General features: G+C 44.6%; 8 protein-coding genes across 8 annotated transcripts; 3 read left to right on the plus strand and 5 right to left on the minus strand.

Annotated features, from left to right (window-relative positions):
- The first annotated feature begins 1,504 nt into the window (after positions 1-1,504).
- On the plus strand, positions 1,505-1,897 carry LOC147983441 (uncharacterized). Its single transcript, XM_087540730.1, has one exon. The coding sequence runs from the start codon at positions 1,505-1,507 to the stop codon at positions 1,895-1,897; it is 393 nt and encodes a 130-aa protein (XP_087396856.1).
- A 2,153-nt stretch (positions 1,898-4,050) lies between these two features.
- LOC147983442 (uncharacterized) lies at positions 4,051-4,930 on the minus strand. The gene is made up of 3 exons (XM_087540731.1): positions 4,511-4,930; positions 4,369-4,449; positions 4,051-4,290 (listed from the first exon to the last, which is right to left on the minus strand). The coding sequence occupies exons 1-3, from the start codon at positions 4,928-4,930 to the stop codon at positions 4,051-4,053; spliced, it is 741 nt and encodes a 246-aa protein (XP_087396857.1).
- A 1,039-nt stretch (positions 4,931-5,969) lies between these two features.
- On the plus strand, positions 5,970-6,979 carry LOC125535340 (heavy metal-associated isoprenylated plant protein 27). Its single transcript, XM_048698391.2, has 2 exons — positions 5,970-6,273; positions 6,444-6,979. Exons 1-2 carry the CDS (start codon positions 6,117-6,119, stop codon positions 6,752-6,754), a joined length of 468 nt encoding a protein of 155 aa, XP_048554348.1. The 5' UTR covers positions 5,970-6,116; the 3' UTR covers positions 6,755-6,979.
- A 16,071-nt stretch (positions 6,980-23,050) lies between these two features.
- Positions 23,051-28,280, minus strand: LOC125535339 (Glutathione S-transferase family protein). The gene is made up of 6 exons (XM_048698390.2): positions 27,896-28,280; positions 26,325-26,459; positions 26,125-26,200; positions 24,641-24,735; positions 23,565-23,732; positions 23,051-23,473 (listed from the first exon to the last, which is right to left on the minus strand). The coding sequence occupies exons 1-6, from the start codon at positions 28,203-28,205 to the stop codon at positions 23,298-23,300; spliced, it is 960 nt and encodes a 319-aa protein (XP_048554347.1). The 5' UTR covers positions 28,206-28,280; the 3' UTR covers positions 23,051-23,297.
- A 1,576-nt stretch (positions 28,281-29,856) lies between these two features.
- LOC147983443 (uncharacterized) lies at positions 29,857-69,356 on the minus strand. The gene is made up of 9 exons (XM_087540732.1): positions 69,267-69,356; positions 68,342-68,470; positions 68,179-68,256; positions 65,198-65,323; positions 64,999-65,109; positions 64,748-64,894; positions 63,295-63,424; positions 30,067-30,300; positions 29,857-29,864 (listed from the first exon to the last, which is right to left on the minus strand). Exons 1-9 carry the CDS (start codon positions 69,354-69,356, stop codon positions 29,857-29,859), a joined length of 1,053 nt encoding a protein of 350 aa, XP_087396858.1.
- A 7,388-nt stretch (positions 69,357-76,744) lies between these two features.
- LOC147983444 (uncharacterized) lies at positions 76,745-77,536 on the plus strand. The gene is made up of 3 exons (XM_087539505.1): positions 76,745-76,848; positions 76,940-77,110; positions 77,219-77,536. The coding sequence occupies exons 1-3, from the start codon at positions 76,777-76,779 to the stop codon at positions 77,501-77,503; spliced, it is 528 nt and encodes a 175-aa protein (XP_087395631.1). The 5' UTR covers positions 76,745-76,776; the 3' UTR covers positions 77,504-77,536.
- Positions 77,537-79,774: 2,238 nt separating this feature from the next.
- LOC147983445 (uncharacterized) lies at positions 79,775-84,017 on the minus strand. Its single transcript, XM_087540733.1, has 6 exons — positions 83,972-84,017; positions 81,680-83,292; positions 81,293-81,594; positions 80,501-81,185; positions 80,302-80,382; positions 79,775-80,209 (listed from the first exon to the last, which is right to left on the minus strand). Exons 1-6 carry the CDS (start codon positions 84,015-84,017, stop codon positions 79,775-79,777), a joined length of 3,162 nt encoding a protein of 1,053 aa, XP_087396859.1.
- Positions 84,018-85,650: 1,633 nt separating this feature from the next.
- LOC147983446 (uncharacterized) lies at positions 85,651-91,390 on the minus strand. The gene is made up of 8 exons (XM_087540734.1): positions 91,195-91,390; positions 90,202-90,330; positions 90,037-90,114; positions 88,323-88,448; positions 88,130-88,234; positions 87,886-88,032; positions 86,054-86,183; positions 85,651-85,724 (listed from the first exon to the last, which is right to left on the minus strand). The coding sequence occupies exons 1-8, from the start codon at positions 91,363-91,365 to the stop codon at positions 85,651-85,653; spliced, it is 960 nt and encodes a 319-aa protein (XP_087396860.1). The 5' UTR covers positions 91,366-91,390.
- Between the last annotated feature and the right edge of the window lie 52,789 nt (positions 91,391-144,179).

Genomic DNA, 144,179 nt, shown 5'->3' on the forward strand with positions numbered 1-144,179 from the left:
GTTTAATAATCACAGCGCGGCATACGTGAAAGCCCGTGAACGATCGAGTATAATAAGTACTACTTACAGCCCAACCCCCCAGATCGGTGAACATGGCCTAGTACGACTCTAAATCTGGAGATCCAAGGCGATGGCTAGTGTCCCCATGTAGCGTCCAAGAAAAGAATCCCAGAAACGTCAGTGGTCGGCTGCCTCCCCTCTCGTGGTCGTACAACCAGAAACTGAGTGGCAGCTACCGGGCTTGACCCCTTGATAGCGGCGGTGAGGTCACCCTCGGTATGGACTCCCAAGGCTCACCACCCCGCCCATGCGCCCACATGGCTGGCCCGCCACATTGGGCCAACTCCACCGCATGACCCATTCTGTTCGGCCCCGTCATTTGGAGTAAAACGGGCAAACATGTCGGCCCAGCGCGCGACGGCCCACACCTATCTAGTCTGTTTTGTGTTTGGGCCGATCCATTTCGAGCGCAAACTTGCGTCGGGTTTGGGTCGTCGCGGACACCGAACGGACGCGCCGCTCGTTCGCGTCTGGCCGCGTGGCGGGGCGGTCACCTACCTCCCACCCGTCAACATCAAAGCGCACGGGCGGCTGGCCCCACTTGTCATCGGCCCAGTGAAAGGTCGCCGTCCTTCTTAAATAGGGAACCCGTGGACCAGTCGTCGTTCACACTGCCCCACTCCATTCCGAGGCCACCTCGAAACCCGACAGCGCAAAACCCTAGCCCTCCCCCGTCCTCGAGCTCGCCGGCCGGCCACCTCGAAGCCATGGGCTTTCTGAAACCGCAAGGGGAAGCACGACCGCGAAGCTGGCTCCTCGTCAGGGCGCCGCGCCGGTTCCGTAAAGAAGGAGGAGCCCGCACCACCACCATTCCGAACGGACGCGCCGCTCGTTCGCGTCTGGCCGCGTGGCGGGGCGGTCATCTACCTTCCACCCGCCAACATCAAAGCGCACGGGCGGGCGGCCCCACCTGTCATCGGCCCAGTGGAAGGTCGTCGTCCTTCTTAAATAGGGAACCCGTGGATCAATCGTCGTTCACACTGCCCCGCTCCATTCCGAAGCCTCCTCGAAACCCGACAGCGCAAAACCCTAGCCCTTCCCCGTCCTTGAGCTCGTCGGCCGGCCACCTCGAAGCCATGGGCTTCTGGAACCGCAAGGGGAAGCACGACCGCGAGGCCGGCTCCTCGTCAGGGCGCCGCGCCGGTTCCGTGAAGAAGGAGGATCCCGCACCACCACCATGTCGGGCCCCCGCGCCGCTCGTTCGCGTCTGGCCGCGTGGCGAGGCGGTCACCTACCTCCCACCCGCCAACATCAAAGCGCACGGGTGGCCGGCCCCACCTGTCATCGGCCCAATGGAAGGTCGTCGTCCTTCTTAAATGGGGAACCCGTGGACCAGTCGTCGTTCACACTGCCCCACTCCATTCCGAGGCCTCCTCGAAACCCGACAGCGCAAAACCCTAGCCCTTCCCCGTCCTCGAGCTCGCCGGCCGGCCACCTCGAAGCCATGAGCTTCTGGAACCGCAAGGGGAAGCACGACCGCGAGGCCGGATCCTCGTCAGGGCGCCGCGCCGGTTCCGTGAAGAAGGAGGAGCCCGCACCACCACCATGCCGGGCCCCCGCGCCGCCCGCGTTCTTCATCGCCCCCACGTCCGCCGGCGAGCGCGGCCGGCACTACATCCGCGCGAATGTGTGCCGCCGTTATTGGGAGACGAGGACGCCACTCCCCTGGAGCGACGTCCACCTTCCCAACAAATGGCACTTGTCCGCCGACCGTGTGCCCATCCCGCCGGTCCCGTTGAGCGGCCGTGCGCGCCGTGAGGAGATCGAGCGCCGCCGCCGACTCCTCCCCGACGACATGTACTACGACGACAGGTACGCCCTGGACTCACATATCTAGGACACCTGGCTCATGGACGAGCACGACGTGTGGCGCGCCTCCTTCGCCGGCACGGCGGCCACGTCGGGAGCGCGCAGCGCCTACTCCCCAGGAGCACGGACGTAGGCGGGTGTGCGGCCTCACGTCGTCGCCTTCGCCATCTCCATCGTCACCACCACCTCCTCGCATGACTGCGAAGGAGGAGGCCCGTCTCATGGCGCGTGTCATGGAGGACACAATGCACACGCACGATGAGCGGCAATGGGAGGGCCTCGAGGAGATGGTGGCCCGCTCCGCCGTCGGCGAGGTCGCCATCCTCGAGGAGGTCATGGAGGAGGCACCGATGGCCGCGTTCCACCCGGGCCTGGTGGGCCAGGGGTGGGGCTGGTCGTGGACTGCGGAGGAGATGGTCGACGCCGTGGGCGTGAACTGGTGCGTCACTCCGCCGCGGTCACCGGAGCGGGAGGCGTCGCCATGGGAGGAGGTGGTGCAGGCACCTCCCGCTCCCGTCTACCACGCACCGCCGGCCCCGCCGGCCCACCTCCGGACGCCGCCGGCCTACGTCGACCTCGTCAGCGACGACGACGATACCGGCGGCCACTGAAGACGGCGACGGCATCGACGGGCATGGGCAGGAGCGCGCGGGCGGCGGCCGTTTTTATTTTTTTTATGTTTAATTATGGCACTAAGTTGGACGTGAAACTGAGCCGTTTTGTGGCCATGACCGTAACTTTAGTTTTAAGTTTTTAACTGCATTTATTTACTTTTTTAAGACATTTTATTTTATTTTTTATGTTATTTTAATTGCGTCTAACACGGACAAGATTTGGGATGCGACCGCGCGCTGAGCGCACCAACGACCCATCGGACGCGAACATGGGCGAACCCATTGCCGCTCCAAAGGGACAAAATCCGGCCAAACCGAACGTCCGTTTAGGGTTGTGCGGTGGAGTTGGCCTTATGGCTGCTGTTTGGTGTTTCTTTATCCTAGCGATATTTAGTGCAGCCTTGTATTGAGAATGGACGACCCTGATTTATTTATTTTCAAAATTTAAGCCAAAACTAACTATAGACCGAAAATTTAACAAAATCGCATGCGTTTCTCGGTGCTATCATTTCGATGCTGAACTCGGTTATATCAGGATCACATCCATAGTCGCCGAAAGGAAATCTACCACTTTTGGGAACAAGTCGACGATTCGCGGGGGAGCTTTCGTGTTCCAACGGCCTTCGGATTGGCGCGTTCAAACCCACACGAGCCATCGAACAATGAAAATTCACCACCACACATTATTAACGCTACATCCGTTGCTAATCCACAACGCCAAACCTGTGCCACCTATGAAGCGACACGTCGTCCCCAGAAAAGAGAAGGATGGATAAACATCGGTCGCCGTCCGCCGTGTGGGCTTGGCTTGGCGCTCCGGTGACGGGCTGCCACATGGCCGCCGGCCGCTCGTTCCGACGTGTCATCGCAACGTGCAAATCCCAGGAACAGTCCCAGCACCGCGCATCAGGCCAACTCCATCGCGTGATCCTAAACTGATGCCCACTTTGCCCGGAATCGGTTCGATTGGGTAGGGCAATGAGATCGTGTCCGTCGGGGTCAAAAATGCTCATATTTTCATATTGAAACAAGTTTGTACATTCAAATATTAATGTCTGAAAGTAAAAGTAGTTTTACAACCCAATCAAAATTATATCTAATAATATAGTTTTACAATCAAATCAAAATTGTCTTGAATGAACATAAAATGAACCAATACATCTATTGATTGCTAATGTGATCCCACACATGCTCAACCAAGTCATTGAAAATCCAAATGGGTGTGCCAATCATGCAGCTCACGATGGAATTGAACAAACTGTTCAAATGTGGCCGGTTCTTGATGCAGGGGCTCAACATTCTCACCTTAATAACCAAATCCTTGGGTGAAGATAGTGTGATCACGCTCGTCCTCGACGATCATGTTGTACATGATCACACAATCAGTCATCACCTTCCAAAGCTTCCTTTCATCCCATGACATTGCAGGGTTTCGAACGATAGCCCATTGGGATTGAAGCACACCAAAAGCACGTTCCACATCCTTTCTAGCACTCTCTTGCATTTGGGCAAATCTCTTTCTCTTCTCATCTTGGGGGTTCAAGATTGTCTTCACAAAAATTGACCACTAAGGATATATACCATCAACTAGATAGTATCCCTTGTTGTACTGGTGACCGTTGATCTCAAAGTTGATAGGTGAGGAGTGGCCTTCTGCAAGCCTTGCGAAGACTGGAGAACGCTGCAGTATGTTGATATCATTGTGAGAAGCAGTCATGCCGAAGAAAGAATGACATATCCAAAGATCACGCGAAGCCACCGCTTTTAATATGACAGTGCACGCCTTGACATGCCCCTTGTACTGGCCCTGCCAAGTAAATGGACAGTTCTTTCATTCATAGTGCATACAATCTATGCTGCCAAGCATGCCTAGAAAGCCTCTAACTGCGTTGGTCGCCAACAATCTCTCTGTAACAGCGGCAGTTGGCTGCCTCAAGTACTCAGGGCCAAACACCTCGATCACAGCCTGGCAGAACTTGTACATTGACATCAAACATGTTGTCTCACTCATACGCACACTCACCCACAATATCACCTGGAATTCCATATGCAAGCATGCGGATAGCCGCGGTGCATTTCTCGTAAGAGGAGAATCCAAGCTTGCCAAGGGTATTCGTCTTGCACTCGAAGTATGGGTCATGAGCAACCACCCCCTCTCGGATACGATTGAACACATGGCTTGCCATATGAAAACGTCGACGGAATTTATCCGGCTTGAAGAGCGGGGTGTTCGCAAAGTAATCGGCATAGAGCAAGGCGTGGCCTCTCTCCCCGTTGCGGTTCAGGTTGGGAGCACGGCCAGGGAGTGACCCCCTGTACCGAGGAAGCTGCCGTTGAATGTGGTTGTGAACGACCAGTGCAGCCACCACAAGATCTTCATCATTCGACGACGAATCGTCCGATGAACAAATGAAGTGGTGGAAGAAAAACTCATCTCCACTATCCATACCTTTGTGGGCAAAATGTCGAACACCTCGCGGTCGTGGTGGCAAAGAGGCCGCGATGATCACATCGATGCAACAGCGGTGGTGGCGGCCGGCTACTGGCCGCTCTGAAGCACTCGTCGGAAGCTGCCGTGGCCGCCGTGGTACGTCGCCGGTTGTCGTATCCCCTCTGCCGCCGGCTACGACGGTGACGGCCAAACCTCCTCTGATCGACGGCCAAAACTACGGCGAAAGCGCGGGCGTGGTGGCGGCCATGTCGAGACGTGGTTTGGTATGGACGGCCGGGGGCTGCACGGTGAGGAGGCGGCATGAGAATAGCGGCCGGGGCGGGAAAAGAGGGTGGAGGTGTTGGAAGCGAAGGGACTGCTAGTGTCCCCGACAGGCGGGCCACGGGAGGACGATGGCGTGCGGCGAGCCCGTCCGCGCAATGTCCATTTCACCCCAAACTCGATGCAAGTTTGGGCCAGAGATGAATCGAAAACGGACGAAATTCGGACATTTATTTGTTTGAGGCCGCGCGTTAGAACGCGATATTTGCCGTTCTACCTTAAATGAACGCACCCGAACAAGATTGGGTCGTGCGGTGGAGTTGGCCTCACTCCCGGAGTTTCTGCGTGTTTGGCCGGTGGCCGGTGGCCGGAGTACGACCAGTATATAGACAGACGGATCCAAAGCGACGGTTACCCCTCCGGGTCGCCGTGGTGGTCGGCCGGCCGTTTCCTCGCCACCGCACGAAAAAGCCAGTGACCGCCGCTCCCACGCCACTCGTGCTGCCACCGCTCCCTTGGCCGCGGCGGTGAGCGTCACCGTCGCTCACCAGCGCTCACATGGCACCATGCCGCCACCTGGCGCTGCCGACCACGCGGGGCCCACTCGCCAGCCACACATGCACGCACATAACCCACCGTTTTCCTACCAGCTTCCTGCCCCACACGGCCGCACCACCCCTCCATGCCCAGACTGCCTGGCTCCGCCCACACGTGTCGCGCCGGCAGTGGGCAAGCACGCTCCCCCGGACGCCTATAAACGCAGCCCCCACAGCCCAAGGATTCCTCGTCTCACACAGCATCTCATCCAGCACCAGCAACCAGCAGTTCTACCACAGAACTTGAACTCGAATCCAGCTGAACAATTTCTTGGGCTTTGAGAGAGAGAGGTTGAAGAAGGAAGGAAGAAGGAGGAGAGCGGGATGGGCATCGTGGACGTGGTGTCGGAGTACTGCTCGCTGCCGCGGGGTCGGCGGCACATGAAGAAGCGGAAGCAGTTCCAGACGGTGGAGATGAAGGTCCGCATCGACTGCGAGGGCTGCGAGCGCAAGGTCAAGAAGGCCCTCGACGACATGAAAGGTACCATCCGAGCTTTCTCCTTCCGGCCCAATCCGATTCCTCCCCTATCTCGCACATGTTTCTTCATTGATGGAAAGAAAATCTTGCCTCAACTTTGGTGACTTTGGCCAGATCTATATCTGGGGCGGCAGCTTTGCTCAAAGTGTGTCTGTTTGATTGTGGTTGTGCAGGCGTGAGCTCGGTGGAGGTGACGCCGAAGCAGAACAAGGTGACGGTGACGGGGTACGTGGATCCGGCCAAGGTGATGCGCCGGGTGGCGTACAAGACCGGCAAGCGGGTGGAGCCGTGGCCCTACGTGCCGTACGACGTGGTGGCGCACCCCTACGCCCCGGGGGCCTACGACAAGCGCGCGCCCGCCGGCTACGTCCGCAACGTCATGAGCGACCCCTCCGCCGCGCCGCTCGCCAGGGCCTCCTCCACCGAGGCCAGGTACACCGCCGCATTCAGCGACGAGAACCCCAACGCATGCTCCGTCATGTAGTAGTAGTGGTAGTCTTTGTAATTGTAAGACTCCGGCCGGCGACCTTTTCTAGCTGCTCTGCTCCTCCATGGCGTCGTTGGGATATCTAGATAGTCTCTGTTGGTGTTTTCTTGTACTATTTTTTAAACTAGATTAGAAGATGAAGATGGGTCTGTATTGTTGCTTCGGTTTGGTGTAAGATATGTTGGATTTGGTGAGGAGAAGCTCCATCAATCTTGTTGTTTATGCACAATGTTCTCAATCAGATGGGCGTTGCATGATTGATTTGGTAGTCTTCTGAAAAAATGATTGATCTGGTGAATGAAAGAGACTCTGTACTAGTTAATCAAGCAGGAGCGTGCTGTTCCTGTTGGCAACGGCGCTGATAAGTCCCCTTGACCAACATTTATTCATAGCCAAAGTCCCAAAGATAATCACAATCTTACTGTTCTGAAACTTGGGGAAAATATCTGAAGTTGCCCAAGCACATCAGGCCAGGTCGACACCAAACTGAGATTGGCAGCATGTTGTTCTTGGACCATACCCCACTCGGTCTGCAGTTTCTTGTGCATCACTCTGGCTCCGTCCTACTCTACAATACAAGCCGCGGTGACAAATCTCCTTGACTGGAAGTTTATTTTAGACAAAGTTAATCATACTACAAATACAGTATTATTTTATAACTTGGCGAGACAAGTGTCAAACTTCTAAATGTATGAGATGGTAAGATATTTGAAGTTAGTGAAGCAAAAATATAAGACACCACACCCAGATAAAATGGAGCTCGTCGTAGTTATTTTTTTAGTATTATTCATTCAAAGGGTTTTATCCACTGATTTCTGTTGCTCTCGTCTCCGGGCACTGATTAAGACTCAGCTCAGTCGGTAACTTCCAAAGGAAGAAAAGGACGCAATTGAGTTGTCAAAAAGATAAATAGAGAAGAAGTTACCAGATAAGGTAACTGATGAGTCGGTGTTATCTTAGCCGAAAGTTAATTCCGGGACATCGGGAAATTTATTTAACTAGTCAAAGCGCCAAATTGAGCAGTGTATTAAACCGGACGCATATATATCGACAAGTGAGATGGGCGGCAAACTGAGTTTGGGCAATATCAATATTATTTCGGTAGGGTTGCTGCGTCGTACTTGTGCGCATTATTTCGGTGGTTGCGTCGCTGCAGTCTCCCGTCAGCATTTTTCTTTTGGTGATGAAGTCTCATGTCAGCTTTAGGCAGGGAGATGCCAAACTTTATCTGTCCCGCGGCCAACTCACAATCAAAATTCACCGGGTGCTAGTAGTAATGCTACGTACTATTTTTGTTTTTTGTTTTTAAAGAGAGACTTGCTATAGACCACTGAATTTCTTGCAAGAAACAAAACAAAAAAACTTTGCTATAGAGCACTGAATTAATCATACGACTATGGTAAGCAAAGTGTTGAGCATCAGTCTGCTGTACAATATGGCAGTGGTTTAAGTAAAGCAGAGAGATGCTGGATTTACTTTGCTCCCCCCTCTCACGCAGGCGCAGCAGCAGCAGCAGCAGAGGGCACAACGACGACAACCGGGTGGTGGATCCGGATCGACATCCTTGCACAGAAACAAAGCGCAAAAGAACAAAGAGGCCGAAGGAAAGATGCACACAACACCTGCCGCCCAGATCTACCGCCTACCTACACCGTGATCGTACCACTGACAGATACGCAGCAGAAACACCCGTGGCCTCCGTAGATGCGTGAGTTCTTTTTTCACAATTTTCTTTGCGACTCCGACGATTCATCGTCCGATGACGAGGAGAAGATATTGGCTGCCGTGTTGGTCCATCACCACCTCAACAGCCAACGCCAGTTGTTTCGTGGCTCCATTTCGAGCCACCTTCCGGCGTTGAATCGCAACCGAAAGAGTAGACATTTCTTTCTTTGGAAGGACTACTTTGATACAACAAATTCGTTGTTCAAACATCAAAAATTCTGCCGCCGTTTCCGTATGAGTAGATATCTTTTCAACCGTATTAGAGAGGGGGTGGTTGGCTATGATGACTATTTCGAGTGCAAAGAGGATGCCGTTGGCAAGATTGGTTTCTCCTCTTATCAGAAATGCATTGTCGCCATCTGAATGCTTGCATACGGAGTGCCCGGTGATCTCATTGACGAGTACGTCCGTATGAGCGAGTCTACATGCCTAGAATCCCTGTATAAGTTCTACAAGACTGTTATTGCTGTGTTTGGCCTTGAGTACTTGAGAGACCCGACTCCTGAAGGTACAACCCGTTTGTTGGCGATGAATGCCAGCAGGGGCTTCCCAGGGATGCTTGACAGCATAGACTGCATGCGCTGGGAGTGGAAGAATTGCCCTTCTGATTGGCAAGGGTAGTATAAGGGCCATGTCAGGGCTTGCACTCTCATACTATAGGCCATGACGTCTCAAGATCTTTGGATCTGGCACTCTTTCTTTGGCATGGCTGGATAACACAATGATATCAACATGTTTCAGCGCTCGCTGGTGTTTGCTAGGCTTGCCGAAGGCAATAGCCCACTAGTGAACTTTACTATCAAAGGCCACAACTACGACAAAGGATACTACCTGGATGACGGTATCTATCGTCAATGGACCACTATTGTCAAGACAATTCCCAACCCTGTCGGAGAGAAGAGGAAAAGATTTGCCCAAGAGCAAGAGAGTGCTAGGAAGGATGTCGAGCGTGCCTTTGGTGTTTTGCAATCTCGATGGGGCATCGTTTGGTATCCTGCTAATACCTGGACCACGCAGAAACTATTGGAGGTGATGACTGCTTGTATGATCATGCACAATATGATCGTAGAAGACGAGCGCTCGGAACGTATGTACGATCAAGAGTTTCAGTTTCAGAGTGAGAACGTTGTGCCTGAGCATAGAGGAGCGGCAACGTTTGAACAGTTCACTCAATTTCATCATGACATGCGTGCTTGGGAAACTCACGTGCAACTGCAATATGATTTGGTTGAACATATGTGGACTCATGTTGGCAACCAATAGATGTTTCTTCTTTTATTCGTTTGCAAAACTATGTGAGATGTTTTTATTTTTATTCGGCTTGTAAACTATGCTATTTTTATTCGTTCAAACTATATTATTTGACTACATATTTAAATGCAAATAAATCAATGCAAAATTGAGCTATTTGTTGAAATAGGGCGGCCAACCGGCCACACCGCCATATATAGATCGACGCGTTGGGTGCGCTGCCGATCCATCTTCTATATCTAAATAGCTAGCCCCACTAACATATTTTTCTCAACATGCAAGCATGACACCTCGTCAAACAACATGCATTAGAAAAGGCCCACATCAGTATTCAATGAGTCATAGAAAAAGGTTCACCTCAACATGCAAACATGCATGATATATTTAAGAAATATTTTTCAAAAATACAAAAACAAACACAATAAAGCATATGCATTTTGAGTTTTAGCTCGTGTTATTTCTCCAATATTTCTATTTTTCCTTAAAGCATATATACTTTTAGTTTAGCTCTCATATTATTTCTCCAAATATTCTTATTTTTCTATAAAATCAATATCTTTTAAAATACATTGCAAAATATTCCCGCAACAACATGCGGAGCATCAACTAGTATCTAAAACAGGCCGGACGCCGGACGGATGGCCGACCCAAACAAATAAAAAACAGACGAAATCGCCATCCGTTTAGGTCGCCCCCATTGAAATTGCTCTTATTATCGAAACTGTTGCGCGTACTAATAATGCCCGATTTTTGGACGACCAGCTAATCGAGAGGCCGTTGCCCTTTGACACCCCTGCATGTGCGGCTGGATTAACAAGGTCGTGCAGGAATCGTGCAATAATTGTCGTTCGTGTAGCACAGTTTTATTATTATCTTATATAAACTTGGCTAGACAGACAAAGTGTCAACTTCTAAATCTGAACATTTGAAGTTGGTGGAGCAAACGAGGTCGACGCCAAGCTCATGAGATTGGCCAACAAGTTGTACCGTGCTGCTCTGCAGTTTTTTACACTTATATTATATACTCCTTCCGTCCGGAAATATTGATTATCAAAATGAATAAAAGGGAATATATTTAGATGTATTTTAGTTTTAGATACAGTTTTCTTATCCATTTTAATGACATAGATATATCTCCTTTTATCCATTTTGACGACAAATATTTTTGAACGAAGGAAGTATTATGGAAAAACAGAGACGTTGATGACCGGCGCCCAAATCTATACTTGCAATCACAGCCTACGCAATGCCAGCAACGGTCCGTGATCACCATTTGCAATTCTGCCAAGGCCGCCGTTTTCTCTTTTTCTAAAACGGAGGCAAACTTTTTGCCTCATCTCATTAATGAAGAAGAAGAGTATTGCCTGATTAAGGTGATGTTTGGTTTTCTAATCATAGGATTTTTTCTAGTCCCAACTAAAAAATATCTAGTCCTTGATTAGTCCCTCCCTGTTTGTTTCCAAAAACTAAAAAAATCCCTAGTCCCTTCCTAGAGATTATTAAATGACCATGTTGCCCCTAGTATATAGAAAAAAACAATCAAACAACACCATGAAGTGGCGGGCCAATGGGTGCATGAAGGGGCATTGTTGGAAAAGTCTCAAAAAGTCCCAAAAAGACTCTCCTTTAGAGTCTTCTTCATTTAATCCCAAATGCCTAGTTTAGTCCCTAAAAAGTCCCTCCCGTTTGGTAAAAAAGTCTCTAAGAGGGACTTTTTCTAGTTCCTACACAAAAAAGTCCCTGAAAACAAACACCCCCTAATTAACGGAAAATCGAGTAAAAATCGTTACAACACGTGCACACAGGACACACAGGGCGACCTGGCAACCAACACAAGAACGCACACACGTCTTCAAAGGAGAGAACGCCCTCAAGGTTGCAATCCGGTGTCATCATCATCACACCTCCACAAAGGCGACTCCGACTCCATCATCGACGACCACCGAAGTAACTCTCACCACAAGCAAGGCCGCCGTTCCGTTCCCTTGCCTGATCCTCGGTTAATTGCTCGCGTCTCTTGCCACTGATTAAGACCCGGCTCACTACAGTAAGTTTCAGAAAAAGAAAATGACTTTGCTGGGTCGTCAAATCGAAGTAAGCTAAGATAACTGGAGTGGACGAGTCCTGCGTCGACAAGAGTCAACGTCATCGTAGCCAAACGTTAATCATACCGTTAATAAGGAAATTAACTAGTCGCAGTAGCCAACTTCTAATCAAATACTACTCCTGTCTCATAGCGGGCACACACGTATCAAATGTTTCTGTAAGCAATGCCACGTCTCCTGGAACGCACTGATAAAGACTCACCTCACCCAATAACTTTCAGCCAGAGTAACGGCGACCTGCAGAACTGCAGATGATGACCAGATAAGATAACCTGATGAGTCCCCCTTCGCCAAGAATTGGCTCTTTGGGCGGTCATGTATGTACGGGGCGCTCGCAACAGCGCGCTGCCTGTTGGCTTCGAAACTTCTCAGTCGAAATAGTTCATCTCTAAATGTAGTCATCATGGTTGATGAACGAAAAGTTTCCTTTCCGCTAAAAAAGAGATAAGATAACTTGATGAGTCCCCCTTCGCCAAGAGTAATCTTAGCCAAAAGTTAATCATGCCATCAAGAAAATTAACCCCTCCAATTTCCAAACTTGTAATCATGCTAAAGCGGATATGTATATACTGTATCATATAAATATCTGCAAAGTGAGATCGATGGCAGACTGAGATTGGGCAACATGTGACATGTCACAGTAGCACTGCTCTTGGGTGCTTGTCATGCTTTCGGTGCGAAGGAAGATGCCAAACTTCACTCGCTCGTCGCGGGGGTCATCCTACCACGCTAGCAGCCAGCAGAGGGCACGACGGCAGCTAGGATGATGATCGGTCCACATCATCCTTGTAGGCACTCCCTCTGTTTGAAATTACTTGTCGCAGAAATAGATGTATCTAGATGTATTTTAGTTCTAGATACATTCATTTTCAAGACAAGTAATTTTAAACGAAGGGAGTAGTACAGAAAGAAACGAAGTGCAAGAAAACAAAGAGCCTACTATACATCCTGCCGACCGCATCCACTACCCTAGCTAAGCTGCTCCATTATGGCCTACGTACACACCCTCGCCCGCCGTGCCGAACGCTTCCGACCCGTTGCTCTCTCTCGCCGGCTCTCTGCCAAGTTAGGCGTGGAGGGAGCCACCTTGATTAAGAATTTATGAAGAATTGCCTTACTAGGTGTTCATTCTATCGAAATTGCATAGGAGCACTCGACGACGACGCTCATCCAAATCCTTCTCATTCAGTCACATCGGGATCCTCACTCACTTTAATAGATGCTTTGTATTCATAGCTTTAACATCTTGTATTCACTTCACACTGTTCAGTAGTATATCAGAACTACAGTCCATGCGGTTCAGTCCCTAGGAAGCAAACATTCTATCCCAATGTGGTTGAGCCGGCCTCACCTAACAACCCCCAACCACCTAGTGGCTTGAATGCCTCATATTCTCGCAAACTGCCCGTATGTGATGCTCATCCCTCATGCGCCCGTGTTACCAGAACAAGTCCTAAAATGATCATGTGCGTGCCGATCTCCTATGAATCCTGATGTTTTTATGTTCAGCTTATATGTGTTTAGTCCTCTGTATGCATTTCCCGGACAAGCCATTCCAACTACTATGTAATCTTATTTTCTTATCAGCACGGGATGTGGTCGCTGCTTTCTAGTGAACTTGTACCGCCTACCATTATTGTTAATCTAAATCATGTTTAATTACCGCCTATCATTATCACCGGATGTGGTTGCTGCTTGCTCATGTCATTTTAAGTTTATTCCCCCTTTTTTAACGACGAATTTACACGTGACAGTGTCTGTTGGACCTCTGTATTTTTTTTCTAGGATGTGAATCTTGAGTCCGCAAAATTTTCACTGCCCACACATCTCATTTCCAACTGTAACTAACATTATCACATCGCTGTCAAAAAAAAACTAACATTATCACACCCCAGACATCACCACACAATTTACTATCTGTGCACCCGTACACAAAACCAACCCCACACGCTTTCCATCATGTGCATTATAAACACCCAAACACCGAGGTTTACCTTCCGTTGATGCGGCAGTCCTGATACATGGGCGGATCTAGTGAACTAATCATCTCAGTTCACTATCAAAAAACAGCTTCAGATTGGAGCTTATCAAGAACTGTTTACGAACTGCCCAACCTAACTTTCCTCTTCGATCGCTATGGATGTTGGGGAGAAGAACTGTGCACGGTTCGAGAGGTTCCTTGCTTCTTTGCGATGGAGTGTGTGCTGCTTGGAGTAATAAATCATTAAAAGGGAGGAGACAGACCGAGTTAATTCGGGTCGCCCCTGTTCTTTACTACTCCCTCCGTAAACTAATATAAGAGCGTTTAGATAACTATTTTAGTTATCTAAAGGCTCTTATATTAGTTTACAGAGGGAGTACAATGTTCGAGGTGCAGACCTATTCAATGACGCAGCACAGCTGCACAGGTACGTACTAGTATTCCCTTCTACGCATGGGTAGTGTATTCACACGCAACAACTCATTTCGTCAAAAGTGGCATGGATCCCTAGCAAGCAGTGGGGCGGATCTGATTTCAGAGCGTTGCGTTTCCGAGTGCTCCTAATACGCTTCCTTGATCCTACCAGATATATATGTCGGCTTGACCAATATAGTTCATTTTTCTATGAAATTTACTCCCTCTGTTCAAAAATACTATATAAGTTGTACTGTATTAATTTTGACTTTTGAAACAGTATTTCGGAACGGAGGGAGTACTTTTTATTATCTAAAGAAAGAGAGCCAGCGTGTCAAAGGTTATAAATATCTTGACTGGAAGTGGATAAATATCCACGTCTTTGCCGAAGCAAACGAGACCGACGGCGAACTGAGATTTGGCGCAACGTGCTGCATCGTACTCACGTGCATTATTGTTTCGGTGGGTGCAGTCCCCTGTCATAATTTAGGTATGACAGAGAGATTATTGGTTCGTTGGGCTGTCCACAAGCCACATACCTTACTGTCCAAGGCTCGCCGCCAATTCGCTATTGAAATTCAGAACTTCTAAAGTGTTTGTGAGCTATGCCGTATCTCACAAAAGAACGTGGATCTTCCACCTTTCCTCATCAATGGGCATGGGCCAAATGATGAAATGGGGCTGCCCATACTACAATCGTCTTTGCATTTTCTAAAAGAAGAGTCTGATTTTGTAAAATCCACTAGTTGTAACAACACTTGTCCACCCTAACCAATATATGCGGCTTTCACAAATCCACTGGTCCACCCTAACCAATACCAGTCATAACAACACTTGTTGTAAAATCCACCCCAAAAGATGAAACATAATTGCTCATCGTCTTTTAGATCTCATTTTAAGGAACAAACAGAGATAAAAACAGGCATTCCAATAGCTCAAAGAACATTTAAAACCAGGCACTGGACAAAAGATGGAGAGAAGCGGGAATTCTCATTTCTCCTACTCCAAAACCAATCATTCCGTACACTAAAGCAGCAGTGTGAAGCATGTTTTCATGTCAAGCCGTGTATTTAACTTTCATATATGCGGCACCATTATTGTATCCTACTAAAAGCTTGGCATTTGAATAACCCGACTGTCTTATGAAAGACACGCATTCCATCCGATTTCATCCATTTGAAATGAGGGCTTGAACGAGCAAAAAATTCTATTAGTGGCGCTTTTCTTCTACTCCTGGCACTGGCCCTCTGGGATTCTTGATGGTTCTCCGATTGCATCTTCCATCCCTTGGTACCACTCGCCGATTTGGGTATGCTCAACCATGTCTTTTCCAGATTGCAGGTATCTGATAGGTCTCAGAACACCAAATGCCACAAGATCTGCCAAGTTAGGCTTGGAACCACCTTGATGATAAGACATTGAAAGCGAAGTTAATGCAAAAGGACTACAATAAACTCGCTGTATTGTAATTTCCCTTAGGTTCTAAGATGCTTCTTTTATTTGGTTCAAGGATAGATAAGATACCAAGAAAATTCCTTCCCTTCAGGGCTTCCGTCCATGTGTTGGGCGAAGAGGTACAACGGCGATGTCAGAGGAGTGTGCGGATGTAAAGCAAGGGAAAGAAAGAGCGGATTGGAAGAAAATGGATCGGAAGGGATGATTTAGCGGGCCGGGGTTGTCGGAGTTCTACGTGGCTGCTGTCCGGACTCCCGCAAAGTCCTGCCCCAACCATAACTTTGCGGGAGAAAGTGTGTCCGGACCGTTCAACGGATCAATATAAATTCGTGTTGGATGACACAACATGTTTGGACCACGTAATCTCAGCGTATGCAGGTCGTTTGAGGGTCGGCGTTAGAGATGCCCTAATACTACTAATTTTCTTTTAAAGAAAGAGAGGGTAATATCATGGGCTCTGCATGCCTGATGCACACAACTTTTTATACGATCGACTATGGTAAGCAAAGTGTTGAGCCTCAGTCTGCTATACAATATGGCAGTGGATCTACTTTGCTCCCCCATCACGCAGCAGCAGAGGGCACGACGACAACCGGCCGGGTCGATCGACATCCTTGTACAGAAACAAAGCGCGAAAGAACAAAGAGGCCAAACAAAAGATGCAAACAACCTGCCGGCCAGATCTACTCCTACCCTACCTACGCAGGAACACCCGTGGCCAGACCAGCGTCTGCAGGGGCGTGGGTTAATTTTAGACGAGGCTAATCACACCGTCATTGTTTGAAAAACTAGCTACACGAAGTGTCATATTTCTTCTGTCCTGAATTATTTATCGTAGAAATAGATATATCTAAAATTAAAAATATATGTAGATATATCCATTTTTACAACATAGAACAAAGGGAGTATGGGATGGCAAAATATCCGAAGCTACCCATGCACACCTGACCGAGTTGGCGAGTTGGCCCTCCAGCTACCCATGCACACCAGACCGAGTTGGCGAGTTGGACCTCCAGTTTTCTTGTGCACCACTCTGTCTCCGTCCCACGGTACTACGAAGCCGCAGCCCTCATCAGCTAGTCGCACTGATATTATTATTATTATCTTGAACTTGGCTTAGACAAAGCGTCAACTTCTAAATCTCTCTACTTTTATAAAAAAAACGAATTGATGATGATGATGTGCCTGTCATCTTATAATATAGACCGTTCGATCTATATTTGACAGATAGAAAACAAACTATAACAATTTTACAAAAAAAACCTGCACCTCTCTCCACATTTATAGATAAGGCCTTGCCTCGTTTATCCTTATCTCCCACAACCTCATTACTGAGCAATTAGAAAAGGAAGTCTCTGGAACAATCTGGCATGGTGGTCGCTGTCGGCGCCGTCAACCCCCATGCCTTCGCCCAATCCGACCACCAGTCACCACCACGCCTCACTCCTCCTCACCTTATCTCTCATCTTTCTTGAGATATTATTTTTTCGATGAAATTCTCGAGATACCATTTTTTCGATAAAATTCTCGAGATATCATTAGTTTTTCACATGAGATTACTCCTGTATGGGTGTTTTGTAAAAAAATACATCTTGATGTTCCGTATAATGTACGGACATCTTGCTAGTAAATATTAAAATATGTGTAGTTGGTGAAGCAAACGAGGTCGACACCAAGCTCATGACATCGGCCAACCAGTTGTGTATTACCGTGCCGCTCTGGGTGCAGCTTCTTACTACCATCCATGCAAAAAAAAAACTTAGAGCCTATTGATGTTGACGTCTGCCGACCAAATCTATACTCAGAACCACGGCCTACACAATTGCAACGGTCCGTGCTCATCATTTGCAATTTTTTTTGTTTTTTTCGAGTGAAATGATGTATTACTCAACTAAGCAGTTCATACAATCAATCGTAGCTAGCTCCATAGCATCCAAAGGATCTGAACCAATCCAAGTCATGATTCTGCCTTCTACAAGAGTAAATTTGGCTATGCTATCACTAACTTTATTTTGGCTACGATCAACATGAGTAATACAAGAATCACAAAGAGACATAAGGTGTCTAATCTCCATAATAAGCGACGAGTAGACCGATCTATCAATCTCCTTGGCCTGGATCAACTTGAAAGCGACGATTGAATCCACTTCTAACTCCACTGGAAGGTCACTTCTCTATATTGCGAGCGACAGTCTTTCCATACAAGCACTCAGCTCCGCTTCAAGAGAATCCTGACATGAAAATAGTTGCCTGCATGAAGAAAATATGATCGCACCTTTGTCATCTCGAAGTACCATACCAGAACCTGCTGAGCCGCCATCACCATAAGACCCATCCGTGGATAACTTGACCCATCCAGATTTGGGAGCACTCCACTTAGGACCATTTTCTTTTATTATCGCATGTGGCTGGGCAGCAAAATTATCACATGATACAACTGTTTTTTCCTTACTTGTTTAAGAGGAAAGGTCCACCTTAATGCCAATGATTGAATCAAGATAGCTCACCAAGAAATGCTTAGAGGCCTCCATGAGCGGCGGCGGTTTATGATGAACCACCTCGTTACGGATGTGCCACGCCCGCCAAAGCATCATAAGCAACATTGAACGCTCAATATCAGGAGGAGGTTGTAAAGCATGTAGCAACCATTCTTTCCCATTATTTTGCATGGTACTTATACAAGGCAATGTCCAAGCTTCTGCCATTAAGTCCCAAAGAACCCTTGACAATGTACAGTGGTAGAGTGCATGAAAACTGTCCTCAGATTCAGTTCCATATACTGGGCATAGATCATTTATTTCAAGGCCCCGAATATGTTTGTTTCTTCAAGTCGGAAGAGAGTCTGTAGCCACACGCCAAGCAAAATTCCGAACACTTGGGGGTACATCAGTGGGCCAAATGAATTGCCAGCAAGATCGCCGACCATCTGGGCGCGAACTTGAGCCAGTAGACGGGCTTCTATGTGCCTCTTCAAAACCGAACTGATAAGCGCTCCTAACAGAAAACACGCCGTACTTTCCTGGACCCCAAGCCAACGTGTCATCTCCTAGCCATGGCGACGCACGAATTTTCAAAATCTCTACAACATCCGCCGGAAGGAAATATTGTTGTAACAACGCAAGATTCCAGGAGCCATTCTCATTGAGCAAGTCCGAGACAAATCTGATTCTATACATTCCTTGAATTGTTATGGGTTTATAAGGAGTTATTTACCCAAAACCACCACAGTTGGGGCTAGGGTAACAACTTGGTACCACATTTGTGTCAGGGCACAAAAAACCATCAACTATGAGTCTAATATGTAACGCAGGGCACAAAAAACCATCAACTATGAGTCTAATATGTAACGCAGAGCACTAATCGTCTATCGGGCCGACAAGGCGAAGACCAAAAAGTTTGACCAACTGATGTGGCAAAAAAGATGCGGGCCCCACCTGTCAATGAGTAAACAGTCATCTTCTTCACATCTCTATTTCTATGAGGCATTTCATCAAACAACTTTTGGGCAGCCGACGGGGAGCTCTTTCTCGGGGCATGGCAATGAGCTTCCGCGGCCAGCGGCTGGTCGGGCATGAGGCTGCCCGCGAGGACGGCCGGACATGCCCTCCATGGCGCGCGCCAGCACAGGCATAGCCAAGGGCTCCTTGGATTCCGCTACAACATCGCCAACCACCGTGCACAACAGGTCCAGCGTGCCGGAGCGTCGCTAGCCTCCGTGCACAGCCTGACTGCGCAGCGCCGCTAGTGCACGCTCCGCTGTGCACGTCGGGGCCATCCTCTGGTCGCGCAGAGAGGAGCGTGCTGCTCTCGAGGATGTCCTCTGGTCGTGCAGAAGCCCTGTGCTCCGGTGAGCACGCCACAGAAGGCATGTCCGGCCGTCCTCGGCGGCAGCCTCACGCCCGACCAGCCGCTGGTGCACGTCCGTGCGGCCTCCCGTGGTCACCGAACTCTGCCCCATGCTCCGCACGCACGCATCTGGCCGTTGTACGTGGACGCCAGAGCTGAGGAAGAATGACGCGCGGCGGGCTGCTTCAGAGGCTTCTCAGGCACGCCCTGTGCGACGCCGAGGAAGGTGGCCACTTCCACGGCGCGGCTCGGGGAAGGCGGCCACTTTGACTTCCACGACGCAGCCGGCGAGGATAGCGTTGAACGCTGACCACCGCGTGTACGTGCCGCCCAGCGGTGCACACATGCTTGGCGAGGGAGAGGAATCAGCCACGGCGTAGCTCGGCCGGAGACAGGGAAGAAGTAAGGGGAGCTCACAACCTATTCGTTGAAATGCTAGTGGAGGAAAAGAGAAAGAAATAAAAAGAAAAGGTAAAAAATTAAACAGTTCAGTCATTGACAGGTGGGACCTTCGTCCAACTCAGCATATTGTCCACATAAGCATGTCACGTCAGCCCGACAGGTGGGCCCTACTTGTCGGTTTGGCTGTTTTCGCGACCAAATCCAAGCGTCAGTGCTCCGCGTTACAGATTAGGCGCATAGTTGGTGGTTTTTTGTGCCCTAGCACAAATATGGTACCAAGTTGCTATCCTAGCCTCAATTGTGATGGTTTTGAGTAAATATCTCATTTATAAGAGAAGGGTCATGGGATCCAATTATCACGCCACACCCGTATACTCCTTTCGTTTCTCACCCTTCAGGCCAGACCCTTTTTCAGAAGGTCAAGACCATAAGCAATAGCTTGCCACGAAGAAGATACATTCCGTGCTCATCATTTGCAATTTTTTGTTGTTGTTGTTGCGAGATCATCATTTGCAATTCTGCCAAGATCGTCGTTCCGTTCCCCTCGGTTGCTCTCGTCTCTTGCCATTGATTAAGATTGAACTCACTATTCTCCGTTTTTAAAAATAAAAAAATTGCTGGGTCGCCAAATCGAAGTGTAATAATACTACTATAAGATAACGATTAGTCCTGCGTCCCCGCAAAAAAGAAGAAGAAGAAAGATTAGTCCCGCGTCGCCAAAGAGTCAATGTCATCTCAGCCAAACGGTAATCATCATACCATTAAGGAAATTAACTAGTCACGGTGGCAAGCTTCCAATCAAATACTACTCTCATAGCGGGCAGACACGTATCAAATGTTTCTCTACGCGATGCCAGGTCTCTTGGAACGCACTGATTAAGGCTCACCTCACCCGGTATCTCTCAACCAGAGAAGATGGTAATGACGGCAACCTTGCATTAACGAGATGAGTTCCCCCTTTGCCAAACTATCTTAGCCAGAAGCTAATCATGTCATCAAGAAAATTAACCGCTCCAATTTACTACTCCCTCCATCCTGAAATGTAAGACGTTTTTTAAGACTATGATAGTATCAAGAAGCGTCTTACATTTTGGGACGGAGGGAGTAATAGCTTTTGATCATCCTAAAGCGGATATATACTTACTCATATAAATATCTGCAAAGAGAGATGGATGGCAGGCTGAGATTGGGCAACGTGTGACAAGTCATGGTAGCACCGCTCTGCTCTTGGGTGGCTGTCATGCTTTCGGCGGGAAGGAAGGAAGGTGCCAAACTTCATTTGCTCGTCGGGGGTATCATCGTACCACGCTCGCGGGCAGCAGAGGGAGAGCACGACGGCAGCTAGCTAGATGATCGGTCCACATCCTTGTACAGACACGAAGCGCAAGAAAACAAGAGGCTAGCCTGCCGACCGCATCCACTCCCTGGCTTAGCTTAGCTGCTCCATTATCGGCCTACGTACGCACCCCTGGCCGTGCCAAGTTAGGCGTGGAGGGAGCCACCTTGATTATAAAAGGATTTAAGACTTGCCTTACTAGGTGTTGATCCTGCCAGATATATATGTCGGCTCGACCAATAAAGTTCATTTTCCCATTAAATTTAGTTACTCCCTTCATTCTAAAATATAAGTTGTACTATTATATTCCCTCCATCCCAAAAATACTCCCTCCTTTCCGGTTTATAGGTCTCAATTCAAAAATCTCACCAATCAAGATAGATAATGAGTGGTGGAATACTTTTTGTAATTTGCAAAAGCACCCAATTAATGCTTTTGTTTTCCTCAAAAAATTATATCTACCAATGTATTAATTACAATGCGTGCATGCATAAACTACATGCATTGGTCAATTTTTTCTTAATACTTGCATGCAATGATTTAATACACCTTGGAATCTGAACTTTTGATGGGGAACAATCAAATTGAGCCTTATAAAATGGAAAAACTAATATTTTGAGATAAGCCCTATAAACCGGAAAGGAGGGAGTAACTATCTCAACTTTGTACTACTCCCTCCGTCACAGTTTAGAAGACACAGTTAAATTTGCGTGCGTTTCCATAATAGACAAAGTTTAGGACGCATTGCATTTATTTCTAATAGCTAATTAGTACTCCGATATACTATTTCTATATGCATGCGTAGTGTGAATGATATTTTTTAGCCCATCTCATAACCAACAGATAACCACCTAGATCCCAGAGAATTTGCAAGCGCGCCTACTAAACCGTGACGGAGGGAGTAACTCTAATATAAAGTTGTATTAAATTTAAGACACTTATTTTGAGACGGAGGAAGCATTAATTTTGACTTTTGGAAACTGAGCAAGTACTAATAATATCTAGAGAGAGAGCGCGCCAACGTGTCAAAGCTTATAAATATCTTGAAGTGGATAAATATCCACGTCTTGCCAAAGCAAAACGAGACCGACAGCAAACTGAGATTTGGCACAACGTGCTGCATCGTACTCACGTGCTTAATTTCGGTGGTTGCATTCCCCTGTCATACATTAGGTATGACAGAGAGTTATTGGCTCGTTGGGCGGTCCCCAAGCCACATACCTTACTGTCCAAGGCTTGCCGCCAACTCGCTATCAAAATTCAGACGAACCTCTAAAGAGTTTGGTGCATGTTCAGCTATTCCGTATCTCGAAAAAGAACGTGGATCTTCCACCTTTCCTCACCAATGGGCATGGGCCAAATGATAAATTATATGGGACTGCCCATACTACAATCGTCTTTGCATTTTTTTTAAGAGTTGATTTTGTAAGCGCTTTCACAAATTCAGTAGTCCACCCTAACCACTTACCAATCCTAACCACAATCATTGTAGAATGTATCCCAGAAGATGCAACATACTTTTAAAAAAGAAACTTAGAAGATGCAACATACTTGCGCCCTGTTACGGCAGCTCTCCGCTCCGCAGCTCCGCGCCGGAGAGGGTCGCAGCCTACTTTCTCAGAGTGGCCGAAGGGTCGCTCCGTGCGCTCCACGGAGTTGGATGACTGTCGAACAGGGCTTTGCTCATTACTATCAGACTGTTTCTAAAGAACAAACAGACGTAAAACCAGGAATTTCAATAGCTCACCAACATTTGAAACCACACACTGGGCGGAAGATGGATAGAAGCGGGAATTCTCATTTCTCCTACTCCCAAATCAATCACTCCGTACACTCAAGCATGTTTTCATGTCAAACCATGTATTTAAATTCATATACGCGGCAGAATTATTGCATCCTACTAAAACCTTTGGCAAAATTTGAATGATTCGACTGTCTTACGAAAGACACACATTCCATTCGATTTCATCCATTTGAAATGAGGGCTTGAACGAGCAAAAAACTTCTATTAGTGGTGGTTTTCTTCTACTCCGGGTACTGGCCCTCCGGGATTCTTGATGGTTCTCCGACCGCATCTTCCATCCGCTGGTACCACTCGCCGATCTGAGTATGCTCAACCATGTCTTTTCCAGATTGCAGGTATCTGATAGGTCTCAGAACACCAAATGCTGCCAGATCTGCCAAGTTAGGCTTGGAGCCACCTGGATGATAAAGAAAGTGAAAACCAAGTTATTCTAATTTCCCTGTAGCTTCCAATATGTTTTTCTTTTGGCTTAAGGATAAATAAGATACCGAGAAAATTTCTTCCATTCAGTGCTTCCGTCCACGTGTTGGCAGCATCATACAACGAGGCGCGCTCATCAGTAATGTTGTATTTCTTCTTAAGCTTCTTGGCCACAAAGTACATTGCTGCAGCACCAGCATACTTCACAGCAAACCGCTCGGTGTAACTGAAGTTACCTGCATCAGAGTTTGGGTCAAGAAAGAAACATCAGTGAGGAAATCAGGAACATGAGTAAATTAAGTTTTCAACAGTTAATGTTCCAAGTGTCAAACAGGACACAGAACACCACATCTTCATCTATTTTCCATTTGTTTCTAATTATGGAATAGTAAATTAGTCAATTACAGAAATAATTTTTCCCTCTTGGTGAAAAGGGAGACCCATTAGTATGGGCATGGGACAGCATTTCAGTGTCACCAAATTACCCTGCATTTAGGGTTCATCAAGGGAGAATTGGGTGTATGAAAACTCACTAGACTGTAAAGTTATGTTTGTGGGGTTTACAGAATCATAATATTTGTCTCACGTATTGCTTAATTACCCTCCACAGGTCTGGTTCACAAAGTCACATTTTACAAGCGTTGCAATACAGCCAACAAAATCCAGTTATGGTAGTTGAATGCTACATCCCATGAAATGGATTAATTGGCAAACTTCTTCCCACCCCCCCAAAACAAAGCAATGAGCCAGGGGCGTAAAGGTTGGTATGTAACAAAAGAACTCATGCAATACTCACATTATTCCATATGACTAGAATTCATAGGTCTGTTAAGAAATAGCAAACAGAACTATAATACGATTAAAAGTAGATAACAGCCTATTACACCCCAGAAACATTTTCAGAACATCCTGGATGCTTGTTTAGTTATATGCACTCAAATATCACTCAAATACCAACAAACTCGCCTGATAATTTACAACGCTCTCTATGTAAACCTCAATAAACAATGAGCACAAGTTCACAATGGGTATTAGCTATTACAATTCTGAAGGATAGGAAATTTACTGGCAGTACAAAAAAAATATGAAAAAGAAACAACATATAGCAGGGTACAAGAAGAAAATGGAAGTTCTAGAATTTTACCATTCTTTGCAATGTAGTCAAAAGATTCTAGAGCCTCCGAAGTCGTCCGGTATATATTTGGTGACAATACATGCACAAGGTGCTCATCAACCCACCTAGATCAAAGAAAGATGTAGAAAACTTTAATGCTCTAGTAGATAAGAGTATGTTGTAAGTATATCAATACTCAATAAAATCCTAATTCCTTCCAGAAGTACTAAACTACGCCCTAATGCCAGCTGAACTGGCCATACCACAGCTGCCATTTCACCTGTACAAGTCTAAATGATTTGCACAAAAGGATTGAGTACTTGTGAACTCAAGGAAAAACATAAAGTTGGCCAAAGCTACATCTGCTAAAAGCCCAAAAGTAGTGATCCCTAAAGATTATCTTGTGTAGTTTTCAGGCCATGGATAAAAATGCAGTAGGGATGGGCATCTGGTTTATTTAGTAAAGCTTACTCAGGTTTCTAAGACGTGCCCACAGAAGTAGCAACCACCCGACCACCACACCCCCCCCCCCCCCCCCCCCCCCAAAAAAAAGGGGACACCAAACCTAATAAGCAATTTATATAGGGCCGGTCATCAGTTTTAGGTTAAGCAACTAATTCGCAACATCAAAATAGCAGTTCAGCTCAGGCAGTATATCAGCGGAGCACAAACACAAAGGCCTAGTGCAGACACACCAGGGCGGAGGAGCACCAGGGTGAAGGAGATGAATGGACGCCACTATGCTGGGGGGCATAGATGCTTCAGAGCTAAGAAGGTGTACGAGCGCCTCCGCAAGGGCAGAGACAACGGAGCAACTAGGGAGATTCCTAGGAGTTAAGGTTGGTTTGGGAATTTGAATGGTATGATGAGTCACGGGTTTGGATTGTGGGCCTTATACCAGCTGTTCAGGATGTGAGAGGTTGGGGTCGGCATTGAATGATTCATGGATGGAATTGGGCTTTACGCCAGCAGCCTGCGACATAATGCGCGTAGCGATTTTCTTGTTTATGATGACTTAATACTGCAAACTGAAGATAAAAGAACTTCGATCTGTTAAGTATGGTCTTTCGGACAACTTGGCATGGAAAAGCTCTTGGTTTCGTCAATTAACTTGCTAAGTAAAACACTGCAAATAAGTAAAATGGGTGTGTACAAAGTATATCAAATGAAAAGAAATATGGTAACTGCAACTAAGGGCCAGTTCTTTGGGGGCTTATGGCTGGGTGTAGAAATAAGCTGCCCCTTCCCCAGCTTATTCTAAAAGCCCAACCTAAAATTATACTCCCAAAACATCTTATATTAGTTTACAGAGGAGTATTTTAGAAGCCTAATAATTAAGGGTTAGCTAGAACTTCCTCCGTAAAGAAATATAAGAGAGTCTGGAACACTAAAGTAGTGATCTAGACGCTCTTATATTTCTTTACAGAGGGAGTACAAGGCTAAAGAAAGGGAGCACTAGAGAACATTAACATCAGATGCATGCTTGCACACCAATCAATTAAAAAACTACATACTTGCGCCATTTTGTTTCCTCTTCATTAGTGACTTCATCATCAGGGCTGATCTTGTGCTGTAATATATTGATTATGTCTGCCAACAAGAGATTAATTTTTTTTAACACAAGAGTTTAGCGCATATGAACAGCACATGTTACTTGAAGCTGTAACAAAGTGAAGGATGTGAATTGCAAAAGGTTGCAGGTAACAAGCGTAACCTGTAGAATCAACCAGATGTTCACCATCTACCGTCAATATCGGGACCTTCTTGTACTCAGACCACTTGATTTCCTTTTTGCTCAGTGGATTAACTTCCACAACTTTGTAGGGTATATCATGGTAGTCTAGGAAAGCTAAACAAAGCCAATAAAAAAACAGTTAGACTCAAGGAGATTGTGCAGAACGCAGGCAGAAATATGTCAGGACAACCTACAGGTGTACAGCAATCAATTTTGGTTATTTTGAATTCTGAATCACCATTACTCCTTTGAAATTTTAAAATAAAAATCTTGACCATTATAAAAATGCAACAACAAAATTAGTGCATCCAGTTTGCGTGTGTACACCTGTGCTTACTCTAAGCTTGCAACTTAGTTATCCAACTATATTTAACTAAACTTTAGATGGTTTGAAAGTTTCTATAACCAATCCATACCAGCAAAAAAAAACATGAAAGTATAAAACAAGCTGCCTCAGCCCATCCGTGAAACCATTTTATGCTTTCTCGATAGCAGGGGACATTTTTTGCTTAGCATCAATAGCTTTCGTAACACAGACCTTTATTTTCCCCATCAAAAGGAATACCATACTCAACTTTCTAACTGAACTAGGGCTCTTTACCTAACTCAACTAATATTCTTTACAATAGAAAGTCAATCCCTACTGGACAACATTTGCACCTAGCTGCCAAATAAATAGGGCTGTAGCCTCACCACAGGGGAAGGAGAAAAGATGGTCTGTGTATAACAAGAAAGGGTTAAACTGCACGTGCTTATAAAAAGTTGGCCACATGACATTCCAATCTAGTCTCCAGCTAATAAATACAGGGATAAGACCCTATCCCTAACATACAAACAAAAAACTGAGGATTGACAATTACAATAATCCTTAGTAACACACAAATAATGCAGACATCTGTCTAAATTAGCTCTATGTAACCTCTTCTCATACATATACAAACATCCCAAAAGATAGGAATGTCTATTGCTTTCCCCAAAAAACTCTGTATTAGTTATGATGAATCAACATATATTCATATCTTTTTGCAGCTCTAGAGTGTAGTAGAAAGATTTTTCACAGCATAATGTTTACATAACTTGGATGAATGCAATCTGATTTCAGACAACTAATGGTCCCAAACAAGCACAATTGATGATTTAAATAAGAATAACACAATACTTATTGATCTTGAACCATGCCAATAGACACAGGAATGGTCCCTGATGGTACCACCAGATCAGAAAGCATTCTACATTTACCGATTTATAAAGCCATACAAGCAGAGATAGATAAGTCTACAGGTGCTTAGGCATAGATTTCCCCAACAGCCCTTCAGTCTCTAGCAAGAGCAGAAATAATATGTTGACAAGCTCCGATTACAGTCTAATTTGATCCAATGCGAACAATTATTCTAGCCAACATACAAATCTAACCTAATACACTACAGAAGCGTAGATTTTAAGACCATACAAACTCTGACTGAATCTGACAGCGCAACGGGATCTCACCATTTTCTAAAGAGCCGCGGCCGCGAATCGAAAAATGCTACTAGATGGGAGGGCAATCTCACCTCTGACCTTGTTGCAGAAGGGGCACGCCTGGTACTGGTAGAGCACGACGTTCCGGGGCAGCAGATCCGTGGGCAGCCGCTCCTTGGCCTGCACCTCGGCCACCGCCACCGTGGCGAACGTCAGGGAGAAGGAGACCGCGCCCGCGATCCCGGCCCGGGACGACGGCCCCGGGCAGGGCGTGGGCGGCGGCGGCGGCGCGTTGCCCCAGCGGCCGGCCGCGGGGGAGGCCGCGGCGGCATGGAGCGCGCGCGAGGAGAGGAGGAACGAGCGGGAGGCGAGCAGGGTCCGCGCCGCGCGGAGCGACCTCATCGCGGCCCTAGGGTTTCGCCGGAGGAGCGGCCGCCTCGTCGGCGTCGGCGGGGGAGGGGGTGGGGTGGGGTGGGGTGGCTTCGCGTCTCGGCCTGGATGGAGCTGGAAGATGCCTAAAACCCTGGGTTTAAAATTATAATTTAATCCCCGATTGAAGAAACAATCTACGCAATTGGTCCCTTAGGTCTACAGAAATTACGTTACGACATTAGGGCTCTGCGGGAATGGAGAGGAGCAGGGGGCAGATGCGAATAGTTGGACTGTGAGGGATCTCTGCGCTCTTTTCCTCTGTAACAGCGGGTTCTTCTTGCGTGAGAAGAAAGGGAGGGCGTGAATGTAATCGACGGGAGAGCGGAAGTGTGGCCCCGCTGACATGTGGGCCTATGGCGTGTGCAAGGCCCATTTGTCAGCTCGAGTAATTGAGTGTGCGTGCTGTGTTAAAGGGTTCTGGAGAATGGGGGCTCGAGTGGCCACGACCGGCTGAACGTGACAACGGGCGCACGGCCGACTTTGGAACACATAGCTCTGGTGAGCACCACGATTTCCCCTCGCCGTTTTATCAGCACCGACAATTTTGCTTGCGATTTTTATTGATGTGTCCTTTGATCAACGCTTATCGCGTCCCTGGTGAACAGAGCATCTTCAGCACGTGATGTATCTGGTGCACGCAGAAAGTAGTTTTACACCTCTTTTTTTTTTTTTTTTTTGCATTTTTCATCACCCGGAACATTGTAGGGGGCACCCATTTTGCTCCAACGGATGCCTTATATTTTGGGCACGGAAACATCAAAAACATTGCGGATTCGATCAAACACGCGAATTTAGATATAGTTGTAATAGCCTGAGACCAGCTTTCTAGATTCTTTTCGTAGTTTAATTATTACATCACATTAATTAATTATTCGTCACATTCGTCATGGCATCATTCGTGTTGCACCGGCAGTCCATCGCCGTCATACCCAAATTATTCGGTGTCGGTGTACTAAAGTAGGGGTGATTTAGTACCCCCATACTTGTGCATAGGCAGCTGTAGCCTACCCGGCGGCAAGGGATTGCCGGAAGATAGCTCCGAACAAGACACAAGACTTGGTTGGTAAAACCATGAAGAAGACCTCAAGGCAGGTCATCGAGAAGTACTAAGTTAGTACTGAAGATCAAGCATCAAGTTGCCCGCAAGCAAAGACCCCGGGAAGCTCCCACTACCTCTCCACCGCTCCACTCAGCGACACGCCAGTCGCTTGTTAAGTAGGTGTCGAGTGGGCAGGTAGTTAGGTGAGGCTTGTCAAGGCACGTGTCAGCTCATCGCCAAAGAACCAACTTTAATGACATTCGTCCCACAGGCGTGTCAAGATAATACGAGGTAGCTGGACGAACGGCACAGAAGGAGAGACGATTCTTGCCGAAGCACGTCACCAGCACAACACCTCACGACGCATTTAATGATTTTGTCCTAATCCGGCAGGGTTAGGTATGATAGCACTGTAGCCGATATTTACCTCATGTAATTACCAATTTACCATTGTGATGACCCCTTAACCTATAAAAGGAGGCCCGTGGCTACCTTTACAAAGGTCGACACTTTGCTCATTTACACGCGTAACTGCATTTCCCGCGCACCTTGCCGGCAAGTCACGCTCCTTGTAACTTGAGCTCATACATCTATCAATACACCAAATCAGGAGTAGGGTTTTACACCTCATGGTGACCCGAACCTGGGTAAAACCTTGTGTTGATTGTTGATTCTGCTCTTTGTGCTCGTCGATCCCCATAGTCGAACCGCAAAGGGGCCGTTGCCGGTCCCATAGATCGTCGTACGCACAACATCTTTGGCGTGCTAGGCAGGGGGGTCGGTTGTGTGGACCTGATTCAGTAGTCTGCGCATTAGCTTCATCATCATCTTCACCGCCCATGGCGCCAGAGAAGAAGGGCACCACGGCGGGCGCTCCATCTATGTCCAAGCTTCCGATGCCGACGCATACAGGCGGTGGTGGAGGAGGCGGAGGCGGCGAGTAACTTCCACGACGCTCTGGCGATCCCAGCCAGGCGAGCGGTGTTGTCCGGAGCGGGGCGAACAAGAACCCGATCGATGCCACGTCTAAGGATGTAGTCACGAAATCTATGGGCGATACGACCAACTCCAAGGACGGCGTGGCAACGTCCAAGATTCCCACATCGGCACATATGGCAAGGCCATCGCATGATGGACACGACACACGTCATCATGACACCGGTGGTTCCGGACGCCACCACGACCAGACCCCTGTGCATCATTCCCAAGATGCTCACGGATGACCTCCACGCTAGCTTGTTGACCAAGATTGGCCACGGCCACAGGAACATGATGGATCTCCTTCTGGCTCTGTCAGAAGTAAGGGCACCGTCCATTCTTCGCGCCACGCCATGCCAAACACGTCGGCAGAAGCCCTGGCACGAGCTCATAGAATCTATCATATGGCACAAGAGGATTCTTGCCCCTCGAAGCTATTGCGAAGACGGTGTTTTTCTTGCCCCTCGAAGCTATTGCGAAGACGGTGTTTTTCTTGCACTTCTTTTTCGGTGGATTTGAGTCATAGGATCACCGTACTATTAAGAAGGTCCGCTTCGAAAAGATTTGGGTGGAATCAACACGTATATAGTCTATTTGCACCCTCATTCTTTCCTGGCAATTGAGCTTGTCCTTCCTCTTTGCATAGGCTCTCCAGAGTCACTTAAGTGGTAGTACTGATACGTCTCCAACGTATCTATAATTTTTGATTGCTCCATGCTATATTATCTACTGTTTTGGACATTATTGGGCTTTATTATTCACTTTTATATTATTTTTGGGACTAACCTATTAACCGGAGGCCCAGCCCAGAATTGCTGTTTTTTGCCTGTTTTAGGGTTTCGAAGAGAAGGAATATCAAACGGAGCCAAAACCCTAATTCCACCGCCGTAACTTTCTATATCCACGAGATCCCATCTTGGGGCCTGTTCCGGAGCTCTGCCGGAGGGGGCATCGATCACGGAGGGCTTCTACATCAACACCATAGCCTCTCCGATGAAGTGTGAGTAGTTTACCTCAGACCTACGGGTCCATAGTTAGTAGCTAGATGGCTTCTTCTCCCTTTTTGGATCTCAATACAATGTTCTCCCCCTCTCTTGTGGAGAACTATTCGATGTAATCTTCTTTTGCTGTGTGTTTGTTGAGACTGATGAATTGTGAGTTTATGATCAAGTCTATCTATGAATAATATTTGAATCTTCTCTGAATTCTTTTATGTATGATTGGTTATCTTTGCAAGTCTCTTCGAATTATCAGTTTGGTTTGGCCTACTAGATTGATCTTCCTTGCAATGGGAGAAGTGCTTAGCTTTGGGTTCAATCTTGCGGTGTCCTTTCCCAGTGACAGTAGGGGCAGCAAGGCACGTATTGTATTGTTGCCATCGAGGATAACAAGATGGGGTTTTCTTCATATTGAATGAGTCTATCCCTCTACATCATGTCATCTTGCTTAAGGCGTTACTCTGTTTTTAACTTAATACTCTAGATGCATGCTGGATAGTGGTCGATGAGTGGAGTAATAGTAGTAGATGCAGGCAGGAGTCGGTCTACTTGTCTCGGACGTGATGCCTATATACATGATCATACCTAGATATTCTCATAACTATGCTCAATTCTGTCAATTGTTCAACAGTAATTTGTCCACCCACCGTAGAATACTTATGCTCTCGAGAGAAGCCACTAGTGAAACCTATGGCCCCCGGGTCTATCTTTATCATATTGATCTCCTACTACTTAGTTATTTCCTTTGCTATTTACTTTGCCTTTATTTTACTTTGCATCTTTATCATAAAAATACTAAAAATATTATCTTATCATATCTATCAGATATCACTCTCGTAAGTGGCCTTATAGGGATGACAACCCCTATTTGCGTTGGTTGCGAGGATTTATTTGTTTTGTGCAGGTACGAGGGACTCACGCGTAGCCTCCTACTGGATTGATACCTTGGTTCTCAAAAACTGAGGGAAATACTTACGCTACTTTGCTGCATCATCCCTTCCTCTTCGGGGAAAACCAATGCAGTGCTCAAGAGGTAGCAAGAAGGATTTCTGGCGCCGTTGCCGGGGAGGTCTACGCAAAAGTCAACATACCAAGTACCCATCACATACCCTTATCTCCCGCATTATATTATTTGCCATTTGCCTCTCGTTTCCCTCTCCCCCCACTTCACCCTTGCCGTTTTATTCACCCTCTCTCTCTCTCTGTCCTCCTTCTCTTTCTCTATTTGCCTCTTTTGCCTGCTTGCTTTCTGTTTGCTTGTGTGTTAGTTTGCTTGCTTGTCGTTATGGCTAGTCCCTTATCATCTCCGTTATCTCCTGAGAATGAAATTCTAAATTTTAATCAAAGGGAGGGAGAAAATCTAAAAGATGCTTGGCATAGAATTTGCAATGCTCAAAATAGATCTACTAGGAAGCAATCTACTTCCGTTCTCCTTCGCAATTTTTATGTAGGCATTACTCCTTGGCACCGTTATGTTCTTGATACTATTACCGGAGGGAACTTTTTGGGTAGCCACACTTTTGATTCTTATAATGCTATGTTAGATTTATTTGGCTCACCCCCTCTCTTGGTTAATGGAACTATATTAACTTTGGAGCATGTAATGCAAAGGCTTGAAATTATTGAAAATAAGGTTGCTACCGTAGAGTTAATTGAAAATTTGGATAAAAAGATCCACAGTCGAATCTCTCAATATGGATCTAAAGTAGGAGTTACTTTGAAAGATATTAAAGAAAAGGAACCCATAGTTAATGAGAAAATAAATCACGATTCTGTTAGGATCGATAAACTTGAGAATATTATTACAAACTTGGGAACCGCTTTTTCTTCCGTAAATAATACTCCAAGTCCTTCCACTAAAGTTGCCAAGCTTATGTACGTTCCTAAAAATAAGGGTGAATCCTCTAGTAAGGATGCGGATCTCAAATCTATAAGTATTCATCCCAATCTTTTTGCTATCATTAAGGAACCATTTGTTACAAATGAATTTTTCGATCTTGTGCCTAAAAGTTTGATAATTAATAATAAGAAAGAAATTCCTAAAGATGGTAGATGCCTCATTGAAGAATTTCCTACCAAAGATGGCAATACCTAGATGTATTCTTGCTTGTTATGCCTAGCTAGGGGCGTTAAAACGATAGCGCTTGTTGGGAGGCAACCCAATTTTATTTTTATTCCTTGCTTTTTTGCTCCTGTTTAGTAATAAATAATTTATCTATCCTCTGTTTTGGTTGTGTTTTTTTGTGTTTAATTAGTTTTTGTGCCAAGTAGAACCGTTGGGAAGACTTGGGGAAAGTCTTGTTGAACTTGCTGTAAAAAACAGAAACTTTAGCGCTCACGAGAACTACTGCCATTTTTATTTGGAAAGTGATATTTAGTTAATTATTTTTGCAGATGATTAATAGATAAATTCCTCACCTCCGTCAATTTATTTTAGAATTTTTGGGGTTCCAGATCTTGCGCTAGCTACAGATTACTACAGACTATTCTGTTTTTGACAGATTCTGTTTTTCGTGTGTTGTTTGCTTATTTTGATGAATCTATGGCTAGTAAAATAGTTTATAAACCATAGAGAAGTTGGAATACAGTAGGTATAACACAAATATAAATAAAGAATGAGTTCATTACAGTACTTTGAAGTGGTCTTTTATTTTCTTTCGCTAACGGAGCTCACGGGATTTTCTACTTTAAGTTTTGTGTTGTGAAGTTTTCAAGTTTTGGGTAAAGATTTGATGGATTATGGAACAAGGAGTGGCAAGAGCCTAAGCTTGGGGATGCCCATGGCACCCCCAAGATAATCTAAGGACACCTAGCTTGGGGATGCCCCGGAAGGCATCCCCTCTTTCGTCTACTTCTATCGGTAACTTTACTTGGAGCTATATTTTTATTCGCCACATGATATGTGTTTTGCTTGGAGCGTCTTGTATTATTTGAGTCTTTGCTTGTTAGTTTACCACAATCATCCTTGCTGTACACACCTTTTGAGAGAGCCATACATGATTTAGAATTTGTTAGAATACTCTATGTGCTTCGCTTATATCTTTTGAGTTATATAATTTTGCTCTAGTACTTCACTTATATCTTTTAGAGCATGGTGATGGATTTGTTTTATAGAAACTATTGATCTCTCATGCTTCACTTAGATTATTTTGAGAGTCTTAATAGCATGGTAATTTGCTTTAAATCCTAATATGCTAGGTATTCAAGAATAAAAAAATATTCTCTTATGAGTGTGTTGAATACTATGATAAGTTTGATACTTGATAATTGTTTTGAGATATGGAGATGGTGATATTAAAGCATGCTAGTTGAGTAGTTGTGAATTTGAGAAATACTTGTGTTGAAGCTTGTGATTCCCGTAGCATGCACGTATGGTGAACCGTTATGTGATGAAGTCGGAGCATGATTTATTTTTTGATTGCCTTCCTTATGAGTGGCGGCCGGGGACGAGCGATGGTCTTTTCCTACCAATCTATCCCCCTAGGAGCATGCGCGTAATACTTTGCTTTGATAACTTGTAGATTTTTGCAATAAGTATATGAGTTCTTTATGACTAATGTTGAGTTCATGGATTATACGCACTTTTCTCACCCTTCCACCTTTGCTAGCCTCTCTAATACCGCGCACCTTTCGCCGGTATCATACACCCACCATATACCTTCCTCAAAACAGCCACCATACCTACCTATTATGGCATTTTCATAGCCATTCCGAGATATATTGCCATGCAACTTTCCATCGTTCCATTTATTATGACACACTCCATCATTGTCATATTGCTTAGCATGATCATGTAGTTGACATCGTATTTGTGGCAAAGCCACCATTCATAATTCTTTCATACATGTCACTCATGAGTCATTGCATATCCCGGTACACCGCCGGAGGCATTCATATAGAGTCATATTTTGTTCTAAGTATCGAGTTGTAATTGTTGAGTTGTAAGAAAAATAAAAGTGTGATGATCATCATTATTAGAGGATTGTCCCAGTGAGGAAAGGATGATAGAGATTATGATTCCCCCACAAGTCGGGATGAGACTCCGGACGAAAAAAAAGAAAGAAAAGAGGCCACAAAAAATAAGAAGAGAGAAAAGGCCCAAATAAAAAAATATGAGAGAAAAAGAGAGAAGGGACAATGTTACTATCCTTTTACCACACTTGTTCTTCAAAGTAGCACCATGATCTTCATAGTAGAGAGTCTCTCATGTTATCACTTTCATATACTGGTGGGAATTTTTCATTGTAGAACTTGGCTTGTATATTCCAATGACGGGCTTCCTCAAAATGCCCTAGGTCTTCATGAGCAAGCAAGTTGGATGCACACCCACTTAGTTTCTTTTTGAGCTTTCATATACTTATAGCTCTACTGCATCCGTTGCATGGCAATCCCTACTCACTCACATTGATATCTATTGATGGGCATCTCCATAGCCCGTTGATACGCCTAGTCGATGTGAGACTATCTTCTCCCTTTTTGTCTTCTCCACAACCACCACTCTATTCCACCTATAGTGCTATATCCATGGCTCACGCTCATGTATTGCGTGAAGATTGAAAAAGTTTTGAGAATGTCAAAAGTATGAAACAATTGCTTGGCTTGTCATCGGGGTTGTGCATGATTTAAATTTTTTGTGTGGTGAAGATAGAGCATAGCCAGACTATATGATTTTGTAGGGATAACTTTCTTTAGCCATGTTATTTTGAGAAGACATAATTGCTTTGTTAGTATGCTTGAAGTATTATTATTTTTATGTCAATATGAACTTTTGTCTTGAATCTTTCAGATCTGAATATTCATACCACAATTAAGAAGAATTACATTAAAATTATGCCAAGTAGCACTCCGCATCAAAAATTCTGTTTTTATCATTTACCTACTCGAGGACGAGCAGGAATTAAGCTTCAGGATGCTTGATACGTCTCCAACGTATCTATAATTTTTGATTGCTCCATGCTATATTATCTACTGTTTTGGACATTATTGGGCTTTATTATTCACTTTTATATTATTTTTGGGACTAACCTATTAACCGGAGGCCCAACCCAGAATTGCTGTTTTTTGCCTGTTTTAGGGTTTCGAAGAAAAGGAATATCAAACGGAGCCAAAACCCTAATTCCACCGCCGTAACTTTCTATATCCACGAGATCCCATCTCGGGGCTTGTTCCGGAGCTCCGTCGGAGGGGGCATCGATCACGGAGGGCTTCTACATCAACACCATAGCCTCTCCGATGAAGTGTGAGTAGTTTACCTCAGACCTACGGGTCCATAGTTAGTAGCTAGATGGCTTCTTCTCTCTTTTTGGATCTCAATACAATGTTCTCCCCCTCTCTTGTGGAGAACTATTCGATGTAATCTTCTTTTGCGGTGTGTTTGTTGAGACCGATGAATTGTGGGTTTATGATCAAGTCTATCTATGAATAATATTTGAATCTTCTCTGAATTCTTTTATGTATGATTGGTTATCTTTGCAAGTCTCTTCGAATTATTAGTTTGGTTTGGCCTACTAGATTGATCTTCCTTGCAATGGGAGAAGTGCTTAGCTTTGGGTTCAATCTTGCGGTGTCCTTTCCTAGTGACAGTAGGGGCAGCAAGGCACATATTGTATTGTTGCCATCGAGGATAACAAGATGGGATTTTCTTCATATTGCATGAGTCTATCCCTCTACATCATGTCATCTTGCTTAAGGCGTTACTCTGTTTTTAACTTAATACTCTAGATGCATGCTGGATAGCGGTCGATGAGTGAAGTAATAGTAGTAGATGCAGGCAGGAGTCGGTCTACTTGTCTCGGACGTGATGCCTATATACATGATCATACCTAGATATTCTCATAACTATGCTCAATTCTGTCAATTGTTCAACAGTAATTTGTCCACCCACCGTAGAATACTTATGCTCTCGAGAGAAGCCACTAGTGAAACATATGGCCCTCGGGTCTATCTTTATCATATTGATCTCCTACTACTTAGTTATTTCCTTTGCTATTTACTTTGCCTTTATTTTACTTTGCATCTTTATCATAAAAATACCAAAAATATTATCTTATCATATCTATCAGATCTCACTCTCGTAAGTTGCCTTATAGGGATTGACAACCCCTATTTGCGTTGGTTGCGAGGATTTATTTGTTTTGTGCAGGTACGAGGGACTCGCGCGTAGCCTCCTACTGGATTGATACCTTGGTTCTCAAAAACTGAGGGAAATACTTATGCTACTTTGCTGCATCATCCCTTCCTCTTCGGGGAAAACCAACGCAGTGCTCAAGAGGTAGCAAGTACCGCGCTGCTCAGGGGTAGTATCGCTCCAGCGGTACTGCCGCAGTTCAGTGCTGCCAACACTTCCGCTTATCTTTAGCTCTCTGGATATGAGCGCTAGTGGGGGCGGTAGTTCAGTGCGGTAGTACCACTCCCGTGGTACTACGACCCTGACTAGCACTCCACTACCACAGATCTCCTGAGTCCTATCTATATAATGGAAGTACCGCTCCCGAGGAGCGGTAGTACCGCCCAGGCGGAATTACCGCTAGGAGTACTGCTTATTTTTTGCTCTCTGGATAGCCCTGTCCCTCGAGCAGAAGTACAACGACAATGGCTAGCGGTAGTACCACTCTGTGCGGCACTACCGCCCTGCCTTTATTTACTACCACAATTTCACCTGCACTGTCAATACCAAGCGGTAGTACCGCTGGTGAGAGCGGTAGTACCGCTCCTGCCGCACTACCATCTCTCTGACCCGCTCAGTTGTACGTGCAGTGTGGAACTTCCGTTGCGGCAGAAGTACCGCTCGCCTGAGCGGTACTACCACTTATGCACGGGCTGGGAGTGCATAACGGTTGGATTCTTCCCCCCACTACAAAAGGGAGTCATCTTCTCCAAGTTGACTCACCTCTTCCCCCAACCTCCATTATTGCTCGCAAGCTCATTTTTGCCCGATCTCTCTCCCTAGCCAATCAAACTTGTTAATTCTCCATGGATTGGCTGAGAAGGCCTAGATCTACACTTCCAGCAAAAGAAATTTGATTTCCCCCACTAATCCCTTGCAGATCTTGTTACTCTTGGGTGTTTGAGCACCCTAGACGGTTGAGGTCACCTCAGAGCCACATTCCATTGTGGTGAAGCTTTGTGGTGGTGTTGGGAGCTTCCAATTCGGTTGTGGAGATTGCCCCAATGTTGTTTGTAAAGGTCCAGTTGCCGCCTTCAAGAGCACCACTAGTGGAATCACGACATCTTGCATTATGCAAGGGCGTGAGGAGAATATGGTGACCCTGGTGGCTTCTTGGGGAGCATTGTGCCTCCACACCACTCCAACAGAGACGTACTTCTCCTCAAAGGGAAGGAACTTCGGTAACACATCCTCGTTTCCACCGGCTCCACTAGTGGTTACTTATTACCTTTACTTTGTGCAAGCTATCGTTGTGTTGTATCCTTTTCTTGCTTGTGTTGTTGTTGTTGCTAGCATCATATAGGTTGCTCACCTAGTTGCACATCTTGACAACCTATTTGTTGCTTTACCTAATTTGTTAAGAAATGCTAAAAGTTGGTAGTTTCCTATTCACCCCCCTCTAGTCAACCATATCGATCTTTTCAATTGGTATCGGAGCCTTGTCTCTTTATTAAGGGTTTTACCACCCGAAGAGTATGGTTGACGACAGGGATAGGCACGCCCTGGTGGCTCATGGGGCCCATGTGGCTCCATTTAACCTAACTCTGCCTCTATAAATTCTCTAAAATCGTGAAACCAACAGAGGAGTCCGCAAAATAATTGTTCCGCCGCTGCAAGTTCTTGTTCTCGAGAGATCCCATCTGGAGGCCTTTTCTGTTACTCTACCGGAGGAGGAATCGATCATGGAGGGGCTTTATATCAACCTTACCACCCTTCTGATGATGCATGAGTAGTTTGCCACAGACCTACGGGTCCATAGTTAGCAGCTAGATGGCTTCTTCTCTCTCGATGTTCTTTAATACAATGTTCTCCTTGATGTTCTTGAAGTCCTATTCAATGTAATCACTTTTTGCGTTGTGTTTATTGGGATCCGATGAATTGTGAGTTTATGATCAAATCTATCCATGAATATTATTTGAGTTTTCTCTGAACTATTTTATGTATGATTAATAAAGCTTCATATTTCTTTTCCAATTTATTGGTTTGGTTTGGCCAACTATATTGATTTATCTTGTCATGGGAAGAGGTGCTTTCACTGATACTATAACGTGCTATACAAACTGTTTTTAACCCCTTTTCGCGATGACATTCTGAACTGTCATTGAGTGAGTGATTGTGAAAGGGGGAGGGTCCTTCCCACACGACCCAAAAACCGCCGGGGATAGGCGAGCGGCTACTAACGATCGCCATAGAATAAACGTATGAGAAGTCAACCTAGTCCCACATGTTACGTCTCGACGTTATGTTTCTGATCCGAGAGACATCCCAAACGATTACGCTGTTGATACGTCTCTGACATATCTATAATTTTTTATTGTTCCATGCTATTATATTATCTATCTTGGGTATTTTATATGCATTTATATGCTATTTTATATGATTTTTGGGACTAACCTATTAACCTAGAGCCTAGTGCCAGTTTCTATTTTTTCTTGTTTTTGAGTTTTACAGAAAACGAATATCAAGCAGAGTCCAAATGACCTGAAACTTTACAACGATTGTTTTTGGACCAAAAGAAGCCCACATAGTACCGGAGATGCACCGGAGGAGTCCACTACTAGGGAAAAGGCTAGCAGCAGCGCGAGTTTTAGGCCTATCAGCAGTGCGGGTGCCCGCGCTACCAATAAGGCGCTACAGCTAACTCTTAGTAGTAGCGCTGCCTGTACCCGCGCTACCACTATTGACTATAGCAGCAGCGCTTTTCAGGAACGCACTGCTATTACTTAGCTATAGCGATTTCCCGGTCCAGCGCTACTGTTATATCTTTCACCATTTCCCCATTCCAGCTTTGATAAACTGCAATTTCCAGATACTAGGTACTACTAGATATCAATTTCATAAAGCATTATAGGTACTAGGTAGTACTCCCTCGGTTCAAAATTACTCGTCATGGTTTTAGTTCAAATTTGAACTCAAACCACGACGAGTAATTTGGAACCGAGGGAGTACTAGATAACAATTTCATATATACTCAACATGCATCCTCAAGCAGTACAAGGTGACATCAACGACAATCATCATATTTAGTTCTAGATGATATCGACGACGATCATCATATGTAGTTCTACATGATATCGACGACGATCATCATATGTAGTTCTAGATGATATAGCCACACACACATATGTAGTTCTAGATGATATCGACGACGATCATCATCCTCAAGCCTGGGCGGTGGGTGTTCCTGATAGTAATTAGGATGGCCTGTCCAGCACGAAGATTCTTGCCAACGAGGAATCTCTTCCACCCAACCGAGTTCAAGTGTGTGCGACCATCTGTGCCCATGCGGTAAGTACATGTGGTGACGGAGCCCCTTGCGGTAAGGCGTAGTCCAACTGAGCCTTCTTCATCAGGCTCGATACCACAACTCACAGATAGGTTCTTTGGCAATCTCTGAATAAGAAAAATATATCAATTAATAAATAGCCTCACACATACTCTTGCAAATATATTTCTATTAAGTCTAGATTTCTACACTATCAAAAGACATAGTACTACGCATTTGTACTAATTAATGATGAATTCTACTAATAAGTATATATATGGATTATCTACACTATTAATAGTTCCTTGGATTCTACACTAATAAGCATGTGATCAGACTCTACACTAAAGTATATCATCGACTAGATTCCACAAAGCATATCATTGGACTCTACACTAAGCATATCACCGGATTCACTAAGCATATAATCGGATAATTTGCATTTGTAAGTATAACAATAAAGCATATATATATCATCAAATTACTACATGCAGTACGTATAACATACCATTTCATGCCGATCGACCATGGTACTTGTCAGGCGGGTCACGAATGGCACCCCGACAAAGTCATCACGTGGCGGAATTATGTCCCATAGGTTGCACACCTCCTTCTCGCTCAGCCTCATTCTTTGAGCTATGATGGCTTCATGAAGTGGGTTCTCATCATCTTCATTGAGTGGGTCCTCATTATCTTCATCATCTTCGTCATCTTCATCATCTTCCACCAGGTTGATATAAATGACAACCAGCTTGGGTCTTTCCGCTCTGAAGGAGAATCTGATCAACTCACCACCAGTAAGACGCATGCGAGCGAGGAAATGGGCCCATCCATCTCCTCCAATCTGCGACATATTGCGTCCTTTCTCGACCTCCATAGTGTACGGCCCGCCAGGAGCCTCAAATGTCACAGTGTCTCCTGTCAGCTTGTTGAATTTCAACCTCACATTGCATGGGACTATCTGTGTAAGAAAAACAAAATGACACAATGCAGTAATGCCAACACTAAAAATAAAATAGTTGTTACATTTCATCTAATTTCTTACCGCCGCATGACGAGAACTCGGATGGAAGTAGATGCCGAACAGCTTGCCAGTTGCAAGGCTGCTGGCGCACCTTGACTTGCACAGTCGACATAATGGTGCTGGTGGTGGCGCCATTTTCCTAAAGCAATATGAGCAAAGGATTAACGATTCACTTCACAGGAAACAAGTGGCAAATTTAACTAAATTGGCACCTACATTTTGCCAAAAAATAACTTATTACAAAAAAACTAAATCGAGCATACGAAATCAACTAAATCAACTAGCATACTAAATCCACTAGCATACTAAATTCACTAGCATACTAAATCAACTAAATCAAAATGTTCTAAATCAACTAGCCTACTAAATCAACTAAATCAACTAGCCTACTAAATAAACTAAATCAAAATGTTCTAAATCAACTAAATCAACTAGCCTACTAAATCAACTGAATCATATCAACTAAATCAAAATGTTACATATGAAAGCCTACTAAATCAAAATGTATCAGGGAGGAGGGACAAGGAGGGGCGAGTCGAGGAGGGAGAAGATAGTAGGACGGAGGAGGAAGGCGGAGCGAGGAGTGGCCGGCCGGCGGCGAGTGGAGAGAGGACGGATCGAGGAGGAAGGCGGAGCGAGGAGGGGGCGGCCAGCGGCGAGTGGAGGGAGGATGGAGGAGGAGGACGGTACCGAGTCCAGCGAGGAGGATGAGGCGACAGCGGCACATATCGGGGGAGGGGCGACGGGGGAGGACCGGCGGCGCGGGGGGTGAGGAGGAGACCGTGGGTGTGTGTGAGTGTGATCTGTGGATGAGGCTAGTGAGTGGAGGGAGATGGAATGGAATAGCAGTAGCGCGCTATAGGTAAACGCGCTACTGCTAAACTACCTATCAGTAGCGCCTTTCGGCCTGAACGCGCTACTACTATGTGTCAGTATGTAAAAATAGACATAGACATAAAAAATACGCTGCTGCTACGTTACGCTGAATGCGCTGAATGCTCATTGATTTTTGTAGTTAATTTAGCAGTAGCAATTATTGCTTGAATGCGCTGCTGCTACGTTACGTAGCAGTAGCGCTGTTTATTTTAACGCGCTGCTGCTATAACTGGCCTCGCGGCGGCGTCCTGGGAATTTTAGCAGTAGCGCTTCTTGGAGTGCACGCGCTACTGATAAACTTGTTTCAGCAGCGAGTTTCCATGGCCCGCGCTACTGCTACTTAGCAGCAGCGCCTGATTTTAAAGCGCGCTGCTGGTAAGATTCTGTGTATAGGCTTTTCCCTAGTAGTGGTCCCGAGGCCTCGACAAGGGTGGAGGGCGCCCCCACCCCCCTAGGGCGCGCCCTCCGACCTTGTGGGTCCCTCGTGGACTCCAAAACAGAACCTAGATCGGGAGTTCCGCCGCCGCAAGCCTCTGTAGCCACCAAAAACCAATCGGGGCCCTGTTCGGGCACCCTGCCGGAGGGGAAAATCATCACAGGTGGCCATCTTCGTCATCCCGATGCTCTCCATGACGAGGAGGGAGTAGTTCACCCTCGGAGCTAAGGGCATGCACCAGTAGCTATGTGTTTGATCTCTCTCTCTCTTTCTCTCTCTCTCTCTCTCGTGTTCTTGATTTGGCACGATCTTGATGTACCGTGAGCTTTGCTATTATAGTTGTATCTTATGATGTTTCTCCCCCTCTGCCTTCTTGTAATGGATTGAGTTTCCCTTTGAAGTTATCTTATCGGATTGAGTCTTTAAGGATTTGAGAACACTTGATGTATGTCTTGCATGTGCTTATCTGTGGTGACAATGGGATATTCACGTGATCTACTTGATGTATGTTTTGGTGATCAACTTGCGGGTTCTGTGACCTTGTGAACTTATGCATAGGGTTGGCACACGTTTTCGTCTTGACTCTTCGATAGAAACTTTGGGGCACTCTTTGAAGTTCTTTGTGTTGGTTTGAATAGATGAATCTGAGATTGTGTGATGCATATCATATAATCAAACCCACGGATACTTGTGGTGACATTGGAGTATCTAGGTGACATTATGGTTTTGGTTGATGTGTGTCTTAAGGTGTTATGTTAGTACAAACTCTAGGGTTGTTTGTGACACTTATACGAATAGCCCAATAGGTCGATCAGAAAGAATAACTTTTAGGTGGTTTCGTACCCTACAATAATCTCTTCGTTTGTTCTCCGCTATTAGTGACTTTGGAGTGACTCTTTGTTGCATGTTGAGGGATTGTTATATGATCTATTTATGTTATCATTGTTGAGAGAACTTGCACTAGTGAAAGTATGAACCCTAGGCCTTATTTCGAAGCATTGCAATACCATTTTTGCTCACTTTTACCACTTGCTATCTTGCTGTTTTTATACTTTCATATTACAAAAACCTATATCTACCATCTATATTGCACTTGTATCACCATCTCTTCATCGAACTAGTGCACCTATACAATTTATCATTGTATTGGATGTGTTGGGGACACAAAAGACTCTTTGTCATTTGGTTGCAGGGTTGTTTGAGAGAGACCATCTTCATTCTACGCCTCCCACGGATTGATAAACCTTAGGTCATCCACTTGAGGGAAATTTGCTACTGTCCTACAAAACTCCGCGCTTAGAGGCTCAACACGAGTGTACAAGAAGAAGGTTGCATAGTAGACATCAGCTGCTATAGTCGTGTGAAAAAGGTGGACATCAACATTTAATTTATTGATGTGTTTGCGATCCATACGTTATCGCACATAGTTCAGAAATGTAAACTATGCGCGGTGCCTCTACTAACGCCAACGTGTCCATTTTCATAACTGTGTGCGATAGGTATTCCTACCTATCACACGCGCACACAGGTTTGAAATGTTTGCCGTATTACCATAAATCGCACACATATGAGACGAAACTGTGTGTGCTTCCGTCGGGCATCGCAAACGTTTCATGTCAAAGAACCATCTGTTTTCTATTTTTCATCGCACACACTATTTTCTTTCAAACCATGTGCACATTATTTTATTCTCTCATGTATAATTTTATTTTTCCCTGTAATTTTTTATTCGAATTGGAAATTTTGAAATATGGAACGTGGAATTCAAATTCTTAGCACAATGATTCAACAACCAATCCATAAATAAAATTCTCAGTACAATATGTTCAGTAATTACAGGATTAGAAAGCAATTAACTATGATGAACCACAATATTTAGAGGTGGTAGAGGTGAAGAGACAAGTGTAAATCATTTTGGCTGCCGATGGTGTTGATGAAGCGGAATGCCCATAATGTGCCCTCTTGCATGCCATAGGCACGAACAACTTTTGTCCAACCCCTTGTGACGATCGCCCGCCCATCCTTCACCGCCTTTAGGAAGGCTTCTAGAGCATTATCATGGTAGCATGAATTATATGCTTTAACCTTAGTTGCCTCCACTCCAGTCATGTAGTTTGCAAGGTAATCATCAGTAAATAGGTTCGGAAACCACTGAAAAGAGAAGAATTTCAAATACTCGGGTCTAATAGAGTAACTTGTTGTGGGCAGGGGGAAAGGCAACACATTACTTACCATCCTAAAGTTCACTGTTGTCTTGGACAAAGCGTAAATAAAGAGCTTAATTCCCATCACCCGTTTTTTTCGCCTAACAATCTTTCTTAGTTCCCTCACTTGGCGCTTGTTCATGAATATCTCATTACCCCGTACGCAAAAGGGATCAAAGCATGGATCAGTATCACTCATATATGTACCTACAAGCAACCAGTAAATGTTAGAAGCTAAACTGAGATTGCACGAATGATGTAAAATACAACTACCTACGTGATGTCTACTACACAACCTTCTTCTTATAGACGTTGTTGGGCCTCCAAGTGCAGAGGTTTGTAGGACAGTAGCAAATTTCCCTCAAGTGGATGGCCTAAGGTTTATCAATCCGTGGGAGGAGTAGGATGAAGATGGTCTCTCTCAAGCAACCCTGCAACCAAATAACAAAGAGTCTCTTGTGTCCCCAACACACCCAATACAATGGTAAATTGTATAGGTGCACTAGTTCGGCGAAGAGATGGTGATACAAGTGGTATATGGATGGTAGATAAAGGTCTTTGTAATCTGAAAATATAAAAACAGCAAGGTAACTAATGATAAAAGTGAGCACAAACGGTATTGCAATGCGTTGAAACAAGACCTAGGGTTCATACTTTCACTAGTGCAAGTTCTCTCAACAATAATAACATAATTGGATCACATAATTATCCCTCAACATGCAACAAAGAGTCACTCCAAAGTCACTAATAGCGGAGAACAAACGAAGAGATTATGGTAGGGTATGAAACCACCTCAAAGTTATCCTTTCTGATCGATCTATTCAAGAGTCCGTAGTAAAATAACACGAAGCTATTATTTCGTTCAATCTATCATAGAGTTCGTACTAGAATAACACCTTAAGACACAAATCAACCAAAACCCTAATGTCACCTAGATACTCCAATGTCACCTCAAGTATCCGTGGGTATGATTATACGATATGCATCACACAATCTCAGATTCATCTATTCAAACCAACACAAAGTACTTCAAAGAGTGCCCCAAAGTTTCTACCGGAGAGTCAAAACGAAAACGTGTGCCAACCCCTATGCATAGGTTCATGGGTGGAACCCGCAAGTTGATCACCAAAACATACATCAAATGAATCAATAGAATAACCCATTGTCACCACGGTTATCCCACGCAAGACATACATCAAGTGTTTTCAAATCCTTAAAGACTCAATCCGATAAGGTAACTTCAAAGGGAAAACTCAACCCATTACAAGAGAGTAGAGGGGGGAGAAAACATCATAAGATCCAACTATAATAGCAAAGCTCGCGATACATCAAGATCGTACCACCTCAAGAACAAGAGAGAGAGATCAAATACATAGCTACTGGTACATACCCTCAGCCCCGAGGGAGAACTACTCCCTCCTCGTCATGGAGAGCGCCGGGATGATGAAGATGGCCACCGGAGAGGGATTCCCCCCTCCGGAAGGGTGCCGGAACGGGTCTAGATTGGTTTTCGGTGGCTACGGAGGCTTCTGGCGGCGGAACTCCCGATCTATTGTGCTCCCCGAAGTTTTTAGGGTATATGGACATATATAGGAGGAAGAAGTACGTCAGTGGATCTCCGGGCTGTCCACGAGGCAGGGGGGCGCGCCCAGGGGGGTGGGCGCGCCCCCCCACCCTCGCGGGCAGCCCGGGACTCTCATGGTCCATCTTCGATACTCCGTGGGCTTCTTCTGGTCCAAAAATAAGTTCCGTGAAGTTTCAGGTCAATTGGACTCCATTTGATTTTCCTTTTTTTGCGATACTCTAAAACAAGAAAAAAAACAGAAACTGGCACTGGGCTCTGGGTTAATAGGTTAGTCCCAAAATAATATAAAAGTGTATAATAAAGCACATAAACATCCAAAACAGATAAGATAATAGCATGAATACTTCATAAATTATAGATACGTTGGAGACGTATCACTACGTTCCTAAGTACAATTATTTTTAGAGATTTCAATATGAACTACATACGAATGTATATAGAATTATAGACATAGTTTAGATTAGAATCTAGATTCACTCCTTTTGCTCCATATGTAGTCTATATTGGAATCTCTAAAAATACTCATATTTAGGAACAAATGGTGTATAAGACTGATAACCCACAAGTACAAGGGATCAATTGTAGCCTCTTTTGATAAGTAAGAGTGTCGAACCCAACGAGGAGCTAAAGGTAGAGCAAATATTCCCTCAAGTTCTATCGACCACCGATACAACATTACGCACGCTTAACATTCGCTTTACCTAGAACAAGTATGAAATTAGAAGTACTTTGTAGGTGTAACGGGATATGTTTGCAAGATAATAAAGAGTGCGTAAATAAAAACTAGGGGCTGTTTAGGTAAGGAAGCAATAAAGTTAGTATAGCGAGTGTGGAAAAGTGGTGGTAGGAGTTGCGAAATTGTCCCTAAGCAATTGACTATTTTACTAGACCGATGGCAAGTTTTATATGGGAGAGGCCACTGCTAGCATGTCATCCCTGACTTGGAATTCTATGCACTTATGATTGAAACTATTAGCAATCATTCGTAACTACTAACTTTCATTAAGGTAAAACCCAACCATAGCATTAAGATATATTGGTCCCCCTTCAATCTCGTATGCATCAATTTCTATGCTAGTTTGAAGCTTCTGTCACTCTTGCCCTCCAATACATAGTCCTATCAACATACAACTAACCCTATGGTGTGATCCACGCGCGTGCTCATACGATGGGCACCAAAGGACATCAATATAACCACAAGAAAATTAAACCAATCATAGCAATTCACCAATTACCGAAAGGACAACGAAAATCTACTCAGACACCATAGGATGGCAACACATCATTGGATAATAATATGAAGCATAAAGCACCATGTTCAAGTAGAGGGTACAGCGGGTTGCGAGGGAGTGGACCGCTGTAGATATATGGGGGAAGGCGATGGAGATGTTGGTGAAGATGACAGAGGTGTTGGTGTAGATCACCGTCACACGATGATGGCCTTGGCAGCGTTCTAGCGCCACCGGGAGAGAGGGGGAGAGGGGCCCCCCTTCTTCTTCTTCTTCCTTGACCTTCTCCCTAGATGGGAGAAGGGTTTCCCCTCTGGTCCATGGCCTCCATGGCGGCGGAGGGGTGAGAGCCCCTCTGAGATTGGATCTGTCTATGTATTCATACATGTATTAAGGTTTCCGGTCAATACAATTCTAGCATGAATAATAAACATTTATCATGAATAAGGAAATATAAAATAACAACTTTATTATTGCCTCTAGGGCATATTTCCTTCAGTCTCCCACTTGCACTAGAGTCAATAATCTAGTTCACATCGCCATGTGATTAACACCAATAGTTCACATCGCCATGTGAATAACACCCATAGTTCACATCGCCATGTGACCAACACCCAAAGGGTTTACTAGAGTCGATAATCTAGTTCACATCGCCATGTGATTAACACTTCAAAGAGTACTAAGGTATGATCATATTTTGCTTGTGAGAGAGGTTTTGTTAACGTGCCAGCCACATTCAGATCCCTATGTATTTTGCAAATTTCTATGTCTACAATGCTCTGTACGGAGCTACTCTAGCTAATTGCTCCCACTTTCAATATGTATCTAGATTGAGACTCAGAGTCATTCGAATCAGCGTCAAAGCTTGCATCGACGTAACCCTTTACGATGAACTCTTTGTCACCTCCATAACCAAGAAACATATCCTTATTCCACTAAGGATAATTTTGACCGCTGTCGAATGATCTACTGTCGGATCACTATTGTACCCCCTTGCTAGACATGTGGCAAGGCACACATTTGGTCTGGTACACAGCTTGGCATGCTTTATAGAATCTATGGCCGAGGCATAGGGAATGCCTTTCATTCTCTCTCTATTTTTCTACCGTGGTCAGGCTTTGAGTCTTACTCAACTTCATACCTTACAATTGAGGCAAGAACTCCTTCTTTGACTAATCCATTTTGAACTCCTTCAAAATCTGTGGCACCCCGGCTTAGAGCAACCAATTTACCTTGCATTGCCAGCCCAGAGATCATGTATTCCGGCAACACACAACATCTTGGTATAGAAAACAACCGCTTTATTGATACCAGCGGAACATAGTTCGACATTACATCAAGTTGCGAGGCCAAGTGGCACACACAGTGCGGCTGAACAATATGTACATTATTTAGTGAACATAAAGGGGCCTTGATCACGACAACTACACGACAGCGGAACGACGACGAGGCGGGACTCCATAGCACAGGGATACCAATGTGGACACGATCTAGACTAGGACAGCATTCCGATCCAACGAAACTTTCCTGAAATCTGACATGACATGCCAGGTCAGTACATTGAATGTACTTGTAAGCTCACAACAAGCATAAACATAATGACAAACAATATCATGATATTTAACCAAATTATCAATGCCAAATCATACTAGGGATGCAGTGAAACTTCCAAGCTTGCATCCGAATACTCGGTCCAGGGACTAGTGCTTAACAATATTTTCTTAGAGTCGGATAGATGCAACCTAATTACCATCATGCATGCTATCTGGAACTCCTGGAATCATTGAACTCACGACGAGGAAGGTTACAAGAGGGCGATCAAGCAGGTGAGAGATGATTTGGCATTACTCCAAAATATAGTCATTGCATTCTGGGTGGTCGGTGTTGTCGCCCACTTGATCCTGGATGGGTCAAGTTCAACACAGATGGAGCTATTGATACTCAGGAAGAGATGGGAGGATTGGGCGTTGTTGTTCATTCACACCTTTCATTCATGGGGGCCTCATGCAAGCCACTTGCTGGTGTCACTGATATATTTATTGCCAAAATGAACACATTGCGAGAGAAAGTAATTTTTGCTCAGCTCAGAGTTTTTTCGCATGTGGTCATGGAGGTTGATTGTTTAGAGGTAGTTAACCTCTGGCTATCACGTCACAACACCAGATCTGTGGTGAAGCCTATCTTCGATGAAATTAGGGAAATAATCTAAAGTTCCATTTCTTTTTGGGTTCAGCATGCTTCCAGGGATGTTAATGGCCGTGTGGATATTTGTGCTAAACATGCTATCTCTTTGGCGGTGTTAGATTGTTGGATGGATGAATGTCCCTCTTTCCTTGTAAGCAACCTTTTGGCTGATTGTGACCAAGTTTCTCTCACGCAATAAAGATCCTAAGTTATACATAAAGGAAGATATTGTTTTCCATATGGTGCACTTGACATGTCCTCAGTTGTTTTCAACAATGCATCATGTCAACTGTGGGCCTAAACAATAAATATACAAATATTCATAGGTGTTCTTTTCTTGGTCATACTCTGTTGGGGAACGTAGCAGAATTTTAAAATTTTCTACGCATCACCAAGATCAATCTATGGAGTCATCTAGCAATGAGGGAGAGAGGAGTGCATCTACATACCCTTGTAGATTGCACGCGGAAGCGTTCAAGAGAACGGGGTTGATGGAGTCGTACTCGTCGTGATCCAAATCACCGATGACCTAGCGCCGAACGGACGGCACCTCCGCGTTCAACACACGTACGGTTGGGAAGACGTCTCCTCCAACTTGATCCAGCAAGGGGGAAGGAGAGGTTGATGAATATCCAGCAGCACGACGACGTGGTGGTGGAAGCAACGGTGATCTCGGCAGGGCTTCGCCAAGCACAGGGAGAGGGAGGAGTGTCAGGGAGGGAGAGGGAGAGGCCAGGGGCTAGGGTGCGACTGCCTCCCTCCCCCCCACTATATATAGGGTCCCTAGGGGGGCGCCGGCCCTAGGAGATCCAATCTCCAAGGGGGGCGGCGGCCAAGGGGGTGGCTTGCCCCCCAAGCCAAGTGGGGCGCCCCCACCCCTAGGGTTTCCAACCCTAGGCGCAGGGGGAGGTCCAAGGGGGGAACCAGCCCACTAGGGGCTGGTTCCCCTCCCACTTCAGCCCATGGGTCCCTCCGGGATAGGTGGCCCCACCCGGTGGACCCCCGGGACCCTTCTGGTGGTCCCGGTACAATACCGATTACCCCCGAAACCTTCCCGATGGCCGAAACTTGACTTCCTATATATAAATCTTCACCTCCGGACCATTCCGGAACTCCTCGTGACGTCCAGGATCTCATCCGAGACTCCGAACAACTTTTGGGTTACCGTATACTAATATCTCAACAACCCTAGCATCACCGAACCTTAAGTGTGTAGACCCTACGGGTTCGGGAGACACGCAGACATGACCGAGACGACTCTCCGGTCAATAACCAACCGTGGGATCTAGATACCCATGTTGGCTCCCACATGCTCCTCGATGATCTCATCGGATGAACCACGATGTCGAGGATTCAATCAATCCGTATACAATTCCCTTTGTCAATCGGTACGTTACTTGCCCGAGACTCGATCATCGGTATCCCTATACCTCGTTCAATCTCGTTACCGGCAAGTCACTTTACTCGTGCCGTAATGCATGATCCCGTGATCAACCACTTGGTCACATTGAACTCATTATGATGATGCATTACCGAGTGGGCCCAGATATACCTCTCCGTCATACGGAGTGACAAATCCCAGTCTCGATTCGTGCCAACCCAACAGACACTTTCAGAGATACCTGTAGTGTACCTTTATAGTCACCCAGTTACGTTGTGACGTTTGGCACACCCAAAGCACTCCTACGGTATCCGGGAGTTGCACAATCTCATGGTCTAAGGAAATGATACTTGACATCCGGAAAAGCTACAACAAACGAACTACACGATCTTTGAGCTATGCTTAGGATTGGGTCTTGTCCATCACATCATTCTCCTAATGACGTGATTCCGTTATCAATGACATCAAATGTCCATAGTCAGGAAACCATGACTATCTTTTGATCAACGAGCTAGTCAACTAGAGGCTCACTAGGGACGTGTTGTGGTCTATGTATTCACACATGTATTACGATTTCCGGATAACACAATTATAGCATGAACAATAGACAATTATCATGAACAAAGAAATATAATAATAACCATTTTATTATTGCCTCTAGGGCATATTTCCAACAGTCTCCCACTTGCACTAGAGTCAATAGTCTAGTTACATTGTGATGAACCGAACACCCATGCAGTTCTGGTGTTGATCATGTTTTGCTCTAGGGAGAGGTTTAGTCAACGGATCTGCCACATACAGGTCCATATGTACTTTACAAATCTCCATGTCTCCATTTTGAACACTTTCACGAATGGAGTTGAAGCAACGCTTGATATGCCTGGTCTTCCTGTGAAACCTGGGCTCCTTGGCAAGGGCAATAGCTCCAGTGTTGTCACAGAAGAGAGTCATCGGGCCCGACGCATTAGGTATGACTCCTAGGTCGGTAATGAACTCCTTCACCCAGATTGCATCTTGTGCTGCCTCCGAGGCTGCCATGTACTCCGCTTCACATGTAGATCCCGCCACAACGCTTTGCTTGCAACTGCACCAGCTTACTTCCCCACCATTCAAAATATACACGTATCCGGTTTGTGACTTAGAGTCATCCAGATCTGTGTCGAAGCTAGCATCGACGTAACCCTTTACGACGAGCTCTTCGTCACCTCCATAAACGAGAAACATATCCTTAGTCCTTTTCAGGTACTTCAGGATATTCTTGACCGCTGTCCAGTGTTCCATGCCGGGATTACTTTGGTACCTTCCTACCAAACTTATGACAAGGTTTACATCAGGTCTGGTACACAACATAGCATACATGATAGACCCTATGGCCGAGGCATAGGGGACGACACTCATCTTTTCTCTATCTTCTGTCGTGGTTGGGCATTGAGCCATGCTCAATCTCATACCTTGCAATACAGGCAAGAACCCCTTCTTTGACTGATCCATTTTGAACTTCTTCAATATCTTGTCAAGGTACATACTCTGTGAAAGACCAATGAGGCGTCTCGATCTGTCTCTATAGATCTTGATGCCTAATATATAAGCAGCTTCTCCAAGATCCTTCATTGAAAAACACTTATTCAAGTAGGCCTTTATGCTTTCCAAGAATTCTATATCATTTCCCATCAACAGTATGTCATCCACATACAATATGAGAAATGCTACAGAGCTCCCACTCACTTTCTTGTAAATGCAGGCTTCTCCATAAGTCTGCGTAAAACCAAACGCTTTGATCATCTCATCAAAACGAATATTCCAACTCCGAGATGCTTGCACCAGCCCATAAATCGAGCGTTGGAGCTTGCACACCTTGTCAGCATTCTTAGGATCGACAAAACCTTCCGGCTGCATCATATACAATTCTTCCTTAAGGAAACCATTAAGGAATGCCGTTTTGACGTCCATTTGCCATATCTCATAATCATAGAATGTGGCAATTGCTAACATGATTCGGACGGACTTCAGCTTCGCTACGGGTGAGAAAGTCTCATCGTAGTCAACCCCTTGAACTTGTCGATAACCCTTAGCGACAAGCCGAGCTTTATAGATGGTTACGTTACCATCCGCATCTGTCTTCTTCTTAAAGATCCATTTATTTTCTATGGCTCGTCGATCATCGGGCAAGTCAGTCAAAGTCCATACTTCGTTTTCATACATGGATCCTATCTCGGATTTCATGGCTTCCAGCTATTTGTCGAAATCCGGGCCCGCCATCGCTTCTTCATAGTTCGAAGGTTCACCGTTGTCTAACAACATGATTTCCAAGACAGGGTTGCCGTACCACTCTGGTGTGGAACGTGTCCTTGTGGACCTACGAAGTTCAGTAGCAACTTGATCTGAAGTTTCATGATCATCATCATCAACTTCCTCTCTAGTCGGTGCAGGCACCTCGGGAACATTTTCTTGAGCTGCGCCACTTACCGGTTCAAGAGGTAATACTTCATCAAGTTCTACTTTCCTCCCACTTATTTCTTTCGAGAGAAACTCTTTCTCTAGAAAGGACCCATTCTTGGCAACAAAGATCTTGCCTTCGGATCTGAGGTAGATGGTATACCCAATAGTTTCTTTAGGGTATCCTATGAAGACACATTTTTCCGATTTGGGTTCGAGCTTTTCAGGTTGAAGTTTCTTGACATAAGCATCACATCCCCAAACTTTTAGAAACAACAGCTTAGGTTTCTTCCCAAACCATAATTCATACGGTGTCGTCTCAACGGATTTTGACGGAGCCCTATTTAAAGTGAATGCGGCAGTCTCTAAAGCATAGCCCCAAAATGACATCGGTAGATCGGTAAGAGACATCATAGATCGCACCATATCCAATAGAGTGCGATTATGACGTTCAGACACACCATTACACTGAGGTGTTCCAGGCGGCGTGAGTTGTGAAACTATTCCACATTTTCTTAAGTGTGTGCCAAATTCGTGACTCAAGTATTCTCCCCCACGATCTGATCGCAAGAACTTGATTTTCCTGTCACGTTGATTCTCAACCTCACTCTGAAATTCCTTGAACTTTTCAAAGGTCTCAGACTTGTGTTTCATTAAGTAGACATACCCATATCTACTCAAGTCATCAGTGAGGGTGAGAACATAACGATAGCCACCGCGAGCCTCAACACTCATTGGACCGCACACATCAGTATGTATGATTTCCAATAAGTTGGTTGCTCTCTCCATTGTTCCTGAGAATGGAGTCTTGGTCATTTTACCCATGAGGCATGGTTCGCACGTGTCAAATGATTCGTAATCAAGAGACTCCAAAAGTCCATCTGCATGGAGCTTTTTCATGCGTTTGACACCTATGTGACCAAGGTGGCAGTGCCACAAGTATGTGGGACTATCATTATCAACCTTACATATTTTGATATTCACACTATGAATATGTGTAACATTACGCTCGAGATTCATTAAGAACAAACCATTCACCAATGGAGCATGACCATAAAACATATCTCTCATATAAATAGAACAACCATTATTCTCGGATTTAAATGAGTAGCCATCTCGAATTAAACGAGATCCTGATACAATGTTCATGCTCAAAGCTGGCACTAAATAACAATTATTGAGGTTTAAAACTAATCCCGTAGGTAAATGTAGAGGTAGCGTGCCAATGACGATCACATCGACCTTGGAACCATTCCCGACGCACATCGTCACCTCGTCCTTCGCCAGTCTCCGCTTATTCCGCAGCTCTTGCTTTGAGTTACAAATGTGAGCAACCGCACCGGTATCAAATACCCAGGAGCTACTACGAGTACTGGTAAGGTACACATCAATTACATGTATATCACATATACCTTTAGTGTTGCCGGCCTTCTTGTCCGCTAAGTATTTGGGGCAGTTCCGCTTCCAGTGACCACTTCCCTTGCAATAAAAACACTCAGTCTCGGGCTTGGGTCTATTCTTTGACTTCTTCCCGGCAGCTTGCTTACCGGGCGCGGCAATTCCCTTGCCGTCCTTCTTGAAGTTCTTCTTACCCTTGCCTTTCTTGAACTTAGTGGTTTTATTCACCATCAACACTTGATGTTCCTTTTTGATTTCCACCTCTGCTGATTTCAGCATTGAATATACCTCAGGAATGGTCTTTTCCATCCCCTGCATATTGAAGTTCATCACAAAGCTCTTGTAGCTCGGTGGAAGCGACTGAAGGATTCTGTCAATGACCGCGTCATCCGGGAGATTAACTCCCAGCTGAGTCAAGCGGTTATGCAACCCAGACATTTTGAGTATGTGCTCACTGACAGAACTATTTTCCTCCATCTTACAGCTGAAGAACTTGTCGGAGACTTCATATATATCGACCTGGGCATGAGCTTGGAAAACCATTTTCAGCTCTTCGAACATCTCATATGCTCCGTGTCTCTCAAAATGCTTTTGGAGCCCCGGTTCTAAGCTGTAAAGCATGCCGCACTGAACGAGGGAGTAATCATCAGCACGTGACTGCCAAGCGTTCATAACGTCTTGGTTCTCTGGGATGGGTGCGTCACCTAGCGGTGCTTCTAGGACATAATCTTTCTTGGCAACTATGAGATGATCCTCAGGTTCCGGACCCAGTCCGTATAGTTGCTGCCATCATCTTTCAGCTTGGTTTTCTCTAGGAACGCGTTGAAGTTGAGGGCAACATTAGCATGGGCCATTTGATCTACAAGACATAGTGTAAAGATTTTTAGACTAAGTTCATGATAATTAAGTTCATCTAATCAAATTATTCAATGAACTCCCACTCAGATAGACATCCCTCTAGTCATCTAAGTGAAACATGATCCGAGTTAACTAGGCCGTGTCCGATCATCACGTGAGACGGACTAGTCAACATTGGTGAACATCTTCATGTTGATCGTATCTTCTATACGACTCATGCTCGACCTTTCGGTCTTCCGTGTTCCAAGGCCATGTCTGTACATGCTAGGCTCGTCAATTCAACCTAAGTGTATTGCGTGTGTAAATCTGGCTTACACCCGTTGTATTCGAACGTTAGAATCTATCACACCCGATCATCACGTGGTGCTTCGAAACAACGAACCTTTGCAACAGTGCACAGTTAGGGGGAACACTTTCTTGAAATTATTACGAGGGATCATCTTATTTAAGCTACCGTTGTTCTAAGCAAATAAGATGTAAAACATGATAAACATCACATGCAATCAAATAGTGACATGATATGGCCAATATCATTTGCCCTTTTGATCTCCATCTTCGGGGCTCCATGATCATCGTTGTCACCGGCATGACACCATGATCTCCATCATCATGATCTCCATCATCGTGTCTTCTTGAAGTTGTCTCGTCATCTATTACTTCTACTACTATGGCTAATGCTTTAGCAATAAAGTAAAGTAATTACATGGCGTTTATGTTGACACACAGGTCATAAATAAATAAAGACAACTTCTATGGCTCCTGCCGGTTGTCATACTCATCGACATGCAAGTCGTGATTCCTATTACAAGAACATGATCAATCTCATACATCACATATATCATTCATCACATCCTTTTGGCCATATCACATCACACGGCACATGCTGCAAAAACAAGTTAGACGTCCTCTAATTGTTGTTGCAAGTTTTTACGTGGCTGCTATAGGTTTCTAGCAAGAACGTTTCTTACCTACGCCAAAACCACAACGTGATATGCCAATTTCTATTTACCCTTCATAAGGACCCTTTTCATTGAATCCGATCCGATTAAAGTGGGAGAGACAGACACCCGCCAGCCACCTTATGCAACTAGTGCATGTCAATCGGTGGAACCAGTCTCACGTAAGCGTACGTGTAAGGTCGGTCCGGGCCGCTTCATCCCACGATGCCGCCGAATCAAGATAAGACTAGTAACGGCAAGCAAATTGACAATATCCACGCCCACAACTGCTTTGTGTTCTACTCGTGCATAGAAACTACGCATAGACTTAGCTCATGATGCCACTGTTGGGGAACGTAGCAGAATTTTAAAATTTTCTACGCATCACCAAGATCAATCTATGGAGTCATCTAGCAACGAGGGAGAGAGGAGTGCATCTACATACCCTTATAGATCGCGCGTGGAAGTGTTCAAGAGAACGGGTTGATGGAGTCGTACTCGTCGTGATCCAAATCACCGATGACCTAGCGCCGAACGGACGGCACCTCTGCGTTCAACACACGTACGGTTGGGAAGACGTCTCCTCCAACTTGATCCAGCAAGGGGGAAGGAGAGGTTGATGAAGATCCAGCAGCACGACGGTGTGGTGGTGGAAGCAACGGTGATCTCGGCAGGGCTTCGCCAAGCACAGGGAGAGGGAGGAGTGTCACGGGAGGGAGAGGGAGAGGCCAGGGGCTAGGGTGCGGCTGCCCTCCCTCCCCCCACTATATATATGGTCCCTAGGGGGGCGCCGGCCCTAGGAGATCCAATCTCCAAGGGGGGCGGCGGCCAAGGGGGTGGCTTGCCCCCCAAGCCAAGTGGGGCGCCCCCCACCCCTAGGGTTTTCAACCCTAGGCGCAGGGGGAGGCCCAAGGGGGGCGCACTAGCCCACTAGGGGATGGTTCCCCTCCCACTTCAGCCCATGGGGCCCTTCGGGATAGGTGGCCCCACCCGGTGGACCCCCGGGACCCTTCCGGTGGTCCCGGTACAATACCGATTACCCCCGAAACCTTCCCGATGGCCGAAACTTGACTTCCTATATATAAATCTTCACCTCTGGACCATTCCGGAACTCCTCGTGACGTCCGGGATCTCATCCGGGACTCCGAACAACTTTCGGGTTACCATATACTAATATCTCAACAACCCTAGCGTCACCGAACCTTAAGTGTGTAGACCCTACGGGTTCGGGAGACACGCAGACATGACCGAGACGACTCTATGGTCAATAACCAACAGTGGGATCTGGATACCCATGTTGGCTCCCACATGCTCCTCGATGATCTCATCGAATGAACCACGATGTCGAGGATTCAATCAATCCGTATACAATTCCCTTTGTCAATCGGTACGTTACTTGCCCGAGACTCGATCGTCGGTATCCCAATACCTCGTTCAATCTCGTTACCGGCAAGTCACTTTACTCGTGCCGTAATGCATGATCCCGTGATCAACCACTTGGTCACATTGAGCTCATTATGATGATGCATTACCGAGTGGGCCCAGAGATACCTCTCCGTCATACAGAGTGACAAATCCCAGTCTCGATTCGTGCCAACCCAACAGACACTTTCGGAGATACCTGTAGTGTACCTTTATAGTCACCCAGTTACGTTGTGACGTTTGGCACACCCAAAGCACTCCTACGGTATCCGGGAGTTGCACAATCTCATGGTCTAAGGAAATGATACTTGACATTCGGAAAAGTTACAGCAAACGAACTACACGATCTTTGAGCTATGCTTAGGATTGGGTCTTGTCCATCACATCATTCTCCTAATGATGTGATCCCGTTATCAATGACATCCAATGTCCATAGTCAGGAAACCATGACTATCTTTTGATCAACGAGCTAGTCAACTAGAGGCTCACTAGGGACGTGTTGTGGTCTATGTATTCACACATGTATTACGATTTCCGGATAACACAATTATAGCATGAACAATAGACAATTATCATGAACAAAGAAATATAATAATAACCATTTTATTATTGCCTCTAGGGCATATTTCCAACATACTCCTCCTCGCCTTTTCCCTCCATGGTTCCTTTCTTTCACCAATGAAGAAATTAACAATAGAAGTCGTGCATATAATACAAGAGCAAAAGTGAGAATCATGCTTCGCTTCAAGCCTCTAAACCTGACACACTCAAATAAAATTAATTGCAGCATGCAAGGTTATTTTGAATGTCAACTCAAATGGTAACATGCTCTAAACTTCAGCTCGCGACCTTGAACCAACAGCTGCCCTTGTATACCGGCTTCAAGCCACTCCAGGCTAGTGAGACGCTGACATCATTGCGCCTCTCCAGACCTTGCTTCGCAACACTATTGAGCTCAAGGACAACATATGCGAGTCAAGGCTCCATCTCGGCAATAACGATGACAAACTCTCCGTAATTGGTCATCTCTGGCAGCACAATCGCTCGGGCTCTCAGGCTAGGGTGATGGCACCACTTCACGATGAACCTAGCAACCTACATCAACCAATCCGGTTCGTCTAGACCATTACCTGCTGACCTCCCTTACCACCACCCCAACTTGTGCATGAGGGCCTCTCCCATCAACCCGATCTCCGCGATCACATCCGGACCCGGGGGAAGGAAAGATACGGGTATAACTACGAGCCGACATCACCATGTTCAACACCATTCACTTCAATCATCGCCTCGTCGTCTTTCACTTATGAAGCAATCACACACCCTTTCCCAAAGCTGTTCATTGTACGCAGTGTTTACAAGTACTCTATGAATGGAAGTGGTCAATTGGCTCAATGATTACCTCATAGTCATTGACATGGCCGAGGCGACATGGGTAACGCCCTCAGATATTTCCTTCTCTACTTAACCGGGTCAGCGAGTACATGGCTCAACGGGCTTTTGCCAAGTACGACCCGCTAGAGGACGGACTTAAGCTCCTTCGTTAACAACTTTGAAGGGACATACAATATAAGTATCCTAGTCGTGGGTATGAGCTAACAACTACATCCAAGGGGGCAAGAAGTCGGTTCGCGATTTAATAGCTCGCTGGCCAATAAGCAAAACTCATTGTTCAGCATCTCCGAAGACTAGGCTATCCATGCATCGTCAATGGAGCACAAGATCAGGATCTCCGCCACAAGCTCAGCTATAAACAAGAAGAAAGGAAGGCTCACCACTATGGCACATCTCAGGAAAGCGACTATGCAATAGACGATGAGACCGCCCGCACAGGTAGTCGACAAATCATGGCATCTGATGCCCACAAGTCACCCGAAGCGAAGGCCGGAAGAAATCAAAACCGCATTCGCAACCGGGAAGGTAGCCCGAACAAGACTCCAACCTCGTAGAAGCAACCAATAGCGTTGGTTCTAGTAGGGACAGCAGTGCCAAGAAATAGAAGTGGGACAACAAGTATAAGCATCCAGGACATACGAGTAAATCATGAGTGGCCCCTACAAGTATCATAGCCAAGACATCTACAAGGCCTCATATTCGACAAGAGAATGTATCATGAATGATAAGTTGGCCAAAGAGAAGAACTCTAAGTCAGCCGAGGACACTGACGGTGACGATGAGGAAGCGCACGCCAGCGTCCTCTGGCTCAGGAAACTCCTGGCATGGTGCTAGTAGCATTGGAGGAGCCCAGAAAATCTTTACAAAGGATATCCGCAGGGTTAGCATGATTTTCGGGGAGCTCGAGTCCAAGCGCGCCCAGAAGCAGACAATGAGAGAAGTATATTCCCTTGTTCCCAGAGTATCCCAATGACATAATCAAGTACTCGTAAATTAGAAACATAACCATGATAAGAGGCATAAAGATATGCTCTACAATCTAAGAAAGTAAATACCCCACCAACACACAATGGTATCCATAAAAAAGACAACACAAGAAGGTGATTGCAATATTTTGTCTGCAATTATTCTGTGTGTGTGGGATATTGAAGATGCAGATGGAGATGGTTCTATGGATGAATATGGTGCTCCCAATGTTTTTAGCGTTTATAATGATGAATTACACCAACGGAAATTTCGAATGAGGAAAAATCCAGCTGACCTCAATGAAGGAAGGGATCCCCTGGTCAGCCATAACATTGCAAAATTTGACATCCCCATGGGTATGACATACACTGGTAGAAAGCGTAATATGAAGGGGTCCATTACCTCCTGCATGGCTAGCTGGCAGAGCACATAGGGCCCACAAGACTCCATGGTTTCCCCCCTTTCGCCGGGTCTTCCTCTAGGTGTAAAACTTTCACTTTAATACCCCATATTTACAGAAAATACATACAACACGTGATTTTCGCTCCTTCCCCCGAAGGAACAGTTGTGTTTACACCAAAGTGTAGAAGTGCATTGCACCCATGATGAACAGTACAATCAAAACAAATAGCAAAAAATAAAATCCTGAAACTTTGCGGATTTATTATGACCAAATGTTTTAGGTGCTTGCAAAATTTTGTGGCCAAATAACATCAAATGAGGACAATACAAACCAAATATAAATTCTGATCAAATAGTACGGATAAGTTTCAGCACAAATTTTGTTATTTTTTTGTAGAGAGCTCCTCTGATGTCATTTGTCCTTCAAATTTTGCAATCACCTAAACATTTGGTCATAATCGAAGCCACAAATTTTTCAGATTTTTTTGCTATCTTTTTTATTTTACTCATCATCGTGGGAGCAATATACCTGGGTGTAGAAAAACCACTCTTTAACAAAAATTGCAAGAATGTTTCTAGGCCCCTTAAATTCAACTCTCGCACAAACCAATTAAGTCACGGGAATATATTCCGAACTTTATTCTAGAGATTTAGTAAAAGTTGTACTGGGACATAGAACAGAAATGTAATACCAAATTCTGGCAAAATAGCACTTGCGACGTCCATCTATGTGCTCTATAGTTTATGTCATGATTTCATGTGTGAACTCTTTGTCCACTAGCCAGCCTCCTGTTTTTTTTTTAATTTGCTGACCTATCCTTTCTTGTTTTGGCCTTCTGTTCTTCGTGCTCAATTTGATGATCTCTTCCATTTGTGTCTCCACCAGTTTGCTTAGCTACTTTGGATGGTCTCCCTCTTGGGCGCTTGATAGTTTTGGAGGAATTCGTTTCTTTCCTTGTCGTTTTCATGCTTTTATTTTTTAATTCTTTGTGCTCATTTCATGAAACCGAGCCCGTAGAGGTGTCGATGCTCTCAGCTATACAAAGAAAAGTATCAATAGGAAGGAAATACAGATACAATCTTAAGATTAGGCAACACCTATCATAGCATTGTGTGGCGTATAATTTCCCAAAGGAATCATGTTGATCTCCGTTTTCCAGTATTTTCTAAGAATGCAAGCAATGCACACTATGGGTGGAAGGGAAGCCTGACCTATATCTTAATATGTTATTACAGAATTAAAGATGCAACAAGCATGATTTTTCAAGAAAAACCTGCAAACTCTGCTACTACAGGAATCTAAGGGCTTGGATTCTTGAAAGTATACATGAAAATTCACATGCCAAAGAGCCAAGCAGACCAGTTTCATTCCAGAGTTGATTGTACAAGTTGTAAACTTAACATGAACATATCCTATTTATATGATTTTTTTAAATATCCAAATAAGAGGACCTTGGGTGCACTATTCAAATTTCAGGATAATTTCGTACATACAAAGGTTTCGAGCAACTAAAAAAGGTTGGCTTTGATTGCATAAATTTTTAGCGAAAACGGAACATGCATCAAAATAACAGACATCAATAGAATAAGATAAACGAAACCTGGTAACTTACAGTCATCCAGAAAACAGAGGATTAAATATATATGTGTACTACCAAATTTATTTGCCCACAAGATTATGTAGTATGCATGAGGTTCCTCAGTAATAGATGTTGAACAGTTTTTCTACTAGCTAGTATAGGTTACTTCTATATATATCCTCAATAACAAGAGAGAAGTATTTTTGGTAACTAAGAGTAGACTGGATGGATGGCAGAACCTGAAGAAATAATAACACATGCATGGTTAAATAACCATCGCACCAATAACAGGAAGAACTTACATCCATATAAAGTTTTCTCATTGTAATTTATTTTCACCCCTTGTGATGATACTCTAGATTTTGATGAGCTTGCAGTTGCTATATCGGCCTTCCCATCTTTTGGCAGTAGTCTTTTGCGCAAACTCTCATGCTGCAAAAATAAATAGATAAATATAAGTACCAAATATCCATTAAGAAAACTGTTTTCTTTACTAAATTTCAAAAGTTCAATAAAGTTTATGCAATCCTTTGTTAGTAAAGCTGACTACCCAACAACTCGATAAGTTTTTTAGTTAATTACACACTATATTCGTTTGTATAACTACAAACCACATCAGAAACATATATATTGTGTGTATACTTTCTGTTATTTTGAGCCAGCACATTTTGAATATTCAAATACCAAGTTATGCCGGATCTGAGTAGGAAAACATGGAATCTCAGTAGCCTCGGTGACACCGATCTTATAAAAAGTTCTCTAAGCTATTGAAAGTTACCTCCAAAAAGTTGAGACAGAAATAAAGAAAATGAACAGTTCCAAGTTTGGTCTAATGTAGGTTGAACAAAGTCTTGTCTTTTATGATAAAACTTGTTTCTTTTCCTATACTATAATACTAAAACTGCATTATATTGGCATTGGAAAAGCTCTGTTGTCCCTGTTTACATAATAAAGTAAGTTTAGTTCAGCTGCACAAAAAAGGAAAGAAGATTTCCTGTTCTATTCAAACCTATGGTGAAGTTTTTCTTGCATAAAAAAGAAGGTATACTCAAGGGTGCAATATAGTAGACCATTCTTTTCTTGCTGTGGATATGGACTAAACCTATGATCTACCTTCTGGCCCAATATTTAGATATATAATCATTTTTCGCATCAGTTTCGTTGAGGTACGCACACGTAAATTTCGTGGGAATGCAAGACCGAAATAGTGTACAATAAATAAATAAATGAATAAAATATGAGGATAGTCATATAGACATGGATTACGCGGAAAATGAAAACTACATCAATCTTTTTTTTTTGCGGGTAAAATTACATCAATCATACTGTACATCAGTTCTACAGGAATAAAAAATATATGATATTAGACTGATCGATTAAATGCCTCCAGAATGTGAAGCCAAAGAGTGTAACCCATAAGAATTATATATGTAGCAATCAGAACCCTATAAAAATCCTGCAATCCTAGCTGGCCTAACTTGTCTTCTGATTTCAAGAATGACAATTTTTTTTAATGAAAACAACATAGAAAAGATTTACCATTCACAACTCTTGGGATACCATGTTATTTATACAAAACAATGCATATCTGAAGTGTATAGTTCTCAACACTTTAAAGAGTATAATAGCAAATAGGTCAACAGTTCACGTGCTTCTAAGAAAGGTGAAGTCCTAGACTAAAAATTGAACTTTGAGAAGAGATAACATTGCAAGGATAATTACTATGATGATAGATAACATTGGAAGCTCAGTTACCAGATCTGCAAACTTCTCAAAATTGTACACATCGTGGACACTGGTGTTCTGAATAAATGCCAATTTTGGAAGTTCTTTGGTTTCAAGGTAGCCAACTGCAGACTTCAATGTCCGAAATGTATAATTGCTAAGAGGATCCGTATAGTACTGCATAATTATTCATGGTCAGAAATTTGAAAAAAATTACTACAAAGAACAATGGAAATTACTTTATTCCAGAAAAGATCACGAGTATAATTTATTTTATATACCGGATATTTCCTCATCCCTCCCTTGGTTCCTTCCTTTGTTTTTCTGAAAACTACTTCTTTGACCCATCCTGGTGGGAGCCTAGATGGGTTTAAATCCACTTCTGCTAGAATCTACAAAATAAGGCACCATATTAGCTTTGGTAAGTCAGATCACTGTAGATACAAGATTTAATTTACGTAGTGATAGAAAGAAACACACTTTTTCTTGAGAGCTTGTGTCGCATTCTCCATCTGTATCACATTTCGAGATCTTCATTTCCTTAATATAGAGTAGCACATCTTCTTTTGAAAATAACCGGACTGCTAGCGGCGGGTAAACATAAAACTGTGAAATAATGATAATGGAAAATGTTATGATCAAATCAAAATTATTTCCTGGCGTGAGTATATTATATTATTGCCATTTTAAATTTACATTATCCAGGCACATGAAGGCTACCTCTACTTGTGATAAATAATTGTTGTAGGAACTTGTGGAAAGTAACCAAATATATATTGCAACTCGCCATCAATCTTTAATGAACTATTCACTCATGAACATAACTAGAATTACTCCCAATATTTTATCAAACTCCATCTCTCTCAAGGGACAAATAACTTGTTGGTGACAGAAAAGTTGCTTAGGAAATTTATTAGTGGTAAGAAGACGAACATGGTATGTATAATATCTATATCTATATCTATACCTACTATTAAAACAAGGTGCGTTTCTCCAATTTTTTCATCCGTTCACCACCAAAATATTTTTTCCCTATCCGAGGTGGTATTAAACTTTTGTAGGGGCAGAATTTCGTACGTGGGCCGAGCGCTTGGTGGCCCAGTAAAGTCAGCATATTATTTCCTGCCCATGAGCAATACAAATCCTATTTCCTGCACAGTGCGGCAAATAGTTCGAGCTAACTACAGGGCGCCCAAGACTGGGCTGCACAAATTTTTTCTATGTTCTATTTCAATTTTTCTTTTCCTGTTTCATTCTCTTTTTATTTCCTATTTCTTTTTATTTTTCCCATTCCAAGTTTTTATCTGAAATTAGAAAATACAAAAAAAAAAGTTCAGAACATCAATAAATTTTCAACATTTCGTAAAAAGTTATTAGTTACAAATATGTTTTCCTATTTTAAAAAACGTTTGGAATTTTATTATTTTTGTCGTTAAATTTATTTTTCAAAATTTAAAAATTATGTACATTTTTTATTTTGTTTTTTCAAAATTTTCCAAATATTTCAACATTTGTTTTTCCAAATTCGAAAACTATTCTTGTTTTAGCGATATGTTCAAACATTGTGAATAATGTTTGCAGTGAAGAAACATATTTTCTAAAATTCTTGTGAATATTCAAAACATGTCCACATTTTCAAAAATCTTTCTTAAAAAATGTTCATATTTTATAAAATGTTCGAGTTTTTAAGAAACATATGTTGATTTCATCAAATATTTCGCTCAAATTTTGTGTTCATAATTTTTCCAAAAATGTAAGGAATTTTCAAAATAAAAAATCGTAATTTGGAAAATTGTTCACGTTGCAAAGTTCTGTAGTTCATGTTATGAATGACAAAATTGTGTTTCTATTGCAAAATGTTTGCAATTTAATTATTTTTGTCCTTCCTATTTTCTGTAAAAAATTTAAAAATTATTCACATTTTAAAAACAATCTTTGGATATTCCATATTTATTCAAGATTTAACAAATATAAAAATTTTGAAAATTTTCATGTTTTAGTAATCTGTTCAAACATTCAAAATAATTTCTGCATTAAAAGCACATTTTCTAAGTTTCTTCTAAATGTTCAAAACACGTTCCCTTTTCCAAAAATTCGAAAAAGTTATATTTTTATAAAAGGTTAAGGCTTTTAAGAAATGTTTGTAAATTTCAAAAATGTTGCGTTAAAATTTTTTGTTTGTGTTTAAAATAAAATGTATGGAATTTTCAAAAAATTGTTTGTAATTTGGAAAATTATTCACGTTACCAAGTATATTTGGCAGTTCATAGTTATTATTTTTTGAAAAGTTCAAAAAAATAAATAAAAATGTTTTGAATCTAACGTTGCATTATATTCTTAAATATTCAGGTCGACCATTGGTTAGCAAGACAAGTTTGTTTGAGTGGCTAGCAACATGCGGTCGTGTCATTCAGGTCGTGTGTTTGGGCACTTTCATACTGGGCCTGATCCGCATCCGGCATATTGAGCTAAATCGGCTTGTTCAGAATAATTGGCACCATAAATTACTGACGGTGGTCGCTTTCCATGTGCCAATAAATTCTTAAGAAAGAAAGTGTGGCAAATGCCAATAAAGGAGAATATACTGGTTTGGCTCTAATTAAAGAGTGCCATGTTGAATTAGAGATTACAAATATGTGGGGTCTTGATCCATTCTTATATTAAACTAGAGGCATGTAATTTTATTATCCCGTTGCAACGCACGGGCATGTGTGCTAGTTCCTCTCAAATTACTGTAGAATGTTTTGATTCGACACTCCTGTGTTTCACCCAAGAATACATCACATCAAATAAATCATGAACACTAAGACAGGAAATGTGTGGCCAAGGTCACATATGTCGTAACCCTCTTTTTTCTATTGCGTCTCTGTGTCACGGTATGGAAAGCGTACACAGCCACGACCACCTACACTACTCGGAGTTGAAATCCTAGCTAGCACAACTCGGCCATGACACGACAGCTTCCCGAAATTAACCTGGTAGCACTAACTCTATCCTAACAGAACTAGAACATAACTCTACAATTTCCGCATGTATTCTGTATAAGGAGGATTATGATAATCACAGTTAGTGTCTGACCATTAGCTTCAATGTTGTATGAATGTCGTATCTCTCGTCTGCCTAAGAGCCCAGTCGCCCATTGCTAATGCGATCAATCAGATGTAAGCCATACAGGCTACATGCTACATGGATCATATATACGGCTGAAACACTAGCCCTGGACAGTTAGACACTTCGACCTCCAGTGCTCAGATCGATCACTGTTGGTCGCCCCACTAGTTGCTAGGGTATTGCATGTAGGGTGCAGCCAAGCGCTTTGCACAAACGCCGAGCTAGCGATCACCTCCGCGGCAGCGGCACCACCTGCAGGAGTTTGAGAGACCCTAGCTTCTAAAGGTACACCGGCAGTTTAATTTATACATAGGAGGATTACTTGGTTGATATAACAAAAAAAAAACCACCTTGTACATCTTGTCCATGTTTTCCCCGCCTGCTCTGATCTCAAGCAGCCACCCCTGTGGAAGCCAGTCGTGTGCTTTCTGCATACCATGATAGATTGATAAATCAATGATTGATATTGTAAAAAAAATGTATAATGACCTTGCCGTGCTAAGAAAAACATACGTGGAGCATCCCATCAGCAGCAGCAGCTTCCATCGATTCTATATATTGCTCATCCATCTCGGAGAAGAGGTACTTCAGGACCTCTGCCTTCATCGTGAATTCGGCCCCTGACACTGGACATATGTAGTACTGGACAAAAACAAAAGTAATGAGAAAAAAAATCACATATCCCCAATAATAAAATGGAAACTAAAAACAAAATAGCATATATACAAACATCTGTAGAGAATGAACATGTGCTTTAGTAAGTCTATCTATAAGCATGTATCCCTGTAGTACATCCGAACTCTAGAAGAATATGGATGGATTTTCTTACAGCAGAACAAGAGCATGGACTGCGAATATGTTTGGTGATGTCTTTTCTTGGCACCACGAAGGCCTTTCGGTGCAACCCCAAGTCGTACATATGTGTTAGGAGATTTCTACCCGCAAAGAGTAAGAACCCACCATCGTGCTAATTAATGTAAATTTCCTTGTAATACAATTGCCTGCTGGATCCGTTAGCTCGTCTCTGACAATAGCTTATTCTCGGCCGGAGACACATGGCGGAGCCACCAGAAGGCCCAGGTCTTCGGCTTCGACGACACCGCGCTTGCCGTGGTGTTGGCGGGTATCGGGGTCCTAGCTAGGGGACATGATCACAGGAATAGGATGCATGGGCAAAAATTCGCCCATCTCCTACGCAACGGCAGATCCACGCGGCGGTGGTCACCCAGCAGCCTCCAACTCTGGCGACGGCGAGCGACTAAGCGCGGAGCAATCCGGAACTAGAAGGAGCGACCGATACTCTTTGGTATTCGATTTTTTGATTGATGACGGATAAGGGAAAAGTATGGCACGTAAAATGAAAACGAGAGGATGGGCGCAACAGGATCACCGATGGTAGCAGGGAAGCTGCCTTCGGTGAGTGCGACGGGTGTGGTACCTCACAGTGTTCACCGTCGTCATCACAGCGGACCTCCCAGATCCATCCATCTGGAAGCCAATCTGGTGGCTCCGTCACACCATCCACCATCTCCCGGGCATCTTCCTCCCTCTTCTGGCCACCCTCCGGTGACCCCCCTCCCACTCCCTCACGGTCTTCCATTGAAATCTCTCGCCCTTCTCCTCTTCTTTTCATAGATTCAAAAGTCCAAAACTTTGTGCAATGGGATCGGAGGGGATGTCTACCTATTTAACCTTACTGCCCTGACGTTTCTTTGAAGTGTGCTAGCTGGCATTCTTTATTGTGGTTTACAACCTGTGGTGATATCTTCTTTTTTTTGAAAAGGGGGATCTCCCCGGCCTCTGCATCAGAACGATGCATACAGCCATCTTATTAACCAAATAACAAAAGATGCCAACAAGGTTCCACAGTCTCCAGCCAAACAAAAAGCAAATGATAAATGCAGCTCACACAGAGCGACAGACGGCTAGATACACAAACTAACCCGAAAAAGATGCCACAACCGCCTGGCTAAAAATAGATAAGGAAACTAATTGCCTATCCTATTACATGACCGCCATCCAAACCGGTTGAAGATATCCCGAACTACCATCTCCCAACGGATAGATCCAGTAACCAAATGCTCCCTGGCCTCCATCGGAGTGAGTAGCGACCACGAACGGATCAGTGTCGTAGCTCGGAAAATAACCTGCAAAAAATGAATCCGTGATGTTCTGTTAAAAACCAAATCATTTCTGCAATTCCAGATAGTCCATAACAAAGCGCAAACTCCAACCCGAATATGTCTTGCTAATTCAGGCTCAACCCCATTAAGCCATGTCCCAAATAAAGCATTGACTGAAGTCGGTGGAGTAATATTAAAAGCAATATGGACCGTCCGCCATAGAACTTTGGCCAACGGGCAATCAAAGAATAAATGCTTAATCGTCTCATCCCGATCACAGAAACTACACCTAGTAGGTCCTGTTCAATTGCGTTTAATCAAGTTGTTCTTTGTTAAAATAACTTGTTTATGGACAAATCACATAAACATTTTAATTTTTAAAGGAACTTTGACAGCCCAAACATACTTGAAAGTTGGAATAGCTAGTATTCAGAAAGAAATTAAACCAGTTCATTTAATGTGGTGGAGTACTAGTCATTTGAGAGTGTCAAAATTGGAAGGTTGGGTCAAAATATTGTGCAGGTATCCAGGCGCGCATTGTCCTGATGAGTCGATCTGTTAGCTCTAATAGGAGTATAAAATTCCCTTCCTCCCTCAGAATTTTTTTTACATATTTTAACACATCAAGATCAAGAGATACCTATCCTATGTTTCCTTCCTAAAATTTATAGATTTGTTCATTACCAAAACAAGAATCACGCGCTGGTTGTTTTCGTTACTAAAAATGAATCAAGCTGTCATATACTCCCTCCGTTCCTAAATACTTGTCTTTCTAGGCATTTCAACAAGTGACTACATACGAAGCAAAATAAGTGAATCTACACTCTAAAATATGTTTACATACATCCGTATGTAGTAGTCATTTGAAATGTCTAGAAAGACAAATATTTAGGAACGGAGGGAGTAGTATATATTCATTAAGAAGCATTTCCCAATGAAATATGTGTATGTTCATACGGTATTTACTCTCATTAATTGTTGTAGCCAAAGAATCATGCATGTTGTACAATCCTGGTGAAGATCGATACTGTTTTCCCACATCGTGCACTTGCCACATATATAGGTGTCAATTTAAAACAAGTTTACAACACATCATATCAATCGTGTGGGCCTATAAGATATTCACAGATGTTCTCTTTCTTGGTCGCACTCCTCCTCTCCTTTTTCCCTTTATGATTGATTTCCTTCATCAACGAAGAGATTGACAAGAGAAATCCTGTAAAGGAATAGAAGAGCGAAAATGAGAATCATGCCTCTATTCAAGCATCTAAACCCGCCACACTCTCAAATAAAAATAACTCCCACAAACAAACGTTAGTAGAAGGGGTGCAAGTCCAGTACAACATACTTTCGTAATTTAATCAAAAGCATACCTAGTCTAAGCTTCATCCCGAGACATGGACTCAAGGGTGGGTTTCATAACCTAGATGAAGACACATGAACAAATTCAGCACACATACAAATGAAGGAGCCACAGTGCAAGCGGCAATCATGGTAGCGTGCATGGTTGTTAAAATATAGACTCAAGAGCTTTATATACATAAAATGATTGTTTTGATTCCATAACCCTCTTTGGATGCTGGCTGCACTAATCTTTGCATGCATGCAGTCATATTAAACCATGTTGTTGCTCCCTTATGAAAGTCACAACACCTGAACCATTTCCTATTACCGCCTTCTTACGCCATGTATGGTTCGTCCCTAAGAATTTCATCGATGTTTTAGTGCAAATGCAGACATTGGCTACATCGGCAGCACCCGCCATTAACCACTATCCATTTGTTTCACCCCGATTTGTTCACTCTATCCAACACAACCACCTCGCCATAAGGACTCGTCATGTCTCGCCATTGCCAGGCGCCGGTGTGGGCGGTGGCAAGGTCTCCCTTCCAAGCTTGGACAATATATTGGCGTTCGTAATCGTAAGCGGTTCAACATTCAGAGTGAGAACAGCGACCTACATGTCATGTCTGTGCCTGCTATGTTCCACCGTCACTTGAAGGGTCAATTGTCTACACATGATAGCTCGAACGTTCGAATAAACTAGTGGCATGAGACCATCATGTTTGGATATGGGTGACCCCATGTCGTGGAGATCAATCATATTGGAATCGTTGACATAATCACCTTCACCCTCCAATATGAGATCCCGCGTTTTATATCTCGACAAAGCTTCTTTTCTTCTTCTTTAAACCCTCTTCCAATATGTGAGGCTGTGAGGGGAGCAAGATGCGAATAAGCCTCACCCGCCCACCGGGACTTAAAATTGTAAGGCGAGCTGTGAATTAGCACATCTCCTCCATCGACAGACTTTTGGTGTACACAATGGATAGTAGGTAGCTAGACTGAATCTACAGGCCACAGGGAGCAGCTTGTATTGTATCTCCAGCCTTAGGGCCTAGCCGCCCCGATGGCGGGCCTACCTCTCCTTTGGCTGCAGATTTCCATGGACGGGCCAAAGACCACAAGTACGAATTCACCCCCCCCCTCCCCTGTTTCAGGCAATGGTTTCATGTGGCTGTAGTTCCACTAAGTCCTTCTGCATATATGAATAAGATGAACTTTTTTTTTTGCGAAACATGAATAAGATGAACTTGACTGCCCACACAGCACCAGTCATGCACTCATGCTGCCAGAGAGGGAGGAGGCCTGCACCACCTCGATGGTACACCTTATAGGTATTGTATATATGAGCTATGAAGGATATCCAGTAGCAATCTGTGGTTTCAAGCCTTGGAACCAATTGATGAAGCCACACTGCCAGAGAGCAGTTGGACGTGCAAGAGAGATCCTGCAAGAGAAGATTACCTTATGCACGGATCAAAGTTGGTCTTCGGGTAACATTTTGGGGTAATCATGCTTATATATTTTCGGGTTGAAATCCAACAGATTATCTATACATGTTTGGTACTGTTTTCTTTATATTGTGCACCCTTGTAAGTTCAGAATTTTTATCTATAATTAATGCACCCTCTCTGGAACTAATTGTGGAGCACCAGTGCTTTTCATTTCTTGCATTTCTTAAATTGCAGGGAAATGCAAGAAGAGGATGCTATCCAAATCTTCCTACGGGTGTGAACCCTTTTTCCAACCCGCGAGGTGTGTGAGAGGAGCAAGATGTGAAGAAGCCTCACCTTCAAATTGGAAGGCGAGCTGCAAATAAGCTCGTCCCCAACGGCAAGTAGCTCCAAACTGAAGCAGGCCACGAAGCATCAGCGACGAGCTCGAGCTACAATGATGATGTGATCTATTTCTTTTATGTACGCATGGCTTAGATCACGACAAATCTACATTCGTTTTTTCTTTTCTTTTGACCCTTTCCAACCCATGAGGAAAGCAAGATACGAAGAACCCTAGCCTTAAAATTGGAAGGCGAGCTGCGAATAAGCCCATCTCCATTGGTAGCCAGCTCCAAACTGAAGCATGTTATAAAGTGTCACCGGCGAGCTCGAGCTGCAAAGATGACGTGATTTGTTTGTTTGATGTGTGTATGGTGGATTTGTGATCTGTTTATCGCACCGTTAAATCTTGCGTGATTCGATATGTTAGTACTGAGCAGTGATGTTTATCTTATATCTTTTGCACTCACTACTCAATTCTCCGGAGGATCCAACAACCGTTACTTGAAGCTTTTCCTCAAAAGTACTAGCTACATATATAAACATAGAAACCATTGCATGCATGCATCGATATATAAATAATAGTTATGTCCGAACTAGGGTTTCACAAGTCGGACCTTTAGACTCAATCCAACTAGCTATACTAGTAGGCATCTACTCCTTCCTCTCTGATGCCCACTCTGGGTCATCGTCTGGGGAGGACGCTTGCCGCTGACCATTGGCTAGTCATCCTTGGCAGTGGAGGGGCCGACGCCGTCCCCATCGTCCTCCTCCAACTGCTCCTCAGCTGCCGGTCCTTCGTAGAACTCGATCAAGTCGAGGCCGTCCGAAGACTAGGGGCTAGAGGTCAATGCTGGCGCATTCGAATCCTCGGTATAAACGGGATCCGGCACATCGTAGTTGGAGGAGTCGACCCAACAGCTATCATAGGTCGGGCAATCGCTACACTTTTTACACTAATAATTAGTAGTTGCAAATATATATGTGAGCTAACTTTCTAAAAGATAACAAACTATATAACTAGCTTTTGCTATTGACTTATTTCTTATAAGTATAGATATATATAACAAATAAGCATAATGCTCTTGCATCATATCTAACTTCATTATTTTAAGAAATAATTGTTTTGCCTCTAACTACTAGCATTTTTAACAAAAAAAATTGGCTTCTAATTAATTACTAGCATTTTAATAATTGGTACTCCCTCCATCTGGATGCATAAGTCATATTAGGTTGTGCACCGTGACCAAGGTGAAGGGAAAAACGAGATGACTTAATGTTTATTGCTAATTAATAGCATTGCATGCAATGAACTGACCACTGTATGTCGTGTTTGGTAGTCTCAAGTCACTAAAAGCATGCACGCCTCATATCTCTTATTGGTTGATTCCTTTATTTATGTTAAGAAACAAGAAACGAGATAAGAGTTAATGCATCGCGCCTAAGTGTTTTGAGATTATTTGGTTCTCGTAAGGTTGACTTATACACCTAAATGGAGGGAGTACTAATTACTAGCTAGCATTTCCTACACATCATATATAGATCTAACTTATTTTAGTGAACAAAATTTCAAGAATTTTAGGAAAAGGAAAAACAGGAAAAAAGGTGATGAACTCACCTCTTCTCCTGCTCCATGTGGATGTGCATGCTAGTGCCGGTGTGACGACGAGGAGTGCAGCTGGTGGCCCCCATGGCCGCACCGATGTGGCAGCGGCTCTTGTGCCCGTTGCCAAGGTTGTACTCTCCGCCGGTGCGGTGTAGGAGGAGAGGCAGCGCAGTGGCGGGGGCGCGTGGGGATTTTGTGGCTAGCGAGCCACGCATGCGCCCACATTTAATATTTGCGACGGGGGGGGGGGGGGGGCGAAGGGTCCACCCATTGCCGATTTTGGAACTCGGCATAGGAAGCCGAAATGTTAAATAGCCGTTGCCACGTCTACCGTGGGCCCGCCTATCAGTTGTTTGCCGAGGTTTTTTCACATGCATGCTCAGCATACATGTGACACCTAGAATTCCGAAACTAACAAAAAGAAAAAAAAAAGAAAAAAGTATATTTTTCATCCCTCAACTTTTTGTGGAGTCTTGATTTGGTCCCTTAACTTCAAAACCGGACAATTTGCACCCCCAACTACCGAAACCGGACAAGGTTCATCCCCGGTCTTGGTTTTGATCGGTTTTGGTGCTGACTCACCCCGGTTTTGACCGGTGCTGACTCAAATTCACGTATTTTTTCATATTCGTGAACTTTTTGAAATTCACATACTCTTTTCAAATCCGTGTTGTTTTTGCAAGGTCGCATAATTTTTTCAAAAATAAACATACTTTTTTCAAATTCGTAAACTATTTTAAAATTTGCTTACTTTTCTCAAATCCGTCTTTTGGAAAAAAATTGCGTATTTTTTCAAATCCGTATATTTGTTTCCAAGTTCATCTAATTTTATCAAATCCATGAATTATTTTTGAAATTCGCATACTTGTTTCTAATCTACATACATTTTAAATTTCAGGCGTTTCTTTCAAATCCATGTCCCTTTTCCAATTGATGAACTTTGTCTGAAACTCACGTACTTGTTTCAAGTGGACATATTTTTCAAATCCACATAAATTTGCATAAAAGAGTTTGAAATACGCGTACTTTTTTCAAGTTCGCATAAATTTCTCAAATTCATGAATTCTTTGCAAAAAAAGTATGCGAATATGAACGTCCATTTAAAAAATTACATGAATTTGAATAAACTACATGAACTTTTAAAAAGTACGCGGGGTTGAAAAAAGTACGTGGATTTAAGAAAAGTACACAACTTTTTTAAAAAGTTGACATATTTGAGAAAAGTACCAGAATTTGAAAACATTATACAGACTTGAAAAAAGTACATGAATTTCAGTCGGCACGGTCAAAAGCAGAGTGGGACAACACTAAAACCGGTCAAAACCGTGAACAAGGTTGAATCTTGTCCAGTTTCAGTAGCTAAGGGTGCAAATTGTCCGGTTTTAAAGTTGAGGGATTAAATCTAGACTCCGCCAAAAATTAAGGGACGAAAAGTATACTTTTCTAAAAAAATATTGTTGCCGAGTTTTCATTAGTTGAAACCCAGCAAATGTGGATGACCATCAGGTCTCCTTCGCATCGACGGTCGTTGGGTCCGAATGAATACATTGTCGAGTTTATTTTCGACGGTCGGCGATAATGCAACACTCGCTACCTAGTTTATTTGTTTTGCCGAGTGCCTTTTCCCAGGAGTTAATACCACTATTGGTACATAAATTTGTAGGGGTGGGAACAGTTTCATACACAAACTAAAAAACCCCACAAAACTAGTCCTCCAACTTGACTGCTGTAACAAATTCATACAAAGCAGCTGTGGACGCGACATTTGGCATGCCACGCTGGATTTTGGCACACGCCTTACTTTTACAAAAGCCCCCTCGCACTCTCTGTATTTTACAAAAAGCCCCCTCGCCCTCTCTCTCTGCATCGATTCCCCATTCGTAAATCCCTAGCTCCTCCCCTTTGCCGTCGCCCTCTCCGCCGCCAGCCGTCTCCGCCTTCCCCTCCGACGCCCTGTCGGCCGCCCTCTCCGCCGGCAGCCGTCTCCGCCGCCCTGTCGAGATGAGCGGGAAGCAGCAGGCAGGACGCCGTGGAGCAGGGGCGTCGTCGTCCTCAAGCCACCCTCTCCCGCTCAATGGATGTGACCTCGCCGGTGCCGACATGACGAAGGACGGTGAGCCTTGGGCGAAAATCACCGGAGAGGTGCGCTACATGGATGTCGATTTCTGCAAGGTGCGTGTCCCCATTCCCCTCGCCAATTTGCTTCGGATGCCCATGAATTTGAGCTTCCTGATGCTAACATTTGATTTGATGGCCATGGTAGGGGACTGAAAACCTACCCGAATTTTACTGGGGTATACCTCTTTCCTCTCCTGATGCTGCTTTCAATGGCACTGACAAAAGTGACCATTGTTGCCACTTACTGAAACCTGCGAGAAGAGTTTGCTCTGATGGATATGACTATGGTCGTAGATTTCTTGTTTGTCCTCGTGAGGTTAGTCAAGTGCCCAACTTTTGTTTACAAAAGTGTGTTGTTTATCTGTAGTTGTTAGAGGTTGATGTGACCAAATTGTTGTACTGAACAAATTGGTTTGTTTTGCAGGGTTATGATACATGTGCTTATCTGAAGTGGGTGGACAAGGAATGGCAGGGGAGACCTAGGCAGGTGATTGGCAAACTTGCTGAAGAGAATGTGGCTCTTCAGAAATTTGTGTTTGACAAGGATGCTGAAATTATGAGGCTGAAGGAAGAAAGGAAGGCCATGATCATGAAGCACAAGAAGGAGATCAGAACTAGGGATAGGAGGGAAATTTGGTTAGCCTGTTTGGTCTGCTGCTCTGCACTGTTGTATGGTGTTGTAGCACTAGTGATAAGAGGTTTTGTGTAGTAAGTTAGGTAATTTAGTATTTGGCATGATTTGAGAGGTGAAACTATTTGTTATCAGTTGCTACTTGTACTGATTATATGAAATCAGTGGCTACCTATTATCTATGTTCAGTGTTGTAAACATTCCAAACTTGAATCAGTGGCTTGAAATGAAATCTGTGGCTTGTACTCATTTCTGTGTACTTAACTGAAAATTCTCTTATTTGACATGAAATCAGTGGCCACTTTACTTAACTGAAAATTTCTGTTGCAAAATTCTCTTATTTCACATGAAATTAGTAGCTTGTTTACTTAACTGAAATCAATGATTCTCTTATTTGACATGAAAATTCAGTTAACTTAAGCAAAATTCAGTTAACTTAAGCAAAATTCAGTTAACTTAACAGTGCAAATTTCAGTTAAGTTAACCATTTCGAAGGGGCCCAGGGATCTTCAGGTAGTACAACTTGGCATATTTGGCACAAAGTGAGCACCTAGTACATTCTATTTTAGGATGTGTGCACATGGGCACAACATAAGCAGACAACCTACAGTTCAACAGCAGACACACATGGGCAGAGAACATGCAGTTCAACAGCACTTCAACACCCAAATTGCCAACAGATACAGCAGTTGAACATGGACTGCTCAAAATAGATAACTTATATGCCAACATATAGATCAGCATACCTAACTACTCTTCTGCACCTCTTCTGCATCTTCTTCAGTTCTTGAGCTGTTGCAGGCGGATGGAGCGGCGCACCTTCTTCACCTCTTTCTTCAGCAGCGCCTTCTTCTTGTTTTGCTCTGGCTCCTTCACCTCTTCTTCTTGTTCAACCTTCACCTCTTCTGGCAGGAGCTCGACGTCCGGCAGGAGCTCGACGTCGATGGGCATGTTTCTGCCACCCTCTCTGGCGACCGGCGCAACGAGCACAACCTCGTCCGCATCCGTGTCGTCGTCACTGATGACAACAGCCTCTGTCAGGTCATCGTCAGAGGCGTAGTCCGCAGGGTCGACTGGAGCAGGCTGCGCGAGCACGACGCCGACGACGTTCGCAGGGTCGTCGTCGAGGGGGACCGGGGCCAGAGAGGTGGTGGAGCGGTACATCCACCACCTAGCTCGCTGGTACGGATCCACGCTGAGCGTACCCTCACGCATTGCCCAGACAAGGAAGGACGGCGGCGGCACTGCGAGTCCTGTGGGGAAGGCACGGGCCTTCTCGCCGTCCGTCAGCTGCTTGGCCAACCCGCGCGCATGCATGAGCATCATCTTCGGGGTGGGGAACCAGGTGCAGACTTCTCGAATCTGCGCGCGGAAGGACTGGTCGTTGTCGGCCAGATCCTCCAGTGCGAGCTTCCAGCCCTCGACGTTCGCCATGGCGGCGGTGGCCGGCAGTGGTGAGTGGAGAGAGCCGGCGACGTGGTCGGTGTGTGGGGAGTGGTGAGTGGGGAGCGGAGTGGTGAGTGGTGGGCGGAGCGGTGGGTGGGCGTGGATTTATTGATGCGGTGGGTGGGAACGCGAACCGTCCAGAATGGAGTGGGCGTCTCTGTGAAGAGTACAAGTAACTTTGTGCATCTAGCACTAACAAGTTCCTACTCTTACCGCACTGGCATTGCACTCTACTTCTTTGACCACAGGTCTTGGGTTCGAGACCCAGGCCAGCATTTTTTTTATTTTTTTATTTTGGGCATCTCCAGCACACAATAAATGGAGCAGTACAAGTAGATGGAGGTGCAAAATTCAGTTAGTTCAAAAAAATCCGCACTGGCATGGAAAGTGGAGGTGCAAAATTCAGTTAGTGCAAAAGTGGAGGTGCAAAATTCAGGAAAATGGAGAAGTACAAGTAGATTACTCCATGTAGCACTAACAAGTTCCTACTCTTACTGCATTGGCATTGTACCCTACTTGTCAAACCATAGGTCCTGGGTTTGAGACCCAGGCCAAACATTTTTTTGTTTTTGTTTTTATTTTTTAATTTTGGGCATCTCCAGCACACACAATAAATGGAGTTCACCCAAATTCAGTTATTTCAGTAAAATGGAGTACATGTGCTTCATCACCATATTCGGTTACATCATACATTCATCAAATGCATAAAATTCAGCACAAAATTCAGGAGTTCAGACATTATGAAACAACTCAAGTATATTGTCTGTCACCAAAAAATTCTAAATGTCATTGCCACAAAATATAAATTATGAAAAATGTCTTGCACTCAAAAATGCTGCCATGAAGTTCAGACATGAACTTCTACAGTTTAGCATGAAGTTCATTTATGAACTAAACAGACATCTAACTGTCACACCCAGGTGCATTCTGAGAAACTGGAATTTCTTCAGTTAAATTGAGATCAGGTATTGGCTCCCTTGCTCCATCTTCACCAAACATGAGCCTGTATGCTGGATAAGTGCTAGCTTCCCTCCTGTATCTCCTCCCAGCCACTCCTCTGCCTATTGCTCTACTCCCAGAAGATCCTCCTCTCTCTGTAGTGCCAGATCTCACTGTCTTTCCTTTCTTCCTTCCTCTTCCTCCAGTTGCACGTGACCCTGGCTCATCTGGATGTGGTACTACTGCAGCTTTCTTCCTTCCTCTTCCTCTTCCCCTCACACTTGTTGTGGCTGTGGTTGTGGTTCTTCTGGGAGGGATAGAATCCCTAGCTTGCACCACAAAAGCAGACTCTTCAGGAAGTGGCCCAGGAGGATTCCAAGTGCTCACATATGCCCTCTCCTATGCAGGATCACAAAATGTCAGGAAGATATAAATGAGAAAATGAAATGCAGGTACAAATTCAGAGAAAGACAGTAATATTAAAAGTGCACCTCCTGGCCTATGGTGTAGACCATACTGCTTCTGTCATTCATAGGATCAAGCCTAGGATCAATTCTTGTTGGCATAATATCCTGTAGTCAGATAAAAAATCATGTTAGTAACATAACTGAACTTAAATGCAGTTAACTGAAATCACTGTTCAAAGTCTTAATTCAGAGAAAAACAGTTAACTGAAATCACTGATTTAACCTGCAGAATTGAAGGATCTCCAACTTCATCATCATCTTCTAATTGAGCTTCCTGTTGCCTCATAAACTTGGCATGTACTCTCTTGTTGTGGTCAGCACTGCCACACACTGAGCAATGCATTGCCACTCCTTTTTTGTTGATGTAAACAGTTCCATCTTTCTTCTTCTTCTCTTCTGGTGTCTTTCTCCTGTTCTTTGCTGGCCTGCCCATTTTCTTTGTAAAGACTGGAGGGTGGATGGGAATGCCATTCATCTTTTCCCAGCTTTTCCTGTCCCTCATAGGCATGATGTTGTGCCCATATGCCTTTAGATAGTTTTCTATGCTATAGCACTTGTGAACCAATGTTTCAGGGTCAATCCTATCAGCTCTACAACAGGCAATCACATGATTGCAAGGGATGCCATCCAATTGAATTTTTTTGCAATCACAAGTTCTTGCTGGAATATCCACAACATACTTGTTGTTGCCTGATTCAACACCATAAATGCCAAGTCCTGAATGTGTTGGAAAGCAGTTACCTGAGTACTCTGCATTCTTGTCTAGTTTCTTCCTAATCTTGGGGCAGATAAGTCCAGTCCACTTTTCTGAAGCTTCTTTGTACTTTCTGTCATGCCTCACAGTAATTTTATGTGTTATGCATTCTAGCATTGATATAACACACAGTTCTCTTGCATCCAAGATGTAGCTGCAAGAGAGACATAGTAAAGTGTTGTCAGAACTCAGTGACACTGCAAGATTGTGTTAAACATAACTGAACTTGTTTGCTACAAAAGTGAACTAACTGAAGTTTACCTGTTGTACACCTCTGACATGTTGTTCAGCAAGATGTCACACTTGGGGAAATCTCTGAAGTATGCTTTCACCCACTGGTTGGGGGGCTTGCCATCCAACCAATTATATGCCTCCAAGTTCTGTGCCCTCAGCTTCTCTCTATTCAAGGTCCACTTGTCCACATTAGTTGACCTAGCAATGGCCCACAACATATTCTTCAGTGTTTCTCCTTTGAACTTCTGGTGGAAGTTTTGATAAAGATGTCTAACACAAAATCTGTGTTCTGCATCTGGCCATATCTTCTCAACAGCATTGATCAAACCCTGCAAAATTAGTTCATAAACATGTGAGACAACAACACCATATGGAAATATGCAACATCAGCATGTTTGGACAAATGGAACACACCTTTTGCTTGTCACTCATTATAGTGAAAGGGGAGGTGTTAATGATGTTCAAATCATTCTTCAAAGCGGTGAGAAACCATTCCCAAGAGTAAGTTGACTCCACCTCCACCATCCCCATTGCAATTGGGCAATCATTGGGATCAATCCCAACAGCTGTAAGCAGCACACCCTTGTATTTGCTCTTCAGGTGACAGCCATCAACAAATAGAATTGGCCTGCACCCCCTCAGGAAACCTCTCTTGCAAGCATCATAGGACCAATATAGTGAAGATAGGTGATCTTTTGGAAGCAGGTCACCTATTTCCTTCACTTTGGTTGTGCAAACAATGAATTTGCTCCCTGGATTACTTCTCCTCAGTTCTTGTCCATAGTCCCACAACTGGCTGTATTGTGCTTTCTCATCACCATGTATGATCTTAAGTGCAGCACTCCTGGCCCTGCCAAGCTTCATTCTCACTGGATTAAGCTTGAACTTCTGCTGAACTTTCCTTCCAAATGTACCCAAGTCCATACTCTTGTTGTCTCTGAACTCATCCATAAATATCTCAGTCAGGTACTTCACTGTCAAGCACTTGGAATCCCATGTTTTCTGACAGGTGTGCTCTCCATTGTACTCTCTGATGACAATGCTTCCTGTTCTATTGTCTCTAGATGCTTTCAACCTCCAAGGGCAATCAGGTTGACACACACCAATGAATCTCTCTGCCTCATTTCTAGCTTTAATGATTTTCACTCTGTTTTTGACTGTGTATGCAGTGACTGCTTTCCTTAGCTCTTTCATTTCTCCAAATACTTGCCCAACCCTGAAGATTGGGTTGCTCATATCCATTTCTGCATTGAATGTTCTGAATGTATATTTCAACTTCTCCAACTCATCTTTTGACAGGTTGAGCTCATCATCATCCAGTGGATCTTCCTCCTCAAATATCTCTTCCTCTTCTTCATTGTTGTCATTCAATGATTTGTCCACATTCTGAGCAAACAAATCATCATCTCCATCTTCACAATCATAGTCACTATCATAAAAGTCTGAGTCAGTTTCATTCAACTCTTCTTCTCCATCATTGTTTTCAAGTGCATTATCTGCATTGTCTGCATCTGCATCCTCTCCTTCCATTGCATTCTCTGCATGATGATCTGCCTCTGCATCCTCTCCTTCCTCTGCATTCTCTGCATCATGATCTGCATCCTCTCCTTCTTCTTCATCCTCATTTCCATCTGCAGTTGGGCATCCTTTTACTATGATTTCAGGATATAAGGTCTGAATCTTGTTCTCCTCATCAACTAACAAATCCATTGTCTTCGCTTCTCTGCTGGACCTCACCATAGCAGCTATAACATCTGGATTGTCCACACAAAGCAGGCCATCACCATAGTCTTTATCTGGCAAAATCCAATACACCTTGATTTGAGGGTCTGCAGGGTCATAGTCCATCCTTGCCAAGCAATACTTGATCATCCCCAGTGACCATGTGTCTGAATGACAGTAGTCAAAAGCTTGATGACTGCACCCAATGTAAGAGAACTTCATTTCTCTTCCTATGCATTCCCCCAACAAAATCCCATTGTGCTCAAACTCCACTGAGAAAAACTGGCTAGCTTCTCCATTTGTCACTGCAATAATTGACACATTAAATTTTCAGTGCACAACACATTCAACTATAACTGAATCATAGTTTCAACTGACAAAGTACAGTGCTCAAACTCTAACTGAATCTGTACATGATTTTCAAACAGAAATATGTACTGAATATCAACTAAAAGACCACCCTTTCATCACAAAACAATAGTAAAAATGCTGACTTTCATCTCAAAAAAGCTTGTACTTTTGCCAAACAGAGAAAGTAAGCATTTTTTCACTGAAATATCGACTGAAAGACCACCCTTTCATCACACTTTACAGTGCATTTACAGTTCAGTGCAACAATAGCATATAATCTCTGAATATCTGAACAATAAAATCACATGAACACATGACCCCTTTCCTCTCTGACCTAAAGGACCCCCCTTTCCCTGTATGCTACCCAAAACCCTAGGTCAAATCCCCTCACATTGCCCTTGATTGACCCCCCTGAATTCCCCAAATTAGCATCAAGAAACCCTAGACAAGCTCATGGAAAGTACTTCCCCTACGAACCCTGGGGACGCACACAGCCAACCCTAGTGAGCAGATCGACCCAGAATTCACACTACATCGGCATGATCGGCCTAAAAAACCAAACCACTCCGCCGGCAGGAACAGGGGAAGCAGAGGAGAAGGCAGAGGAGGCAGAGGAGGCAGAGGAGTGCTTACCGTATTCAGGAGGCCACTCGCCGGGTTCCCTACGCCGCGGCTCCATGGCGCCAATGAGGCCGACGGCGGCGTCGCCTCGTAGGAGCAGGAGCAGATGACGAGGAACAGGGGACGGGCGAAAGAGAAGGGAAAGGTTTTGGAAGGGGTTTGCATCGGGCCCGACGACCAGGGGGTTTTCTGTCGGAGGTATGGTATGGACTGCTCTGCGAAATTGCTAAAGCGTGAGGTTTTTTTTTGTAAAAACACGCATCGGGCCTGACAAAGCCTACCTGGCGCGCCACGTGTGCAGTTCGGGCTGGCTTTGTATGAATTTGTTACAGCAGTCAAGTTGGAGGACTAGTTTTGTGGGGTTTTTTAGTTTGTGTATGAAACTGTTCCCACCCCTACAAGTTTATGTACCAATAGTGGTATTAACTCCTTTTCCCAGGCAGTAGGCAAACTATCGGGTTTCCCGAGTTTCAAGTTACTCCCGAGTCTAATTATCGAAAAACTCGGCAGACACATTACTCTGCTGAGCTCCCGATAAATTGAACTTGGTGAAGCCGCAGAACTTGTCGAAATCTCAAATAACAGTAGTGTTATTTTGTTGTTCTACCGTTTTGATTTGATGCTTGGAGTTAATAAAAATACCCTTTATCAAAATAATAGTAAAAGAGAGTGTGAGAATGTTTCTAGGCCCTTAGATATGAGTCTCATGCAAACCAATGAAGTCAGGGAAATATATTCCCAACTATATTCCAGGGATTTAAAGTTGTACTGACAAATATAACAAAATGTAATACCAACCGCTGGCAAAATAGTAGTTGTCACATCCATCTATGCGTTATATATATCGTGTCTTGATTTCATGTGCCAACTCGTCCTGCACCAGCTAACCTCACGTTTATTTAATTTGCAGACCTATCCTTTTTTGTCTTAACGATCTCTTCTTTTTGCTCAAACTGATGATCTCTTCCATCTGTGTCTCCGCCAGCTTCCTTAGCTACTTCGATGGCCTCCCACTTGCATCCTTGATAGATTTGGAAGAGTTTGGTTCTTTCTTTGTTGTCTTCCTGCTTTTCTTTTTGATTTTTTTGCACTCATTTGGTGAAACCGGGTCCATAGAGGTGTCGATGTCCTCATCTATACAAAGAGCAAAAATTAATAGGAAGGAAATACAAATACAATCTTAAGATTAGGCAACACCTATCATAGCCTTGTGTGGTCTATAATTTCCGGAAGGAATCATGTTGATCTCTATTTCCTGTTTTTTATATTATATAATAATCCAGTCAGTGAACACTATGGGCAGAAGGACGGCACACTATTTCCATTTTTCTTAATATGTTCTTAAATTGTTAAAGATGCTTCCAATATGTTTTTCAAGAAAAACATGCATACTCTGCTACTACTCAAATCTAACTATCTAAGTGAACGAGTACTTATAAGTATACTTCAAAATTCACATGGCAAAGAGCCAAATGGATCGAAAAATCCACGTTTATTCAAGAGTTGATTGTACAAGATGTAAACCTGGAATGAACAAAACCTATTCTTATCAAATATTTTTCTAATGATTCAAATCAGATGACATTGAGTCTAGCATCGATGTCTAAAGTTTACGACATTTAATACGTACAAAGGTACTAAGCAAACCTAAAAGGCTTGGAGGTACTCAGCAAACTGTGGCTCATATTTGATTAGATAAAGTCGAGCGAGAAGTGATGCGTATCAGACAAACGGACAATCTGAGATAGAACAAGAGAAACCAAACCTGGTAATGTAAGTTCATTAAAAAAATAGAGGATTACATACGAGTATACAACCAAATTTAGTTGCCCACAAGATTGTGTTTTATGCATGAGGTTCCTTAGTAATAGATTTTCTTACAGTTTTTCTACTAGCTAGAATAGTTATTTCCTTGTATATCCTCAATAACATTACAAAAGTATTTAGGTTAACTAATACTCGCTGTGTAAAAAATATAAGATGTTTTAGGTCATTAAAGAAGTGACCTAAAGCATCTTACATTTGTTTACAGAGGGAGTAGTACACTGGATAACAGAAAGTTAACAAGAAATATGCGTGGTATATGCAACGTACCTCTATTTAAAGTTTTCTCATGGTAATTTATTTCCACCTCTCGTGATGATCTTCCAGGTTTTGATGAACTTGCAGTTTTTATAGCAGCCCTCTCGTCTTTTGTTAGTAATCTTTTACGCAAACTCTCATGCTGTGAAAATAAGTAGTTAAATATAAGTAGCAAATACCAAGCGGCCAGCTTGGTAAGCTGCCAACAAAAACTTGCAATAAATATAAGTACCAAATATCCATTTACAAAACAATTTCGTTGGTAAGATTTTCAAGGTTTTATTTGTAATTTCTAAGCAACTCTTGTTTGGTAAAGCTGACAGTTCTAACATCTGACACATTTTGATATTCAATTATCATGGTATGCCCTATCTGAGTAGCAACACATGCAATCATACTAGCCATGGAGACACCGATCTTATAACAAGTTCTCTAAGCTGTTGAAAAATACCTCTGAAAAGTTGACACACTAATAAAGAAAACGACCCAGTTGCAAGCAGTCTAATGTAGATTGAACATAGGCAAGTATTTTTGGATAAACTGTGTTTCTTTTCATATATTCTAATACTAGAAGTACATTGGCTTTGTAAAAGCTTGGTTGTCCCTCATGTACATAAGAAAGCAAGTTTAGTTCAGCTGCGCACAAAGGGAGCAAAATAAGATTATTTTATCCTATTAGAACCTATGATAAAGTTTTCTTGGAAAAAAAAGAAAGTATACTCAAGGGTGCATTGGAATAGATATGCTCAAAGAGTGCAATGGAATAGAACATCTGTGTATTGTTGTGGATAGCACAGCTAGTCGGAGGCGTTGCATGTGCACCGGGGGGGGGGGGGGGGGTCTGGACATGGTGGTTATGCAGGTGGCTTCGTTGCAGCTGGCTTATTGTACCACATCACGGAGGCAATGAAGGCTTGCTGGGGCCACTACGACTACGACGTCACTTATCGTAGTCGTCACAGTTCCTCTTCACCCTTCATGTTGCACCGGTGGGAACATTGGTCCTTGGATCAGGCAGTGGCGGTACTCTGGCGTAGTTCCCTTCCTAAATGCTGCCCCCCTTGGAGTACTCAGTTCATCATGGACGATTTCGTCTCGTTGTGGTGATCGACTCATCGGTTGAGGACTTCACATACTTCACGCGGTGCCCTTTCTTCCTACTTGTAGTTTGCTTGGAGTGGATGGGGTAGTCTAGGTGTTCATAAACTCCTTGTATCTTGCTTTGAGTGTGTGTGGTGTGGGTCCAGTTATATGTGTTCGGTTGTATGTTGATCAGTGCATTATCTATAAAGCGGGATGCGAGCCTTTTTTGGTAGAACCAGATGACCACAAAAAAAATGAGGATAGTCATTTGGACGTAGGTCACATGGAATATATGAAAATATAGATGAGTTCTACATGAATAAACCAAAGATGATATTAAAGTGATTACTTAAATTCCTACATAATGAGAAGCCGAAGAATGGAATCTATAAGAATTGTAGCATCATCCCTATGGCCCCACTTTCTAGAAGCAAACCAAATGATCAGAACCCTATAAATATCTTGCAATCCATATATATATTTCCTAACTTGCCTTCTGGTCTCAAGGATGGCACAAGAAATTGCATGGAAACAATGTAAAAAAGACTTAGCATTCACAACGTTTGTGAGGCCACGTTATTTGTACATAAATGATGCGTGACTGAAGTGTGTATTACTCAACATCTTAAAAAGTATAATAGCAAATAGGTCACGACGCATGTTCCTATAAGACAAGTCCTAGAAGAAAATATTACTTTCGAAAGAGATAACACTGCAAGGCCAATTATTATAATAATAGAAAATGTTGGCAGCTCGGTTACCAGATCTGCAGACTTGTCAAAGTTGTACACTTCATGGACACTTGTTTTCTGAATAAATGCACGTTCTGTAAGTTCGTTGGTTTCAACATAGCGAACTGCAGACTTCAACGTCCTGAATGTATAATGGCTAACAGGATCCGTATAGTACTGCATAATTAATCATGATAAGCAATTCGAAAATATTTGAACAATGTAAGGTAAATTTTTCTTGAAAAGATCATGATCAGAATTTATTTTTATATACCGGATCTTTCCTCATTTCTCCATTGCTTCCGGCTTTCCTGTATACAAATTCTAATACCCATCCAGGTGGCAACCCAGATGGGTTAAGAATCAGTTCTGCTAGAACCTACAAAATAATGCAACTTGTTAGGTTTGGAAAGTCAAGTCATTGTAGACATGCAAAATTATTTATGTAGTGATAGCAAGAAATACACATTATCTCTAGAGCTTGTGTCGCATTGTCCATCAGTATCACATTTAGAGACCTTCATTTCGTTGAGATAGAGTATCACATCTTCTTTTGAGAATAATCGAATTCCCAGTGGCGGGTAAATGTAAAACTGCAAAATAATAATAGCGCAAAATGTTATAATCAGATAAAACTATTTCCAGATGTGACTAAATTATATGCTTGCCATATTAACTTAGTAGAGTATTTGTCCCAGGCACATGAAAGCTACCTGTACTCAATGATAAATAACAGTTGTCCGAATGTGTGGGAAGTAATATGGGATATATATTACAGTCGATAATTAATCCATAATGAATTAATAACTCAAGAATAAAACTTGATTCCTTGCTGATATTTTCTCAACTCCATTTCTTATACTCAAAGGAAATATATGAGTATATGACCAATAATTGCTTACAAACTTTATTAGTAGTAAGAGGATGAACATAGTATGTATAATATTTCTCATGTGACTAGGTAATCATTTACATTTACTGTTATGTCACATGAGGTAAGTCGTGTGAACGGTTGGTGAACCATCTTCATCACGTCGAGGAAAGACAATTAAAGATAAGCCACGCTTGAGCTAGGAAACTACCGAATAGATTTGCTAGCTGTTCGTAGTGGCACTTTGTGTACGAATCAAATACCACAACCCTCTTTTTTCTGTATTGCTTGCCAATGTCACCAAGCGCTGCATGTATACATTTTATCATGCAGATCTACGCCATATAAGGTACAGGTTACATCCGGATGATATGTATGGCTGTAGTGCTCTAGCCATGAACAGATGGACTTCACATACTCGGATCGATCTCTGTTCCCTGCCCCTCTTGTTGCCAGGGTATTGCCTATACATAGGGTGCAGCCATTGTTTGAGCACAATGTGCACCACCTAGTGATCACATCGGTGGCCGCGGTACCACTGACGGGTGTTTGAGAGACCCTAGCTTCTCGGCTCAATTCTTTAAAATACTCTCCATATTATTTTTGATTGATCAAGAGTTTTTGAGTATTAGTCTAGTACATTAAGCATTAGTATCTTTTAAAAGGTAGCTATCTTCCGGATTGGTGACTTTGCCCCATTTTGTGATTAAATCCTGGCTCCCCTGTTGTCTAGGACAATGACTCCAACACATCTTGGAAACAAAACACAACACAACAACACACTACTAGTCACTATGACTTAAAGCTAACTTAGAATTCTAGGAAGTTCGGATTAACTCCATCAACCTCTCTCTACTCAAAGTTTATGATCACTCTAGTATCTTACGTGTCTCTTTTGATCTCCTTGATCTCGACTCATGCATTGCAGATTCACGACTGGTGGATTCCGCTCAGGCACATGATTCGGACTACCAGCCCACTCTGCTACGTTTGGTATGCTATACAATCAAGACTATACACATCGTCAGTCCCAAGTAGAAACACAACTAAAATGGTTATTGTCCCGCTACACACCAAGCTTCATCTTATGTGTAGTCCAAGGCTAGCACTAACATTATTCCCTGATTGAATTAGAACATGATGACTCTTGAACTACACATCCAAAACATCTTGGAAACAGGACACATACCATATAATAATGGACTAGTACTTACTACTCCCTCTTATATTTATTTACAGAGGAAGTACTTACTGGCACGACGCAAACTGACTTGTCCTTATTTATAAACAGGAGTAAAGAGAAAAACTACCTTGTACATCTTGTCTTTGTTTTTCCCCCCTGCTCTGATCTCAAGCCGCCACCCCTCTGGAAGCCAGTCATGTTCCTTCTGCACATCATGATACGTTGACACATCGGTAATGGATATATTAGAAAATAAATATATAATGACATCGGCGTGCTAAGAAAAACATACATGGAGCATGCCAGGAGCAGCAGCAGCATCCATAGATTCGATGTATTTCTCATCCATTTCGGAGAAAAGGTAGTTCAGGACATCTGCCTTCATCCTGAATTCGGCCCCTGACACTGGACATATGTAGTACTGGACAAAAACAAAAGTATCGAGGAAAAATGATATATCTCCAATAACAAAACAGAAACTAAAAAAAATCATTGCAAAGATGTGTAGAGAACGAACATGTGTTTATAAATCTATCAAAGCATGTATCCCTGTATAGTATTATCCGAACTCTAGAAGAACATAGATGGATTTGCCTACAGCACAACAAGAATCATGGACTGTGAACATGTTACGTTCCACTAAGGCGTTTAGGTGCAACCCCAATCGCACGTCTGTGTCTAGGAGATTTCTATCCGCAAAGAGTAAGAACCTACTATTCGTAATGATTTAAAGTCCCTTGTACTAACGCGAGATCAGATTAATTAAGTTATACAGTTGTCAAAACATCGAGCCTCCTGTCCGCATCTTCTTGATCATCAAAGTAATGGAATTTCCTGGTGGATCCGTTACCGTTAGGTCGTCTCTGAAAATGGCTTATTCTCGTCCGTGGGCGCATGGCGGAGCCGCCAGAAGGCCGAGCTTAAGGAACCGGTCTTAGGCGACGACGGCACCGCGCTGGTCGTGGTGTGGGTGTCGGGGTCCTGGGGGATAGGCTGCGTGGGCACAAATTCGCCCATCTCCTATGCAACGGCAGACCCACGCGCGGCGGTGTCGCCCAGCAGCCACCAACTCCGGCGACGGGGAGCGACTAAGCGGAGAGCGATCCGGAACTAGGAGGAGCGACGGATAAGGGAAACGGACGGCACGTATAAGAAAAACAAGAGGATGGAGCGATCCGGAACTAGGAGGAGCGAGAGAAGCACCGACGGGAGCAGCAGCGGAGCAGGTAAGCCGCGTTCGGCGAGTGCGGCGGGTGTGGAATACGTACGACGTTGTACCACATACCTCGTAGTATTCACCGTCGTCACCAAGGCGGACCTCCCAGATCCAGCCATCTGGGAGCCATCCTGGTGGCTCCCTCACACCACCATGCTCCACCATCTCCCGGCCATCTTCCACCTTCTTCTGGGCATTCTTTCCCACTCCCTCACGATCTGAGGAAAACGGGCCCGCCATTGAAACCTCTCGCTCTTTCTCTTGATTTTCTAGATTCAAAAGTCTAAAAGTTTGTGCAATGGGAACGGAGGGGCCGGGGTGGCTGGCTATTTAACCGCAGGGCCTGACGTATTTTTGTGTGTGTACGCTACTGCAAGCTGGCGGTGGTAATATCTTCTACTCTGACAGAAATCAATTCATTTAATGTGGTGCTGGACTATCCTATTTTGACATCTAAATTAAGAGAGACAGGAACACTAGCTGAGTTTTGCCAGCTTTGCATGGTAAAAAATCCATGGTGATCTAGCTCTGGATGGTGCTGTACCAGGACTGATTGCCCAAGTATATGTACAAAAACTAGTAATGACTCTGAGCCGATCTTCCGTACTGGTCTATATCCACACACACACACACACACATCTCATGCTAATATTAATAAATAAATAATAATAATATTGAAAAAACGAGTTGCAGAGATCCAACAAATCTCAGCCATTCAATAGCATCTATCCAACAGACTATGCCGCTTCGATGTTTAGCGCTATATGTGTTTAGCACCCATCCCTAATTGATAGCATGCCTAATATCAACACTAACAAATTACTTATATCCTACCTAATATAAACGTGCAATTATTCTCTTGCCAATGCCAATTAATATTAATTGCCTAATGTTAATGTGCATTGTACCTACACGATCCCTAGTATAATAAAGTTTCCGTCCCCCCTCACGAAAAAAGGAAATACAAATTGTAACACGTTCAGAGATACATGTTAGGTAGATTTGTTCATTACTAGAAAGATTCAAGCTCATTGTTTTCGTTAATAAAAATGAATCATGATGTCATATACTATTACCTCCATCCCAAAATTACTTATTTTATATTAGTCTAGATACGGATGTATCTCTAAAACGTGTCTAGATACATCCTTAGCGTGGAAGGCAAGCTAGGCAATACGGATATGTAGATCTCCTCCCTTGTAACCGACTCTGTGTAACCCTAACCCCCTTCGGTGTCTATGTAAACCGGAGGGTTTAGTCCGTAGGACAACAGACAATCATACCATAGGTTAGCTTCTAGGGTTTAGCCTCTACGATCTCGTGGTAGATCAACTCTTGTAATACTCATATCATCAAGAACAATCAAGCAGGACGTAGGATATTACCTCCTTCAAGGGGGCCCAAACCTGGGTAAACATCGTGTCCCTTGTCTCCTGTTACCATCCGCCTTAGACGCACAGTTCGGGACCCCCTACCCGAGACGCGCCGGTTTTGACACCAACATTGGTGCTTTCATTGAGAGTTCCACTGTGCCGTCACCGTAAGGCTTGATGGCTCCTTCGATCATTGGTAACGATGCGGTCTGATAACCCACAAGTATAGGGGATCGCAACAGTTTTCGAGGGTAGAGTATTCAACCCAAATTTATTGATTCGACACAAGGGGAGCCAAAGAATATTCTCAAGTATTAGCAGCTGAGTTGTCAATTCAACCACACCTGGAAACTTAATATCTGCAACAAAGTATTTAGTAGCAAAGTAATATGATAGTAGTGGTAACGGTAGCAAAAGGTAATGGTAGTAAAAGTAGTGTTTTTGGTATTTTGTAGTGATGATAGCAATAGCAACGGAAAAGTAAATAAGCAAAGAACAATATATGGAAAGCTCGTAGGCAATGGATCGGTGATGGAGAATTATGCCGGATGCAGTTCATCATGTAACAGTCATAACCTAGGGTGACACAGAACTAGCTCCAGTTCATCAATGTAATGTAGGCATGTATTCCGAATATAGTCATACGTGCTTATGGAAAAGAACTTGTATGACATCTTTTGTCCTACCCTCCCGTGGCAGCGGGGTCCTTACGGAAACTAAGGGATATTAAGGCCTCTTTTTTAATAGAGTATCGGAACAAAGCATTAACACATAGTGAATACATGAACTCCTCAAACTACGGTCATCACCGGTAAGTATCCCGATTATTGTCACTTCGGGGTTAACGGATCATAACACATAATAGGTGACTATAGACTTGCAGATAGGATCAAGAACTCTCATATATTGATGAAAACATAATAGGTTCAGATCTGAAATCATGGCACTCGGGCCCTAGTGACAAGCATTAATCATAGCAAAGTCATAGCAACATCAATCTCAAAACATAGTGTATACTAGGGATCAAACCCTAACAAAACTAACTCGATTACATGATAGATCCCATCCAACCCCTCACCGTCCAGCAAGCCTACGATGGAATTACTCACGCACGGCGGTGAGCATCATGAAATTGGTGATGGAGGATGGTTGATGATGACGATGGCGACGGATTCCCCTCCCCGGAGCCCCGAACGGACTCCAGATCAGCCCTCCCGAGAGGTTTTAGGGCTTGGCGGCGGCTCCGTATCGTAAAACGCGATGAATTCTTCTCTCTGATTTTTTTTCTCCCCGAAACACAATATATAGAGTTGGAGTTGGAGTCGGAGGAGCTTCAGGGGGCCCACGAGGCAGGGGGCGCGCCCCCACCCTCGTGGACAGGTGGTGGGCCCCCTGGCCTTCATCTTTTGCAGGTATTTTTTATATTTTTCAAAAATTTTCTCCGTGAAGTTTCAGGTCATTCCGAGAACGTTTGTTTCTGCACATAAATAACACCATGGTAATTCTGCTGAAAACAGCGTCAGTCCGGGTTAGTTCCATTCAAATCATGCAAGTTAGAGTCCAAAATAAGGGCAAAAGTGTTTGGAAAAGTAGATACGATGGAGACGTATCAACTCCCCCAAGCTTAAACCTTTGCTTGTCCTCAAGCAATTCAGTTGATAAACTGAAAGAGATAAAGAAAAACTTTTACAAACTCTGTTTTCTCTTGTTGTTGTAAATATGTAAAGCCAGCATTCAAGTTTTCAGCAAAGATTATAACTAACCACATTCACAATAACGCTTAGGTCTCAAGTTTACTCATATCAATAGCATAATCAACTAGCGAGCAATAATAATAAATCTCGGATGACAACACTTTCTCTAAACAATCATAATATGATATAACAAGATGGTATCTCGCTAGCCCTTTGTGAGACCGCAAAACATAAATGCAGAGCACCTTTAAAGACCAAGGATTGACTAGACATTGTAATTCATGGTAAAAGGGATCCAGTCAAGTCATACTCAATGTAAACTAACAGTAATGAATGCAAATGACAGCGGTGCTCTCCAACTGGTGCTTTTTAATAAGAGGATGATGACTCAGCATAAAAGTAATAGATAGGCCCTTCGCAGAGGGAAGCAAGGATTTGTAGAGGTGCCAGAGCTCGGTTTTGAAATAGAGATGAATAATATTTTGAGCGGTATACTTTCATTGTCAACATAACAACCAAGAGATGACGGTATCTTCCATGCTACACACATTATAGGCGGTTCCCAAACAGAATGGTAAAGTTTATACTCCCCCTTCCACCAACAAGCATCAATCCATGGCTTGCTCGAAACAACGAGTGCCTCCAACTAACAAGAGTCCCAGGAGGAGTTTTGTTTGCAATTATTTTGATTTAGTTTGCATAAAGCATGGTGTCGTGGGTTTGTCAGGGCAGATGTCCTTGTGAAAGGACTTAGTCGTGGAGCCATCGCTATGGGTTAGCTCAAAGGGGTTAAACCGGACAAGGGGACACGGGAATTTTATACTAGTTCAGCCCCTTCAAGGAAGGTAAAAGCCTACGTCTAGTTGTGATTGGTATTGCTAGGGTTTCGAAGGCCAGAGAGCGAATCCGCTTTGTCTAGCTCTCGAGTTGTTGTATGTCCCTAAACCGCGACCGGGTCGTGCCTTTATATACATAGGTTGACACCCACCGGGCTACAGAGTCCCGAAGCCGGATCATAAACGTATCTGGTTCGGTCTCTATCCTTCCTATCTTATAATACAAGTTACATGACTAGGTCGGTTTACATTTACAGGCTTTAACCCGCCTTTGGGCCTTGGGCCTTCGTGAAGCGCCATCATCCTTGCATCTTCATGGGCTTCTAATCTTCAAGGAGTTAACCCGGCTACATAAGGCCGGTTTACCTCCAGTAGTAATATCCCCAACATTAGGCCCCAGATTGGTTTGAACTTGTTCATGTCAATCTTCTACACTTAGAAAAATTCTTCCCTCATATCTTCACCTTGATCTTGTAAACCGCCGTGACGTCATACTCCCAGATTATGATAAACCGCCCTGACATCATTTATCCGTTGATGTCAACGATTACCTTCATTTAATGTGTATTCAGTCACCGAGGCGACACTTTTATTAATTTATCCATTTTTGGGCTCCTCGATTCTCGCACTTGCCGTTTTATCACTTTGCCTTATAAATAGGGGCAGAGGACCCCTTTCTTTTCTTTCCGCTACCCATTCATCTCTTCTTCTTCTTCCTCTCGACGACCCCGCACTCGAGCGCCGCCGCCATCTTCGAACCTCGCCTCTGCTTCGCCGTCGGCCGCTGCATCATCCTGTTCGCACCAGAGTTCCACATCGCCCTTCCGCTGCTTCCGCGGTCGCAGTAAGTCCTTTCCCCCTTCTTCCCTAGATCCATTAGGGTTTCCTTGCTCTTCGCTGTTCTTGAGGTTCATCAGAGCTTTTAGTGTTGTTCTTCCTTGGCCTTTAGGTGAACACTTCGTACCTGGCGTACTCCCTACCGTAGCTAATCTTCTGCTATCACCACAAACCCTTATGCGCAAAGAACTGATCTAGTCCTTCATAAGTTGCTTCGGTTCTTCACCCTTTCTAGATCCAATTATTTTTACTTTTCTGTCTTATCTTAGATCCGAAAATTTCACATACCTCTGTGAAATCTATTTCTCCTCACACCATCATAGGCGATTTAATTTTGTATAAGCAATCTATACCATTAGCCCTCTGATAAACCGGAAGAGCCTTTTACCTCCATATTTATATTCCGGTTTAATAGTGTCTGAGTACCCCTGTCGTGGTACTACCTTTTATGCATTATTACATTGATCACCGGTTTATGCCATGTCCCCTATCAGGGCATATTTTACTCCCTTGCATCTTGTATGTTATCGTGTGTGATTTATACACCGGCCTTTTGTTTCCAGCTCGTTTGTTCCATGATGGCCAAGCAATTCACCGCTTGCAACTGGGCTCGTTCCCGGGTCACAGAGGAACAATTGAATGATATGGTCAGCATTGGCACTTTGGCTAAGAAAACTGAAATCAAATGGCGAGTTCCAGGAATAGAAAATCCTCCAACCCCAAGGCAGGGTGAGGTGGTTGTCTTTGTTGACCACATAGGCCGTGGCTTCAAACTGCCAGGGTCAAAGTTTTACCGAGATGTGCTTGCCAGCTTCCAACTTCATCCTCAAGATATTGGTCCCAACTCGGTCTCCAATTTATGCAACTTCCAGGTCTTCTATGAAGTATATTTACAAGAAGAACCAACCGCCAAGCTGTTCCGGGACTTCTTTCATTTAAACCGGCGCACAAAATTTGTAAATGGCCCTAACACTGAACTTGGGGGTGTCTCAATTGAAAAGCGGAAAGAGGTTGAATTTCCTCATGCCAAATTGCACAGCCATCCAAAGGAATGGAACCAAACTTGGTTTTATTGCAGAGATACATCCCCTGAAGATGAAAATCCCCTCCCCGGCTTTCGTGATCACAGACTATCCAACACCCATCCAATGCCACAACGCCCGAGCTCTTCAGAAAGGGCGAAATATGCCCCTCAACTCGCCAAACTCCGGGCCTTTATGGCGAACGGTTTAACAGGCGTGGACTTTGTGCGCTGTTGGATATCCTGGAGTATCTTGCCACTAAGCCGGCGTTCCGGTTTAATGTGTGAGTATACCGGTGAGGTTGACGACCCTCAATGCCATTGCAACCTTCAACTATCTGAGGAAGAAGTCATTGAAGGTGTAAAGAAGATTCTGAATGAATCGGAACTGGCCTGTAGTCAAACCGGTCTGAGTCCCTTCTATGCCAAACAAACCACCTGCTGTAAGCATTATGCTTCCTTTTCATCTCTAATATTTTTAGCTTATGCAACCTGTAATCCTTCTTCTGTGTATGTAGGGTGATGACCCCTTCTGGAAACGGAAAACCGTAGAGAAAGCGGCAAAGCCGACTGGGCATAAAGTGGTCAAGCCATCCAGCCCCAAAACCAAAGCCATAAAACGGATGTCAAAACGGAAAACGGCTGACCGGATCAACATGGAGCTTGATGATGACACTGATGATCCAGAAGTTGAGGTAGAACTTGACTCACTTGGCTCTCTTTTCATGCATCTCATTAACAATGATCTTCCTCAGGAGGACGCAGAAGCTAGTCAAGCTGATGATGTAGAGGTAATTACCCTTTCCTCCAGCTCAGACTCTATGCCAACACAAAAAACTCGCCAAGCAGTCTGGAAAGTAAGCTTTTCTCATCCTCTTGCTCACTTGGATCCAACATTTATTTTGAAGACTCAGCAACATGAAGCTCGCCGGACAACCCGGCACAGTGGCCAACAGGTCACTTCAGTCGGTTTACCTGATACCCCGGTACGGAAGCGCCGGTCTGAGGTCTCTCCTACTTCTGACCATTCTTACCCCAAGGCAGGTTATTTCAGACAGCCTCTTAATCCGTCCGATTCAAATTATCAGGTGACACCTCCTTCATCTTCTGGTGAATCGACAACAACTCAACTCCCCCCTTTGAAAACTGTGGCTGGGTAAGTTGTAAAAACCTTTCCTTTCAATGCGTCTTAAATCCTTTGAATAGGATGTTAATCCTCTTTTATTCTGTTTGCAGGGCCAAAGCCAGACCCAGCAAGAAAGCTCGGGTCACCAATCCGCCTGAAGATCCAATCGCCGAAGAAGAAGAACCAAGAGGTGAACCGGAACAAACTTGTGAACCGGAAGGCCCTCATCCTGAAGCTACTTCTGATGACCCGCCCCTTGAAGGCCAAAATACTGATGCGCCAACAGACGCTGAGCCTGCCGCGCCCGATGCTGAACCGGCAGAACCAAACCGGGCTAGTCCGGTGAAAGATGCTGAAATTCCAATATCACCAACCAAAAACCCTGAAGGCCAAGGTGATGACGTTATTATTACTGGAATATGCCATAGCTCTCCTGGCCATCCTGTAGTTTTGGCTCAACATAGTGCCAAAGAAGAGCAGGCTGCTAGAGAAAAAGGCAAATGGAGCAGTGATTTGGCAAGTTATGCTCATCTCAACACAGAGGAGCTGAACTCTGGCTTCTTGAATCCCTTGCACGCAAACCGGGATAATGAAGCCGGTTTGGTAAATTTGATGAAGGAGCGATATTAGGTATTTTCTTCCTCCTTTGTATATTGATTCATAGTCTGAAAATGCTAGCCCAAATAGCCCCCAAGGGCCGGGTTATAATGTGAATCATAACCCGGGTCTTCGTAGCACTTTAAGCCACTGATAAGAACCATATTTACCCTATAGCAAATAGATAGCTTTCTGCCGCGTATCCCCCAAAGGCCGGTTTAACTCTAGCAAGTTAATCCGGGTTTTAATCCAGGCTTCTGTTTTTGGATCAACATACATTAGCCCCCAAGTGTCAAGGATAATGTGTACATTGTGCTGGAGACTTGTATAAACTGTAGCAATTTAGAGCAAATAGGCATTAGCCCCCAAGTACGAAGTGCATAACCTGTTATGTGGTTTGTACTTAGAATATGTACATATCCTGTCCTTTGATATATCTTCAATGTTTGCAGTCTGATCTGAGGAATAAAGAGACCCAAAACATTGATTTGCAAAACAATGTGAAGTCCCAACAAGAAGAAGCCACCAAAACCAAAGAGGAGCTGACGAAAGCCCTAGCCGCCATGGAAAAACTTAAAGAATCTTTCAACAAAGACCGTGCTGAATGGGAGATCGAGAAATCCGGTTTAATGAAGAGTGTCAAAGACGCCAAGGCTGCCTTGAAACGAGTTGTGGAGGAACTGGCTGGTTTGAAACGACAAATTAACGCCATGACTTCTGCAATCTTTGGTAAGTGTGCCCTTTATGTATTTGGTATAACTTGTGGAACCTTATCTTTGACCAGAACGCTGATGTTAAACCATGACAGGCACCCGGATTGCTCATCTTGGCACAGATATGCGCATGAAGCTCAAAGCGGCATATACATTGGTTGAACAGCTGTACTCTGGGTCTCAGCAGGCTATTTGCACGGCAGCTTACAACAAACTGGCCCCAACTTGATTAAAGAAACACTTGAGAAGTTGGCCATGTTACCAGCCCGTATTGCCAAATTGAAGAGGGCAACTGCTAGGTCCGGAGCTTTAACCGCACTTATTCAAGCCAAAGCCTGGATTCCAGACCTTGAAGCGGATGATATCATTAAAGGATATCCAGGTGTGAAGGAAGACGGTTCAAACTTTGATAACGATGACCTCCGGCGGCTGACCAAACAGATGCGGCCAGTAGCCAGCAAACTGACCGATGATACAGATTTGTCCGATTTTCAACCGGTTTATGACACTGAAGGGAAAAGACAACTGGCCGACATCCATGAAGTTGAAGAACTTGTGCCTCCGATTCGTAAGCACACTTATGCTCCTGATATCAACCCCTCCAATCTTATCCATGAGGAAGCAGTATTTCAAGCTTTAACTGGAATCGATTGGTCGACGGTTGATTTCCAGCGTCTGGGGAGGGATGAAGAAGTGCCCACACCAACTGACCCTCAACCATCAAACCGTCCAGACGAAGCGTCCTAAACCGGTCGCCGGTTTACTGGCTACTGTGTGCCGACCTTGTGAAAAACAATTATGCCATTGGAGCCGTTTTGAAATCTTCTTGTAATAAGATAGCCAAAACTCCGTTATTTGCCATGCCATCGAGCATGTTTTGTAATGCCTCATGACGACTGTTGCCACCTTTTGAGATATATTTATACACAACCCATGATGAATTGTGTTCCTCGGTATAACAACTCAAAAGTAGCTAGCGGTTTACTGCTAGACGGGTCATAATGTCCAGGAAGTGTATAAGACATAGATGAGATAATAGAAGTGTTTGTACAAAAAGCAATATACATAACATACCACATTGGCTGACCAACGGTGTATACGACAAAGGTGTTAATACCAGTCCGGAACGTTGATAACCCCATCTTTGTAATGCCGGTCTATATACTAAACCGGACCGGGATAACTACCGGGTTTTCTTTATAACACTGGTGATTTAGTCAAACCAGACTGGGTCAATAAACACCGGCTTATAATTGATGATGTGCCGACAACTTGTAGTTGAAAAGCAAGCCGGGTCAAGGACGATGGTTTATCAAAAAATACTTATGAACTTCAACAAATAAAACTCAAAAAGGAAAATATGCAAGGCTTTTTACGAGCTGTCAGGCTCTAAATCGAGGCTTTTCATGGGCTGCCAGGCCTCTGAGTTAAACCATTTAACAAAGCCTTTTAAGATGGGCCTCCAATTAACCAATCATCATTTTAACTTTGACAAGTTCAGGGTCTATAAAAGATTGACATGTCAAACGTTCGATGGGTCATACCATGATTACCTGGACAGGAGTGGCTTACTTGATGAAGGCAGGTTAACCCGGGTTTTTAGGTGAATACACCAGGCTTCCAAGCCATGGCTTGATAGCCAATTACAAGGGTCCTTTCAAACTCTTTGTTGCTTTGCAAAAGAGCCCCCAAGTAACTTTGTGAGCTATGCTCAGTGTGTGCCCATGTTTGAGTCTGTGCTTTGTGCAACACTCTCTTTGGCTTCACATATCTTTCTTTTGTGGCCTAAATGCCTATCAAGAGGTGTAGCTATGGTGTGATAACAACTAAGCCCCCTAGTGATATCCCTTCGTGGTTTCAAAACCGATCAATAGGTGTAGCTGTAGTTCAAATATGACCAAGCCCCCTAGTGATTTTCTTTATATCCGTGCAACTGCTAAGACCGGATTAATAAAAACTCCACTTTGTCAGTTAACTCATATAAAACACACAAGATGTAAAAAGAACAGATACCCCGCTTATAACGGTGGCTCCGGTTTATTATATGATATATACACTGTCATAAATATGTACAGATGAAGAGCCTATGGCTTCAAGTATAGTAAGGCCGAAGGAGAGCTATGTTCCATGGCCGCTTGGTCTCCTCCTCCGATTGACATGAGTCTTTATGCTCTCGAACATCAATGAGGTAGTAAGACCCGTTGTGCAGATTTTTGCTGACCACAAAGGGTCCTTCCCAAGGTGGGGATAACTTGTGCATATCAGTCTGATCCTGGATGAGCCGGAGCACCAAATCGCCTTCTTGAAAGGTTCTGTTTTAACCCGGTGGCTGTGATAACGTCGGAGATCTTGTTGATAAATCGCCGATCGTGCTACTGCAAGATCACGCTCTTCATCCAACAGGTCCTGAGAATCCTGACATGCCTTCTCATTATCAGCTTCAACATAAGCTGTCACACGGGGCGAGTCGTGACAGATGTCACTATGAAGAATGGCCTCCGCTCCATAGACCATGAAGAAAGGTGTGTAACCCATAGACCTATTGGGTGTGGTATTGATGCTCCATAACACAGAAGGTAGCTCCTCAACCCAACAACCCGGTGTCCACTTTAAGGGAACCATAAGCCTGGGTTTGATACCCCGTACAATTTCTTGATTTGCCCTCTCTGCTTGACCATTAGATTGGGGGTGAGCCACCGACGCTAGATCGAGCCGGATGTGCTCACGTTGACAAAATTCTTCCATCTCCCCCTTTGACAAGTTAGTACCATTATCTGTTATAATGCTGTGTGGAAAACCAAACCAGAATATCACCTTCTTGATGAATTGAACCGCCGTGGCTGCATCACACTTGTTGACTGGCTCTGCCTCCACCCATTTGGTGAATTTATCAACTGCTACTAATAGGTGGGTCTTTTTGTCCTTAGATCGCTTGAAGGGTCCAACCATATCAAGCCCCCAAGTTGCAAGCGGCCACGTAGTTGGAATCATCCGCAACTCTTGAGCCAGAACGTGTGCACGGCGGGCGAATTTTTGACACCCGTCACATCTCTTGACTAAATCTTCCGCATCAGCATGCGCCGTCAACCAGTAAAAACCATGGCGAAAAGCTTTAGCAACCAAAGACTTTGAACCCGCGTGGTGACCGCAGTCCCCTTCATGGATTTCTCGCAAAATCTCACAACCTTCTTGAGGAGAAACACAATGCTGAATTGCTCTTGAAACGCTGCAGCGATGTAACTCCCCATTGAGTATGGTCATGGACTTGGAACGCCGGATTATCTGTCGGGCCAACGTTTCATCGTCTGGTAACTCGCCCCGGTTCATGTAAGCCAGATATGGGATTGTCCAATCCGGTATGGCATGCAAAGCTGCCACCAACTGAGCCTTGACTAACGGATTATGCAAATCTTCTTCGGTTGGCACCTTGACTGACGGATTATGCAACACATCAAGAAAGACATTGGGCAGGACCGGTTTACGCTGGGAACCAAGACGACTTAAAGCGCCCGCCGCTTCATTCTTCCGCCGGTCTATATGGTCCACCTGATAACCCTTAAAGTGACCAGCCACTTTGTCCACCTCTCGCCGATATGCAGCCATGAGTGGGTCCTTAGAGTCCCAGGTGCCAGACACCTGCTAAGCCACTAGATCTGAATCGCCAAAGCACTTAACCCGGCTCAAATTCATCTCCTTAGCCATCCGAAGACCGTGGAGCAAAGCCTCATATTCAGCTGCATTGTTAGTACAAGGGAACAATAAATGGAGGACATAACAAAACTTGTCACCTCGTGGGGAAGTTAGTATGACTCCAGCCCCCGAGCCCTCCAACTGTCTGGACCCATCAAAATGAATAGTCCAATATGTATTATCTGGTTTCTCTTCAGGTGCCTGTAACTCCGTCTAATCATTGATGAAGTCCACGAGTGCCTGGGATTTGATCGCTGTGCGGGGTATATATTTGAGCCCATGAGGTCCAAGCTCAATAGCCCACTTGGCAATCCGGCCAGTTGCTTCTCTGTTTTGAATGATATCGCCCAGAGGAGCTGAACTAACCACTATGATGGGATGGCCCTGAAAATAAGGTTTAAGCTTCCGGATTGCCATAAATACTCCATACACCAGCTTCTGCCAATGCGGATACCTCTGCTTTGACTCAATGAGCACCTCGCTGATATAATAAACCGACCGTTGAACCGGATATTCCTTGCCAAGCTCCTTGCGCTCTACCACAATGGCTACGCTAACAGCCCGGGCATTAGCAACAACATATAGTAATAACGACTCTTTATCGATCGGCGCTGCAAGCACGGGCGGTTCAGCTAGCTGCCTCTTCAGATCCTCGAACGCTTTATCAGCTGCCTCGCTCCAGACAAAGTTATCTGTTTTCTGGAGCATCTGATATAAGGGGATGGCCTTCTCTCCAAGGCGACTGATAAACTGGCTCAAGGCTATAATCCGGCCGGCCAGACGTTGAACATCGTTGATACACGCCGGTTTAGCCAAGGATGTAATTGCTGCAATTTTTTCCGGATTAGCCTCAATGCCTCTGTTTGACACCAGAAAACTCAAGAGCTTGCCTGCCGGGACACCTAAGACACACTTCTCCGGATTGAGCATCATCTTGTAAACTCGAAGATTGTCATAGGTTTCTCTCAAATCATCTATCAATGTCTCCTCCTTTCTGAACTTTACCACAATATCATCCACATATGCATGAACATTGCGCCCAATTTGCTTATGAAGGCAATTCTGAACACATCGCTGGTAAGTTGCCTGGGCACTCTTGAGTCCAAAAGGCATGGAAACATAGCAGAAGGCTCCAAAGGGAGTTATGAAAGCTGTCTTCTCCTGGTCCTTAACTGCCATCTTGATATGATGATAACCAGAATACGCATCCAGAAAACACAAATGGTCACAACCTGCCGTTGCATCAATTATCTGATCAATGCAAGGGAGAGCAAAGAGGTCTACATGGCAAGCTTTGTTTAAATCTGTGTAATCCACACACATACGCCAAGTGCCATTTTTCTTAAAACCAGCACCGGATTAGCCAACCACTCTGGATGAAAGACCTCTACAATAAACCCTGCAGCCAACAGACGGGCTACCTCTTCACCAATAGCCTTACGCCTTTCTTCATTGAAGCGGCGGAGAAACTGCCGGACCGGTTTAAACTTAGGATCAATGTTAAGTGTGTGCTCAGCGAGTTCCCTCGGTACACCTGGCATGTCAGAAGGTTTCCATGCAAAGATGTCCCGATTCTCACGGATGAACTCGATGAGTGCGCTTTCCTATTTGGGATCTAGGTTAGCGCTGATGCTGAACTGTTTGGATGAATCGCCAGGAACAAAGTCAACCATCTTAGAATCTGTGGCCGGTTTAAACTTCAATACCGTATCGTGTTCCGTAGCTGGCTTTTTCAAAGAAGTCATGTCTGCCGGATCAACTTGCTCCTTATAGAATTTTAGCTCCTTTGTGGCACAAACCGACTCAGCATAAGCCGCATCACCTTCCTCACATTCCAAAGTGATCTTTCTGCTTCCATGTACTGTGATAGTCCCCTTATGACCTGGCATTTTAAGTTGTAAATAAACATAACATGGCCTTGCCATGAATTTAGCATAAGCCGGCCGCCCAAACAAGGCGTGGTACGGACTTTTGATTTTTACCACCTCAAACATCAATGTTTCTGACCTTGAATCATAATCATCTCCAAAAGCCACCTCTAAGGCTATCTTGCCAACATGATATGCAGACTTACCAGGCACCACGCCATGAAAAATGGTATTTGACGGTTTAAGATTCTTATCTGTCAACCCCATACGACGGAATGTGTTATAATACAGAATGTTGATACTGCTTCCGCCATCCATGAGCACTTTAGTAAACTTGTATCCGTCGACTTGCGGGGCTACCACCAGGGCCAAGTGACCCGGATTATCAACCCGAGGTGGGTGATCCTCCCTACTCCACAAAATGGGTTGCTCAGACCAGCGTAAGTACTGAGGCACTGCCGGTTCAACAGAGTTTACTGCCCTTTTGTGAAGTTTTTGATCACGCTTACACAAACTAGTGGTGAAAACATGATATTGCCTACTATTTAGCTGCTTGGGATTGCTCTGGTAACCCGACTGCTGCTATTGCTGATGATTCCCCTGATGGTTGTAGCCTCCCTGGTTGCTTTGGTGCCCTTGATTGATGTGTCCGGTTTGGTTGCCTTGAAACCCTGAACCGGAACCACCACCTCCGTAACCCGGCCCGTGGAAACCACCTCCTGAACCGCCGGGAGGGCCATTATCATACTGGAACATATTGGAATTCTTGAAATCCCGCATGATATAACAGTCCTTCCAAAGATGCGATGCTGGCTTCTCCTTTGATCCATGCTTTGGACAGGGCTGATTTAACTGGCGCTCCAAATTGAGGCCTGAACCTCCTCCCCTCTGGGGCTGCTTGCCCTTACGGCGCTGGCCATTCTCCTGAGCATTGGTGTTAGCAACAAAGTCCAAGCTGCTATCGGGTCCTTGATATTATCTGAATCGGCGTATTTAACCAAAGCAGCCATGAGCATTGACATATCGTTGCAGTGACGTTTGAGCCTTCCTAATTTCTGTTTGAGCGGCTTGAAACGGCAATTGCCCTCTAATGTTAACACTGCGGTGTCTGAATTGATACGATCTGATGAGTGCAAAATCGCTGAGACCCGTTTAACCCAATAGGTCGTGGACTCCCCTTCCTCTTGGACACAAGCGGCCAGATCCACAATTGACATTGGCTGCTTACAGGTATCCTTGAAATTCTGGATAAACCGGTGCTTCAATTTGGCCCATGATCCGACAGAGTTAGTTGGCAAGCTCTTCAACCAAGTACGAGCTGTTCCTTCCAACATCATGGTGAAATATTTAGGACACACTGCCTCATCTATATCTAACATCTCCATTGCCATCTCATAGCTCTCCACCCACGCCTCTGGTTGCAAATCGGCGGTGTAATTTGGTACCTTACGAGGTCCCTTGAAGTCCTTGGGCAGTCTCACGTTACGCAAAGCGGGGGTGAGACATGGCACCCCTAAGGAACTGAACACCACACCTGGCTCTACTGAAGCCGTAGGGTGAACCGGAGTATGTTGTCGTGCTCCGTGTCGAGCTGCCAACTCGGCCTCTCGACGTGCGCGGCCGTGGTCCACAACATCCTGCGCATTAGCGCCTCCCCCTGCCGGGTTGTTTCCTCGCGGTGAATTTCAGTGACGTGCACTACTGGACACAGCCGGCTCGTCCTCCACGTGTCTGCTATAGCTCCGGCTTGGACGGGGAGTGGAATGAATCCTCTCATGAATGTGTGAATATGCCTGCTATTGATTTAGCGCTGTTTGAAGGAGATCCCTGGCTCGACATGCTTCCACCGCAACTGGTGACTCGCTGTCGGTTGGGAGGGCTGCCAGGCGTGAAGTGGCGGCCACAATATTATCCAACGGGTTGGAATAATGCCCGGGAGGTGTTGGTACATACTGTGGCACAACGTTGTTCTGGCAAGGCGGGTCCATCGTGCGCGGTTTAACCGGTGCTCCTGTTCCCGGTGCCTCCGCCCGGTTTAGTATGGGTTGGTTACCAGCTCCTGGTGTGTTGAAGAGATTCTGCAGCTCATAAACCGATGGGAGACGCGATCGGTACCTTCTTCTCATGACTTCCTCTGAAGCATTCTGATCCAGCCTAATCCGGTAGGCCTGTGCTTCCAATTCAGCCCGCTCTGTAGCCATCCTAGCGTTCTCTGTCGCCAGGTCCGCTTTAGCCTGAGCTATCTGATCTTTCACCTTTGCAATCTCCGCATTGTGCTGATCCCTAGCTGCTGCATCCACCTCTGCGGCCATCAACGTCGCCAAAGCGTCGAACAAATCAGACAGGACTTGGGCTGGAGGCGACGCATAGCTTCCTGCCCCTGCCGGTGTAGCCGTTGCTGAACCGGAGAGTACTGCTGCGGCGGTCGATGAATGAGGCGCTGATTGTGTGCCGGCCATGAAGATGGCGGACCGGTTTGGCAGATCAGGGGAATCCGGAATACTGTTGCCCTCGGATCCTCCATCAATCCGGCCGTCCTGCAAATGATAAAGCGATTCGGTCTCTCTAGAAGACTCGTCATCAGAACAGACCACAGTCTCTCCGTCGGACACCAGCCCGTCCTCTCATCTCGATCCATGGATGACACCTACGAAAACATGCCTTGCCTCGGGCTGAACCGGCGAAGAACTTGCACGTCGAGCCATTTCGATGATGTCGGTGCAGATGTCCGGCTCAGGGGCCGGTTCGCCGATCTTGCCGATGAAGACGTGAATCCCACCGAAGGGGACTCGGTACCCGTACTCGATTGAATCGGCCTCGGGACCCCATCCTGCATTGTCGATGTAGAGCTTGCCGTGATGACTCTTCGTCATCCGGCCCACAGCGTATCCCTTAAGTCCATCAAAGCTGCCCTTGAAGAACTCAAAACCATCATGCGATAGCCCCACGGTGGGCGCCAACTGTCGTGGGTTTGTCACGGCAGATGTCCTTGTGAAAGGACTTAGTCGTGGAGCCATCGCTATGGGTTAGCTCAAAGGGGTTAAACCGGAAAAGGGGACATGGGGATTTTATACTAGTTCGGCCCCTTCAAGGAAGGTAAAAGCCTACGTCTAGTTGTGATTGGTATTGCTAGGGTTTTGAAGGCCAGGGAGCGAATCCACTTTGTCTGGCTCTCGAGTTGTTGTCTGTCCCTAAACCGCGGCCGGGTCGTCCCTTTATATACATAGGTTGACGCCCGCCAGGCTACAGAGTCCCGAAGCCGGATCATAAACGTATCCGGTTCGGTCTCTATCCTTCCTATCTTATAATACATGTTACATGACTAGGTCGGTTTACATTTATAGGCTTTAACCCGCCTTTGGGCCTTGGGCCTTCGTGAAGCGCCATCATCCTTGCATCTCCATGGGCTTCTAATCTTCAAGGACTTAACCCGGCTACATAAGGCCAGTTTACCTCCAGTAGTAATATCCCCAACACATGGTGTCGTGCGTTTGTCACGGCAGATGTCCTTGTGAAAGGACTTAGTCGTGGAGCCATCGCAACAGGTTAGCTTAAAGGGGTTAAACCGGACAAGGGGACACGGGGAGTTTTATACTAGTTCGGCCCCTTCAAGGAAGGTAAAAGCCTAGGTCTAGTTGTGATTGGTATTACTAGGGTTTCGACGGCCAAGGAGCGAATCCGCTTTGTCTGGCTCTCGAGTTGTTTTCTCCCTTAACCGCTGCCGGGTCGTCCCTTTATATACACAGGTTGACGCCCGCCAGTTTACAGAGTCCCGAAGCCGGATCATAAAACGTGTCCGGTTTGGTCTCCACACTTCCTATCTTACAAAGCAAGTTACATGATTAAGTCAGTTTACATCTACAGGCCTTAACTCGCTTCTGGGCCTTGGGCCTTTGTAAAGCGCCATCATCTTTATGTCTTCATGGGCTTCTAATCTTCATAAAGCTAACCCGTCTATTCCTGGCCGGTTTACGCCTAGTAGTAATATTCCCAACATTAGGCCCCAGATTGATTTGAACTGGTTCATGTCAATCTTCATTACTTAGAAAAATTCCTCCTTTGCATTTTCCCCTTGATCTTATAAACCGCCGTGACGTCATGCTCCATGTCCTTTAACAAACCACCCTGACGTCATCTATTCGTGGAAGCTGAAGATTACCTTCATTAATGCATATCCAGTCATTGAGGCGACACCATTATTACTTATCCATTTTTTGAGCTCCTCGATTCCTACAATTGCCGTTGTATCGCTTCGCCTTATAAATAGGGGCAGGGGACCCTTTTCTTTTCTTTCCACTTCCCCTTCGTCCCTTCTTCTTCCTCGCGAGGTCTCCGCTCCTGAGCGCCGCCACCGTTGTCAAGCTTCACCTCTGCCTCATCGTCGGCCGCTGCATCACCCTGATTGAACCAGAAAACCGCGGCATCTCTCCGCCGCTCCTGTGACACTGGTAACCCTTCTTTACTTCCACCCTAGATCTTGTCTTTTAGGGTTTCACTGTTCGTCAGAGTTCATCGAAAACCTCAGTGCTATTATTCTCTTTTCTTCTCTATAGCATCCAAGGCTAGGTTGGACCTGTTATTCTTGCACGACCGTAGCCATAATCATATTCTCCTCATTAGACTCCCCCTTTATATCAAGAAAAACTTATATGAATCTGCTGAACTGTTTAAATACCTAAAGCTTGAACCTGAATATATTCCAGTTTCTGTCATACCTTAGATCTGAAATTTTCATATAACTCTGTGAAATCTGTTTCCCCTTACTTAGGTATTTTTAGATCTGTACTCCTCACACCAATATAGGCGGTTTAACTTTGCAAGAATGATAATCCGGTATACACCATTAGTCCCCTTGTTGAACCGCCAATGTACTTCCCTTTATAGCCTTTATTTAGTAAATTCTGGTATAGAATTTCCAACTCTGGTTTAGCAATATTATTATATCCTTGATATGACCTTGTCCTTTACTATTATATCAGTCTCCGGTTTACGCAATTTTATGTACCAGTATATGTTGATTTCATTACATCTTGTATGTCATCCTGAGTGATTTGTAAACCGGCCTTTCTTCTGCAGCCTTTTTGTTCCACAATGGCCAAGCAATTTACCGCTTGCAACTGGGCTCGTTCCCGAGTCACCGAGGAACAATTGAACGATATGGTTAGCATCGGTACTCTGCCGAAGAAAACTGAAATTAAATGGCGAGTTCCAGGAGCAGAAAATCCTCCGACCCCGAGGCAGGGTGAGGTGGTGGTCTTTGTCGACCACATAGGCCGTGGCTTCAAACTGCCAGGGTCAAAATTTTACCAAGATGTGCTTGCCAGTTTGCAACTTCATCCTCAAGACATCGGGCCCAACTCAGTATCCAATCTATGCATCTTCCAGGTCTTCTGTGAAGTGTACTTACAGGAAGAACCAACTTCGGAGCTGTTCAGGGACTTCTTTCATCTGAACCGGCACACGGAATTTGTAAATGGCCCCAACACTGAACTTGGTGGTGTCTCAATTCAGAAGCGGAAGGAAGTTGAATTTCCTCATGCCAAACTGCACAGCCACCCTAAGGAATGGAACCGGACTTGGTTTTACTACAGAGATACTTCTCCTGAAGATGAGAATCCCTTCCCAGGTTTTCGTGATCACCGGCTTTCCAACACCCATCCAATGCCGCAACGCTTAAGTTCCGCAGAAAGGGCCAAATATGCTCCTCAAATCGCCAAACTCCGGGCTTTTATGGCCAACAGTTTAACAGGCGTTGATTTCATGCGCTGTTGGATATCTTGGAGCATCTCGCCATTAAGCCGGTGCCCCGGTTTAATGTGTGAGTACACCGGTGATGTTGAAGACCCTCAATGCCATTGCAACATTCAGGTGACCGATGAAGAAGTCACCGAAGGTGTAAAGAAAATTTTGAATGAATCGGAATTAGTCTGTAGTCAAACCGGCTTGAACCCCTTCTATACTAAGAACAAACCGCCTGCTGTAAGCACTATACTTCCTTTTCATCTTTGATATTTTTAATTTGCTCAACTTGTAATCCTTCTTCTGTGTATGTATGTATAGGGTGATGATCCCTTCTGGAAACGGAAATCCATAGAGAAAGCAGTAAAACCAACCGGGGATAAAGCGGTCAAACCATCTCGCCCCAAAACCAAAGCTGTCAAGCGGACGTCAAAACAGAAAATGGCTGACCGGATCAACATGGAACTTGATGACGATGCTAATGATCCAGAAGTTGAGGTAGAACTTGACCCACTTGGCTCCCTTTTCATACACATCATTAACAATGATCTTTATCAGGAGGACGTAGAAGGCAGCCAAGCTGATGATGTAGAGGTAATTACCCTTTCCTCCAGTTCAGACTCTATGCCAACACAAAAAACCCGTCAAGCAGTCCGAAAAGTAAGCTTTTCTCATCCCCTTGCTTAATTGGACCCAACATTTATTTTGAAGACTCAGCAGCATGAAGCTCACCGGACAACCCGACACAGTGGCCAACAGGTCACTTCGGCCGGTTTACCTGATACCCCGGTTCGGAAGCACCGGTCTGAGGTCTCTCCCATTTCTGACAATTCTTACCCCAAGGCAGGTTATTTCAGACAACCTCTTAATCCGTCCGATTCAAATTATCATGTGACACCTCCCTCATCCTCTGGCGAGTCGACAGCAACTCAACTCCCTCCTCTGAAAATTGTGGCTGGGTAAGCTTGAAAAACCTTTCCTTTCAATGTGTTGTAAATCTTGAATAAGATGGTAAACCTCTTTTAATTTTGTCTGCAGAGCCAAAGCCAGACCCAAAAAGAAAGCTCGGCTCAACAATTTGCCCGAAGACCCGGCCAGTTTTGAAGAAGAACCAAGAGGTGAACTGGACCAAACTTGTGAACCGGAGGGCCCTCATCCTGAAGCCGCCTCTGACGACCCACCCCTTCAAGGTCCAAACACTGATGAACCAACGGACGCTGAGCCTGCCGCGCCTGATACTGAACTGGCAGTGCCAAACCGGGCTAGTCCGGTGAGAGATGCTGAGACTCCATTATCACCAGCCAAAAACACTGAAGGCCAAGGAGACGACATTATCATTACTGGAATGGGCCACAGCTCTCCTGGCCATCCCGTAGTCTTGGCTCAACATAGTGCCAAAGAAGAGCGGGATGCTAGGGAAAAAAGGCAAATGGAGTAGTGATCTATCAAGTTATGCCCATCTCAACGATGAAGAGCTTCACTCCGGTTTTTTAAACCGTTTGCACTCAAACCGTGACTATGAAGCCGGTCTGGTGAATTTGATGAAGGAACGATATGAGGTATTTTCATCTCCTTGCTTGTTGATTCAAAGTTGAAATACTAACCCAAGTAGCCCCCAAGGGCCGTTTTATGATGTTAATCATAAACCGGGTCTTTGTAGCACTTTAAGTCTCTCTTGATTGAACCTCAAAATATCAGGTCTCTAATAAAAACCAAGATCCATCCTTTAGCAATTATAGAACTTTCCGCAGCGTAGCCCCCAAAGGCCGGTTTAACTTGGCAAGTTAATCTGGGTTTTAATCCATGCGTCCGTTTTGAACAGACGTACATTAGCCCCCAAGTGTCAAGGATAATGCTTCATTGTTCTGGAGACTTGTATAGAATGTAGTAATTTAGAGCAAATAGGCATTAGCCCCCAAGTACAAAGTGCATAACTTGTTATACACTTTGTAGTTTAGAACACACACACACACATACACACACACACACATATATATCCTGTTGTTTGACATATCTTCAATGTTACAGGCTGAACTGAGTAATAGAGATGCCCGAAATGCTGACTTGCAAGAGAATGTGAAGTCACAACAGGCAGAAGCTGCGAAAGCCAAAGAGGAGCTGATCAAAGCCCTGGCCGCAATGGAAAAGCTGAAGGAATCTTTCAACAAAGATCATGCTGACTGGGAAACCGAAAAATCCGGTTTAACAAAAAGAGCTGAAGACGCCGAGGCAGCCCTGAAACCAGTTGTAGATGAACTAGCTGGCTTGAAATGGCAAATCAACGCTATGACTTCTGCTATCTTTGGTAAGTATCTCCTTATGTGTTTTGCGCAATTCATGGAACCTTATCATTGATCAGAATGCTGATGTTAAACCGTGACAGGCACTCGCATCGCTCATCTCGGCACCGATATGCGAATGAAGATTAAAGCGGCTTATACTTTGATTGAACAGCTGTACTCTGGGTCACAGCGGGCTATTTGCATAGCGGCGTATAATAAACCGGCGCCAACGCAGATAAAGGAAACTCTTGAGAAGTTGGCCATGTTACCAGCCTGGATTGCTGAATTGAAGAAAGCAAGCGCAAGAGTAGGCGCATTAACTGCACTACTCAGAGCGAAGGCATGGATCCCTGATCTTGAAGCGGAGGATATTATCAAAGGATACCTAGGTGTAAAGGAGGACGGTTCAAACTTTGACAATGATGACCTCCGAAGGCTGACCAAAGAAATGCGGCCAGTAGCCAGCAAACTGGCAGAGGACAGAGACTTGTCTCATTTCCAACTGGCTTATGACGCCGAAGGGAAGAGACAGGCTGCTGAAATCCATGAAGTTGAAGAACTTGTACCTCCAATTCGTAAGCATACCTACGCTCCTGATATTAACCCTTCCAGCCTTATCCATGAAGAGGCTGTGTTTCAAGCGTTAACTGGAATCGATTGGTTAACGGTTGATTTCCAGCGTCTGGGGAGGGATGAAGAAGAAGTGGTCGCACCAACTGACCCTCAACCATCAAACCGTCCAGACGAAGCATCTTAAACCGGCCGCCGGCTTATCAGCTATTGTGTGCCAATGCTTAAAAACAGCTATTCAATTGGAACCGTTTGAAAGCTTCATGTAATAGGATAGCAGAAAACTCCTTTATCTGTCATGCCATCGAGCATGTTTTGTGACACTTTGCTAATGTGAAAACTTGCTCTACCCTTTGGGATTGATTTATCCTTAACCCAGGAATAGTTTCATTCCTGAATACAAAAACTTGCCAAGTGTCCTCGTTGGTTGACCAACTGCTTGTTTGGTAAAGGTGTCAACACCAATCCGGAGTATTATTAACTCCATCCTTATAGTGCCGGATTATGATAATAAACCATACCGAGATATAATAATCACCGGGTTTTCTTTATAGCACTGGCGATTTAGTCAGACCAGGCCGGGGCAACGAACACCGGTTTAGAACTGATCATGTACTGACAACTTGTAGTTGAAAGGCAAGCCGGGTCATGGACACCGGTTTATCAGAAGATATTATGAATCTTTATAAAGTGAAAAATCTTTAACAAATAAGAGTCAAAAAAGAAATATGCAAGGCTTTTTACGAGCTACCAAGCTCCAAATCGAGGCTTTTCATGGGCTGCCAGGCCTCCGAGTTAAACCATTTAACAAAGCCTTTTAAGATGGGCCTCCAATTAACCAATCGTCGTTTTAACTTTGACAAGTTCAGGGTCTGTAAAATATTGACTTGTCAAACGTTCGGCGGGTCATACCAGGATTACCTGGACAGGAGTGGCTTACTTGATGAAGGCAGGTTAACCTGGGGTTTTAGGTGAATACACCAGGCTTCCAAGCCGTGGCTTGATAGCCAATTACAAGGGTCCTTTCAAACTCTTTGTTGCTTTGCAAAAAGAGCCCCCAAGTAACTTCATGAGCTATGCTCAGTGGGTGCTGATGTTTGAGTTTGTGCTTTGTGCAACACTCTCTTTGGCCCCACATAATTTCCTTTGTGGCTTAAACGCCTATCAAGAGGCGTAGCTATGGTGTGATAACAACCAAGCCCCCTAGTGATATCCCTTCATGGTTTCAAACCGATCAAGAGGTGTAGCTATGGTTCAGATATGACCAAGCCCCCTAGTGATTTTCTTTATATCCGTGCGGCTGCAGAGACCGGATTTATAAAAAACTCCGCTTTGTTAGTAGAAAATTCTTTGTAAGCACACATATGATGTAAAGAGAACAGATACCCCACGTTAATGGAGGCTATGGCTCAAGTATAGTAAGGCCGAAGAAGAGCTATGTTCCACGACCGCTTGGTCTCCTCCTCCGATTTACGTGAGTCTTGGTGCTCTCGAACATCAATGAGGTAGTATGACCCGTTGTGCAGATTCTTGTTGACCACAAAAGGTCCTTCCCAAGGTGGGGATAATTTGTGCATATCAGTTTGATCCTGAATGAGGCGGAGCACCAAATCGCCCTCTTGAAAGGTTCCGGTCTTAACCCGGCGGCTATGATATCGTCGGAGATCCTGTTGATAAATCGTCGAACATGCTGCTGCAAGATCACGTTCTTCATCTAACAGGTCCAAAGAATCCTGATGTGCTATCTCATTATCCGCTTCAACATAAGCTGCCACCCGGGGCGAATCGTGACGGATGTCACTAGGGAGAACCGCCTCCGCTCCATTAACCATGAAGAAAGGTCTGTAACCCGTCGATCTGTTAGGTGTGGTGTTGATGCTCCATAACACAGAAGGTAATTCCTCCACCCAACAACCCGGTGTCCGCTTCAAAGGAACCATAAGCCGGGGTTTAATACCCCTCAAAATTTCTTGATTTGCCCTTTCCGCTTGACCATTAGATTGGGGGTGAGCCACTGATGCTATATCAAGCCGGATGTGCTCACGTTGACAAAATTCTTCCATCTCTCCCTTTGACAGATTAGTACCATTATCAGTTATAATGTTGTGTGGAAAACCAAACCAGAATATCACCTTTTTGATGAATTGAACCGCCGTGGCCGCATCACACTTACTGACTGGCTCTGCTTCAACCCATTTGGTGAATTTATCAACTACCACCAATAAGTGGGTCTTTTTGTCCTTGGATCGCTTGAAGGGTCCAACCATATCAAGCCCCCAAGTCGCAAACAGCCAAGTTATTGGAATCATTCTCAACTCCTGAGCCGGAACGTGAGCACGACGTGTGAATTTTTGAAAACAGTCACATCTCTTGACTAAATCCTCTGCATCAGCATGTGATGTTAACCAGTAAAAACCGTGGCGAAAAGCTTTAGCAACCAAAGACTTTGAATCGGCGTGCTGACCGCAATCCCCTTCATGGATTTCTCGCAAAATCTCACAACCCTCTTGAGAAGAAACACAACGCTGAATTGCTCCAGAAACGATGTAACGATGTAACTCCCCGTTGAGTATGGTCATAGACTTGGAACGCCGGATTATCTGTCGGGCCAAAGTTTCATCGTCTGGTAACTCGCCCCGGTTCATGTAAGCCAGATATGGGATTGTCCAATCCGGTATGACGTGCAAAGCTGCCACCAATTGAGCCTCCGGATCAGGAATGGCCAACTCTTCTTCTGTTGGTACCTTGACTGACGGATTATGCAATACATCAAGAAAGACATTTGGCGGAACCGGTTTACGCTGAGAACCAAGACGACTTAAAGCGTCTGCCGCTTCATTCTTTTGTCGGTCTATATGGTCCACCTGATAACCCTTGAAATGACCAGCCACTGTATCCACCTCTCGCTGATATGCAGCCATGAGTGGGTCTTTAGAATCCCAAGTGCCAGATACCTGTTGAGCCACCAGATCTGAATCGCCGAAGCACTTAACCCGGCTTAAGTTCATCTCCTTAGCCATCCGAAGACTGTGGAGTAAAGCCTCATATTCAGCTGCATTGTTAGTGCAAGGGAACATTAAACGGAGGACATAACAAAACTTGTCACCTCGTGGGGAAGTTAGTATGACTCCAGCCCCCGAGCCCTCCAACTGCCTGGATCCATCAAAATGAATAGTCCAATACGTATTATCTGGTTTCTCTTCTGGTGCCTGTAACTCCGTCCGATCATTGATGAAGTCCATGAGTGCCTGAGATTTGATCGTTGTGCGGGGTATATATTTGAGCCCATGAGGTCCAAGCTCAATAGCCCACTTGGCAATCCGGCCAGTTGCTTCTCTGATTTGAATGATATCTCCCAGAAGGGCAGAACTGACCACTATGATGGGATGGCCCTGAAAATAGTGTTTAAGCTTCCGGCTTGCCATAAACACTCCATACACCAGCTTCTGCCAATGTGGATACCTCTGCTTTGACTCAATGAGTACCTCACTGATATAATAAACCGGCCGTTGAACCGGATATTCCTTGCCAACTTCCTTGCGCTCCACCACAATAGCCACTCTAACAGCTCGGGCATTATCAGCCACATATAGCAATAACGGCTCCTTATCGATCGGTGCTGCAAGCACAGGCGGTTTAGCTAACTGCCTCTTCAGATCCTCAAACGCTTTATCAGCTGCCTCGCTCCAGACAAAATTATCTGTTTTCTTAAGCATCTGATATAAAGGGACGGCCTTCTTCCCAAGACGACTGATAAACCGGCTCAAAGCTGTAATCCGGCCGGCCAGACGTTGAACGTCATTGATACACGCTGGTTTAGCCAAAGATGTAATTGCTGAAAAAAATTCCGGATTAGCCTCAATGCCTCTGTTTGACACCAGAAAACCCAAGAGCTTGCCTGCCGGGACACCAAAGACACACTTCTCCGGATTGAGCATCATCTTATAAACCCGAGGTTGTCAAAAGTTTCCCTCAAATCATCTATCAATGGTTCCTCCTTTCTGTACTTTATCACAATATCATCCACATATGCATGAACATTGTGCCCAATCTGCTTATGAAGGCAATTCTGAACACAACGCTGATAAGTTTCCTGGGCACTCTTGAGTCCAAAGGGCATGGAGACATAGCAGAAGGCTCCAAAGGGAGTTATGAAAGCTGTCTTCTCCTGGTCCTTAACCACCATTTTGATCTGATGATAACCAGAATAAGCATCCAGAAAACACAAACGGTCATAACCTGCCGTAGCATCAATTATCTGATCAATACGAGGGAGGGCAAAGGGGTCTGCAGGGCAAGCCTTATTCAAATCTGTGTAATCCACACACATATGCCAAGTGCCATTTTTCTTAAGAACCAGCACCGGATTAGCCAACCATTCTGGGTGAAAGACTTCCATGATAAACCATGCGGCCAAAAACCGAGCTACCTCTTCACTGATAGCCTTACGCCTTTCTTCGTTGAAGCGGCGGAGAAACTGCCGAACCGGTTTAAACTTAGGATCAATGTTAAGTGTGTGCTCAGCGACTTCCCTAGGTACACCTAGCATGTCTGAAGGTTTCCATGCAAAGATGTTCCGGTTCTCACAGATGAACTCGATGAGCGCGCTTTCTTATATGGGATCCAGGTTAGCGCTGATGTTGAATTGCTTGGATGAGTTGCCAGGAACAAAATCAATCATCTTAGTGTCTGTAGCCGATTTGAACTTCAACGCCGGATCATGTTCCGTAGTCGGCTTTTTCAAAGAGGTCATATCTGCCGGATCAACTTGCTCCTTATAGAATTTCAACTCCTCCGTGGCACAAACCGACTCAGCATAAGCTGCATCACCTTCCTCACAATCCAAAGAGATCTTTCTGCTTCCATGTACTGTGATAGTCCCCTTATGACCTGGCATTTTAAGCTGTAGATAAAGATAGCACGGCCTCGCCATAAACTTGGCATAAGCCGGCCGCCCAAACAGGGCATGATACGTACTTTTGATTTTCACCACCTCAAAAGTCAATGTTTCTGACCTTGAATCATAATCATCTCCAAAAGCCACCTCTAAGGCTATCTTGCCCACTGGATATGTGGACTTACCAGGCACCACACCATGAAAAACGGTATTTGACGGTTTGAGATTCTTATCTATCAACCCCATTCGGCGGAATGTATCATAATATAGAATGTTGATACTACTTCCCCCATCCATGAGCACTTTAGTGAACTTATATCCCCAACTTGAGGGGCCACTACTAGGGCCAAGTGACCTGGATTGTCAACCCGGGGTGGGTGATCCTCTCTACTCCACAAAATGGGTTGCTCAGACCAGCGTAAATACTGAGGCACTGCCGGTTCAACAGAGTTTACTGCCCTCTTGTGAAGCTTCCGATCACGCTTACAGAAGCTAGTAGTGAAGACATGATATTTCCCACTATTTAACTGCTTAGGATTGCTCTGATAACCTGACTGCTGCTGTTGCTGGTTCCCTTGATGGTTGTAGCCTCCCTGGTTGCCTTGGTGCCCTTTATTGATGTGTCCGGTTTGATTGCCTCGAAATCCTGAATCGGAACTGCCACCTCCGTAACCCGGCCCGTGGAAACCACCTCCTAGACCGTCGGGCGGGCCATTATCATACTGAACATATTGGAGTTCTTAAAATCCCGCATGATATAACAATCTTTCCAAAGATGCGATGCTGACTTCTCCTTTGATCCATGCTTTGGACAGGGCTGATTTAACAGCCGCTCCAAATTGGGGCCTGAACCTCCGCCCCTCTGGGGCTGCTTGCCCTTGCGGTGCTGGTCATTCTCATGAGCATTGGTGTTAGCGACAAAGTCCAAGTTGCTGTCGGCCTTGCGCTTACCACTATTCCCGTGGCCTGCCGGATTATGCTGCTGACCCTTGGTGTTGCCGTTCTTCTTCCCTTTCCCCGGTTTGTCCTTCTCTGAGTCCAGGTCCTTGGTATTATCTGAATCGGTGTACTTAACCAAAGCGGCCATGAGCATTGACATATCATTGCAGTGACGTTTGAGCCTTCCTAACTTTTGTTTGAGCGGCCGAAAACGGCAATTGCCCTCCAATGTTAGTACTGCGGTATCTGCATTGATACGATTCGATAATGTAAAATTGCTGAGACCCGCTTGACCCAATGGGTCGTGGACTCCCCCTCCTCTTGGACACAAGCGGCCAGATCCACGATTGACATGGGCTGCTTACAAGTATCTTTGAAGTTCTGGATAAACCAGTGCTTCAATTCGGCCCATGATCCGACGGAGTTAGTTGGTAAGCTCTTCAACCAAGTACAAGCTATTCCTTCCAACATCATGGTGAATTATTTAGCACACACTGCCTCATCCACATCTAACATCTCCATTGCCATCTCATAGCTTTCAACCCATTCCTCTGGTTGTAAATCGGCGGTGTAGTTTGGTACCTTACGAGGTCCCTTGAAGTCCTTGGGCAATCTCACATTGCGCAAAGCGGGGGTGAGACACGGCACCCCTAAGGAACTGAATACCACACCTGGTTCTACGGAAGCGGTCGGGTGAACCGGAGTGTGTTGATGAGCTCCGTGTCGTGCTGCCAACTCGGCCTCCCGACGTGCGCAACCATGATCCACTACATCTTGTGCATTAGCTCCTCCCCCTGCCGGGTTGTGTCCTCGCGGCGAATTACGGCGACGTGCACTGCTTGACACGGCTGGTTCATCTTCAACGTTTCTGCTATAGCTCCGGCTCGGACGGGGAGTGGAATGAATCCCCTCACGGCTATGCGAATATGCCTGCTGCTGATTTAGCGCTGTTTGAAGGAGATCTCTGGCCCGACGCGCCTCAATCGCAACTGGTGATTTGCCGTCGGTTGGGAGGGATGCCAAGCGTGAAGCGGCGGCCACAATATTGTCCAACGGGTAGGAATAATGCCCAGGAGGTGTTGGTACATACTGTGGCACAACGTTGTTCTGACGAGGCGGGTCCATCGTGCGCGGTTGAACCGGCTCTCCTGTTCCTGGTGCCTCCGTCCGGTTCAGTATTGGCTGGTTACTAGTTCCTGCTCCCGGCGTATTGAAGAGATTTCGTGGCTCATAACCCAACGGGAGATGCGATCGGTACCTTCTTCTCATGACTTCTTCAGAAGCGTTCTGATCCAGCCTAATCCGGTAGGCCTGAGCTTCCAACACAACCCGTTCTGCGGCCATCCTAGCGTTCTCCGTCGCTAGGTCCGCTTTAGCCTGTGCTATCTGATCCTTTACCTTTGCAATCTACGCGTTGTGCTAATCCCGGGCTGCTGCATCCACCTCTGCGGCCATCAACGTCGCCAAAGCATCAAACAAATCAGACAGGACCTGAGGCGGAGACGGCGCAGAGCTTCCTGCCCCCGCCGGCATGGCCGTTGTTGAACCAGATAGTATTGCTGCGGCAGCTGACGAATGAGGCGCTGACTGTGTACCGGCCATGAAGATAGCAGCCCAGTTCGGCAGATCAGGGGAATCCGGAATACTGTTGCCCTCGGATCCTCCACCAATCCAGCCATCCTGCAACTGATAGAGCGATTCGGTCTCTCCAGAAGGCTCGTCGTCGGAACAGACAACGGTTTCTCCATCGGACGCTGGTCCGTCCTCGTATTCTGCTCCACGGATAACTCCTACGAAAACATGCTTCGCCACGGGCTGAACCGGTGAAGGGTCTGCACACTGAGCTGTCTCGATGATGTCGGTGCAGATGTCCGGCTCAAGGGCCGGTTCACCGATTTTGCCGATGAAGACGTGAATCCCGCCAAAGGGGACCCCGTACCCGTATTCGATTGAATCGGCCCCGGGACCCCATCCTGTGTTGTCGATGTAGAGCTTGCCGTGACGACTCTTCGTCATCCGGCCCACATCGTATCCCTTGAGTCCATCAAAGCTGCCCTTCAAGAACTCGAAACCATCGTGCGATAGCCCCACGGTGGGCGCCAACTATCGTGGGTTTGTCACGGCAGATGTCCTTGTGAAAGGACTTAGTCATGGAGCCATCGCAATGGGTTAGCTTAAAGGGGTTAAACCGGACAAGGGGACACGGGGAGTTTCATACTAGTTCGGCCCGTTCAAGGAAGGTAAAAGCCTACGTCTAGTTGTGATTGGTATTGCTAGGGTTTCGAAGGCCAGGGAGCGAATCCGCTTTGTCTGGCTCTCGAGTTGTTGTCTCCCTTAACCGCTGTCGGGTCGTCCCTTTCTATACACAGGTTGACGCCCGCCGGTTTACAGAGTCCCGAAGCCGGATCATAAAACGTGTCCGGTTCGGTCTCCACACTTCCTATCTTACAAAGCAAGTTACATGATTAAGTCGGTTTACATCTACAGGCCTTAACTCGCTTCTGTGCCTTGGGCCTTTGTAAAGCGCCATCATCTTTATGTCTTCATGGGCTTCTAATCTTCATAAAGCTAATCCGTCTATTCCTGGCCGGTTTACGTCTAGTAGTAATATTCCCAACACATGGGACTGGGCATCGCGGTGACCAGCCACTTTCTCGTGAGTGAGGAGCGGAGTCCACTCCTCTTGAGAATAACCCGCCTAACATGGAAGATACAGACAGCCCTAGTTGATACATGAGCTATTCGATCATACAAAACAGGATATTTATTTGAAGGTTTAGAGTTTGGCACATACAAATTTACTTGGAACGGCAGGTAGATACCGTATATAGGTAGGTATAGTGGACTCATGTGGAATAACTTTGGGGTTTAATGGACTGGATGCACAAGTAGTATTCCCGCTTAGTACAGACGAAGGCTAGCAAAACACTGGGAAGCGACCAGCTAGACAGCGACAACAGTCATGGACATGCATTAAAATTAATCAACACCGAATGCAAGCATGAGTAGGATATAATGCACCATGAACATAAATATCATGAAGGCTATGTTGATTTTGTTTCAACTACATGCGTGAACATGCGCCAAGTCAAGTCACTTAAATCATTCAGAGGAGGATACCACCCTATCATACCACATCACAACCATTTTAATAGCATGTTGGCACGCAAGGTAAACCATTATAACTCATAGCTAATCAAGCATGGCACAGGAAACTATGATCTCTAGTTGTCATTGCAAACATGTTTATTCATAATAGGCTGAATCGGGAACGATGAACTAATCATATTTACAAAAACAAAAGAGGTCGAGTTCATATCAGCTTTTCTCATCTCAGTCAGTCCATCATATATCGTCATAATTGCCTTTCACTTGCACGACCAAACGATGTGAATAATAATAATAATGCACGTGCATTGGACTAAGCTGGAATCTGCAAGCATTCAATAAACAGAAGAAGACAAGGCAATATGGGCTCTTTTGTCAGATCAACAACAATGCATACAAGAGCCACTTGAACAATTTAATTATGGTCTTCTGCTATCGACCCCAAAGAAAAGAAAAGAAATAAAACTATTTACATGGGAGAGCTCCCAACAAGTAAAAGAAGGACAGGAAATCTTTTTGGTTTTTATTTTTAATTACTACTACAAGCATGGAAAGTAAACTAATTAAAAGCTACAACTAATTTTTTTTGGTTTTTCTTAAGGTTTATTAAACACACAAGAAGAAAGCATAAAAAGGAAATAAACTAGCATGGATGATACAAATGAAAAAGTATGAGCACCGACATCTGGCAATGAGTGTGTGAACATAAATGTAATGTCGGTGGGAAATACGTACTCCCCCAAGCTTAGGCTTTTGGCCTAAGTTAGTCTATGGCCACGGCTAGCCTGGCGGATATCCATAATAGTAGCTAGGGTCGTACTGCGATGAAGAAGAAGACTCCGATTGCCCCTGGCTGGCAATCATCTCCGGATCCCACTGGTAATTAGACTGTCGTGAAGGATCAACTTGTGGTTCCGGCTCTGGCTCCATGGCTGGTGCAGGGTTCCGGTAGGCGTGAATAGCCTCTAGCGGAACAAGGTACTAGCCTGCAGATAAATCAAACAAAGAAGGAACAGGCAAGGTAATAGTCTCAGGATGATGTTTATCAAAGAACAATTTGTATTTAAGCTCTCCTTCCCTTTTGTATTTAAGCTCTCCTTCCCTATTCTTAACAATAAAATCATGTGCCGCCATACTTTTATAATCTAAATAAACACGAGGCAACACGTTTTCTTCCTTCTCATAATGCCTAATAGGTATGTTAAAATGTGCAGCTAGGCGTGAAGCATAGATGCCTCCAAAGATGGGGCCCTTAGTACGGTTCAGACTTAACCGTTTAGCAATAATGCCGCCCATACTAATAGAGTTATCACCGTATAAACCGTGGAGCAAAATAATAATATCAGGGACACTAGGTTTCCACAGTTTCTGTGACCAATTAACCAACGACTAGCAAATAATGCAAAATAGCGTAGAACAGGAAAATGTATGCTAATGATTCGTGCATCGGAAACCTTCCTTGTTTCCCCTACAGTGATAGTATCAATAAACCCATCCACATCCTCGCGATGTGGTTCCTCTGTCTTGCCATCGAAAGGGACTAAACAAACCCAAAAAAAATCATAAAGTGACATCTCCTTATGCTCATCATATAAATGAAACTCCACCATAGGTGGTGAGCTCCTAGAATGGAAATGAAAGTTTTGCATAAAGATATTTGTGAGTAAGAGATACAGATCGCGTTGGTCGTGGAGGAAAGCGGTGAGGCCTGCATTCTTAGCCAATTCATAAAAATCTTCATAAATCCCGGCTGCTCTCAAGAAATCATGAGAAGGCCATTCACACGACCGAACCTCCACGGTGCGAGGCAGATTATACTTAGGCTTCGGTGCCTTTTCCTTCGAGCTTCGGCTCGATGAGCCCCTCAAAAGTCTCTTCATCATTTTCTGAAAAATTCTGAAATTTGTAGTAACTTCAAAATAAAAGTAAATCAAACTCAATAATATTGATAGGAACTACTCCTACAAGTGCCTAGGGCCTATATTATGCATCAAAACTACTTTTGACCATATAAATTTGACATGCAAGCTCAAGAACATGGTCACCTAGGCAGCACAAATTTGTAATGAATAAAACACTAGAATAAAAACTAATTGGACCAATGGAGGAGTCACATATCAAGGAACAATCTCCCCAAGCAGTTTTGTGAGAGGTGCTTTGAGCAAGGAGATCGAAAATGGCAGCAAAATCAGCTTGGACTCGGGTTTGAGCTGGATATTCGTGTTTGGGGGAGGAAGAAGGAGTGTGTGGGTGAAAGGATAAGTGGAGGAGGGCCACCATGGGCCCACGAGGCAGGGGGCGCGCCCAGGGGGGTAGGGCGCGCCCTCTACCCTCGTGGGCAAGTGGTTGACCCCCCTGCTGTGTTCTCAGTGCCAAATATTCTCAAATATTCCAGAAAAAATCATATTTAAATTTCAGGGCATTTGGAGAACTTTTATTTTCGGGGTATTTTTATATTGCATGGATAATCAGATAACAGACAGAAAAATAATGTTTTTATTTTATTTAATATAGATAACAGAAAGTAAAAGGAGGGTATAGAAGGTTGTGCCTTCTAGTTTCACCCATCTCATGATCATCAAAAGGAATCCACTAACAAGGTTGATCAAGTCTTGTTAACGAACTCATTCCGAATAACATGGAATCGGAGAAATTTTGAATAACACTATGTTACCTCAACGGGGATATGAACACCCCCAATAATAAAAATATCATATTTCTTCTTGACAGTAGGAAGAGGAAATTCAAAACCTCCAAATATAATCAATGGGATTTTTCCAATAGAGTTGATACTATGAACTTGAGGTTGTTTCCTCGGAAAGTGTACCGTGTGCTCATTACCATTAACATGAAAAGTGGCATTGCCTTTAGTGCAATCAATAACAGCCCCTACAGTATTCAGAAAGGGTCTTCCAAGAATAATAGACATACTATCATCCTCGGGAATATCAAGAATAACAAAGTCCGTTAAAATAGTAACGTTTGCAACTACAACATGCACATCCTCACAAATACCGACAGGTATAGCAGTTGATTTATCAGCCATTTGCAAAGATATTTCAGTAGGTGTCAACTTATTCAAATCAAGTCTATGATATAAAGAGACAGGCATAACACTAACACCGGCTCCAAGATCACATAAAGCAGTTTTAACATAGTTTCTTTTAATGGAGCATGGTATAGTGGGTACTCCTGGATCTCCAAGTTTCTTTGGTATTCTACCCTCAAAATTATAATTAGCAAGCATGGTGGAAATTTCAGCATCCAGTACCTTTCTTTTACTTGTAACAATATCTTTCATATACTTAGCATAAGGATTCATTTTGAGCATATCAGTTAATCGCATACGCAAAAAGATAGGTCTAATCATTTCAGCAAAGCGCTCAAAATCCCCATCATCCTTTTTCTTGGATGGTTTGGGAGGAAAAGGCATGGGTTTCTGAACCCATGGTTCTCTTTCTTTACCGTGTTTCCTAGCAACAAAGTCTTTCTTATCATAACATTGATTCTTTGATTGTGGGTTATGAAGATCAACAACAGGTTCAATTTCTATATCATTATCATTACTAGGTTGAGCATCATCATGAACATTATCATTAATATTATTAGTAGTTTCAGGTTCATTACCAGATTGAGTTTCAGCATCAGAAATAAAAATATCATTTGGATTCCCAGGTGTTTCAGTAATAGGTTCACTAGAAGCATGCAAAGTCCTATCATTTTTCTTTTTCTTCTTTTTAGAAGGACTAGGTGCATCCACATTATTTCTCTGAGAATCTTGCTCAAATCTCTTAGGATGGCCTTCAGGATACAAAGGTTCCTGAGTCATTCTACCACCTCTAGTCATAACTCTAACAGCATTATCATTACCTTTACTATTCAATTCATTGAGCAAATCATTTTGAGCTTTAAGTACTTGTTCTACATGAGTGGTAACCATAGAAGCATGTTTACTAATAAGTTTAAGTTCACCTTTGACATTAGCCATATAATCACCCAAGTGTTCAAGCATATTTGAATTGTATTTCAATTGTCTACCAAAATAAGCTTTAAAGTCTTCTTGCTTAGCCATAAATTTAGCATACTCATCTAAGAATGGGCTAGCAAACTTAGTAAATGGGATTTCAGATTTATCATATCTATAGAGAGAATTTACCTTTACTACTTGTGTCGGGTTATCAAGACCATGAGTTTCTTCAATAGGTAATGGATTAAGATCATATATTTCTTCAACAGGCGGTAAATTAAGACCATGTATTTCTTCAATAGGAGGTAAATTCTTAACATCTTCAGCTTTAATACCTTTTTCTTTCATAGATTTCTTTGCCTCTTGCATATCTTCAGGACTGAGAAATAGAATACCCCTCTTCTTCGGAGTTGGTTTAGGAATAGGCTCAGGAATTGGCTCCGGAGGTGTCCAATTATTTTCATTTGTCAACATATTATTCAATAGAATTTCAGCTTCATTCGGTGTTCTTTCCCTGAAAACAGAACCAGCACAACTATCGAGGTAATCTCTAGAGGCATTGGTTAGTCCATTATAAAAGATATCAAGTATTTCATTTTTCTTAAGAGGATGATCAGGCAAAGCATTAAGTAATTGGAGAAGCCTCCCCCAAGCTTGTGGGAGACTCTCTTCTTCAATTTGCACAAAATTATATATATCCCTTAAAGCAACTTGTTTCTTATGAGCAGGGAAATATTTAGCAGAGAAGTAATAAATCATATCCTGGGGACTACGCATACAACCAGGATCAAGAGAATTAAACCATATCTTAGCATCACCCTTTAATGAGAACGGAAATATTTTAAGCATATAAAAGTAGCGAGTTCTCTCATCATTAGTGAATAGGGTAGCTATATCATTTAATTTAGTAAGATGTGCCACAACAGTTTCAGATTCATAGCCATGAAAAGGATCAGATTCAACCAAAGTAATTATATCAGGATCAACAGAGAATTCATAATCCTTATCAGTAACACAGATAGGTGAAGTAGCAAAAGCAGGGTCAGGTTTCATCCTAGCATTTAGAGATTGCTTATTCCATTTAGCTAATAACCTCTTAAGTTCGTATCTATCTTTACAAGCTAAAATAGCTAAAGAAGCTTCTTTATCAAAAACTTAACCCTCGGGAATAACAGGCAAGTCTTCATCATCAATTTCATCAGTATTATCAGATTCAATATTTTCAATCTCTCTAGCCCTAGCAAGTTGTTCATCAAGAAATTCACCAAGTGGCACAGTAGTATCAAGCATAGAAGTAGTTTCATCATAAGTATCATGTATAGCAGAAGTGGCATCATCAATAACATGCGACATATTAGAACGAAAGCAGAAGTAGGTTTAGGTGTCGCAAGCTTACTTAAAACAGAAGGTGAATCAAGTGCAGAGCTAGATGGCAGTTCCTTACCTCCCCTCGTAGTTGAGGGATAAATCTTGGTTCTTGGATCTTTCAAGTTCTTCATAATGATAAGCAGATATAAATCCCAAGTGACTCAAAGAATAGAGCTATGCTCCCCGGCAACGGCGCCAGAAAATAGTCTTGATAACCCACAAGTATAGGCGATCGCAACAGTTTTCAAGGGTAGAGTATTCAACCCAAATTTATTGATTCGACACAAGGGGAGCCAAAGAATATTCTCAAGTATTAGCAGCTGAGTTGTCAATTCAACCACACCTGGAAACTTAATATCTGCAGCAAAGTATTTAGTAGCAGAGTAATATGATAGTAGTGGTAACGGTAGCAAAAGGTAACAGTAGTGTTTTTGGTATTTTGTAGTTATGATAGCAATAGCAACGGAAAAGTAAATAAGCGAAGAACAATATATGGAAAGCTCGTAGGCAATGGATCGGTGATGGAGAATTATGCCCGATGCGGTTCATCGTGTAATAGTCATAACCTAGGGTGACACAGAACTAGATCCAGTTCATCAATGTAATGTAGGCATGTATTCCGAATATAGTCATACGTGCTTATGGAAAAGAACTTGTATGACATCTTTTGTCCTACCCTCCCGTGGCAGCGGGGTCCTTACGGAAACTAAGGGATATTAAGGCCTCCTTTTAATAGAGTACCGGAACAAAGCATTAACACATAGTGAATACGTGAACTCCTCAAACTACGGTCATCACCGGTAAGTATCCCGATTATTGTCACTTCGGGGTTAACGGATCATAACACATAATAGGTGACTATATACTTGCAGATAGGATCAAGAACTCTCATATATTGATGAAAACGTAATAGGTTCAGATCTGAAATCATGGCACTCGGGCCCTAGTGACAAGCATTAATCATAGCAAAGTCATAGCAACATCAATCTCAAAACATAGTGTATACAGGGATCAAACCCTAACAAAACTAACTCGATTACATGATAGATCCCATCCAACCCCTCACCGTCCAGCAAGCCTATGATGGAATTACTCATGCATGGCGGTGAGCATCATGAAATTGGTGATGGAGGATGGTTGATGATGACGATGGCGACGGATTCCCCTCCCCGGAGCCCCGAACGGACTCCAGATCAGCCCTCCCGAGAGGTTTTAGGGCTTGGCGGCGGCTCTGTATCGTAAAACGTGATGAATTCTTCTCTCTGATTTTTTTCTCCCCGAAACACAATATATAGAGTTGGAGTTGGAGTCAGAGGAGCTTCAGGGGGCCCACGAGGCAGGGGGCGCGCCCCCCACCCTCGTGGACAGGTGGTGGGCCCCCCTGGCCTTCATCTTTTGCAGGTATTTTTTATATTTTTCAAAAAGTTTCTCCGTGAAGTTTCAGGTCATTCCGAGAACGTTTGTTTCTGCACATAAATAACACCATGGTAATTCTGCTGAAAACAGCGTCAGTCCGGGTTAGTTCCATTCAAATCATGCAAGTTAGAGTCCAAAACAAGGGCAAAAGTGTTCGGAAAAGTAGATACGACGGAGACGTATCAACTCCCCCAAGCTTAAACCTTTGCTTGTCCTCAAGCAATTCAGTTGATAAACTGAAAGAGATAAAGAAAAACTTTTACAAACTCTGTTTGCTCTTGTTGTTGTAAATATGTAAAGCCAGCATTCAAGTTTTCAGCAAAGATTATAACTAACCACATTCGCAATAACGCTTAGGTCTCAAGTTTACTCATATCAATAGCATAATCAACTAGCGAGCAATAATAATAAATCTCGGATGACAACACTTTCTCTAAACAATCATAATATGATATAACAAGATGGTATCTCGCTAGCCCTTTGTGAGACCGCAAAACATAAATGCAGAGCACCTTTAAAGACCAAGGATTGACTAGACATTGTAATTCATGGTAAAAGGGATCCAGTCAAGTCATACTCAATGTAAACTAACAGTAATGAATGCAAATGACAGCGGTGCTCTCCAACTGGTGCTTTTTAATAAGAGGATGATGACTCAGCATAAAAGTAAATAGATAGGCCCTTCGCAGAGGGAAGCAAGGATTTGTAGAGGTGCCAGAGCTCGGTTTTGAAATAGAGATGAATAATATTTTGAGCGGTATCCTTTCATTGTCAACATAACAACCAAGAGATGACGGTATCTTCCATCCTACACACATTATAGGCGGTTCCGAAACAGAATGGTAAAGTTTATACTCCCCCTTCCACCAACAAGCATCAATCCATGGCTTGCTCGAAACAATGAGTGCCTCCAACTAACAAGAGTCCCAGGGGGAGTTTTGTTTGCAATTATTTTGATTTAGTTTGCATAAAGCATGGTGTCGTGGGTTTGTCAGGGAAGATGTCCTTGTGAAAGGACTTAGTCGTGGAGCCATCGCTACGGGTTAGCTCAAAGGGGTTAAACTGGACAAGGGGACACGGGGATTTTATACTAGTTCGGCCCCTTCAAGGAAGGTAAAAGCCTACGTCTAGTTGTGATTGGTATTGCTAGGGTTTTGAAGGCCAGGGAGTGAATCCGCTTTGTCTGGCTCTCGAGTTGTTGTATGTCCCTAAACCGTGGCCGGGTCGTCCCTTTATATACATAGGTTGACGCCCGCCGGCCTAGAGAGTCCCGAAGCCGGATCATAAACGTATCTGGTTCGGTCTCTATCCTTCCTATCTTATAATACACGTTACATGACTAGGTCGGTTTACATTTACAGGCTTTAACCCGCCTTTGGGACTTGGGCCTTCGTGAAGCGCCATCATCCTTGCATCTTCATGGGCTTCTAATCTTCAAGGAGTTAACCCGGCTACATAAGGCCGGTTTACCTCCAGTAGTAATATCCCCAACATTAGGCCCCAGATTGGTTTGAACTTGTTCATGTCAATCTTCTACACTTAGAAAAATTCTTCCCTCATATCTTCACCTTGATCTTGTAAACCGCCGTGACGTCATACTCCCAGATTATGATAAACCGCCCTGACGTCATTTATCAGTTGATGTCGATGATTACCTTCATTTAATGTGTATTCAGTCACCGAGGCGACACTTTTATCAATTTATCAATTTTTGGGCTCCTCGATTCTCGCACTTGCCGTTTTATCACTTTGCCTTATAAATAGGGGCAGAGGGCCCCTTTCTTTTCTTTCCGCTACCCATTCATCTCTTCTTCTTCTTCCTCTCGACGACCCCGCACTCGAGCGCCGCCGTCATCTTCGAACCTCGCCTCTGCTTCGCCGTCGGCCGCTGCATCATCCTGTTCGCACCAGAGTTCCACATCGCCCTTCCGCTGCTTCCGCAGTCGCAATAAGTCCTTTCCCCCTTCTTCCCTAGATCCATTAGGGTTTCCTTGCTCTTCGCTGTTCTTGAGGTTCATCAGAGCTTTTAGTGCTGTTCTTCCTTGGCCTTTAGGTGAACACTTCGTACCTGGCGTACTCCCTACCATAGCTAATCTTCTGCTATCACCACAAACCCTTATGCGCAAAGAACTGATCTAGTCCTTCATAAGTTGCTTCGGTTCTTCACCCTTTCTAGATCCAATTATTTTTACTTTTCTGTCTTATCTTAGATCCGAAAATTTCACATACCTCTGTGAAATCTGTTTCTCCTCACACCATCATAGGCGATTTAATTTTGTACAAGCAATCTATACCATTAGCCCTCTGATAAACCGGAAGAGCCTTTTACCTCCATATTTATATTTCGGTTTAACAGTGTTTGAGTACCCCTGTCGTGGTACTACCTTTTATGCATTATTGCATTGATCACCGGTTTATGCCATGTCCCCTATCAGGGCATATTTTACTCCCTTGCATCTTGTATGTTATCCTGTGTGATTTATAAACCGGCCTTTTGTTTCCAGCTCGTTTGTTCCACGATGGCCAAGCAATTCACCGCTTGCAACTGGGCTCGTTCCCGGGTCACAAAGGAACAATTGAATGATATGGTCAGCATTGGCACTTTGGCTAAGAAAACTGAAATCAAATGGCGAGTTCCAGGAATAGAAAATCCTCCAACCCCAAGGCAGGGTGAGGTGGTTGTCTTTGTTGACTACATAGGCCGTGGCTTCAAACCGCCAGGGTCAAAGTTTTACCGAGATGTGCTTGCCAGCTTCCAACTTCATCCTCAAGATATTGGTCCCAAGTCGGTCTCCAATTTATGCAACTTCCAGGTCTTCTATGAAGTATATTTACAAGAAGAACCAACCGCCAAGCTGTTCCGGAACTTCTTTCATTTAAACCGGCGCACAAAATTTGTAAATGGCCCTAACACTGAAATTGAAAAGCGGAAAGAGGTTGAATTTCCTCATGCCAAATTGCACAGCCATCCAAAGGAATGGAACCAAACTTGGTTTTATTGCAGAGATACATCCCCTGAAGATGAAAATCCCCTCCCCGGCTTTCGTGATCACAGACTATCCAACACCCATCCAATGCCACAACGCCTGAGCTCTTCAGAAACGGCGAAATATGCCCCTCAACTCGCCAAACTCCGGGCCTTTATGGAGAACGGTTTAACAGGCGTGGACTTTGTGCGCTGTTGGATATCCTGGAGTATCTTGCCACTAAGCCGGCGTTCCAGTTTAATGTGTGAGTATACCGGTGAGGTTGACGACCCTCAATGCCATTGCAACCTTCAACTATCTGAGGAAGAAGTCGCTGAAGGTGTAAAGAAGATTCTGAATGAATTGGAACTGGCCTGTAGTCAAACCGGTCTGAGTCCCTTCTATGACAAACAAACCGCCTGCTGTAAGCATTATACTTCCTTTTCATCTCTAATATTTTTAGCTTATGCAACCTGTAATCCTTCTTCTGTGTATGTAGGGTGATGACCCCTTCTGGAAACGGAAAACCGTAGAGAAAGCGGCAAAGCCGACTGGGGATAAAGTGGTCAAGCCATCCCGCCCCAAAACCAAAGCCGTAAAATGGATGTCAAAACGGAAAACGGCTGACCGGATCAACATGGAGCTTGATGATGACACTGATGATCCAGAAGTTGAGGTAGAACTTGACTCACTTGGCTCTCTTTTCATGCATCTCATTAACAATGATCTTCCTCAGGAGGACGCAGAAGCTAGTCAAGCTGATGATGTAGAGGTAATTACCCTTTCCTCCGGCTCAGACTCTATGCCAACACAAAAAACTCGCCAAGCAGTCCGGAAAGTAAGATTTTCTCATCCTCTTGCTCACTTGGATCCAACATTTATTTTGAAGACTCAGCAACATGAAGCTCGCCGGACAACCCGGCACAGTGGCCAACAGGTCACTTCAGCCGGTTTACCTGATACCCCGGTTCGGAAGCGCCGGTCTGAGGTCTCTCCTACTTCTGACCATTCTTACCCCAAGACAGGTTATTTCAGACAGCCTCTTAATCCGTTCGATTCAAATTATCAGGTGACACCTCCTTCATCTTCTGGTGAATCGACAACAACTCAACTCCCCCCTTTGAAAACTGTGGTTGGGTAAGTTGTAAAAACCTTTCCTTTCAATGCGTCTTAAATCCTTTGAATAGGATGTTAATCCTCTTTTATTCTGTTTGCAGGGCCAAAGCCAGACCCAGCAAGAAAGCTCGGGTCACCAATCCGCCTGAAGACCCAGTCGCCGAAGAAGAAGAACCAAGAGGTGAACCGGAACAAACTTGTGAACCGGAAGGCCCTCATCCTGAAGCTACTTCTGATGACCCACCCCTTGAAGGCAAAAATACTGATGAGCCAACAAACGCTGAGCCTGCCGCGCCTGATGCTGAACCGGCAGAACCAAACCGGGCTAGTCCGGTGAAAGATGCTGAAATTCCAATATCACCAACCCAAAACCCTGAAGGCCAAGGTGATGACGTTATTATTACTGGAATATGCCATAGCTCTCCTGGCCATCCTGTAGTTTTGGCTCAACATAGTGCCAAAGAAGAGCAGGCTGCTAGAGAAAAAGGCAAATGGAGCAGTGATTTGGCAAGTTATGCTCATCTCAACGCAGAGGAGCTTCACTCTGGCTTCTTGAATCCCTTGCACGCAAACCGGGATAATGAAGCCGGTTTGGTAAATTTGATGAAGGAGCGATATGAGGTATTTTCTTCCTCCTTTGTATATTGATTCATAGTCTGAAAATGCTAGCCCAAATAGCCCCCAAGGGCCGGGTTATAATGTGAATCATAACCCGGGTCTTCGTAGCACTTTAAGCCACTGATAAGAACCATATTTACCCTATAGCAAATAGATAGGTTTCTGCCGCGTATCCCCCAAAGGCCGGTTTAACTCTAGCAAGTTAATCCGTGTTTTAATCCAGGAATCTATTTTTGAATCAACATACATTAGCCCCCAAGTGTCAAGGATAATGTGTACATTGTGCTAGAGACTTGTATAAACTGTAGCAATTTAGAGCAAATAGGCATTAGCCCCCAAGTATGAAGTGCATAACCTGTTATGCGGTTTGTACTTAGAATATGTACATATCCTGTCCTTTGATATATCTTTAATGTTCGTAGTCTGATCTGAGGAATAAAGAGACCCAAAACATTGATTTGCAAAACAATGTGAAGTCCCAACAAGAAGAAGCCACCAAAACCAAAGAGGAGCTGACGAAAGCCCTAGCCGCCATGGAAAAACTCAAAGAATCTTTCAACAAAGACCATGCTGAATGGGAGATCGAGAAATCCGGTTTAATAAAGAGTGTCGAAGACGCCAAGGCTGCCTTGAAACCAGTTGTGGAGGAACTGGCTGGTTTGAAACGGCAAATTAACGCCATGACTTCTGTAATCTTTGGTAAGTGTGCCCTTTATGTATTTGGTATAACTTGTGGAACCTTATCTTTGACCAAAAGGCTGATGTTAAACCATGACAGGCACCCGGATTCCTCATCTTGGCACAGATATGCGCATGAAGCTCAAAGCGGCATATACATTGGTTGAACAGCTGTACTCTGGGTCTCAGCAGGCTATTTGCACGGCAGCTTACAACAAACCGGCCCCAAATTTTATTAAAGAAACACTTGAGAAGTTGGCCATGTTACCAGCCCGTATTGCCAAATTCAAGAGGGCAGCTGCCAGGTCCGGAGCTTTAACCGCACTTATTCGAGCCAAAGCCTGGATTCCAGACCTTGAAACGGATGATATCATTAAAGGATATCCAGGTGTGAAGGAAGACGGTTCAAACTTTGATAATGATGACCTCCGGCGGCTGACCAAACAGATGCGGCCAGTAGCCAGCAAACTGACCGATGATACAGACTTGTCCCATTTTCAACCGATTTATGACACTGAAGGGAAAAGACAACCAGCCGACATCCATGAAGTTGAAGAACTTGTGCCTCCGATTCATAAGCACACTTATGCTCCTGATATCAACCCCTCCAATCTTATCCATGAGGAAGCAGTATTTCAAGCTTTAACTGGAATCGATTGGTCGACGGTTGATTTCCAGCGTCTGGGGAGGGATGAAGAAGTGCCCACACCAACTGACCCTCAACCATCAAACCGTCCAGACGAAGCGTCCTAAACCGGTCGCCGGTTTACTGGCTACTGTGTGCCGACCTTGTGAAAAACAATTATGCCATTGGAGCCATTTTGAAATCTTCTTGTAATAAGATAGCCAAAACTCCGTTATTTGCCATGCCATCGAGCATGTTTTGTAATGCCTCATGACGACTGTTGCCACCTTCTGAGATATATTTATACACAACCCATGATGAATTGTGTTCCTGGGTACAACAACTCAAAAGTAGCTAGCGGTTTACTGTTAGACGGGTCATAATGTCCAGGAAGTGTATAAGACATAGATGAGATAATAGAAGTGTTTGTACAAAAAGCAATATACATAACATACCTCATTGGCTGACCAACGGTGTATACGGCAAAGGTGTTAATACCAGTCCGGAACATTGATAACCCCATCTTTGTAATGCCGGTCTATATACTAAACCGGGCCGGGATAACTACCGGGTTTTGTTTATAACACTGGTGATTTAGTCAAACCAGACTGGGTCAATAGACACCGGCTTATAATTGATGATGTGCCGACAACTTGTAGTTGAAAAGCAAGCCGGGTCAAGGATGACGGTTTATCAAAAAATACTTATGAACTTCAACAAATAAAACTCAAAAAGGAAAATATGCAAGGCTTTTTACGAGCTGCCAGGCTCCAAATCGAGGCTTTTCATGGGCTGCCAGGCCTCTTAGTTAAACCATTTAACAAAGCCTTTTAAGATGGGCCTCCAATTAACCGATCATCATTTTAACATTGAAAAGTTCAGGTTCTATAAAAGATTGACATGTCAAACGTTCGATGGGTCATACCAGGATTACCTGGACAGGAGTGGCTTACTTGATGAAGGCAGGTTAACCCGGGTTTTTAGGTGAATACACCAGGCTTCCAAGCCGTGGCTTGATAGCCAATTACAAGGGTCCTTTCAAACTCTTTGTTGTTTTGCAAAAAAGAGCCCCCAAGTAACTTTGTGAGCTATGCTCAGTGTGTGCCCATGTTTGAGTCTGTGCTTTGTGCAACACTCTCTTTGGCTTCACATATCTTTCTTTTGTGGCCTAAATGCCTATCAAGAGGTGTAGCTATGGTGTGATAACAACCAAGCCCCCTAGTGATATCCCTTCGTGGTTTCAAAACCGATCAATAGGTGTAGCTGTAGTTCAAATATGACCAAGCCCCCTAGTGATTTTCTTTATATCCGTGCAACTGCTAAGACCGGATTAATAAAAACTCCACTTTGTCAGTTAACTCATATAAAACACACAAGATGTAAAAAGAACAGATACCGCGCTTATAACGGAGGCTCCGGTTTATTATATGATATATACACTGTCATAAATATGTACAGATGAAGAGCCTATGGCTTAAAGTATAGTAAGGCCGAAGGAGAGCTATGTTGCATGGCCACTTGGTCTCCTCCTCCGATTGACGTGAGTCTTTATGCTCTCGAACATCAATGAGGTAGTAAGACCCGTTGTGCAGATTTTTGCTGACCACAAAGGGTCCTTCCCAAGGTGGGGATAACTTGTGCATATCAGTGTGATCCTGGATGAGCCGGAGCACCAAATCGCCTTCTTGAAAGGTTCTGTTTTAACCCGGCGGCTGTGATAACGTCGGAGATCTTGTTGATAAATCGCCGATCGTGCTGCTGCAAGATCACGCTCTTCATCCAACAGGTCGATAGAATCCTGACATGCCTTCTCATTATCAGCTTCAACATAAACTGTCACACGGGGCGAGTCGTGATGGATGTCACTAGGAAGAATGGCCTCCGCTCCATAGACCATGAAGAAAGGTGTGTAACCCGTAGACCTATTGGGTGTGGTGTTGATGCTCCATAACACAGAAGGTAGCTCCTCAACCCAACAACCCGGTGTCCACTTTAAGGGAACCATAAGCCTAGGTTTGATACCCCGTAGAATTTCTTGATTTGCCCTCTCTGCTTGACCATTAGATTGGGGGTGAACCACCGACGCTAGATCGAGCCGGATGTGCTCACGTTGACAAAATTCTTCCATCTCCCCCTTTGACAAGTTAGTACCATTATATGTTATAATTCTGTGTGGAAAACCAAATCGGAATATCACCTTCTTGATGAATTGAACCGCCGTGGCTGCATCACACTTGTTGACTGGCTCTGCCTCCACCCATTTGGTGAATTTATCAACTGCTACTAATAGGTGGGTCTTTTTTTCCTTAGATCGCTTGAAGGGTCCAACCATATCAAGCCCCCAAGTTGCAAACGACCACGTAGTTGGAATCATCCGCAACTCTTGAGCCGGAACGTGCGCACGGCGGGCGAATTTTTGACACCCGTCACATCTCTTGACTAAATCTTCCGCATCAGCATGCGCCGTCAACCAGTAAAAACCATGGCGAAAAGCTTTAGCAACCAAAGACTTTGAACCCGCGTGGTGACCGCAGTCCCCTTCATGGATTTCTCGCAAAATCTCACAACCTTCTTGAGGAGAAACATAATGCTAAATTGCTCTTGAAACGCTGCAGCGATGTAACTCCCCATTGAGTATGGTCATGGACTTGGAACGCCGGATTATCTGTCGGGCCAACGTTTCATCGTCTGGTAACTCGCCCCGGTTCATGTAAGCCAGATATGGGATTGTCCAATCCGGTATGGCATGCAGAGCTGCCACCAACTGAGCCTCTGGATCAGGAATAGCCAAATCTTCTTCGGTTGGCACCTTGACTGACGGATTATGCAACACATCAAGAAAGACATTGGGCAGGACCGGTTTACGCTAGGAACCAAGACGACTTAAAGCGCCCGCCGCTTCATTCTTCCGCCGGTCTATATGGTCCACCTGATAACCCTTAAAGTGACCAGCCACTGTGTCCACCTCTCGCCGATATGCAGCCATGAGTGGGTCCTTAGAGTCCCAGGTGCCAGACACCTGCTAAGACACTAGATCTAAATCGCCAAAGCACTTAACCCGGCTCAAATTCATCTCCTTAGCCATCCGAAGACCGTGGAGCAAAGCCTCATATTTAGCTGCATTGTTAGTACAAGGGAACAATAAATGGAGGACATAACAAAACTTGTCACCTCGTGGGGAAGTTAGTATGACTCCAGCCCCCGAGCCCTCCAACTGTTTGGACCCATCAAAACGAATAGTCCAATATGTATTATCTGGTTTCTCTTCAGGTGCCTGTAACTCCGTCCAATCATTGATGAAGTCCACGAGTGCCTGGGATTTGATCGCTGTGCGGGGTATATATTTGAGCCCATGAGGTCCAAGCTCAATAGCCCACTTGGCAATCCGGCCAGTTGCTTCTCTATTTTGAATGATATCGCCCAGAGGAGCTGAACTAACCACTGTGATGGGATGGCCCTGAAAATAATGTTTAAGCTTCCGGCTTGCCATAAATACTCCATACACCAGCTTCTGCCAATGCGGATACCTCTGCTTTGACTCAATGAGCACCTCGCTGATATAATAAACCGGCCGTTGAACCGGATATTCCTTGCCAAGCTCCTTGCGCTCTACCACAATGGCTACGCTAACAGCCCGGGCATTAGCAACAACATATAGTAATAACGGCTCTTTATCGATCGGCGCTGCAAGCACGGGCGGTTCAGCTAGCTGCCTCTTCAGATCCTCGAACACTTTATCAGCTGCCTCGCTCCAGACAAAGTTATCTGTTTTCTGGAGCATCTGATATAAGGGGATGGCCTTCTCTCCAAGGCGACTGATTAACCGGCTCAAGGCTGTAATCCGGCCGGCCAGACGTTGAACATCGTTGATACACGCCGGTTTAGCCAAGGATGTAATTGCTGCATTTTTTTTCCGGATTAGCCTCAATGCCTCTGTTTGACACTAGAAAACTCAAGAGCTTGCCTGCCGGGACACCAAAGACACACTTCTCCGGATTGAGCATCATCTTGTAAACCCGAAGATTGTCAAAGGTTTCTCTCAAATCATCTATCAATGTCTCCTCCTTTCTGAACTTTACCACAATATCATCCACATATGCATGAAGATTGCGCCCAATTTGCTTATGAAGGCAATTCTGAACACATCGCTGGTAAGTTGCCTGGGCACTCTTGAGTCCAAAAGGCATGGAAACATAGCATAAGGCTCGAAAGGGAGTTATGAAAGCTGTCTTCTCCTGGTCCTTAACTGCCATCTTGATATGATGATAACCAGAATACGCATCCGGAAAACACAAACGGTCACAACCTGCCGTTGCATCAATTATCTGATCAATGCGAGGGAGAGCAAAGAGGTCTACAGGGCAAGCTTTGTTTAAATCTGTGTAATCCACACACATACGCCAAGTGCCGTTTTTCTTAAAACCAGCACCGGATTAGCCAACCACTCTGGATGAAAGACCTCTACAATAAACCCTACGGCCAACAGATGGGCTACCTCTTCACCAATAGCCTTACGCCTTTCTTCATTGAAGCGGCGGAGAAACTGCCGGACCGGTTTAAACTTAGGATCAATGTTAAGTGTGTGCTCAGTGAGTTCCCTCGGTACACCTGGCATGTCAAAAGGTTTCCATCCAAAGATGTCCCGATTCTCACGGATGAACTCGATGAGTGCGCTTTCCTATTTGGGATCCAGGTTAGCGCTGATGCTGAACTACTTGGATGAATCGCCAGGAACAAAGTCAACCATCTTAGTATCTGTGGCCGGTTTAAACTTCAATGCCGGATCGTGTTCCGTAGTTGGCTTTTTCAAAGAAGTCATGTCTGCCGGATCAACTTGCTCCTTATAGAATTTCAGCTCCTCTGTGGCACAAACCGACTCAGCATAAGCCGCATCACCTTCCCCACATTCCAAAGCGATCTTTATGCTTCCATGTACTATGATAGTCCCCTTATGACCTGGCATTTTAAGTTGTAAATAAACATAACATGGCCTTGCCATGAATTTTGCATAAGCCGGCCGCCCAAACAAGGCGTGGTACGGACTTTTGATTTTTACCACCTCAAACATCAATGTTTCTGACCTTGAATCATAATCATCTCCAAAAGCCACCTCTAAGGCTATCTTGCCAACAGGATATGCAGACTTACCAGGCACCACGCCATGAAAAACGATATTTGACGGTTTAAGATTCTTATCTGTCAACCCCATACGACGGAATGTGTCATAATACAGAATGTTGATACTGCTTCCGCCATCCATGAGCACTATAGTAAACTTGTATCCACCGACTTGTGGGGCTACCACCAGGGCCAAGTGACCCGGATTATCAACCCGAGGTGGGTGATCCTCCCTACTCCACAAAATGGGTTGCTCAGACCAGCGTAAGTACTGAGGCACTGCCGGTTCAACAGAGTTTACTGCCCTTTAGTGAAGTTTTTGATCACGCTTACACAAACTAGTGGTGAAAACATGATATTGCCCACTATTTAGCTGCTTGGGATTGCTCTGGTAACCCGACGGCTGCTATTGCTGATGATTCCCCTGATGGTTGTAGCCTCCCTAGTTGCTTTGGTGCCCTTGATTGATGTGTCCGGTTTGGTTGCCTTGAAACCCTGAACCGGAACCACCACCTCCGTAACCCGGCCCGTGGAAACCACCTCCTGAACCGCCGGGCGGGCCATTATCATACTGGAACATATTGGAATTCTTGAAATCCCGCATGATATAACAGTCCTTCCAAAGATGCGATGTTGGCTTCTCCTTTGATCCATGCTTTGGACAGGGCTGATTTAACAGGCGCTCCAAATTGGGGCCTGAACCTCCTCCCCTCTGGGGCTGCTTGCCCTTACGGCGCTGGCCATTCTCCTGAGCATTGGTGTTAGCAACAAAGTCCAAGCTGCTGTCGGCCTTGCGCTTACCGCTGTTCCCATGGCCTGCCGGATTAGGCTGCTGACCCTTGGCGTTGCCGTTCTTTTTCCCTTTCTCCGGGTTGTCCTCCTCTGAATCCGGGTCCTTGGTATTATCTGAATCAGCGTATTTAACCAAAGCATCCATGAGCATTGACATATTGTCGCAGTGACGTTTGAGCCTTCCTAATTTCTGTTTGAGCGGCTTGAAACAGCAATTGCCCTCTAATGTTAACACTGCGGTGTCTGCATTGATACCATCTGATGAGTGCAAAATCGCTGAGATCCGTTTAACCCAATAGGTCGTGGACTCCCCTTCCTCTTGGACACAAGCGGCCAGATCCACGATTGACATTGGCTGCTTACAAGTATCCTTGAAATTCTGGATAAACCGGTGCTTCAATTTGGCCCATGATCCGACAGAGTTAGTTGGCAAGCTCTTCAACCAAGTACGAGCTGTTCCTTCCAATATCATGGTGAAATATTTAGCACACACTGCCTCATCCACATCTAACATCTCCATTGCCATCTCATAGCTCTCCACCCACGCCTCTGGTTGCAAATCGGCGGTGTAATTTGGTACCTTACGAGGTCCCTTGAAGTCCTTGGGCAGTCTCACGGTACGCAAAGCGGGGGTGAGACACGGCACCCCTAAGGAACTGAACACCACACCTGGCTCTACTAAAGCCGTAGGGTGAACCGGAGTATGTTGTCGTGCTCCGTGTCGAGCTGCCAACTCGGCCTCTCGACGTGCGCGGCCGTGGTCCACAACATCCTGCGCATTAGCGCCTCCCCCTGCCGGGTTGTTTCCTCGCGGTGAATTTCAGCGACGTGCACTGCTGGACACAGCCGGTTCGTCCTCCACGTGTCTGCTATAGCTCTGGCTTTTACGTGGAGTGGAATGAATCCTCTCATGAATGTGTGAATATGCCTGCTATTGATTTAGCGCTGTTTGAAGGAGATCCCTGGCCCGACATGCTTCCACCGCAACTGGTGACTTGCCGTCGGTTGGGAGGGCTGCCAGGCGTGAAGTGGCGGCCACAATATTGTCCAACGGGTTGGAATAATGCCCGGGAGGTGTTGGTACATACTGTGGCACAATGTTGTTCTGGCAAGGCGGGTCCATCGTGCGCGGTTGAACCGGTGCTCCTGTTCCCGGTGCCTCCGCCCGGTTTAGTATGGGTTGGTTACCAGATCCTGGTGTGTTGAAGAGATTTTGCGGCTCATAAACCGATGGGAGATGTGATCGGTACCTTCTTCTCATGACTTCCTCTAAAGCATTCTGATCCAGCCTAATCCGGTAGGCCTGTGCTTCCAATTCAGCCCGCTCTGTAGCCATCCTAGCGTTCTCTGTCGCCAGGTCCGCTTTAGCCTGAGCTATCTGATCTTTCACCTTTGCAATCTCCGCATTGTGCTGATCCCTAGCTGCTGCATCCACCTCTGCGGCCATCAACGTTGCCAAAGCGTCGAACAAATCAGACAGGACTTGGGCTGGAGGCGGCGCATAGCTTCCTGCCCCTGCCGGTGTAGCCGTTGCTGAACTGGAGAGTACTGCTGCGGCGGTCGATGAATGAGGCGCTGATTGTGTGCCGGCCATGAAGATGGCGGCCCGGTTTGGCAGATCAGGGGAATCCGGAATACTGTTGCCCTCGGATCCTCCATCAATCCGGCCGTCCTGCAACTAATAAAGCGATTCGGTCTCTCTAGAAGACTCGTCATCAGAACAGACTACGGTCTCTCCATCAGACACCGGCCCGTCCTTGTATCTCGATCCATGGATGACACCTACGAAAAGATGCCTTGCCTCGGGCTGAACCGGCGAAGAACTTGCACGTCGAGCCATTTCGATGATGTCGGTGCAGATGTCCGGCTCAGGGGCCGGTTCGCCGATCTTGCCGATGAAGACGTGAATCCCACAGAAGGGGACCCGGTACCCGTACTCAATTGAATCGGCCTCGGGACCCCATCCTGCATTGTCGATGTAGAGCTTGCCGCGACGACTCTTCGTCATCCGGCCCACAGCGTATCCCTTAAGTCCATCAAAGCTGCCCTTGAAGAACTCAAAACCATCGTGCGATAGCCCCACGGTGGGTGCCAACTGTCGTGGGTTTGTCACGGCAGATGTCCTTGTGAAAGGACTTAGTCGTGGAGCCATCGCTATGGGTTAGCTCAAAGGGGTTAAACCGGAAAGGGGACACGGGGATTTTATACTACTTCGGCCCCTTCAAGGAAGGTAAAAGCCTACGTCTAGTTGTGATTGGTATTGCTAGGGTTTTGAAGGCCAGGGAGTGAATCCGCTTTGTCTGGCTCTCGAGTTGTTGTCTGTCCCTAATCCGCGGCCGGGTCGTCCCTTTATATACATAGGTTGACGCCCGCCGGGCTACAGAGTTCCAAAGCCGGATCATAAACGTATCCGGTTCGGTCTCTATCCTTCCTATCTTATAATACATGTTACATGACTAGGTCGGTTTACATTTACAGGCTTTAACCCGCCTTTGGGCCTTGGGCCTTCGTGAAGCGCCATCATCCTTGCATCTTCATGGGCTTCTAATCTTCAAGGAGTTAACCCGGCTACATAAGGCTAGTTTACCTCCAGTAGTAATATCCCCAACACATGGTGTCGTGGGTTTGTCACGGTAGATGTCCTTGTGAAAGGACTTAGTCATGGAGCCATCGCAACAGGTTAGCTTAAAGGGGTTAAACCGGACAAGGGGACACGGGGAGTTTTATACTAGTTCGGCCCCTTCAAGGAAGGTAAAAGCCTACGTCTAGTTGTGATTGGTATTGCTAGGGTTTCGAAGACCAGGGAGCGAATCCGCTTTGTCTGGCTCTCGAGTTGTTGTCTCCCTTAACCGCTGCCGGGTCGTCCCTTTATATACACAGGTTGACGCCCGCCAGTTTACAGAGTCCCGAAGCCGGATCATAAAACGTGTCCGGTTCGGTCTCCACACTTCCTATCTTACAAAGCAAGTTACATGATTAAGTCAGTTTACATCTACAGGCCTTAACTCGCTTCTGGGCCTTGGGCCTTTGTAAAGCGCCATCATCTTTATGTCTTCATGGGCTTCTAATCTTCATAAAGCTAACCCGTCTATTCCTGGCC

This window comes from Triticum urartu, chromosome 2A, assembly GCF_056163025.1.
Source record: "Triticum urartu cultivar PI428250 chromosome 2A, HENAU_Tu73, whole genome shotgun sequence".
Lineage (NCBI taxonomy): Eukaryota > Viridiplantae > Streptophyta > Magnoliopsida > Poales > Poaceae > Triticum > Triticum urartu.

What these genes read in the sequence shown, in the direction of transcription:
- LOC147983443 (XM_087540732.1), bottom strand. Translation starts at nt 69,356, where the DNA reads ATGGTGGATGGTGTGACGGAGCCACCAGATTGGCTTCCAGATGGATGG. An exon ending in ACACAAGCTCTCAAGAAAAA is followed by an intron (nt 65,110 to 65,197) that starts GTGTGTTTCTTT and finishes CTTATTTTGTAG; the next exon opens with ATTCTAGCAGAAGTGGATTT. An exon ending in TGAGAAAACTTTATATGGAT is followed by an intron (nt 30,301 to 63,294) that starts GTAAGTTCTTCC and finishes CTACATCCTTAG; the next exon opens with ACGTGGCATCGATCGGGTTC.
- LOC125535340 (XM_048698391.2), top strand. Translation starts at nt 6,117, where the DNA reads ATGGGCATCGTGGACGTGGTGTCGGAGTACTGCTCGCTGCCGCGGGGT. An exon ending in GGCCCTCGACGACATGAAAG is followed by an intron (nt 6,274 to 6,443) that starts GTACCATCCGAG and finishes GTGGTTGTGCAG; the next exon opens with GCGTGAGCTCGGTGGAGGTG.
- LOC147983444 (XM_087539505.1), top strand. Translation starts at nt 76,777, where the DNA reads ATGACGAAGGACGGTGAGCCTTGGGCGAAAATCACCGGAGAGGTGCGC. An exon ending in TGGATGTCGATTTCTGCAAG is followed by an intron (nt 76,849 to 76,939) that starts GTGCGTGTCCCC and finishes TGGCCATGGTAG; the next exon opens with GGGACTGAAAACCTACCCGA. An exon ending in TTCTTGTTTGTCCTCGTGAG is followed by an intron (nt 77,111 to 77,218) that starts GTTAGTCAAGTG and finishes TTTGTTTTGCAG; the next exon opens with GGTTATGATACATGTGCTTA.
- LOC147983445 (XM_087540733.1), bottom strand. Translation starts at nt 84,017, where the DNA reads ATGGAGCCGCGGCGTAGGGAACCCGGCGAGTGGCCTCCTGAATACG. An exon ending in GAGATCCTTCAATTCTGCAG is followed by an intron (nt 80,383 to 80,500) that starts GTTAAATCAGTG and finishes ATCTGACTACAG; the next exon opens with GATATTATGCCAACAAGAAT. An exon ending in TCTACACCATAGGCCAGGAG is followed by an intron (nt 80,210 to 80,301) that starts GTGCACTTTTAA and finishes GATCCTGCATAG; the next exon opens with GAGAGGGCATATGTGAGCAC.
- LOC147983446 (XM_087540734.1), bottom strand. Translation starts at nt 91,365, where the DNA reads ATGGCGGGCCCGTTTTCCTCAGATCGTGAGGGAGTGGGAAAGAATGCC. An exon ending in ACGACGGTGAATACTACGAG is followed by an intron (nt 90,331 to 91,194) that starts GTATGTGGTACA and finishes GTTTTTGTCCAG; the next exon opens with TACTACATATGTCCAGTGTC. An exon ending in ACACAAGCTCTAGAGATAAT is followed by an intron (nt 88,235 to 88,322) that starts GTGTATTTCTTG and finishes ATTATTTTGTAG; the next exon opens with GTTCTAGCAGAACTGATTCT.
- LOC147983441 (XM_087540730.1), top strand. Translation starts at nt 1,505, where the DNA reads ATGAGCTTCTGGAACCGCAAGGGGAAGCACGACCGCGAGGCCGGATCC.
- LOC125535339 (XM_048698390.2), bottom strand. Translation starts at nt 28,205, where the DNA reads ATGAGGTCGCTCCGCGCGGCGCGGACCCTGCTCGCCTCCCGCTCGTTC. An exon ending in GAGGAAACAAAATGGCGCAA is followed by an intron (nt 24,736 to 26,124) that starts GTATGTAGTTTT and finishes TCTTTGATCTAG; the next exon opens with GTGGGTTGATGAGCACCTTG. An exon ending in TGACTACATTGCAAAGAATG is followed by an intron (nt 23,733 to 24,640) that starts GTAAAATTCTAG and finishes ACTCTGATGCAG; the next exon opens with GTAACTTCAGTTACACCGAG.
- LOC147983442 (XM_087540731.1), bottom strand. Translation starts at nt 4,930, where the DNA reads ATGGATAGTGGAGATGAGTTTTTCTTCCACCACTTCATTTGTTCATCG. An exon ending in ATGGAATTCCAGGTGATATT is followed by an intron (nt 4,450 to 4,510) that starts GTGGGTGAGTGT and finishes AAGTTCTGCCAG; the next exon opens with GCTGTGATCGAGGTGTTTGG. An exon ending in GATTGTTGGCGACCAACGCA is followed by an intron (nt 4,291 to 4,368) that starts GTTAGAGGCTTT and finishes TTTACTTGGCAG; the next exon opens with GGCCAGTACAAGGGGCATGT.